The 144,179-nt window shown below is 41.1% G+C and overlaps 4 protein-coding genes across 7 annotated transcripts in view; 2 read left to right on the forward strand and 2 right to left on the reverse strand.

The window, feature by feature from the left end:
- The first annotated feature begins 36,272 nt into the window (after window positions 1-36,272).
- E2F8 (E2F transcription factor 8) lies at window positions 36,273-64,768 on the forward strand. The gene is made up of 14 exons (XM_044437205.1): window positions 36,273-36,331; window positions 39,029-39,289; window positions 39,626-39,782; window positions 40,787-41,092; window positions 41,955-42,116; window positions 45,289-45,426; window positions 47,529-47,741; window positions 48,839-48,917; window positions 49,412-49,931; window positions 51,142-51,354; window positions 52,792-52,924; window positions 53,489-53,877; window positions 58,176-58,342; window positions 64,694-64,768. Exons 1-14 carry the CDS (start codon window positions 36,284-36,286, stop codon window positions 64,761-64,763), a joined length of 2,856 nt encoding a protein of 951 aa, XP_044293140.1. The 5' UTR covers window positions 36,273-36,283; the 3' UTR covers window positions 64,764-64,768.
- A 96-nt stretch (window positions 64,769-64,864) lies between these two features.
- On the forward strand, window positions 64,865-86,407 carry CSRP3 (cysteine and glycine rich protein 3). The gene is made up of 6 exons (XM_044437204.1): window positions 64,865-64,997; window positions 75,674-75,817; window positions 82,303-82,471; window positions 84,513-84,645; window positions 85,196-85,289; window positions 85,906-86,407. Exons 2-6 carry the CDS (start codon window positions 75,706-75,708, stop codon window positions 85,977-85,979), a joined length of 582 nt encoding a protein of 193 aa, XP_044293139.1. The 5' UTR covers window positions 64,865-64,997; window positions 75,674-75,705; the 3' UTR covers window positions 85,980-86,407.
- On the reverse strand, window positions 86,211-121,022 carry ZDHHC13 (zinc finger DHHC-type palmitoyltransferase 13). 4 transcript variants are annotated; one of them, XM_044437199.1, is made up of 17 exons: window positions 120,831-120,849; window positions 117,372-117,514; window positions 115,322-115,444; window positions 114,808-114,885; window positions 110,477-110,621; window positions 109,256-109,320; window positions 106,665-106,827; window positions 105,232-105,357; window positions 103,931-104,064; window positions 102,696-102,796; window positions 98,462-98,586; window positions 96,137-96,199; window positions 94,418-94,511; window positions 93,719-93,802; window positions 93,105-93,262; window positions 90,490-90,587; window positions 86,211-88,832 (listed from the first exon to the last, which is right to left on the reverse strand). In XM_044437199.1, exons 5-17 carry the CDS (start codon window positions 110,603-110,605, stop codon window positions 88,694-88,696), a joined length of 1,479 nt encoding a protein of 492 aa, XP_044293134.1. In that variant the 5' UTR covers window positions 110,606-110,621; window positions 114,808-114,885; window positions 115,322-115,444; window positions 117,372-117,514; window positions 120,831-120,849; the 3' UTR covers window positions 86,211-88,693. The 4 variants fall into 4 exon arrangements, 3 of the variants coding, with proteins under 3 accessions (XP_044293134.1, XP_044293135.1, XP_044293136.1); XM_044437200.1 differs by lacking the exon at window positions 120,831-120,849 and adding an exon at window positions 120,471-120,608; XM_044437201.1 differs by lacking the exons at window positions 86,211-88,832; window positions 90,490-90,587 and having other exon boundaries at window positions 93,119-93,802; window positions 120,831-121,022.
- A 4,695-nt stretch (window positions 121,023-125,717) lies between these two features.
- The window catches only part of DHCR7 (7-dehydrocholesterol reductase), a 22,059-nt gene continuing 3,597 nt past the window's right edge, over window positions 125,718-144,179 (reverse strand). The window contains exons 2-8 of the mRNA XM_044437203.1: window positions 133,267-133,370; window positions 131,206-131,428; window positions 130,915-131,002; window positions 129,451-129,664; window positions 128,948-129,152; window positions 127,897-128,028; window positions 125,718-127,376 (exon numbers count right to left, since the gene is read on the reverse strand). Of these exons, the coding sequence (XP_044293138.1) occupies window positions 126,912-127,376; window positions 127,897-128,028; window positions 128,948-129,152; window positions 129,451-129,664; window positions 130,915-131,002; window positions 131,206-131,428; window positions 133,267-133,364 (1,425 nt within the window). The 5' untranslated portion in view covers window positions 133,365-133,370 and the 3' untranslated portion in view covers window positions 125,718-126,911. The remainder of the gene's footprint in view (window positions 127,377-127,896; window positions 128,029-128,947; window positions 129,153-129,450; window positions 129,665-130,914; window positions 131,003-131,205; window positions 131,429-133,266; window positions 133,371-144,179) is intronic.

The following is a 144,179-nucleotide window of genomic DNA, read 5'->3' on the forward strand; positions in this document are numbered from 1 at the left end:
CTCCACTCCTGTCTTGCTCTATTCCACACCTTTAAAAAGAGCTTTTTGGTGTAGAGTATTGGTGTGTCCATGGATATTACCGAACTAAGAAGGACTCAAGGTGCAGGACTTCAGGTCAAGGGGCCAAATCTGGCCCACTTAGGGTCCCAGTCCAAACGTATAGGGTTCCCCAGGTGGCCATGCTATTTGCTTCAACCACCAATAGTTCATAGAAACATAGCAAGTCAGAAGGGGTCTCCCAGACCATCTAGTCTGATCGCCAGCTCCGCTCACGACATGTCCACCACGTGGATGTCCAGCCTATCCTTGAACACCCTCACCGATGGGGCCTCAACAACCTCCCATGGAAGCGCATTCCACACCCTCGGGGTCCTGACTGTCAGGAAGTGCTTCCTGGCATCCAAATGGAACCTTGGCTCCCTGAGCTTTGCTCTGCTGGAGCGCGTCCTGCCTTCCTCTGCAGGGGAGAACAGGTCTCTACCCATCTCCGTGTGACATCCCCTCAGTTCAATGGTCTCCAGGCTTTAGTACAGTTTTCCTCCATTCTAAGAGGATGAAAGCTGTGCCTTTCCTAAAGTGTAGCTACTGGCAAGAAGAACCTTAAACTAATCCACCACTGGAATGGGCCCATGAGAGATTGAAATTTGGCCTTTAGGGTGAAAGGAGATAAACACCTGTGCTCAGGTCATATGTGCTGTTGCATCAGTTCACCCAGGCATTTGATCAACTATGTACCACTGAAATCAAAGCCAATGTTTTCCAAACTATGGGAAGATTATTAAGCATGCTTTCTCTTACTCCTAAATAATGGGTTTTCCCAGTAATTTTCATAAAATCATTTCACAAATGGCTGGAAAACTGAAATATCAAAGCCTTGAAGTTAACATCAGAATATTTTGACTAGGCTTACAACAGTGAGATGGAAAAATATGTATTCTCAAAGCTCAGTCCTTCATGATCTAACTAATGTCGCATTCACCTAACAGCTTCCATCAATTCTTGCTGTTCACAAATTAACCTCTTTGACCTTTTGTCTTCCCAGTGCATTATAGAAACTGTAAAGCAACATCCCACAAATTTTCTGTCTCCAAAGCACATGGAAGCACTGTTTATTTATGTTATTCAATTGATTAACTTCTATGTTGCCCATTAGTCAAGACAACTCTCTGGGTGGTTTTATATAATCAGTCCATATATAGTCCATTGAATTTTTATCCAGGTGAATGAGTTACATTGCAGAATGTTTCTAATTTGTGTTAAACTAAGTCCAGTCTATAATTACAGGAATTCTGTCATGATTTATGCTGGATCTCTTTTTCTCAACAGCAGGATTATCTTGTGTTGGTATGTCCTGACTTCCACCATTTGCTAACTTCCTTGAAATTCCTGCATGAGATCTTAAGTGTTAGTGAGCCTGTGGGGCTTAAACCTAAAAAAGAGTAAAATATAGTTTTACATACAGTTAAAATACACTTCTCAGGACAGGGAAGTAAAATAAAAACGAAACCTTAATAAAACTGAAAATTCAAATTTTGATCTTTTGTACTGGACACTGTGTCTATTCCTAAAGATATTTTTAATTGCTCTGTGAAATCAGCAAATGCAGAAAGTCAGATAATCATGTATATCTGCAGTTAAGGAGATATTCTAGCTCAAGAATTACAAATTCAGGGTTAAATTCAATGTGCTCAGCCAACAAGGCTTTGCTGTGCTCTCTTCCCCACAGAAGCCCTTGTGCATCACTCCAGTATGCTCTGGAGCGCATGTGCTATGGAAGGGGGAAATCCACTAGCAATCCTCTGTACATAAGTCTGCATTTTAAAATCTTAATTTTGGGTTCTTTCTGCTCTCGGTGGCATTTATTGTAAGACAGTGAGAAAAACAGAGAATGGTCTGAGTCAATATTTGTCTAGAAATCACAAATTCATTGTGGCATGGTCTGTTCCTGAAAGAGGTCTATTGAATAAAATTGAAATATTTTATTTCTTTATTTAAAGTGTATTTATTTGTTTATTTATTTAAAACCTTTATATACTGTCCACTACCAAGGTCTTGGGACAGTCTTACAATAAAACAGAGTGAAGCATAGCATCCAAATAAGTTTTCTGTACAATAGAACCTACATTAAAATAACAACCAAATCTTAAAATACTGGGAAAATAAAATGGTTTTGGCCTGGCACTGGAAAGAATAAAGTGTTGTCACCAGGCGGAGCTCTCTGGGGAGCATATTCCATAAGTGGGGTGCCACCACAGAGAAGGCCCTTCTTCAGGCAGCCATACTCCTAATCTCCTTCAAGGAGGATCCCCAAAGAAGGACCTCCTGACCCAGATCTTAAGGGGTGGGCAGGCACATAGGAAAGGAGACGCTCCTTCACATATCAGGGTCCTTTATAAGTCATCACCAGCACCTTAAATTGGGCCTGGACTTCAATTGGCAGCCAGTGGAGATGGTAGAAATGGTAGAGGTCAGTTTCCTCCAAGAGACTCTGGACTTGCCTGGCCAACACGTGCTCGAGCACCTTGCCCAAGAATGGGATGTTAACCACCTGTCTATATTGATGGGCATCTCTGGGTCCAGTTCACCCTCTTTTATCACTCTTTTACTTAAGTTTTGCTTTATTCTTGGTCTTGTGATTGTTAACAGCCTAGAATGCCATTTTTGGTGGAAAGGTGAGATCATAGGCACTCAGCCCAGTCTCCCTCACAGGGCTGCTATTGTGAGGATAAAAATGGGGTTCTGTAAACCACTTTGGGTTCCTCACAGGAGGAAAAAGGGTGGGATATAAACGCAATAATAATTATAATATAGAGCAAATAAAGAACCTAACCATAAAGCCTTTGATCTCTTAATCCCAGATGTTTAAGAGATTACTATGCTTACTCAGTGGTATGGAAAATGTACTCTTTGCATGTTCAGTGATACATTTACTATCCAGTTATACATTTACTAGCACGAGCATTCACAACCAATTGCAGGATCCCTTGGGAGTCCTGGCTGAAAAGCCCCGAAGAGGGGTCACTTATACTTTAAATGGCATAAGATGCGCAACAAAGCAAAAAACATGAGATTCATTGCTTTAGCTTTAGTTTCAACTGATAGGCTACACCCTTTTGCCTGCTGTGTGCATGAAGAGTGAGTTAGCTGAAGAAGGCTACTGTGCCTATTGACCTGAGACAGTCTCCTGGAAATAAGCTAACAGCAGGGAGCAGAAAATCTTTCTTAAAATCAATCGAGCAAGAAAACACTGTTGACCAAGCTTTTGTGTGCATTTTAAAAAAGGGGAGTGGGGGAGAAAAGAACAAGGCAGAGCTATCCTTTAACACTACCATTAATAATTCCTCAAATCATTCCACAAATGTATTTTCAATACCATTCCCCTTGCATTGATTAGTGTTTGATTTTATACTTTTTGTGCTGTAAGACGTTTCTACCATGGAAAAGGGTATTTCTTTTGACAGAATAGCAGTTGACCAGAATTCCTAGGTTCATTGTTTTTGCTCAGAGGGTAGTGTAGTCCCACACCACCATATTCCCACACCATACTGGAATGATAAAGCTTTTGGCTTTTCCTGCCTTCCCAGTTCTAGTTAGGTTTCGTGCAGGTGCCTTATTCAGGACCAACTGCATCAGGGTCTTCATATCCTTCTAGTGCTCAAGCTTTTGGTTTGGATCCTTCATCCAAGCCCTGTTAGGAGCCCCACAATTCTTCAGAATGAGGGGTGTGCTACTGTTTCAATCTTAGGGCCAAATTCAGTTTTGGAGAAGCTACTGAGGGCTGCCACATTCCAGTGGCAGATGGGACAAAATGCAAAAGGGACAGAGCTAATCTGACCCCTCCCCTCTCCAAAAAAAAAACCCTAGCATGTCTTAGCTTCAAGCTCTTACTGCAGTAACTTAGCCTCAAGAAAAGTTTTTCAACCAAATGGGGAGAAATGTGCGAATTCTGGGAGATCACCAAACAATCAACAGTTTGAAGAAAAGGTTAAGGACAGGGGGAGACTCAAGGCTTTCTGGGAGAACCCTGGCAGGCCAGATTAGAAATCCATGTGAGCTGGATATGACCTTCAGTCCTGAAGTTTAACACCCCTGGTGCAAGGGCTGCCAGCCTTGGGTGCCCAGGACTCTTCCCTTTTTGCTGCCACCATTTCAGGGTCACCCACACAGGATTCTCATGACACACTATGCTGTGAAGCCATGGTGGCTTCGTGCGCTTTCCAAACCCAGCACATCCGGCATGGCATGGCATGGCATCTTTGTGGCTGCCAAGTTGTCCCAGCAAGCCATTCCTCGTGGCACAGTTTTGTAGCCAGACTTGCTGTGTTGCCAAAACCAGACGACCAGTTGCCAAAACCCCAAACCCTGCAGAGCCATTTGGACAGAGTGGCCAAAAGACTTGCCACTCTGGCCAAGTGGTGCTGCGTGAGGAACGGCACAATGCAAGAAGGAAGGAATGGAGGAAGCCAAAGCTGTACAGGGGCCAGCAAGGTGGAGGAGACGGCTCCAGTCAGCTTAGAGAGCAACCTCATCTTCCTCACTATCCCAACCTGCCAATTCAGGCTGCAGTGCTGGGTGTGATTTGCTCGGCCTCTTGCGCCTGAACACTGCAGCTTGCCCCCCGACTCTTGTACACAGCAGCCTAGACCCAGCAGAGACTGGTCGGCCATCATGCTACCCCTTCAAGCCCCGCAGGGCCGCCCTAAGCACTTGCTGATGCCCGGGGAGTTTTGCACAGGGGCCACCCGGATGCCTGTGGGAAGCTCACAAGCCGAACACGACTATATTGGCACCCTCCTACCCCAGTGGCTGGCAGTGAGAGACCGTGACTCATCGCATCTCTCTGCCCACCCCAGTCTTTGATGAGCTGAATTACTGAACGTCCTTTTGTCTTGATTGCAAATGCCTTCATTTTCATAGGCTGGCTTTCTCCCGGGGTGCAGGCCAAGTATATCAGAACATAAGCAGATCTTAAAACTGTTCCGGCTGTAATGAGTTATCCCAAGGAGCCCTGATTATTCAGTCAGTTGAGATTTCTTCACTGCTGTAGGGGTTCCCTGGAAGCTGTAGGGGCTTCCTGGAAGGTGTTAGAACTAGTTCAACTAGTTTACATCAGTTGTGTAAACACACCCAAATGTCAGGGCAGAGGACACCCCATTTGCAGTTGCTTCAGTTATGTGGGATTCTAAAACACGCATATAAGAAAGACACTTTGAGGTAGCCATATTACACTCCTCCCCAGCCTGGCACCCTCCAGATGTGCAGGAATGCCGCTCCCAGATTCCCAGCTAGCATGGCCACTGGCTGGCTGGCAACCATGGGAATTGAAGCCCATCACATCTGGAGGGCACCGCATTGGGGAAGCCTTCAAGTCTATGCCAAATCCCTTGTTTGGCGAGAGAAGACATCAATAAACGCATTCGTAGACTGAGCTGTCTAGTTATACTGGGCATTTTGGTACAAGCAGACCAGCACCATGAAATAGAAGGAAACAGTCCCACTCCTCTGTTCCACGGTCCTGCACAGGCAAACTTTGTAGGCTATTGTACCATGTTGCTACAGTCAGGATGAAGGATTAGTATCACAAGAGTTGTAACCAGTAAGGTTTTGTCTTATTGCCACTGAGCAATTTGCCCAGGAAAGGCACATATCTAGTACTGCCACTGCACTTCCACTCACTCTGCCATGCCCATGAGACCCGGTGCTAATGCTATGGTGAATTCAAGCTTCCTAGAGAAACCTCAGAAACTTTCATTTCTGCATCAGGTCAGGTCACTGAGGTTCCCTCCTGTGACCTCCTCTGCCCTGCTCTGTTGCGGTAATTAACATTTCTGCTCACTTCCAGTTGTGTTAAGGATTCCTAGCTTCCTCGGGTGTAGGCAGGGGCCTCACAGACACATGGGCAGCATTGGGTACTGCTGTAGGTATCATTCAGAATATAAGTTATGTCCAAAAAGTATAAACAGTTCCTAAAAAAACATAGATAAATATACCGATTGTACGCATTGCAACATCATATTTCAAGCTGTTCTATATGCTTTTATCTGGGAGTATGTTCCACTGAACCCAAAGAAGCTTAATTCTCAGTTGCCATACATAGCATTCCACTGTACTTGCCTGTTTGCACCTATAGAGCTGCTCATCTAAAACCAAGAGAGCATTTCCTTTGATGGAAAGCAAGTCTGAATAAGAACCCAAAGGTTAATGCATTCATATAGTTCTAAGTGCATGGAAATAGATGCTTTAAATTGAAGTGCCTCTTCATACATAACTCCAGTGTCACTAACATAAAGCTATAATCTTCTTTTTTCCCTGTGTCCCTGTGTTAATGTTGAAGTGCGAAGTGCAGGTGGGATAGTGTGAGAGCAGGACCCTTCCTTGGAGTGGAAATCATTCAGCCTCTCATATGCAGAAGATAACAAACAATGAGAGGGTGTTGTCACTGATTTTAAGTGATCCGAGGTTTATTGCTGCTTTGACAGCCTTTTAAGGAGATGGACTGTGAAATGAAATGTCTCTTTACCACTCTTACTAATAGACTGGGAGTGTCTTTTCCTATCAAAAATGCCTGTTTTGGTGCTAGCAGGTAGAAGGGTTGGATGGAGGTGCTATGAGGACAATTACTGAGAAAGTCCTGGTTCGTGGTGTTTCCATTTCTTTACTTTTGTACAGGGCTGTTTCAGGCTGTGTTAGAACAGATCTGTCACCTGAGGAAACTCCACTATTTGAACCTGCTCAAAACAGACAATTTGGCCTGGAATGCTCACCAGAGCTGGTTGCCCAGGGGCCTTCCAAAGCAGAGAACCATCCCTGCTGAGAGCCCTGAGCCTCAGATGAGAGTCCTCTGAGCCCCACGAGCCTAGTTCCAGCACTGGATCTGCATCCCTTTCTATAATAGCTCCTCATTCTGCAGAGCAGATGCAGCAGTGCCAAGAAAGTACCAGGTAGGAACTCTTGGAGTCAGAAGAGTGCTGGGCTATGCTGTGAGATGCTTATGTGGCTACCCAGCAACAGAGAGCTTGCCACAGATGCTCTGCTATCACTCAGTCACAACTGCAGCAAAGGGATGGCTCTACCAAGGGAGACTAACAAAGGATTTGGGAAACCCACAGGAGCTACATGCATATGCCATGCTGAGACTTGGACCGTAAGCACATGTGGCCCTCTTAGCATCAGGTACATATGCCACAGCAAGTGAAATCTATGAGTCTTCATCCAAGCCAAGGCTATTGAATCTCATTCAGTCCATGGGCCAGATTCAACCTTGGAGAAGCTCTCAAGACTTTCCAGTGGTGGGTGGGGCCGAAGGTAAAAGGAAGTTGGGTCAAAATACACAAAACACCAACAACATGGATCTTGGGGGCGGATTTATGCTGCAAAATATTAGCCATCTCTTCTCTTTCTCCCCACCCCTTCTTTCTGTCCCCCTCTCTTTCATATATACCTTATTCCAAAGAAAAGCAAATTGCTGAATATCTTTCCAAACCACTGAAGTTCACCCCACATTTTCTATAATTAATCCTGCTGAGAAACTCATTTTGAAAGGAGGATTTTTTCGTCTCTTCTTCTTCTAAGAGACAGGAAAACAGATTAATTCCTTGGCAACAAAATTCTAATTAATTGAAAAAGCATCCCTATACTTTGCAGCTGAAATTATTTTACTGCTGCCATGCAGAAAATCAGGTGGTTCTTCCTCTTTAATTATAGAAATAAGAATTAGGTTATTATTGACTCTGTACAAGTGTTTATCTTGCTCTGTGGCTCACTGATTACTAGACTAAATGATTTGGAAAGAGCAGGAGGAGTTTCTGTAAACACTGCACAAGCAGTGTGATTATCTCCAAAGTGATCGGTTGCCAATCATCTGGTAAAGCAGCCCAGTTTTAATTTGCCACCAGATAGTTTTCCTTTGTTTTGTTTTTTCCTTTCCAGCCTCGATAATGTAGAAAGAAAGGGATAAAACGCCATTTCAAATGTATCTGATCTTCCTGGAAAACATTTCTAGTCCAAATACTGTTTTTACTGAAATCAATGCTACCATGGGCACCTTATCGAAAAGTTGGACGCCCTCATTCCACCTTAAATTTACATATCCACAGATCATAACTGCGCCTTCATTCCTAACTCAGTTGACTTTCTAATCTTAATTCCTGAACAGTAACACTTTAGTCCATCCTGCTGAAAGATATGCCTATTAAAATCAGCACGCTGACTGAGTATCCCTTTAAAGGTAATCAGAATTGTGTTCTCTATATCTTGCCAGAATGTCTGAAATTAGCTGAATATATTATCATGATCATGTGAATACTGAACATCCCAGATGAATTTTGCAAATGCCTAGAAACATCTCTATTTTTATTACAGTATTATGTTACATTTCTGTATCACCCATAGCCAAAGCTCTCTGGGTACTTCATAACATTTAAGCCACCCATCCAGATTTCAACCAGGCCCAACTCTGCTTAGCTTCCAAGATTAGGCAAGATCAGGCACTTCAGGCTATATGGAAGCAACATATATCAACCATGTGTGCCATTGCCAAAAAGAAGTTTTGTGACACTCCCAACCTGCACTAGAGAGTTGAGTGTAGCAGAAAATGGAGCAGTACAAGAAAAGACCCTTAGCAAAAGTAACCTTGTGGAGGGAGCCCATGTCTCTCCAATTTACCCTCCATTTCACTACTGGTCCCAAGGTGATACCACCCTGAGAACATGCAAAATTAGTGAAATTCCCTGAGGTGAGTGAGAGTAACAGTTTAGCTGCCAGTGGAGGCAATGAAATCTTCACCACCAACAGGGAATCTCCACTAATTTTGCATGTTCCTGAGCTGGTAGTGTGTCATTTTGTGATGTGTCTGTTGCTACAGAAAGGACTGGGAGATCTATTCATCTGCACCCTTTGGGGTCAATACACTCAGTAGCCATCCCAGGATCCCTCTTGCTGCTTGCAAATTACTGTGATCACTCACCATTGTGTATGGGTGGCAATAAAAAGAATTAAACAGGGATATTTGCAAAATTTTGCATAACTTAATTTAGGAAATATAGAAAGAGAGAGTACACCAGTCAGGGCAGTACCTCTAAGGTATACTGGTGATCCTTGGAGGGATCAATGGGGATTGCAAAAGCTGATTTGATAAGCAGCCTTTACAATCAAACAAAAATTTATAATCAAAACAAACAAACACAACAACAACAAAGCCAAGTGATAGTCAAGCTTTGGAGAGCTAAAAATGGCTTACCAGAGTGACAGAGATGGAAGGAAACCTGGACACATCCATGGGGCTCTCTGGAATACCTGCAGGAAGACTGAGTTTTATTGTGGGCAGATTATGGATCCCAGGTCAGTCAACTCACACTACAGCATGAGTTGTCATATCATGCAAACCCTCCCAGCACGTGCCAGAAATAACATTTATTTTGGTCCTAATGCATCATCTGGACTTGTGGGATGGTATAACTTAGTGTCTTGCAATAGCAGGAGGTTGGACCCGATGGCCTTCTGGCCCCTTCCAGCTCTACTACTCTATGATTCTATGTTCTATTTCTTTAGCCAGGTCTGCCCTTCTCAGGCATTTTTCCTGCTGTTACAAGAGCATGTTGGTAGGGGCCTTCATTCCAGGTTCCAGGTCTGGTAGATTCAAGGGCTGTGAAGCCTGCACAGATGGCTGCAGTGGCTGGAGGTCAGAGTCCAACGAGTTGCTAAAAATTCATCTTGGGTCATAGCAGACAGGGATACCAACTCTACTATTCTATGATTTTATTATCCTATGCAAATGGTGTACTTTAAGAATGTACAAGTTTAGAACATTAAGGGTTGGTTGTGCAATTTTCCTCTTTCCTGTTCCTTGGCTTTAGCATGCTCGAGACAAAAAGAAGCTAACTCCCAGCTCAGCCAGGGTTTTCATTATTTATTTTATCTTATTTGTTACATTTCTGCACTGCCCAATAGTCCAAGCTCTCTAGGGAGTTCACAAAATTTAAATAAGACAAAACCACCCCTGGTTTGTCTTCTCTCAAGTTCAAGACAATCATTTGAATAGAGTAGGCAACTGACAGTCCTGACAACAAAGCACATTAGTGGGACGTGCTCTCCGATTTCCCCGGGGGTGGTTGGGACAGTGAGAAGCTTGATGATTAACATATTGTTTGAAGTCTCTTCATGCTCCTACAAGGTCTGTTGGGCAGGTTTGTAAAACAAATGAGATATTTATAGGGATCAGACCAAGGGAAATTTATAAATGCTAAAAGATACTACTGCACTAAAGATCTGGACTTGAGGGATAAATATATTTTGAAAAAGATCAAGAAAAAACATGAAGTGCTAATGCATCTAATCCAGATTTTGAGAGGCTTTTATTCATACCCAACCATTAAGTTTAAACAATTGCATCTGGCATTCAGTTGTTTCTCCACCATGGCCTGCTGTTTGGAGCTAAACCGATGAAATACTTCTGTCCTGTGTAGGGACTGACAGCAGGATTGGTCTTAGGAAAAACAGTTTTCCTGTGCAGACAGATATTCTAGCAATATTTCTCCCCAGAGGTTACAAATTGGCTTATGCAACTGCAAAACATGGAGAAACATGCCCACTTCAACTGAAACATGACCCTCAGATGAATAGGTCCTCTCTCCTCCTTTATTTAGTTATGACCACTAGAGCTCTGCACTGGTCTCCACAGCTCATATACTTCTGGCCAGACGAACACATTGCAAGGAGTACTGCCAAATATTGCAGGCCTATGTCACGTTCTCCCCATCTCCCAGCTAACGGGTGCTACAATTTACTCTATGTGCCTGGAGCAGCACCAGCAAATAAAGTGGAGATAAAGGAAAGAGGGGGAGATGAACCTGGAGGCTTAAGAGAGAAGAAGGGCAGGAAACAAAGGCCAGGGAAAAGGAAGGTGCCTCTGGCTGGGAACTGGGAGAGGGTTGGGGCTGGCTCATCAGCATCCATAGTTGCCCTAGGACTGCAGAGGTATTCTTTGGCCTACAAAGCTATGGTAGCACCTCTACCTGCCAGGATCTGAGGCAGCTTCAGGGCTCCATCTACTGGCTGTGTATTGGAATAGCAACCCTGGTGGTTGCAGGATTACATCCTCAATCTACTGCAACTGCCAGGGCTCTCATGAGCTCCACCTGGGAGCCCTGAGGAAAGAGCTGTATAAGAACTGGCTCGGTCTTCCAGAAGCTGCCTCAGCAACAAATGTGTTCTGATTTGGTAAGGTGGGGGGTTTTTGGGGGGGGGCACGTGCATGGGGGCAGCGGCTTCCTGGTTGTTGCTCCTGGGCTTTGCTCATGTTCCAGTCCCAAGGTATCTCCTCCTATTTGTGTTGTTTCATTGGTTACCAACTCCTGGCCTGCCTTGACTATGGCTCTGATTTTGGATTGTTGGACTTGGTTAGAACTGATGATTGGATGTTGGCTCAGTTGCCTGGGTCCTGGTGCCTGTGATTCTGCTGCCCACGTCCTAGACTCTTGAGACTACCCAAGCAAGTCCTCCAGTAAGAGAGGAACAGCCTAGTTCCAGCTCAGGGCCAGTCTTTCTACAAAGCAAAGTGCAGTGGCCTCTTCAGGCAGCAGATTCTGGGTTTCAGTAAAAGGGCAGCAAATCATGGATGGATGTGTTCCTCTTGCATTTTGACTGCCAGGGATGCTTGTGGAATTTTCTGCCTCATGTGCCTAATTAACTTGGCTGGCTTTGGGTACTTTGCAGCTTGACTTCAGAGAGCATAGCATTATTTACAGCTCTGCTTCATGCCACAAAATGCCTTGGGCCAGGCCTGCTCCAGCCAGCTGTAGATACCTATTTACTTCACACCACTTTGTTCTAGCATCACCAAATCAATCTGCCTCCTCTACTGTTTCCTTCTCTTGACATTGCCTTGCCCTTTTAGTTTGTAAGTAGCCCTCACCTTTCCCTAACTCAACTAACTACAGCTCTCATCAGCCCCAGCTGGCATGACCAATGATCCAGAATCCTAGGAATTATCATCTAAAAATCTGAAGGTCACCAGGCTGTTCATCTTTGCTTTGATATGAACTGGAGTTGATGCTTGGCTGAAAAGGGAATAAAAATATAAGAGGCTCTCCTTGATGGCTTCATTTCCACACCCAGTGTCATCACTACAGCAACATGTCAAGTTACTCCTGCTTTTGACAGATGGTTAGTGTCAAGGGTAGAAATGACTGGGCATGTCCACATCCCAACTGGGGCCCACTGAAGAGCCCCTTAGATGTTGTCCACCTACTCTGCACTGCAATTTACTTATTCATTCACCTGTCTCATAAAAAGGTAGTGGCAGCTGCTACTCCTTCCTACCACTAACTACTTTCTCCCTGGCTTTCTACCTATCAAGCAACTAGAATAAAAGTTAGCAAAGAAGATGAAGAGCAACCACAGTTGCTGATAATGACAGCAAGCCAACTGACTCAAGAAGAGGGCCCATGAAGGGGGTCCTTCCCAAGGAAGCTCAAGAATCTGGAGCCAGGACTGTGGACAATGAACACGATTTCATTCCTTTGCTGTGAAACTGGTAATACATGGAGCTGTGCATTGCTCCTCACACACACACCATTTTGCAATCAAAAGCTGCTTTTTACTTGCAAGGACACCAAGGGCTGCTCTCAGAACAAATGGCCCTTGAAAAGGTGCCAGCATGACTGTTAGGTCTATCTATTATACCTCATATTGTGAGCATAGTATGCAGAGTGTCTCCCCACCTCTGTCATTTTAATGGACAACTCTCTATTGTAGCTAAACAAATGTCAGTGCCTTCAGGGAGAACTGTAGCAATCTTTTCAGAATGCCATACACCTGACTGACAGACCAGGGTTGGGAAAAAAGCCAGCTGATGCAAATTCATATTTGAAAGCTAGACATGGCTATAATTTTCAGTAGATGCTTTTTACTCCACAAATATGACTATAAAACAAGAAAGAAAATGAGGCTTTTCAATGGCATTGAAACAGATACCACAAGACATTTGTCTCTACCCACCCCACTTTTTCTTGTATTGCAGCATGACAATATCTTTAAGAAATCTATTGTTCCAAGGGAAAATTATGGTAGTTGCAAACATGCAGCAATTCATCTTGATGGGCTTATGTGTAATCATGATGAGTACCAGGCATCATTGTACTCTTTCAGTTCACAGATCAATGCAAGTACCCTCTGGAAAGCAGAACACACTGAAGAAGGCATTGCCACTGCTGCAAGGATCAGACTATTAATAAATGTTTCAGAACAACATTCTCCTTAAACAGCTGATTACAACTGGTGCAAAATGCAACCCCAAGGCTGCTGTAGAGTCTGACCTTATATTTGCATTCATCAACTCTATATGATGCACTGGCTCCTGGAGCATTTTGGACCTGATTCAAGGTGCAGCTCTTACCTATCACCCCTAAATGGTTTGAAGAGGGGATAGATTGCCTCCATTCAAATGAATCCACCTTCATGCTGGGAGCACCAGGTGTGACCCTATTGAACAGCCCTTTGCCTTGTGAAACACTAATTTTGAAGATACATAACTGGGTCTTTCTTCAGTGGTGCCCAGATTATAGAAGCCTTTAACATATAGGGTAAAGAATCTTGTATCTCTTCTTGGTAAAAGGTGAAGAGTATTCTGTCTGAACACAGCTTTTGGTTTATTGCCATGATGCCTCTGAGTTTGCTCTGTGTGTGTGTGTTTTGCTCCTTCTGCAATGTTTCTTCTGTTGTGTATTGAGTCAGGCCTTTTTACATTGTCAACCACTTTAGAAATCCTTGGAGTCAAAGTGCCAGATGTGTATTCTTTAAGAAAAGTTGTGCCTATATTCCTGTTTCCACAATGACTAAATTATTTCTATTATTTTTATTTTTACATGTCCCATAGCCAAAGCACTCTGGGTGGTATACAAGTTAATACAATCCAATATAAAATATAATTTACAGTGAAAACATCATAGGCCAGTGTGGTGTGGTGGTTAAAGTATTGGGCTGAGGACCTGGGAGGTTTGGTTCTGGCCCCCGCTCAGCCATGGAGCTCAATGGGTGGCTTTGGGCCAGTCACAGACTCTCAGCCCAACCTACCTCATAGAATTGCTGTTCTAAGAGGAAAAAGGAAGCTATAAAAGCTGCCTTGAGTTTCACACAAGAGGAAAAAAGCCATGAAATAAATGCAATAAAATAATAAAATGCAATGTAATAATAAGCTTATAGGAACATCTCAAGCAGAACATGGCAGACATATCATGAGTGGAGCTGGGGGTCAGACTAGATGGCCCAGGAAACCCCTTCTGACTCACTCTGTTTCTATGCGTGCAATAATGCCCATGCATGATAACTGCAACTGGCACTGAGATGCATAGCACCTTCACAAAGTGTTATTTATATTTATATCCCACCTTATTTCCTGTCGGGAAACCAAAGCAACTTAAGTAGTCTTTGTCCTCTTCTGCATTTTATCCTCACAACAACCCTGTAAGTTTTATTTATGTGAAATCCACAAGTGACCCAAAGCCACCAGAAAGCTACATTAGAGCATAAGAAAAACCATTCTGGATAAGTACAGTGTAGACAAACCAGCTGTTTGGTTTGATTGGTGCCCAAGTTCCTCAATAACTAGAACACGTAGGCCTACCACCTCTGATAGCAAAGGTAGCACATAGCGACAAGACTAGCAGCCATTGATCGCTGTCTGCTCCATGGCAGGGTGGGAAGTAAAACCTGGCTCTCTCAAGTCCCAGCCCAGCACTCTAACACCACATGACTTTGGCTTTCAGTGTATCTTGTTTCTCGGCCACTGATCGCCCTATCCTCCATGAAGACACTGAGGACACCCCAGGAGCGTATCGCTTAGCAAACAAATATAAATTCTTAAGCAAATGTAATTGTAAATATAAACTGGTTCTGGATACAACACTGTGATTACTAAGGGAAAAGTACTGAATGCTGTGCTGCAAATCTATAGAGTTCTAATAGCAAAAAGCCAATTTATTTTAGCTGAGTAAATTGCAATGAAATGTCGGAATGCTTCAAAGCAAGGGTGTCTTGGCATTTGCTGTGGAGGTTCTCCCTATGCCACACATGCTTAAACTGCTGTAATTACATAGTAGAACAAGACTGCCTTATGGAACAGGGCCAGCATGTAGGGCAGGGAGATCATCCTCCAGCAGGGGACCACCGGCAAGAAGGTCCTGGAGCTGTTCCTCCCCGTTGTGTTTGTCCCCTGCCTGTCCCTCTGGCCCACACAACAGTGATTGTGGAGAGAAAGGGATGCCACCGTCTTCTGGCTCCCTGGGAGGAGGTACAGGAGCTGGTGACAGTGCGAGTGAGTGAGAAAGGAGACATGCTGGGAAAGGCTCACTGCAGCTGCTTGTTCTAGGGCCCTCAAAAGCTTGGAGCCAGAGAATTTATTTATTTATTTATTTATTTATTTAAAACAGTTCTATGCCGCCCCCATCGCAACAAAGCCTCGGGGCGGCTCACAAAAAATACACAAAAACATACATAAACAATAACAGTATAACAATTTAAAAGAAAAAAAAAACATTTAAAACCCCCCCGGTGCATTCTCAGCTAATTTTAAAATCCTAATAAATACAATAATTTTGCAATTAAAATAAGTTTTAAATAAAAAGGTCTTAGCCTGGCGCTGAAAAACAAATAATGACAGTACCAGGCGGACCTCTCTGGGGAGCGCATTCCATAGGTGGGGCACCACCGTAGAGAAAGCCCTCCTCCGGGTACTCACCCTCCTAATATCATTCACCGCGGGTTCCCAGAGAAGGGCATCCGTTGCTGATCTCAAGGGGCGGGAGGGCATATATGGACGCAAGCGTTCCTTTAGATATCCTTTAGAATGTGCCATCACTCCCCGAAGGCGCTCTCATTTTCATTTCGTCATGCATGTGTTCAGTACAATGCTGCATAAATGGGCAATGGAGGCCCTATGTTATACAAATACACCTCACTGAAAGCAGTCTCGCTATTTTTGGGATCCTGCCCAAATCTTCTATGTGACAGTCCTTCAGGTATCTGAAGGGGCAGTCACGTCCAGCTTCAGTCTTCTCCAGGCTGAACATATTCCAGCTCCAGTGATGCACTACACTTCTCATTTTCTATTGTATTGTCCTTGCCCTTTTATTCCAGAATTTTCATGAACACCTTTATTCCATTTCCCCCCCTCTCGTACTTCAGTTGTGGGGTACACTGTTTTATGTCTGCTTCCCTGCCATTGTCATTGCCTTCCCCAGGGGAGTTTCTAAGAGATTTTAAAGCAGAGATAACCAACAGTGTTTGAGGGGCATGGGAAACCATGGTCACCATTCAGGTGTGATGTTTATTTATTTAAAATATTTATACCCCACCTTATACACAAAAGCGTCTTAGGGCGGCTTACAAAAATCAGAACAAACAATTCAACAATTAAGAATAATTTAAAATGTGCATAAAGTCAACAATAACATTTCACAAATAAAAACAAAATCAAAACAGAATCAAAATCAAAATGCGACTGTGAAATAGTTTAAGAGGGTTTCTGCCATGTTTACCTAAATTTTTCACTGGAGGTTGCAGAAGCCATGTCGGAAAAATCTTTGTCTATACATACACTGCTATGCATCTCTACAATTTTTGAAAGTCACTTTGTTTCAAAAGTAGGTAAGTACATGAATTTAACATTTCCTTGCTCTCCTCCATTGCTTGGGAAAACCTTAATTGACCAGTACTGCAATGGCTTACAGCTTTGTATTTAATCTTGTTCTTTAGCAATGTTCCTTTTTGTTCTCTTCAATAAACACACACAGAGGAAAAGAAGGCAGACATGGCAACATGTACATTGTATCAGAAGTTTCATGATGATTACCTACAACACCCAATTTGTTGGATTCAGCAGCTGCAATTCTCTGTAACAGAATGGCTTTTAATGTGTAGTCCAAAAAGGATCCAGAAACACTTTCTTCTGAACCCAAGAACAAAGCAACAGTGAAAGACATTTCAGAATTAATGATAAGCATCAAAGGTCACAGTAGTGTTCATTTGTGATTCTTAATGCACTGTCTGGATAGCTTGGGTATGGGTTTGCAACCACACTAAGAGCAGAGCCTTAGAAATCCAAACCACTTATATATTTTTCCCTTTCTCATGAGAAATGGTCTGCCTAATGGTGTCTGAGCTGAAACCTGGCACACCAAGCTGACATTCCATGTTGTAACTGCAAATGGCAACCGAGAGAGAATAGGAATTTCATGTAGAATTGTCCATTCTTTTAGAAAGGTGGGCATTCCAAGCCATGCAGCAACAAGACTGGAGGTAATCAGAAATAGGAAGAAGTGGAAGGCAGGCTCAGTACATCATGAGGCACCGCACAGCAAAGAATGGCAGGCTGCTGTGACTTATGTAACAGGACATAGAGGTTTTCTCTCAATATGTTGCTATTGCAGAACAGGAGGAGGAATCTATTTAATAGATTTATATCCCAGTTCAAAGTAGGTTACATCATTCTCCTCATCCTTCTCTGACTTATTCCTACAACAACAAGAAAGAGTCTGCTACTCACCCAAAGTCACCCAGTTGGTTCTATGGCTAAGTGGGTACTAGAACCCAGATTGCCTGAGCCCCAGACTCACACTCTTAAGCACTACACCACACTGGCGCTCTCAGGATGGAAGGCCATGCTGCCATCATACAGGAGCTTGTAAACAGAATGTTGGATGGATCAGCATCTGAAGGAGATGTATGCAGAACATCATGGCGGGGAGGGCAGGGGGAATCTGCCTTGACATAATCACTGTGCCAATAAACAGAAGTGGTCATCCACAGAATGGAGTCTTGCAAGGCCCTACTGACAGCAAGATCCACTAGGGTACACAGTCATCCACAAAACTATTCTCCGGAGCAGTGTGCCTACACAAACATATCATGTCCATAGTATAGTTTCAAATATGCTCTCCTTCCCAGTTTGCACATTCCTCTTAACAAGGGTGGAGCATTCTGGAACGATGGGATTCTCAGTTCTGTTTGCACTATTATTCAGGCTGTGTTCCCATTCTAACATATAGGTTCAAAGTTATGGGACATTTGAACAATTGGTTTTTTATGTACAAATATAAAAATGGATAATTGTATTTACATAACAAAGCACGATATAACTTACAAAATAAAATAGGAGTAGAAAGATACTGAAAGGTCAATGTGAGAAAAATGGAAATAATTTTATTAAGGGTTAATATGTAGATATAATGATATCACTAGACATCTTTAAAAGGGGTGCTTTGGAAAAATGCAAATATATATGATATGTGGTTGGGCTTATTTTGTAAACATAAAGACATCACGCACACAGTATGGTTCACTAAAAGGAAAAGATGGTGCACTGCACCTTTCAATAATAAAAGTATTCTATATTCAGGACATCTACTCAGCATAGGCTAGCGTGAAATCTGAAATAGTGAACAACCTTGGTGGGTGTCTCTCCTCCCAAGCTCAGCTGGTGGGCACATAGCCAAAGTATACGCATCTTGCCATAGTATGCTGGATGAACCTTTCACACAGGATGGACACCCTACTACTGCATGGCATTGAAAAATGCAGCTTTGATCAACCTTGAATTTAGTCTAGGCCTGCAAAGCACTTCTAGAGTAGGCAGAGGTGGAGAAATGTATAGATTTGCAGCCCCTTCAAACAAGCGGAGGTTTGGGAGGCATGAGTTCCATGTGAGCCTTTCCACCTTTGGAGTTTGTAAAAGGATTCCAGAACTATCCCTGTGTCTCAGTCCTGCGAGTAGGTCACATGTTGCACTGCCATTTTGATGCAGGAAATGGAGCAGAAAATGAGCGCTTCCTGAAACATTTGGTGCCACTTGCAGTTCGATCTACAAGTTTGCATCTGTGGGCAGCAGTACAGATGTAAGAAAATGGCATTACTGCAATTGTGAAAGCCCATAACTCTATATGCCCTCCGTATACCCAGAAATCTTAATTATAACCACATAAAATAAGGGCAGAGTACTATGTTAAAGATTTTCTTAATGTTCCCTAATCCCATTTACCCACAGAAACCCTGTAAGAGCAGCACAAACAACATTTCCTTGATCTGAGTGTTCTGGGTCCTCCAACCCTGGGCTCTATTGCAACACAATTTTAGTCTGTCAATGCATGATCCTTCGATTCTCATACATTGCAGAGAAAAACGCATCCACTGATCATGGAAGAAACATTCTCCTTGGCAACATCCAATCTTCCAAGCCAGGCACCTCCATTTACTCTTTAATTGTCCAAAGGCGCATCCTACCACATTGTAGGTGCTATTTAAGCTATAATTGAAATGGGTCTACTGTGGATCTCCATGAGGCTTCATCAGCCAGCCATGTATGGTATAAGCTGCATCAGTTACAATCAAGGGAGGCAGTATTTGGACACCCCACCAATGTTATTGTGGGGTTGTCTGGGACAAAGTCACCAGCATCCAATACCTTATAGAATGCAGAAATCCTGAGGACACAGATGTTTTGATTCCTACCACTCCACCCAATCCCTACATTTATAAATCTCCCAGTATGATCTCTGGTCCCTTGGAGAACCATGGAGTAAAAATACTTTTTATCCATGAAGTCATTTCTTAGACATATGGGAGAATTGGTGCCATCATGAGCACCAATATAGAAGGGGAATCCGAGCTTCTCAAATCCATCCATGATCTGAACAGGACAGGATATTGACGTAAACTCCAGGGAAACACTGGGATATAGTTTCCCACTAGAAGGTGTATACTGCATCACACCCCATGATGGCAGTCCCCTGTGTGTTCCTGAACACATGGGCAGGGAAGACGATCACATTAAATAGGTGGAGTACTTCTTTGACATTACCAAGCCAAACTGTACAGTGAAGAACATACTCCATGCTAAGACATACTTGAGAGATGACAGCAATACTTCCTCTTCTGACTCTGAACTGTTCCACAGCTGTTTTGTAGAACCCTGTGTTTGCAATATTTCAAATGGTGATTGCAACACACACCTCTACATTCACAGGATGTAGCTCTTCCACAATTTCAAAGGCAGTACTTTGGGTCATGTAGCAGTGTTCAATCCACCCCTCATCATTCCATATCTGTAGTACAAAATCCTCCCAACAATCCTGACTTCTGTAATGAACCAGCGCCATCAGAAAACCTTTGGGATTCTCTAATTACCACACTGAGCAAGTGTGTTGCTCTGTAGCACTTAAAATAAGCAACCTACCTCCACTTATGGCACAAATGTACTTCTTCCATTCCATACCTACTCTCTCAAAGCATAGATATGCCTGAATGACAGAAATGAGCAAAGCAACAGATGTGGGTAAGAATAAAATATAAGAAAGCAGGCTGAATGGTATTGATGCAACATCCATTGCTTTGCTAAGTAGAAAAAAGGGAGACAAGGTCCCAGCCATTGCATTAATTTTCTCATGTGCAGCTGCACATGTGCCATGCAATAAAAATCACAACTAACATCAAATAAAGGAATGCATGGCGGGGCAAAATGCAGTATTATAACAGGGAATGGGAAACGCCATCAAGGTACAGGCTGTGTGGGTGAAACAGCATGAAAACCTTGGATATTTTGCTGCGGGTCTTGCCATGTGCACTATGCATAAAGAATGTGGGATGTGAATATAGCAGCACCATAATGAAAGCTTAAAGTGAGATTAGGTGTAGATCCCGTCCTAGTGTGTTATTGAGAAAACAAACAGCCATGAACTGAAACTGGCAATGGGTGGCAACAAGGTAACATCTAGCCTTCCTTCTTCTAGATGTGTTGGACTATGATACCCATCATCCTCAGGCAACATTGGCCATTATGGAGTTTTGGTCCAGCACATCTGGAAGGTGCACCAAGTTGAGAAGGCTGTTTTAAAAAAAATGCGTGGTAAACAAATGGATTGTCAGAGATTAAAGAGGGGAAGAACTGAGGAAACAAAGAAATCTGGCCAAAATGTATAAAGCTTGAGATGCTAAGAACAAAGAAAAAGAAAAAAGAGTTGCTTTCAAAAAATAAGTATGCAAAGAGAACAAGACCAAAGGAAAAGAATCAGTATTTTAGCACTGTTGTAATTATACATTAAGAATTGCTTTCTAGAAGAATATAGTCTGGAATCAAAAACATCTCCTGGGCTATACAATTCTGTGGCATGGTTCATAAAAAACCCAATGAGTAACACAAAAGGTAACAAGGCCATTTGTAGAAAAACAGGCAACAGTTTTACTATAAATCAAGGGTGGATGGAATCCATCCATTAATATTGTTAATAAATGTATTCAGAGAATAAGAAAAATTCCTGCTAGTGTTCACTTGAGTCCTTAGCCACTTGTTTCGTTAATCCTTTTATTTAAAAAGGAAGTATTGTAATCATACTTCTTAATGCCAACAGTGAATTATTAGATTAAAGTAGCTTGTATTAGAAGTGGTTATTAAAATATGGATGAGTGTGTTATAGATGCTCAGAAAAGGATTGCATGTACTTAAGAATTTATTGGTCTTTATGATAGTCTGCACAAAAACCTCTAGATTAGATTTCACTGAAAGACCTCTAAGCATACGTTGCACTCCTTCCCCCACCCCCGAGATAAGTTCTAATTTGGTTGTATCCATATAAGAGCTTTAAAGGAGACAAATGTAGAAATTCACTTTGTACCAACCCTTTCCCTACCTGTACCTGGATGCAAATTGTAACAAGCAGTTAGTCAAAAGAAAATGGCAAGTCTCTGCTCACCGGTGAATTTCTGTTCTCCGCAAGTGAAACCAGTTCTGGTGAGGCCCTGCCTTTGGGGCAAGGATGGAAGATTTCATCTGTGTTTTTTGGAGGGGGCACATCCTCCCAGGGAAGTTCCAGTTGACACTTCCAGTTATTCGAATCAAGTAGATGGTCCTCTCCAATGCTGTTACACCAATAGGAACTTCGCAATGGGAGAAAGTGCACCAATACAAACTTTGTGAGCCTGGAAGGAAGGGGAGAAACTGCCTGCTGGCTGTTGTCCTGAAGAAGGCCAGACCCTACAGGTGGTCCTAGCGGGCCTCCTTTACTTGTGGAGAACAGAAAATCACCAGTGAGCAAAGAATTTCTATTTCTTCCTTGCTCCACTGAATGTATAAAGCCAGCTAGCTCTGGGGATGTAAAAAAAACAATGCATTCTTGGGTGGGTCAACAGACCTCTGTAGCTGGCCTCCTGCTAAGGTGAAAGTACTCTCTAAAGAATATGGCTGTTGAGGCTATGAGGTTTATTTTAATGTCTGGTAAAGGTATGCACTGACAATCAGGTGGCCTACCTGCATAACTCATCTGAGGGGCTCTTCCCCAAAAGGCTGCAGAAGCAGCCATGCCCCTGAGTGTGCCAGGATGCCTTCAGGCATCACCAAACCACTGGAAGCACAGGCCAGCACACTGTAGTCACACAGCCACCTAGCCAGAGAGGCCATGGATAACTTCTGCCCTAGAGAAGGCCTGAAGAAGGTGGGGAGTGCTATGTTGTGTGTGGGTCCTGGTACTATAGACAGAACTTCACCATGCACCTAGCATACAGGGTGTGCCAATCTCCTTTGGCATACCCTCAGGATGAGGGGGAAGAACAGGAAGGCTTAGAGGAAGCCCTGAAGTCATCAGCTAGTCAAGGCATCTCAAAACTCAGCTTCCATGTCTTGTAGAGTATGAAGAGGTTGAGGCAGGAGAGACCCAGCTGTTGGATCAGCACTTCAAAGACCTCCAGGTGTAGGGACCACTCCCTTGGGTGGTAAGAGATTCTGCTAAACCAATCAGTTTGAACATTTAAAGATCTTTTGGTGGACCAGAGATGTTTCTAGACCCAGCAGAAAAGCCTATGGCATGTGCCTGGACAATCTTGCTGCAAGTTTTCCCTTGCTTGCTCATATACACTTCGGTAACAGTGCTATTCATCTCAACAAAAATGCCCTGGTCCTCCAGTATGGGAAAGAAGTGTTTGATAGTCCAGCAAATTGCCCTCAACTCCAGCAGATTCATGGGCTGCTGGTATCTTTCTTTATACCAGTGACCTGGGTTTGTTGATCCTGGAAGAGTGTATCCCCCACCCAGCTATGAAGGCAACTGTCATCAGGTCTGGATCCAGGATAGGGATGCCCCTGTGAGGTTGGTCAGTTGTGTCTACCAGTGTAGAGAGAGATACCTCCCTTAGTTAGGTTGTGGTTGAACACAGTTTCCATCTGGAATCTTGGGAAGAAACTCTTCAGGGGCCTGGAGAAGAAACTTGCCAGCTGGAAAGATGCCTGATAAGAGACATTATGCCTAAGAGCTTCATTAGCTGAGGTAATGTCCCTGAGGTACACAATCCCCTTGAAACAGATACAGGAGACCAGGTGATTCTCTGTGGTTAATTTGACTGAAGATGGGGTAATTACATTCCTGATGGTATCCAGGGTTGTCTCATGATACTGGAGCAACTGAGTCAGGAAGAGCAAGCTCTTTTTGCTGAGTAGAAAACTCAGATTCTGGAGAGTAGTCTGGGTGATGTTCTGGAGGCTGCAAGCCTATGAGAGAGCATGGATTCAGATGTCATCTAGGTAGGGCTGAATTTGGACTTTCTTGTCTGGAGAAAAGCCACTGGGGGAAGAATAACCTTGAGGAAGACCTGACGAACTGTTGCAGACCAAATCGGAGGACCCTGAACTGATAATGTGTTCTGCCATAGCTGATGTGAAGGAACCTGTGGTGGACTGCTTGAATGAGAATATGAAAAAAACATTTCCATCAGGGCCACTGAAGCCAGGATATCCCCTTCCCTGACATTTTTCCATTCTGAATTTTTTCCTTCTTAATTTTTTCCATATTCAAATCCAGTAAAGGGTAGGACAGAGAAGAAGACTGAGAAGATGATCTTCCTCCTTTCCGTTTGCAGGACTTTTTCTACAGCTAAAACCTGAAGCAGATGGTTGATGGTTGAGTAAGTGCTGCCTGAGTGCCCACCCCCAAGTTGTGACCTGTACCCGGTGGACCACCTGAGAGGAAGAGGGAGCGAAAGGCCACTGAGGAGTGACTTCCAAGCAGCAGTCTGGCTCACCTGTGCAGCAGCAGGCAAAGTGCCTTCTTGTGAGGCCTCTAGCACACAACCTCTGAAGAAGATACAGTGAGGTCAGCAGTGCAGTTGCCTCTCTGAAGAAAAGAGTTAAGTAGCTGTCTGAAAAGCCCTAAACAACAAACACAGATACCATAGAAGTGATTCATGGAATTATTGGGAGAAGGGTGTGTGATTTTTTTAAAGTGTTTTAAAATTGTACTTATACTAGCTTAGCTATGTTGTAGGCTGATTTGTGATCATTTTCTAAATTAACTCTAAAGCACTGAAGTGATTATACACTGTAAGGAAAGGTATACTCCAGTTTTCACATACAGAAAAGATTAAATTTTCTGGCACCCTGATGGCTAAAGGTTATTATTATTCCAGCTGTTACCATGTGATACCAGTCATATCAGTTGTAGCATTTTAATTCCCCTCTCTGGCCAGATGAGACTACACATGAAATATCTACTGCTACACTGAAATGGTTGGCAGCAAAGGTTTTCTTGCTTCGTTGTGTGCCTCCTCTTTAGCATTCTCCCAGTGTCTTTGCAGCTTTACGCATTAACTTTTAATTAGCATTCTTCTCAAACAAAGCAAGAATCCTGTTATTAACCACTGGAAGTGTTAATTTGTTTAGGAATCTGGATTGTCAGGATCTATCAATCCCCTTGCTCTGTTCCTCCATCGTTCTTGCATTAGCAAAGCTCTGAGCAAAATTGATATGACTGCATTTCACCCCACCCCCATTATTGTATCATGTAACAATTAAGGACAAATAATTGAAATTAAAAGAAAATTGAAATCTGCCCTTTTGACAATACAACTTCTGATTTAATTTCATCCATGCTTGTGAATAAAACATGAGATTCTTTCCCAAACCTTGGCTGAATGAAATAAGCTGTCCCATGTATCAGACAGCACCACCTGCTGGCTACTGATCTCCACAGTGTTTGATTTTGCTGTCTTCTACCTTGGAGAATTTTAGTGGCATTAAATCATTATTTACCTACCATTATAGTTCCTTCAACTGTTCCTTGAAGCATGTGAGAATTTGTTTCCTCAGAACAAGGAGATAAAATAAGACTGAATAAAATACAAACTTGATAATCTGAGTTAAGATGAAACACAGTGAGTGGTGAAGGGTAGAATGGGCTGAAGGGGAGGGAGATTGTGTGAGAGATTGCAGGAAGAAATCCTGCAGTTAATAAGTTCAAACCTGTATCTAACACCCTCCCATTAAATGCATTTTAACTGAAGTGATAAAAACATGCAGTCATTATATAGTTTTATAGATGCTGTATGTCATCCTTCTAAAATTATTCACAGATAGACTTGGAGTAGTATTAAGGGTTTCAGACAGTCCAGATGCCAAAAGTATGGGGTTGTTTAACAAAAACATCACTACTCATTAATATTCTTTTCAGCTTTGGCTCAAACAAGCCCATATGGGCAAGTCTTATAATGCTGTATAAAGATGTTATGTTTATCTTTGATGGGTTTGTAGAAGAGGCAGCTAAGACCTTGAAGATCCAACAGTACTCCTTTTAGAATTCACAGCAAATGTCAGTGAGACTCATTTTAGTGAAAACTTGCATGCATGGAGGAAGTTCCGATCACAAAAGTGATCTGTAGTCCATACTATTGGTAGAAAAAATAGCATGCTTAATAGTCCATTCAGAAACATCTAATAGAAGAGCAAATGGACAGAGTCTAAGAGCTTTTCTACATTAAGTTTTTAACCCATAGCTTCTGCTTCTCTGCAACTCCTGCTTCCAGATTCAAAGCAGGATCAAAATTAGCTACTTTACACATTCTGCCAACCACATTCTTTCTCCACCTTTCTTTATGTTCCATTATAAAACCACAATTTTGGTGCTGCAAAAATACACAACTAATAGTTCATTATTCTTTTTCTTTAAAAAAAAAGCCATAGTATTGCTCAGAAAACATGAAAGAGGTCATAGAGAATGAAAGCATAGTGTAAAGTACCTGCAAATTACTATGGGTAAGAAATCATAAGATAAATGCCTCATGTAAAGAATCTCTAAATCACTAACTACATAGGAATGCTACATTTCTTTCTTACTGTTTCTACATTTCAAGCCAAACAAACATTATGCTTCAACAACACAAACCTTCGAGACAATTGCTTTAGCCACTTAGGGACAAGCTCCCCATTAGTGTTCCATGTTCTACTGTATAGTCAAGTTACCTTGATCCCAAGATATCCCCATACCAAAGCAGCAATGCAGTTTTATTATGCTGATAGTGGTACACATCAGCTATACCCACTGAGTGAAAGCAAGCACATCACCCAAAGTTTGCAGTACATATTTAAGGGTCCTTTATGATATCCTTTGCTTAGGGGTAGGTAGCTGATGAGACAATCCTCCCTCCCACCACCAGGGGCAGTTCATCTGGTGACAGATTAACCACGCTCTGATGTCTCATCTCTATCTCAAATACAATTCTCTGAATGACAATCAGTATGAAGTCAAAATAGTACCACCCATGCAGAAGAGCAAGATAACCAGAAATCTTTGGGAATAAAACTGCAGATTTACAGAAGTTCAAAAAATAATGAGGGGAAAAGAATCTTTAAAAATGATAGCTTTTCCAAGTGGCCAAATAAAGACTAGCATGCACAGTGGGCATGCAATGCTATTAGGCTGGAAATAAAAATTAGGCTGGAATGAAAATAAGCATCTCTGAAGAAGCCAGGGCTGGCTGGCCAGAACCCTGAACAGCTGCATTGAATTCTTGTAATTTGGCAGCTTTCTTTTTGCAGGCAAAGTGCAGTTTACACATTTGCAGTGTAAACATCAACATAGTTTGTGTGTAGCCCCTCCTTTATTACACATCTCAGTTTTTGTCACAAAGGCAAAGGGTCTTTCTCTCATTTGGTTTACTATGCACCTTAGTGGTGCAATTCAACTTGCTTTGCATTGGCTTGTACATGGGAATCAAGAAGTAAGACACTGAAGGAGGTATTTCTGCTGCTTTTTTGCTCTTCATCAAGGAACAAAAAGCACAAACAAACAACTTTTTGTGTGTGTCTTGTTTAAGGGAATGAAACCAAGAAAGAAATTTTTCAGGGAGGAAAAATACACAACCTATAAAAAAAAATCCTGAGCTAAGCATGTAGGACAGGTCCATCTTGAAATGCAACATGTCAGGGACTAGCTGAATCTGTTTATTACCAAATAATATTCAGTATGTTGGTTTGCAACAAGCCAGCAGGCTCTGCCATATCTCTGTAGGCTATAAACTGACAAGCTATCCCAAGGCCACACGATATCTTGCCTTCTCTTTCCATAAAGCTACAGTACTGCCTTTAGCAAATGACAAGTGTTCTCCACACAATTATACCTTGCTGCTACATTCCTGCAACAAGTCACTACACGGGCACAAATTAATGGAAGGCATGCAATCTCACTTCTGCATTATGGTACAATATCCTAGCTATTCTTTATGCTGGCCTCATAGGCAGTAGGATCCATCTTCAAATTAAATTTCTCTTTTATCTCCAAAGCAATTATATATACCCAAACGCTGCAGTAATCTTCAGTTTATATTTGCCTCTTGGTTATTTCCACTGCTATTGATTCTCTTTAGAAAATTGGACATTGTCACATATTCCATGAAACCAAGACTATGTGTATGGCATTGAGTTCTTAGCATTTGTATTCGAGTGTCATTTGGTAGAAAGGGTAGGTAAGAGGACTATTTTCATGGAATCATATAATCGTAGAGTTGGAAGGGACCAAGAAGGTCACTGAGTCCTGCTCAGTGCAGGATTCCAAGATAAGGTGTCTCTGGCAGATAGCTCTCCAAGTGCCTCTTAAACGCCAAGCCCACAACCACCCTAGGTAAATGGTTCCATTGTCATACTGCTGTAACAATGAGGAAATTTTTCATGATGCTCAGACAGAACTTGGCTTCCTGTGACTTGAGCCAATTATTCTGTGTCCTTCACTCTGAGATCAAGAAGAGATCCTGGCCATCCTCCATTTGACAACCTTTCAAGATGTACAATCATATCCTTCTTCAGTTTCCTCTTTTCAAGGCTAGTTTTTCAGTCTCTCCTCATAGGGCTTTGCTTCTGGCTTTCTGTTCATCTTTGTTGCCACCCTTTGAACCTTTGCCAGTTTGTCTGCATCTTTCTTAAACTGTGGTGACCAGAAATGGACACAGTGCTGAAAATGAAGACTGACTAGTGCCAAATAGAGGGACAAGCCTTACCAAGAGAGCCAAATTTCCTTACTTGCCAGTTGCTATAATTTTATTATTCCATTCTGTTTACATCCCTCCCTTTTGCCTCTTCTGAAGAACCCAAGTTGGTTATATAGCTCCATTTTATCTTCACAACAACCCTATGAGATAGGTTGGGCTGAGAGTGTGATTGACCCAAAGTAACCCAGTTACTTTATAACTTAGCTTTCAACTAAGTGGGGACTAAAATCCAGATCTCCGAGGTCCCCAGCACAACAGTATAACCACTGTCGCACACTGGCTCTCAGATATCTCCAGAGCAGAACAGGGCGCTGGCAAAGGAACCTGCCCAGAATTACTCACAGTATTCTTCCACATCTTTAAAAATATTGGTCTAAGTCCAATGTCTTGTTGGGGGAGGCAACTGCTCTACCAATGCAATTCTGCAACCTCTTCCTGTTGTGCAAGAGGCTTTTCTAGCATTAAGGGGGAACTTTGTGAACCCAAGATCAAAAAGCAGCTGCATAACTGGTTGTGCAAGCAGATTTTTAGTTGGATTTTCCATCACACATACTGTTGGTGGGAACTTGGTTTCTCCATTTATCCATTCAAGTCTCTTCTGACCAGTCAGATGTCTAACTCTGTACATCTGGGATATCTGATTAGTTTTAATGGTATGACAACAACTTTCACATTGTCGTTCTCACTAAAGAAACAAATTGTTGCAAGTAAGACCTTCTGAATTCAGACATCTGAACAAATGCGGTCAGGGTCAGATGGCAAACAACATAGATCAGGAATGTAGGACCTCTTGCAGAGCAAGGGCCAAATTCCATTTCTGAGACATTTTCTCACGTTATATTTCAGTAGTGGATGGGACTGAAGCTAGAAGAGGTAGTGCCAAATTACTCCCCCCACAAAAAAAAACACCCCTAGATATACCACCATTAGGAGAATAAATTCAAACTTTTAGAGTGGGAAAAACTGCTCAAAAAGAGAAGAAAACTCAATAGGATTGGTAACTGAAGAAAAGGAAGCATGGCCATCTAGAGAGCCCTGGTTGGTTGGACTGAGACTTCAGAGGGTGAGATTGAGCCACCAAGGCTCAGGTTCTGCACCCTTGACATAGTCACAATCCTAACACAAGCATAGCAAATTATTGTATTAGTGTTAGTATATTAATTCATGAATTAGTATACTAATTCATCAGCACTAGTTTTAATAAATTTAGGGCATACTGCTGGGGCATGCTGGGAGTTGTAGGCCTGTCTAAACATGTATAGGGTTGCATTCAAATCTGGTTTCCTAATAGTATATAATCTGTCTCCACACAAGACCAACCTAAGTTATCTTGGGAAAAGAGCTCACAAACATTAATTATCTCCTAAGTCAATAACTGTTGCATCACTTCAGCAATAAAGCACCCAATTGGTGAAATATTAAAAACATTCCTATGGACAATAAGATCATCCAAGGAAAAGTAAAAACAACAGTCACAGATTCTGTCTTAAAAAACTGTTCAGCTTATTCAAGATAAACAGGTTTTCTTGGTGAAAATTCTCAGTAACTTTTTTGCCTGAGGGTAAGCAAGCCTATTTTAAGGAGATGTCTGAACACCGTGTCTTTAGAATTGCAGTTACAAAAATCAAGGCTATGATCTTAAGTTTGAAACTAGTTGATTGAAATAATACAGAAATATGTTCATAGAATTTGGCTGTCCAAATTAATTCATTCCCAAATGAATTAATTTGCAGCCCCAGGACTAGTTACATGTGGAAAATTCCCACTCAGTAAGATTATCTCAGAAACAAAGAATACCTTTGGAATCTACCATAGTATTTGTAACTAATGAATACTATTTGCAATAATGAATTTGTAGCTAATAATACTTATTCAACCCAAAATAAGCTTCACTGAACATACTGAGACATGCTTCTGAATAAAAAAGCATAGGATTGCTCTGTTAGGCTACATGTCTATACATATTTATTACAGTGGTAAGTGTCATCAACCTCAGTTTCTCCTACTTTTTAAGAAACATGCTTGGAACTGGTAGATTGGGATGTTGTGGTGTGATACCTTCAAAGCCATGTTGAGCCAAACACCAGAGTAAGTTTCCGAGTGATCTGAATGTTAATGTTCTTTATTTGGTACATGTCAACAAGAAGTGCTTAGGATTAGACTGCTACTAAACATTTTCTACATCCAAACTCAAGTTTTCTTGCACCTGCTGGCACCCCATGGTTTTAAAGTGCAAATGGGACTAGTGCCTTATTTGAGTGAGCCTTCAGAAATAGCCCTGCTGATGAACCACTCACCACTGCCAAACTTCTGCTCCCCAGTCTGCTTGCTGCCAAATATTAATGACCACTCCAGCCTGTCCACTGCACCAGATGACTGCCTCCTTCCATGACCTTTCACTCATGGTTGGGTGTTAGTCTCACCCTGACTGACCAGCCATGTTTCCTTGAGCAGGCAGAGGCTCCTTTGAATAGGAACTGACCCACCTGCTTACATCATTCCAAATTAATACCCAAAAATCAAGGACAGCATTTATGGTTATTTAACTCATCAGGTAACTGCCACAAGTCTAACCTGAGCAGCAGCAAGACATCTCTGTCACCTGTCCAAGAAAATTTGCCATGGGGTAGGGATTAGATGTGTGGCTGTGGCCCTAAGTAGCACCTCCTGAACAGGAACTCAGCCCTATTCTTGGCAGCCCCCCACCATGTTTGATTACTTCCATTGCAGTGCCAACCTGATTTGTCCAGTTTAATGGAACCCCTTCCTTAGTAACCACTTAATGCAAGAAGAGAAGCAATGTTTGCCTGTGGCTTGAAACAGCAACCAGCAAATTTAGGCACTGATTTAAATGCTTGTTCATAAGGGAAAAATATTCTGCACACAGGAAAGCAGCACATGATGAACAAGACAAGGGTGACATTTTTTTCTTGGACGTTCTATTTTAATTTCTTACAAGGAAGCGCATACTCCAATATCACCACCTTATGTATTGTTTTTGGAGTCTCCTACTCTTCATAGGGCTTTTTCTTTAGCAAGATGGCAAGCACCCCCCTCAGCAGTCCTGGAGGGGAGATACAGCAAGACACCTATGGCAGAGAGGGTTTGCCCTTGTGGTGTAGGAGTGGTCAAAACAATTGAACATGTTATCTTCTCTTGTTGGTTTTAGCAAGATATACATGTTAAGTTTCTCCTCTGCTTAGAAGGTGGCAGGCCAGATCTGATGCTGAGGTTGCTAAGAAGCTCTTTTATAGGCATCAATGTGCTGTCAACTGTTCTTTGTACAAGTTTTTTTTTTTTTGCAGCTGCTTGCAAGATTCATAAAGATATTGTACATAATGTTTTAAAATATTAATATTTATTTTATTCTGTAACAGGTAATCTTAAATAATTTTATATTTGTTTATTGTTTTGTTTAATAATTGGGATATTTTAATTTATGGTGACATTTGTAAACTGCCTATCATGAATGAGCTGCTTGCTGACCATAATACACTACAATACGTACTCCAATATGCTTGCAAACGGCTTTGACAGTGCATTCCAATTTCCAAGAAACACAAATTTGATATCATGGTGGAGAATGCACAGGTCAATGCAGTGTATTCCCTCAAATGTTGGAGAAGTATGGGTAAGTATGTTTGTACTATCATGCCTGGGGTAGTGAGGATGCCCCCAACTGAAAGATTTTGGACAATGGTGCTTTTTAAAATGTGGGAATGTATTAAATTCTGCATTATGGAATTGTTTAGTCTAGTTTTACCTAGACCTTGCTGGTGTAAAGAACTCCCCTTCCCTCCTACAGCCCCCACAAATCTGCTCTGGAGGATTTGCGGACTTGAGAGCAGATTGGCGAGAAAGAGGAATCCCTGCTGAGTGAGGGAAAGTCCACTTGCATGCAGTTGATTCTTTTTCATATCTTGGTAATCTGGAACCACATACTTCACTGTTAAGAGATTTTGCTGTTGTTTCTATAAGCCAAAACCGGATGGCAAAGTAAATTTAAAATATGCTGCTTCATGAAGAAACTGAGTTAATACAGTTTGGTAAGATATGACTGTACACACACTTTCACTTCCCAATTTTGTAAGAAGAGTTCAGATAACTTCTCAGGGACGGCCATGCTTAAAATATCAGTGGTGGAGGATGAGTTCACAATATTAATGTATCTCTTTCTATTCCTTGTCAATGAGTGTTTTTATTCATATCCATGGATCTGTGTGTGTGTATTTAAAATGCAATTTTGATATTTTGCTTTTTCCCCCCAAGAGGCATGTTTTGAAAAAATGAAAGTGGCTTCATTATGCAGAAGTTTTATAACTGTGAGATTTGGGCACCAGAACAATTTACAGATGGACAACTGCCCTATTATCTCTCCCCTACTCTCCATTTACTACCCTTCTTCCAGAGGTCAGGGCAAAGATTGTAAGGGTTAACTTTATCCTCACAGTAAAGCTGAAGGAGATTTTAGAGGTTGTGATTAGCTCAAGGTTAGGGATTTGAAACTAATACTCACTCATCTGAATCAGACATTCTGTCCTCCAACTAATGTATAACTCCAGGTATAGCAACATGCTAAAGTATGTTGGTTCACATACTTTATTCAGTGATTCCATGCCACCATCTTCATCCACTTGCAAAAATCCACCATCCCTTGCAAAGCTGCATGACAAGATGGGAAAGGGGAGTGTCGCTTCCTCACTCTAGAAATACAGCAAGGAAAGAAGACAGCATCACCTGTTGATGATGACAGCATCACCTTAACCATATACACGAGGAGAAACGACATTTTCTGTGCATGCTCAAACAGTAGAACTAAGGTAGAGTTGGAAGAGGCCTATAAGGCCATCAGTCCAACCCCGGCTTTGTGTCCGTATGTGGTCACCGATCCAGATAAAGGCCTGTGCTTTTCCAGCTTAGCAAAAATGAGTTAACATGCTAGCTTGATGTATAGCTATGCACACTATTAAACTCATGAACATTAGAGACATCCTGAACCTTCTTCAGAGAGAGATTCACCAGGATTGGGAGGCCGAGATGGGTGCTGGGCAGCACTGAGGAGTCGCCTAGGCAGCCCCTACTTCTCCCTCAGTCGCGCCCCGTACGCGCGCCAAGCTCCTCCAAGCGAACTCTCCATGGCCCGCCTACCCCGAAGTGACCCTCCTTACGGAGAAGGGCGGGGATATGGGAGGGAGAAAAACAGCGATTGGCTGGGGCTCGAGAGCCTCTATGGCCTAATTGGCTCGGCCTTTCAAGCCCCCCCCCCCTCGGCGTTCCTTTCCACGCCCAGCTCCTCCGTCTGCCAAATTCAAATCGCTGACACGAAAGGAGAATTTAGCACTGCGAGCGGCTTTCTGAGCAGGGAAGGAAATAGGTAGGTAGGTAGGCAGGCTGATTGAATGGCACGCTGCTGCTTGGGAGGATTTCCCCACACGGGCAGGGCGGGAAAAATGAAAGTAGCTGGGCTGAGCCTCAAGGGAATTCCAAAAGAAAGGAGGCGGGTGAAATCAGCTGGCGGGACTGGTGGCGCCAAACGTTTTAAAACTGATCTCGGAAGGGCTCCGCCCCCTCGCCAATCAGAAGCGCGTATGCCACAAAGGGGGAGGAGTCGGGTCCCGTCCGAACGAATCCCTGCACTCCAACTAGAGGAGAGGGAAGCTTGGTGGCAAAGTGTGAGGGACGGGAGTGAGGCTGGTGAGTGAGTGAAAGGTGGCGGTGAGGAGAGAGGTGTGCCGGGGCTTGGGCGTTGATGGGGCGTATGGCAGCGGACGTGATGCGAATATCGGACAGCGCGTTGGAAAAGGCGAAGCTGAGGGTTGCATCGTGGAGCGGGCTGCATTTTGTGGCCAGTATTCTGGCGCCTGTTAAAAACTGCTTTGCATAACCAAGGGCGTGATCCTATGCAAGTTTGGACAGGGGGAAAAAAATGCCCTGCAGCTCTCCGCGACCCTCCTGCCCCCAAGTTTCCACTGTAGGGACCTGTAGGGCTCCTCCCTCCAATCTTAACGTGCTTAGGATTGCTCGCTAAGCTATGTTGACTGATCTTTGGGTACGCTGCCTTGGCTTCGTGAACTTTTTACTGGGTCCGTGCAGACGCCGCTTCTGGTACACTGGAAAAAAGGAGGGCTAGCATGCTTTTTATTAATCCCCAGTTGATCCTGTTTCTGTGGGGTTATGAATTTGTGGACAGCAGCCTGCGTTGTCGAAGTGTGGTAGCTTCCCTTGGTTGCATCAGAAGAAGCAGCCGTCTGGGGTGTGAATGTTAGTGCCACAGTCCGCTTTGTAATCTCTCCTGGAGTTATTCAAAGAGTTAGCAAGGGGCTTTTGGGATGCTCTGGGTGACGTTCTTAATGAGCTGTAGCTCGGCCTTCTTCATAGAATTTTAGCTGGGGGGAGAGGTCTGGATGGCAGCAAGAGGTCTGGGCACTCCTGTAGGGTAGGGGTGGCTGCCCTATTTATTCTCTGTGTGTGTTTTCTTTTCTGCATGGAAAATATCTAAGAAAAGATGGGATAGCTTCACAATGCTTTCTGATTATTCACAATAGAATAATCTTGCAATAGAATAATCTGCTTGGATACTTCCTTGGTTGTTTTCACTATGGAAGACCTAACACCGCTTCTCTTTTGTAGTGACACAGTTATCACTGAAGTGGATCGCACAGGTAGCACAGGGCACTCTGACTGGGTTTTTAGTTCTTCTTACAACATATGTGCACCCTTACGCATTGGTATGGGAGTGTAATTTATGCACAAAGTTTTCCAAAACAGATGAAATGATGCTATGTCCTCTTTAAAGAGTTGGAATAGGAAAAGGCTGCTTTTAAAGTGTACTGGCCCTGTGAGTATAGGAACTCCATGGGTTAAGTAATTGGCCCACCTTTATTTCACAGCACAAGAATTCCATGGAATGTGTACCTTTGTTCCACAGTAAAATATGTTTCTCTACAACTGCATGAACAGGAACAAGGAAACTCAGCCTGAGAAACAAGTTGCAGGTTTGGTATGTTTTGTAGAGAAGGAATGATCACCTTTGTGCTGGGTTGCTGGGATGGTGATACTGCAGATGACATAAGGCCACAATTCTTAGAACTACAAAGATGTTTGCAGTCTAGTGATTTTTGCTTCAGTCTGCTGCTGTTGTCACAGCATGAAGACAGCGCAATCTATCTCAGAGTGAAACTGCTATTATTCACTGTGCCATTAAATGGGGGGCGGGGAGGAAGCAAATTTATCTTGTTAGCAAGAAATAAAACTTCCTAGCAGCAGGTTTAGCCAAAGGTTTCACACTGTTCTCTGCCATTGTCCAATGCTCTTCTCTTATTGTTCTCGTTCTGTTTAATCAATCTCAACATCACAATCTGAACTTGATTAGGTAAGGGAAACTAAAACTAAACTAGAATTAAATAAGTCAATACTTACCTAGACATACTCTTAACATTATCTCCTGACTCCACCAGACTACATTAATGCTTTTTATTAAAGCCATATGGCCACAATTTGGAAATATTTAAGAATGCAGAAACCTGTGTCAACGATTGCAAAAGAAAGATAGCCATATGTATGAGAACCTTGTGAGAATTAATATTAGGAAATAGAATGGAATGAATCCAATAGTTTTTGTGTAGACACAATTATAAGTATAATGTAATTTACTACATTGGGTTAGATGCTCCACAAACCCTGCAATCCCAAGTACACTTACTACAGGGTAAGCGTCAAACTCAGTGAGAAATGTCTTTGAGTAAACATACTTATGGCTTAGTTACTTAGTTGACTTATTCCAGAAGTCTTACATTTGTGTAACATAACCTAGGTTCCCAAATCAAATTCATTTCAGCACCTTTAATAAAGGTTCTTACTCCTTTCTGTTTTCCATGTTAAAGCTATATGTGTCAACTATTTTCACTTTATATTTCTTTCTTTCCCAGAATACTTAACATGTTATTAGACGGGAATGCTGAACCTGCTACTCTTGTAAAATCCAAGTAAAGCAAATATGAACACCAGAAAAGCTAGCCACGATGAAACAACTACTGAAGACAAGGTAACTGTATGAACTCCATCTATTCTATAGCCCAGAGAGATCTACACATTAGATGCTGTTGTCAGGAATGGCTGAAGCAGTTTCAGGGTAAATGACTGAGGATTACAGGTATATTCAAACAGCCAGCCTTATGTTCTAGATTTGCTGGTTTGGTTTAGCATTCTGGTTTTACATCATTCTTGACATAAAACTAGTCAAATGCTCACAAGGAGGTTAAACATTTGGCTATCCATTTCCATATGGTGGCATGTTATTTGTGAAGATAGTGGAGAACAAGGCAATGGATCCTGTAATAAATGGAAACAAAACTCCATCTATCTTGCCACAATGCTAACCCCATCCACAAAGGGGTACAGTGGTCCCCGCAATGAATAATGTTGTTCAAGAAAAGTAAATTCAATTCAGAAATTTACTTAAGGGGCAGAACCAAAGGAATTTTGATAAAATAAACTTTTTGCTGCATGTATTCAATAGCTATATATAAAATACAGTGCAGGTCACAACTAAATGTATACAGCTGCCAACATTCAGAACACACACTGAAGATAAGGACAGATCTAAATTAAGAAAAATTAAGAGTGGGCTTTTGAACCACATTGTGAGCTGAGTTTTGCAATTTGCAAGATGAAAATGCAGCTAGGTGTTGATTAGTGGGGTAATGATTCTCATGAAGTGATCACAGTTGAATTTGTACTATTCAAAGTTATGGATACATGCAAAATATTAGTTCTAGCTTAATGAAAATTTGGAATTATTTTTTAAACATAAGTGTTTACAAATTTATTAATGAAATATTACAGTAAAGGATATAAATAATATATTTGTAATATAAATTTATTGTTAACAAAGTCACAGAGTAGTTCTAGACAGCACCATTATTATATACACCAATGAACTAGATACTTTGCACATTGATGTAGTTTTTTCATGGCATTGTAAACTGTTAACTAAAGTGACAGAGTAAAAATACAGTTGCTTTAATGACACCTTTCATATGCATGTGATAACCCATCAAAAGGATAAAACCACCCTCTTTTGTCTCTTCCTGTACCGTTCTATTTTGCTACTTCATTATCTATGATTCACAATGGTCTCCATAGCTACACACTCACAAAATGGTGGCAGATAAAGCCTTTTGCCCTATTTATTTTCTTAGGACTATGAAAAGGCTGGAGCAGGAACTTGGGTTAACAAACCATAGAGTTCAGAGACTGTTGCAGCAACACTGAAGTAGCAGCGTCTAAAACACTAACAACAACCCAGTAACCTCAATTGTGCATATACTAGCCTTGCATTAACTGATATTTGGCTCACATTAACACAATCAATTGTGCAATTGGCACTAAATCAAATATTGCATTATTTGAACTTGCATTAATTGCAACTTGGCTGTACTTACTAATGCATCAAATACTAGTTCAACTGTGTGTCAAGCTTTTTCAGAATTTAGCTTCCTGACTTTTCTTAATTTTTGTTTTTGCATATATGTTTAACCATTTATCCCCTTTTTTGGTAAATGGAACAGGTTAAGGTTGGCTTGGTGATAACTAACGTGGTGATTAACTTTTGATAATTTTTCTAATTGTTTTAACTAGGTACAGTAGGCTGCTTTCAAACTGTCCGCACCACTCTTCAAATGTTGCATTGGTTTTCAGAGAAAGTGTGTGTGTGTACACACAAGGATGTACAATGCAATATACAATACTGCCCATTTGTGAGTAGGTCCCTCTCCCATTTTCTTAGTGATGCTCACCTCTTGTACAGTGGGAATTTAGTACTTTTGGAACAAGGCCTGAAAAAAGCACAGTCATTCCTAGCATTGAGCAGATTGGCCAAGCCTCCAGTCATCACAGACCACTGCCAATATTATAGTATGTAAATATACATTCAGTGATCCAAGCGATTGCGGGTTCTAAAAAGTGTTTAAGTGTTAAGCTGATTTAAGCTTGTCCTCTCACCCACAGTATTTAGTGAAGCTTACCTGGATCATTAAGTGAAGTGTTTTCTTGCCCCTACCATATGATCATGTGAATAGGGACAGGGAAGTGTGCCATGTCTTACCTGAACACAAGTAAAAAAAGGGAAGAAATTTGATGGGCAGGTACCATTTACCATTACCGGGTAACATGTAGTTCTGCTCTAATCAAAATTGGTAAGGCTGTCCTAAATACTTATTATCCCACAAAATCCAGTAGGAATTAAGGGTACTATTATCTTATGAATGTTTAGTCAGAAAAAAGTCATGCAGTTCCCAGCATGCCCCGGCCAGTCATGCTAGATGAGATATACTGGGATTTGTGGACTTACTTATTTATTACTTATTAGTTAGAACTTATGTTCTGATAAGACATGCATTGTGCTGTTAAAATGGCAACCCTGGTCCAGTACTGCTGAAGCCTATATATAATTGCTGGTAAGTTGTATTTTCATATACGTGCATTTCCTATATTGTACTGATTTTTATGGAATGTGTATCTGTGTGTATATATATATGTTCCTTTCCTCTACAAAATGCATCACACTTCTGTTCTTATAAGAACTGAACATTTTTCTTTCTTTCTTGTGCCTTAAATGTATGTATCCTTTGGCAACACTTACTGTGTTGCGTTAAGCATTATTCTAATTGTTGATTCAACCTTGTTTTTATGCAAAGTGTTACTGTGATGTTGAGTCATACTGTTTCTTTTTTTGGCCCAGGAAAATCAGCCTTTTGAAGCACATGAAAGCACAGTGAAAACACCTCTGAAACAGACAGCTACCTCCAATCAGCTCCTGGCAGAGATCCAGCCTGCTGCTTTCGGCCATCTGACAACACCACCAAAGCCTAATGATATCTCTCCTGGAGACCCATGGACGCCAACAGCTAACCTTAAAATGCTGATCAGTGCAGCAAGTCCTGAGATTAGGAATCGAGAACAGGAAAAGAGACTGACAGACAGCAGAAGTGAAATCCCTGAGGCAAAACATTTTGTTGTTGTGTTATAAGGATTTGTGGCATACAGTATATACTTGCACGTTAACATAGCTACTTGAAAAGTACCTGGGAAAGCTGCTACTTTGCTCGTTCCAATTTCCCGTGTTAGACCTGAAGTCTGAAAAGCTGGTTATTTTTCGGATTTATAGTATATACACGGCAGACCCTGCATGGTAGCTCTATTATTTTGAGGCTTCCAGCTGTCCTAGACGTAGGCACTTAGAATTACTCATTAGTCGCTGATACTTAATCTGTCAAACCTTAATATTTTCATATAGGGCTAATTGCTGCTTTATTCTTCCTTTCTGTCTTTTTTGCAGGACCATTTTTCAGGAGATGACTATGAGAAATCCCAACCAAGTCGTAAAGAGAAAAGCCTAGGGTTGCTGTGTCACAAATTTTTAGCTCGCTATCCTAGCTATCCAAGTACTTCTAAAAACAATGAAATTTGCCTTGATGAAGTAGCTGAAGAGCTTAGTAAGTTTGAATCTGGGCTCTGGTATTTGTAGCCAGAGGAAACACAACTTGGTTCACAGTATTAAAAATGGTTAGCAATGCACTAACAGAGCTTATTACTTCAGCAGCTGTTGTTCAGCCAAAATAGTGATGGGCAAGATCAAAAACAGATGAGCAGGCTTATTAGAAGTGGTCAAATTGTGGCCTCCTCAGTTGTTTTGGCATACAGACAGCATAATCAGTAGTGAGGAGACAAGAGCGACCAAACATCTGGACGGCTGTAAGTTGCCTGTCCCTGGTTCATATAATTCTTTTTAGTTTGGTATGCATGCATTAATCTGATAATCCATACAAAAACAAACTTATGACATCAGTCAGTATTATTCTTGTATTGCAAGTATGCAGCTGAAGCTGATGGGTGGTAGCTAGAGCCAGAGTGAAGAAATCTGGTGATACATTATTGTCGGTCTGTTCTGCACTTTCCCTTCTCAAGCCATCATGGCAGCAACATGCTAAACAGATTTTGTAATAGTCCATTTACAGGCTATATTAGCACAGTCAGTGTGTCCACAAGCGACCTGCATACCCTCCAGTCTTGTCAATGTTCTGAACACTATGGCAGCGGTTTTGTTCTGTAATCCAAGGCCACAGGTTCACTGTCCTCAAGATACTGTTGGATTTCAAACTACAGTCCATCTGTAATGAGTTAGTTAAGAGTTGTAGCCTGCATTTAGAGACTGTTACTGGTCTCTAAATGGGCCAGTTCCATGACATTACAAATTACTAATACAATAATACAATATCAGCAGCCATAAGAATTTGGAGTAGGACCATGGTCGCTAGTAACCTGATGAAGCAATCCATTTTGCAAGAACCTCTGAAGGTTTCAGAGGTTAAGAAGGCATCCTCTGGAGCATTGTATTCTTAAAATTCTCTAAGTGTGACCCTCTTCAGGAATTCAACAGACTAAAAAGCAAGGTAAAAGTAACTTAAGTGGACAAATAATTTTTCATCCTTCCTCACAGATGTTGAACGCAGGCGCATCTATGACATAATGAATGTGCTAGAGAGTCTTCACATGGTGAGTCGACTTGCCAAAAACAAGTATTCTTGGCATGGACGTCATAATCTTAAAACAACACTACAACTTTTGAAAAAGGTGGCTGAGGAGAACAAGTACATGCAGCAGCTTGAGTTGATTAAAAAGCGAGAATCAGAACAAGAGCCTGTGGACGATGGTGAGAAAATGAAGCTGATGAGTGAGCATGTTGGGCTGAACCTTCATAATGACATTTCTTTTGTGGAGCTTCCTGGGATGGAGTTTCGAGCAGGTAAGTCTTTGTTAAATGGGTTAACTTGGTCAGCCTTCCCCAGTAGGGTGACCTCCAGGTGGTTTGGACTTAAAATCCACTCAGCCTAGCCAGAATTTGAAATGCTGGTAGCTGTAGCCCAAAATGCCTGAACAGCACTAAGTTGGAGAGGGTCAGATTAGATTAACCTTCCTGAAAAATAAAGCATGTACCACTTCTATTGTAACGATAGGAGAAAGTAAGCACCATCTTAAAAGGCATTTTCCTTTTTCCTTCCAGTTGTAGAAAGATTGTATCTAAGATCTTTCCCAGTATGGCACATGTGTGCATCATATTAAAAAAGGATGCATTTTAAGTTTACACGTATGCAGATATAATCAATGTAAGGATTGCTAAATTGAAATGCATAGTATTAATTAAGTGTTCTTTCATCAGTAGCAAACTTACTTAAGAAATATGTTAATATCATTACACCACATTTATATCTTGCCACTTTTCCTCTTGTGAGGAACCAAAGGTGACTTGCTTAGCTCCATTTTATATTCACAATAAAATGTGAGAGAGGTTGGGCTGGGAGTCTGTGACTGGTTCAAAGTTGCCCAGGGAAGCTTCACGACCACGTGGGGACAAGCACACTTACAGTCTTACCATCATACCACACCGACTCTCATATATTATTATTATTATTATTATTATTATTATTTAAAAGTTAATGGTTGCAGATTGACCAAGTGCTGCTTCTGGGCAGCTCAGGACAAGGTTACACAACAGTAGTTTTTGCTGGCCTGCCCACCAGATGAGTTAGGAACAATGTTTAATTCCACAGGTGTTACAGCTTGGACTAGTTTCTCCTTTTGGCTATATCAATTTCTTTCTTTCACAGCTTCAGTAAATAGTCGTAAAGACAAATCTTTAAGAGTGATGAGCCAGAAATTTGTGATGTTGTTTCTGGTATCAACCTCCCAAGTTGTGAGTCTTGAAGTTGCTGCTAAAATTTTGATCGGAGAAGATCATGTTGAGTACTTAGATAAAAGCAAGTTCAAAAGTAAGTAAGAGGGATTGGGTCTGTCTGTCATTTTTGCTTTAAATAAGATTGCTTGCTTTGTTGTGTTGTCATTTTTTTTGTAATCCATTCATACAAGAACATAAACATATGGAAAAAAGTGGCAAGCCTATTGCTAATTCAGCTTTTCTTGGCTCATATGTCTTCCCAGATGAGCTAAGCCCCTGGCTGTGTGCAGGCACATGATAAACTGTAATTTATCATAATGGGAGCTCACTGCAATGTGCTCCTGTCTCATATACTCCCCCAACTCCAATTTGTTGGCTGCCAGGAGAGGGATTTTTTTTTAATTAACTATAGTTTGTTGTTTCTTCCAGACCAGAAACTTTCTTAAACCTTAACTGTAGTTTGTTAAAATCAGCCAGCTTCACATCCCTCACATTAATCAGACACAGAACAAAGACTTCTGATCCTTCCTGGCATGGCCCCAAGGAGGAAAGAAGCAGTGAAGCACACAAGGCAGTCAGGATGAGCCATCACTTACATGACATTTGAACAAAGCACATAGCTGGCATATTGCAGACTGCAGTCAGGTGCTTATTCCTCCTTATCCCTAATCCTCTCACATGTCCAAACCCTGCAAAAAGAGCCTGATTTCTTCAATTAGTTTTCTATGATGTATAAACTCTTCCTGGTTTAGGAAGCCAGGTATCTTCACAGAAGCCAAGCATGCAAGCTTGGAAGAGAACATGCAGGTGCATAGTTTATTCCTGGTCCAGTAAATCAACATATCACAGACTTAGATGGTGACACCAAAAGCAGGTCAACATGTGAGTCTGGACTTTCTAAAGATTCATGATAGGCTTATCATGCTCTGTAACACTTCCCAGTTTGTTTTGTTCTGTAAGAAAGAGTATGTTGCCTCCATTCTCAGTTGAGAGCCAGTGTGGTTCAGTAGTTAAGAGTGCAGGACTGAGACTCAGACGACCTGGGTTCTAGTCCCTGCTCAGCCATGGAGCCACCTGGGTGACTTTGGTCCAGTCACAGACTCTCAGCCCAACCTACCTCACAGGACTGTTGTAGAGGGGATACGATTGGGATGAGTGGGAGGAGAATGATGTAAGCCACTTTGATTTCTTCATAAGAAAAAGGCAAGATATCAATCAAATAAATAATAGTATGATAGAGGTGGCTATGGGCAAAGAGGAAAGAGGCTATTTCTTTGGATTCAGTTCATGAAAATATGGTCTGTAAGGTACCTGTTCTCGGCAGAGAGTATGGCACCTTAGTTGAAATGTGATGGCAGTAAATGCCATGTTGTCATGCCCTCGTTATGGCTCAGCTTTTTGCAGCCATTTGCTCCCCTCTCTCTGTTGTTCTGGGCCATGCTCTCTTCCCAAACAGATGCAGTAATGCCAGACTCTCACCTCTCTCTGTGGCAGATAGGGTGACGTAGTGGAAAAAGAGAACTGCTGTTGGCAGTCCTGGACACTATAAAGATGCATTGCCCAGGATACTCCCTATTCTGATCAGCAAACTAGCTAAAAGTTGTCTAGATGAAAAATTATCAGGTGGATCCATGGTTTTCTACAGAATCAGACTCAGAGTCCTTCCCAATGGCACTTTTTCAAACTAAGGAAAGGTAACAAGCGGGGCATCACAGGGTTCAGTCCTGGACCAGTGCTCTTCTACATTTTTATTAATAATTTGGATGAAGAGGTGAAGCTTGGGTGGGTTAGCTAATACCCTGAAAGACAGAAACAAAATTCAAAGGGCTTTTGATAGTTTGAAGACCTGGGCTAAAAGCAACAGAATGAAACAAAAAGGACAAATGTCAAATTCTGCACCTAGAAAAAGAAACCAAATGTGTAGTGACAAGGTGGGAGATACTTGGCTCAGCAATATTGCCAATTAGATTTGTTGCAGATCACAAGCTAAATATGAGTCAACAGTGTGATGTGGCTGCAAGAAAAGGAACTGGTATTTTGGGCTGTATTAATAGAAGTATCACTTCCACCTACATAAAATGATAGTTCCCTCCTGCTCTGCACCTCTATACCTCATCTTGAGTGTTGCATCCAATTCTGGGTACCAGAATTTAAGAAACTGGAAAAGTTTCAGAGGAGGGCAACAAAGATGATGAAGGAAGTGGAAACAAAACACCATGAGAAGAGGCTGAAACAATTAGACATATTTAGCCTTGAGAACAGAAGACTGTGGGGGGATATGATAGCTCGCTTCAAGTACTTAAAAAGTTAGAGTTGAAATGTTATTACACAGAGGAGAGGCAAAATCACTTCTTGATCACCCCAGAGTACAGGACACGGATACTGGACTCAAGTTACAGGTAACCAGATTCTGCCAGAATTTCAGGAAAAACATCCTGACTGTTACATCAATATAACCAAATACCTGGGGAGCTTGTGAGCTTTTCCACACTCCTTCACATTAAAGACATGGAGAGACAGCATCTGTTGGAGATGCTTGAACTTGGAGTCCTGCACTGAGTAGGAGGTTTGGCCTGATGATCTTACTGGCCCTTTCCAACTGCTGTTCTATGATTTTATGATGGCTAACCCTGCCATACACTTTCCTTGCTCTGCAGCATTCATTTTGGCTCTGGAGAATAGCAATTCCAGCTTGCTACAGATAAATATCAAATAGAAGCTGTACTCATTCCAGTTTCCATCTAATAAAACAAGGAGTTACATGTGGTGCAGTCTTTAGGTACTAGTTGGTGTGACCTTGGGAAAGAAACAGTATCCGAATGACTACAACTTGAATTGAGAATGGCCTTCCACAGGGACATTCTTGGGATGCATGTTCTCCAGTCTTAGAAGTGCTAGTTGTCATGAACCACAGGAAAGTAATGAGATCCCAGTTCCTACAAACGAAGTAAGAACGTTTGGGGTGCCTCACCCCAATTTCACCCTTGGCAGCTCTCTGCGCAGACACTAGCGCCTCCACATTGTTTTCCTCCATGCCCTGAAAAAATGTTGAACTTTTAAAATGTTGAACTTGTCTGTGTCAAAGAGAGCAAGCCCTGTAAAGATGCACATAAGCCTGTCATGTCACGTTCGTGGCTTCCTGAAGCAGAAATGATCTAGCTGCTCTTATCTTAGGTGTTTAAAACAAAATTTGGATGGGAGGATGGAAAGACTGATCTGGACTGTCTGTCTATGTTTAATAATGATTTAGTCTCTTAACATTTCAGCTAAAATTCGGCGGCTGTATGATATTGCTAATGTTCTCAGTAGCCTTGAGCTGATCGAGAAGGTTCATGTTACAGAAGAGAAGGGCCGCAAGCCAGCATTTAAATGGACAGGACCAGCTGTTTTTTCAGATATTCAGGGTAGGTGGGTTATTGCTTCTGCACTCTAGATTAGAGTTTTAATTGTAAAGCTTTCTTCTCCTGCTTCACTTGATTCCTGCTCCTAACACTAAAAGAACCCTTTCTGTAATAATTCTATAATTATTTAGTGGTTTTTCTATGCCACCACATAACTGAAGTTGTCTTCGCTGCAGACATAAACTAGTTAAAATGCAATATAAATAATAAAGATACAATTGCACCATGGAATACATTGTAGTGGAGACTCAGAATGAACTTTAAACACATGTAAGTCTCTAAACCTTAAACCAAACTTTCAAAGTCTATAAAAAAGCTATCAAAGATTTTTTAAAAATGTATTTATTTATTAAAAGCTTTTCTAACCTATCCTGCTACAAGCATCTTGGGGTGGCTTACAAAAAATGAGTAGAATAAAACAAACACCAAGCACCCAACAATTGAAATACGAAAGCCCCAGTTAAAATCAATTAAACATTAAAATAACTGGAAAATTAAAAGGTTTTTGCTTGACGCCAAAAGGAATATAACATCAGTGCCAGGCAAACCTCTCTGGGGAGCATATTCCATAGTTGGGGTGCCACCACAGAGAAGGCCCTTCTCCAGGTACTCACCTCCTAATCTCCTTCAAGGAGGGCTCCTGGAGCAGGACCTCCACCTCAGATCTCAAGGGGTGGGAGGGCACATAGGGAAGAAGGCATTCCTTCAGGTATCCCGGACCCAAGCTGTTTAGGGCTTTATAGGTTATAACTAGCACCTTAAATTGGACCCAGGCTTCAACTGGCAGCCCATGTAACTGATAGAGAACTGGTAATATATGTGAATACTGTCTGGTCCCCGCTAACCTCCTGGCAGCTCTATTCTGAACGAAGATACCCCTCCTCCTCACATGAATCTTGAATTGAAAAAGTCTTCAACATTCACTGTTGAAAAAGATACAAAGTAGGAGCCAGGGGGACCCTTCTGAGGAGGGCATCCCACAGCTGCACTGCTTTCATAGAAGGCCTTTTCCCTCTTACCCGCCTGCTGGACCTGGCTTGGTAGGTGGCATTCGCAGAAGGGGCCTCCAAAAAGGACCTCAGAGTTCTAGTAGGAATATACGGGAGGAGGTGATCCTTTCGGTAATATGCCACAAGATATTTCGGGATTTAAATGGTAAGCAGAATTTTAAGTTGGGCGTGGAAGTGGACTGAAAATCAATGACATAAGTTATTCAAGACAACTCATCCTTGCTGGGTTCAGATGATGGAGCCATCTGCATGCAGCATCGCTTATTTTCTTTCCCAGTCATGCAAACCCAGGCTCTTCTTCTGTTTTATCTGATTGATTGAACCTGGATGTTTTGACCAGCCTGACCATTATCTTAACACAGATTAAGAGCATCCACTGTGTCTCTGGATTTGATGAAAGAGAGAACTGAGTGTCATGTTCATATCGATTGCACCTCAATCCAAAACTCTGAATTATCTTTCTGAATGGTTTCATTTAGATGTCAAACAGCATGGGGGTTAAGATGCAATTCCATGGTACTGCAACATACTGTTTCTAAAAGGTCAAGCAGAAGTCCCCCAGCACCACTTTCTGGAATTAGCCACCTATGTATAAGAAGTAGTACTGCAAAACTATGCCTCGAACCCACAGCTCTGATGGTCTACCCAGACTGAAGCCATAGTCAATTATATGAAATGTCTCTGAGTGGTTTAAGAGAATTAACAGGGTCATACTGCCCCTGTCTATCCTTTCTCCCAATTCAACAAGCCACATCTAGGTACAACAAACCAGGTCAGGCCCCTCATCTATGATGCTTTCATCAATGATAGGGATTCTATTTTGAACCACACTGGCTTTTAATAGCAATGCCAGCAACCTGGAGGACAGACTGATAGGATAATCAAGAACCTTCTGAGTGGCAGGCAAGCCAGAAGAGGGAACAGGTGCGAGATGACTAATTGCTCTAATCCTCAACTGGCTTGTCCGCCTCTAGAGTCATACCTCACCCTGCCCATAATCACTTTTAAATATCTCTTTGTCCAAACAGAGGATTAATGACTTAACATGGTCCTTCAGAAAAACAAAAAACAACTTTGTGCATGATTGATTTACAGGTCCGCAACCCATACTTACAGCTGCTATGGTTGGTGCATCTCGTCCTGTGGAAGGGAAGTTTTCCAAAGAAAATTGTTCCAAGAATCTCTTCCATGCAAGAAACAAGCAAGGCTTCACACGGCATTCATCCTTAATCAAAGTGGCTAAGAGTATGCGAAGTGATTGGAGAAAGATTCGTTCTGCTCCAAGTAGCCCCATCAAGAAAAATACAAGTATGTAGTTAAGATACAGGGCATGTTCACGAGTCATGCTAAGTGGAAAATTCAGCAAAGTATTGAAAATGTGGAAGACACTGAGAACTGTCAGTTCAGCGGTTTTGCTGCTTTTTTCCCTTTACAGTGCTTTTCCGTTGACAATTTGACAACTGACAGATCTCTGGCAACTGTGTGCAAAATGGCCTTTTCTTTTTCTTTTAGTTACACTGGCATTTTTCTTTTAGTTACACAGTTGTACATGTTCCTGGGAATTAAAACATACTAATAAAAGGGTGGTAAACCAGTGTTGATGCTCCCATGTGCCACCCGGGTATCACTGGAGGGGCTATCACTGGGAGTGGTCTGGCTTGCTGATCTTGTCTGTGAGCTTGCTACCTAATCCCCACAACCCACGATGACCTAGTTCTCCCAGATTCAGTACAAGTCACACTTGGAGAAAACCATAGTTTCTCAGGCAGCTTGTTGTAATAAAAACAACAGCAGCCTGTGGGAAGCAGTCAGGCTCTTACAACATGCCAGCCCACTGTAGTTCATTCCCACAATGAGCTGTTGCATTTCACAAAGCACATCATCAACTCTGATCCATGATTTTCTGGAGATGCTATTGAAATATCGACTAGCGGTGTGTGTGCTTTCAAGTTCCTTCCTTCTGAGCAGGCTTACTATGCTTGGCTTCTTTTGGAGACTTCATGCGGAAAGACTATAACTTATAGTAATCTTAGGGGCATGCACAGCCTTAATTTTGGATCTTTCTGCTTATGTCAAAAAGGCGTTGAAATAAAGTGCAGCAAATCTCTCCGATCGCGGAGATATTGTGTTGTCAGGGGGAGAAAATTGAGCCCTTCAAAATGAGTGCCAAATGACTGAAATCGGACCAACGATCTTAATATGAGGAATTCCACGTGGTCTTGTGGCAGTGGCTGTACAGCTGACCCAAATGCATGCATGAGGCTTGGCCATAGGCTGTTCCATATGAAAGCTACCTGTAATGAGCCCAGGAAGAAGATTCCACGAGCTATGAATCATGCAGCCATGAACTATACAAATGCTATGGTTTCAGTAAAATGCCTTCACAATTCTCTTTTCTCCAAAAGGTCACATTCCATTAAGCTGTCCAAACAAGATGGCTCAACTTGCAGCAATCTGCAAACAGCAATTAGATGAGCAGTCACGGTATGTTTATAGACGAAATGGGGTAGTGCCTTTCTGATGCACATCAGGCTCTTCACTGATACTGCTTTGTGCCATAGTTAAGGACAGTTTATCAGTTAAAATCATCACAGCTAATAACTCTAGCAGTTCCCAGTGGGACTTGGGTTACACTTCCAGTTTGCTGGACTTTTTTTTCCTGAATAAACCAAGAGCCAGTGTGGTGGAATGGTTAAGAGCGCAGGACTGGGGCTTGGGCAATCTGGGTTCTGATCTCTCCTCTGCCGTGGAGTCAACTGTGTGACTCTGGGCCAGTCACAAACTCTCCGCCCAACCTACCTCACAGGTTGTTGTAGTGAGGATACAATTGGGAGCAGCAGCAGGAGGAGAATGGTGCAAACTGCTTTGAATTCTTTAAAAGAAAAAGGGGATATTAATTTAATAAATAAAGCAGAGTCAGTTCTGCTTGTCTTGGAGTTTTGGGTGGAAATATTCTAACACTGAATGTCTTTCCCTAGGAAAATAAAAAATAGAAATGTGAAACTGGACATTCCATGTGCTTCAGCTTTGCCTCTTGAACCCTGTTTGAAAGCCAGACCATTCCTGTTGCCTTCTCAGGCTGAGATGCTACCTCTGATGACCTCCTCAATGTCTCCAGCAGCAGTATCCCCTATCCATTCTAGTATGCCCTATGCAGTGTATTTGCATCCTTCCCAAACACAGATAGTGACTGCATGCAACCCAGGCCTTGCAATACAGCCCGTTCCCTCTGCTAGTGCAATTAGAAAGGCGTCTCCAGTAGCGGCGAGGTCACAAGCAGTCCCTGCTCAGGTGCTTACTGAGGACGATGGCAGCAGGTTAGAAAGAAATGATGCTACTGCTCAAGACCAGAACCTCTGTCTGGCTAAGGAGCAGCAGGAGGGTACAAAAGATGCTTTGGTGCCTGAGAAATGTTTTAAGAGGTGTAATGCATTACTGGAGGAGAGCCCAACTAAAAAATGTAAGAGCGAAGAGGTGGAGCTTCAAGATGTGCTTCTGGTAAGCAGTATTAAACTGTGTACTTCTGAGCCGCGTGTGGTGTGGTGGTTAAGAGTGCAGGACGGGGCAATCTGGGTTCTTGTCTCTGCTCAGCCATGGAACTAAGTGGGTGACTTTGGGCCAGTCACATACTCTCAGCCCAACCTACCTCACAGGGTTGTTGTGGGATAAGAGTGAGAAGAAGAACTAGATTAAATTGTGGTAGTCCACTTAGCACATGGGTAACCCATCACCCTTCACTCTCAGTCTGCCATTCAAAGTAGGCAGGCAAGAAAAATAATTATTGATCAGAGTCTTAGAGGCACCTTCAGTTCCTTGCAAGGAGAAAAGGTGGGATATAAATATTTTAAATAGTACAACATTATTGCTATTGCATGGTTTTGTAGACTTTGTGGGGAAGACTTATTTGTGATGGATCCAAATATTTGGAGGGCATTCCACTGGATACTATACCTATCTTCTTCTTGAGTATAAGCATTTTTCAAGGGGACAGTTTTTCCCAAAGGTCCTGGAATATTTGGACAACAACAGCCAGTTTTCAGTCAAAGATGCTGACTCTTTTATCCATAAAGAATTTTGGGAATGAGCTGCCTCTTCATGCTTTGACTTGCCCTTGCTGGGAGTGCATTAGGGCAGAAAGAGGTAGTTCACCTACCCAGTTCCAACATGGAAGCTAGCTTTGGGAGGAGAGGTTGGAATTGTGGGGGTACCCATGAAGTGCAGAGTGTAACATTCTTGGTATGTAGCTCTATGCTTTGATACAACAAGTCACTTCCACTGGATTGGAAGCACAAATGCAGATATTTGCAGTAAAATTATTAATGGCTGAAACTCTGTTTCAGAAGACAAAGGATTACCCTTCGCCCAAGCTAAGGAGAAAATCAAGAAGACAGTTCAGTGTTCAAGGAAAGAACATAGAACTGTACTGGAAGAAAACTGTGTTTCAGTGTCTCTTGTACTAACATCTGTTAGTACCATCCTATTCTGTAGCCATACTGAGACGTTCTGTAGGGGACGGGATAGAAAAGCTTTTAATAATTAAATAAATATTAAATAGCATCTCCCTCTGTATGGAAAGCAGATCTGTAAGGGAGAAAGCATATGAAGTATTACTTATCTGAAGGGGTGAATACCTATATATATTCAGAGTAGACATGTAACGTCTCTCTAAGCTAGCCTTTTGTAATTTTTTTTTTCATTTGTTTTCTAGGGAGAACATGTTATGAGTAAAAAAGCCCAATCTTCCCTAACTTTCCATCTGGGCCAAGAAGACTTAACTTCACCGACAAGACAACAATCGGAAAAAATGGATCAGCACTTGGAATATCAACCTGAGCAACAGAAGCAGGAAGATGTTTTGAAATATGATAAAATTGCCATCGCACAGGGGATACCTGCAGCTTTTGTCGCTCATAAGCTTAAGGTATACTTCTCTGCAAGCATTTTGCTCTGATTTGCTCCTTGGATTTCTTAAAATTGTCTAAGGACCAGGTATTAGTACATGCTTTGTTCTGATCCAGGTTACCAAAGTATTTTAGATATTCACTTTGTAAGGCAAATGTAGAATATACAGTACCTGCCTGTATCCCGTGGATACACCTCCCTGCTGTTCTTATTTTTGTTGTGATATTGTAGGTTTTTTGGTCTAATCTTCTATCCTGTATTGCCTGCAGACTCTGGTTGCTTTTCTGGACAGCAGTTCTGCCCTGGCCCAAGTAATGTGCAATCAGTGGGCAGGGTTGCAGAATACAGCGGTGGATGTGTAGTGCAGTTCAACAAAATAGTGTAATGGGAAGTGTCCTAAATCTAAATTATCACCCAAGTGTAAGATTCTAGGATTCCAAAGAACAATTTGGCTTAATATTCTGTGTGATTACAAGCACAGAGACAGGACTACATCATTCTTCGAAGTAGAATATGATGTGATGTTTATCTCTACCCCACCAATTTATTCTTCCATCTTGATTATTTACTGTCTGGTTTTGCACTATCTGGTGTATATGAGGGCTTCATCCTTTGATGTGGCCACAGAAAAAGCAAAAATTTAGAAGTGTGACGTAATTTGAATATGAGACGAACTCTGAATTGCTGTTGATGTATCATTTTATGCAACTGTAATGTCCATGAATACTAAAGCTAAGAATTGCTTGTAATGTCAGTTACATATTGGCTTTCCATAGGTATCTAACACAACTGCCATATTCTCTTTTGATTCTGGATGCCTGGCTGTCCTTGTTCTCTGTTGCGGCATTAATTAAAGTCTTGATTCACTAATGAAGAGCAGGCCAGAGACTATAGGAAATCTTGAATAAGAAAAATGGTTGGATCTCTCAATTTCTTTTTATTTGTTTAAAAGAAACTCCAGGAGTCCTAAATCAGGATGGTGGTATTCTTATCCCTCTTTTTCAAAGCTGTGAAGTGGGGACCTACCTTCTCTCTCCCCATCTCATGGTAACTGCAGCTTGGAAAACCTAGAAAATGGCAAGGAAAGTTATATTCCCCTTCCCTAGTGCCACAGCACTTTCCCCCAGCCCAAGCAACTGCTTTTAAGTGTAGAATATAATAGAAGAGGATCATACCATTGGAAGGGGTCTGGAAGGCCACTGGGTCCAACCCACTGCTCAATGCAGGACTCAAGTCTCCCATCCAAATACTAACCAGGCCTGACCCTACTTAGCTTCCAAGATTAAGCAGGATCAGACACTTCACATTGGAAGCTCCAGTCATGGTTCTGCCATGCTACATTTAGCTTAGTCCTTTGTTGTATACGAGACTGAAAAATCATCCTAGGTCCATGTTATCTGTAAGGTGTGTTTATTATTTCTGTGGATGTAAATATGATATTCTTCCTTTTTTTCAGACTTGGTTTCCTTCAGCTTTCCTTATACCTCTTCCTCAGTGCACCAGGTTTGTCAGCGGGACCACCCTCTCGAACCAGGAAAAAGCTGAGGTCCCCCCAGCAGAACAGGAATCCTGCGGCTCTTCTGTTGTTGGTGTGTGTTCATGGACAATGTCACTGGTATTATTCCTGAATTAGTGGCTACTGACGCCTCCTGTCAGCTGATAATGATGCAGGGCTTGAGGTCAGAAAGTGCATCCGCTATAAATCTGAGAACTTGCCAGTACTTAAGGTGACATAAACCTATGGTACCTTTATTCTTGCTATCTGTGTCCTTGTCTAGCTTTCGTAATGGAAGCTTGTCTAGGAAGATGGAGTTAATCAGTTCTGGCAGAGCTGCTGGTAACCTCCAACTTTTCTGTACTTTAGTGCTACATCTCAAATGTCTTTTATATATCTCTATAGGCCCACAATTAGAGTAAATCTTCAGATAAAACCCCGTTTGCATGCTTTTAGAAGTTGTGTTGAGTCAATCTGAGTCAATATTTGCTCTTATGAAATCAGCTGCTCCTTGATGCTTAATTACCTAAAGCTAAATTGCCATAAGCAAACTTTTGATGTTTGGCTTCCTTCTCTCCATGCACAGGAGGCATTGCGGGCTACCCGATGACGAAGAACTATTGTCCTTAGTAATTAGTCTTTCTCTTTCTTATCATAGGTGGCATTCCAGCAACATCTGACTTAACAGCAGTTAATGTCCCTGCTCTTCATATAGCACCTCTCAGCCTGATGCTGCCACCTTCGGCTGTAGCTGCCCTACCTGTGTTGGATAGCACTGCTCTTGCTTCAGCCCATGCTAGTCCTGTCCAAGTTCCCGACTCTTCCATGCTGAACTTTACGTTACAACATTTAGGACTGATCCCAACCAGCATAAAGGTGTCTGCAGATCAGGGACTTGGACCTGCCCTGATTTTTCCAGGAGCAGAATGTGTTACTTCTGTCCCCAGAAGTGAAGGCTTGAAACAAGGGAAAACATTACAGAATATCTTACCAGCACGCAGCCATGATTGCAGTGGAAAAACAGTTCCAACTGCTCCTTTGCAGCAGGTAAGAGAGCTTTTTTAAGATTAATGAGCTAATTCATATCATTGCCACAGCGCTCCCTTGTTTGTGCTGCCATGCATAGTTGGCAGCCTCCCATGATCTGGTTTATGCACTGCTTTATTTCAGATTGATTGAATCCCCTTATAGCCATGAACTCCTGCACATGCAAAACTAGCCCTTCTGTCCTAGGACAATGAGATGCTATTACGGTATGTGCAGAGGGTTTGGGTGCTGAAGTAGGTACAGACCAGCAGGGCCACTGATCAAGTGTTTTGCATCTTAGAGTGTAGGCAAGTTCACATGCCATCCATTGTAAAAAAAAAAAAAAGAAGAAGAAGTCCAAACTCTGATTGGTATTTCAGCACGGTACATTTGCTTTTTAGAAACCACAAGCAGAAACAACAGTCAGTTCTACATTTCTTGGTACCATCACAGCTTGTTGCATCCTCCAAACATGAAAAACACTACTCGTGGTGGTACCAAGGCCAAGCAGATAGTCTAAGAGTGACACTAACAGTTGCTGATTTGCACAGCTGTCAGAGGTGTTCTCCCCTCCACCTGCATCCTGCCTCAAAAGTCTTTTTAGGGGCAGGAGTAGGCAATCAGCTGCTTGGTGCTGGGAAAGGACCAAAGTGCGCACTGGGTTGGGCTGAACCCAAGAATGGAGATCAGCCAGAGATCACCTAAGGTTCATAGCTTCCAGCTGATTCTCATCTCTCCCACTCATACCTAAGGAGGACAGCAAAATGGGCATCCGCTAAGCTCCACTGTTCCTTTCCACAGTGCCGCCCAGCTGATTTTCCACTCTTTTGTCTAGCTGTGGATCAGACACCCCACTCCAGGAGTTCCCTCTAGAACAGGAAGAGAGGGTGCCTGAACAGTTCCCTCATCTTCTCTGCTGCACTTCAGAGCATGAGCCCTGTTTGCACAGCAGGGAGTGCCCATCAGCTGCAGCAAGCGGATTTGGCTTGCAGTGGCAGCTGTCCAGTAGAGAACCCTGATTTCTCCCTTTGGTGCCTGCTGGATCTCTCCTGGAGGACTGAGGGGGAAGGATATTGCAGGAGGGAGGAGAGTGACCAGCATGAGCCTGATCATCTGTCAGGCATGCTGAGGTCAAACAAACAAACCGTGGTCACCTTGAGGGGTTGTATGTCATGACATGTGCACCCAGCCTCTGGTATTCCTTCCTCTGAAAGATTCTCTCTGACTACAGCTGTATCGGAAACATGGAATTACTAGGTTAGGGCGACATTGCAAGAAGCCCACTGAAGACTATTTCTACTGTCATGACAATTTACTTGTAATTCTGGAATAGAAATGATGGCAGGCTGGATACATCCCATGCCTCTTGCACTGCTTATTAAGCAACAGAGTAACATTTCTGCTGTGACTTGAGTCATGGATACACAATTTTGATGGCATCAGGAATGACAGCAGATGCTCCAGGGATTCCCATAAAAAGGGTATGAGAAGAGAGCTTAAGATACAGATCTAATGAACAGAGGAAGTGAGTCATAAGTGGTAATAAAGTCGAATAGTGTATTTGCATCCTCATACACCAGCTGTTTGCAGTAATTTAGTCTTAAAAGGATTAACACACTTTATTTGAAGAGGTTTTTCCTCTGCTGATAGGAAAACATCAGAACTTAAAATCTGAGAAGTGATTCCTTGCGGCATTGCCAAATCGGATATGTTACTTGGAGCTCTTTAGCCAACAAAAGCAGATCTTCACTGTAACCTTGAAAGCACTTTGAGATATTTTGTTTCTGCTTTCAGGGGAGGTGAAGAGGCCACTGAATAGCAAAACACTCTTTGAAAGCTTGATGTATTTAGCCTATTTTGGTTAGAATTACGCTGGTCAAATGATGGTAATTTTAATAGTATCGCAAATTGGACTGAACTTTATTCTATGTAATATTTTCTAAAATCCAGGTCCTTGTAAAAGGGGTTTCTTGAGTATCTGGGGATATTATTATTATTATTATAACATTTCTATGCCGCCCCTTGCCGAAGCCTCGGGGCGGCTTACAACACAATAAAATACATTGAAATACAATAGAACATAATAAATTACCATTAAATACAAAAATACAAAAAATACACTGAGTTACAAACATAATAATATAAAATTAAAATTATCAGTATAAAATAAGTAAATAAATAATATAGGAGGAGAAAAGAGAAGGAAGAAGAAGTTGCCCTGGCCAGATCATATGTTTTAACAATTAAAATGATGTTTAAATAAAAAGGACTTTACCTGGCTCCGAAAAACCAGTAACGACGGTGCCAGGCGGACCTCTTTGGGGAGTGAATTCCATAGGTTGGGTGCCACCACAGAGAAAGCCCTCCTCCGAGTACTTACTCTCCTAATTTCTTTCATGGAGGGTTCCCGGAGAAGGGACTCTCCCGCAGATCTCAAAGGGCGGTCGGGCATATACGGACATAAGCGCTCGTTCAGGTAGCCAGGACCCAAGCCGTTTAGGGCTTTATAGGTCATAACCAACACCTTGAATTGGGCCCGGGCTTCAATGGGAAGCCAGTGAAGCTGACAGAGGACTGGAGTCATGTGAGCATAACGCCCCGTCCCCGTCAGCAACCTGGCAGCTCTATTTTGCACCAATTGAAGTGTTCGGACCGTCTTCAGGGGAAGCCCCACGTAAAGCGCGTTACAGAAGTCTAGGCGGGAAGTCACCAGCGCGTGTGTCACCGTCGCCAGGCAGTCGTACTCCAGGTAGGGGCGCAGCTGATTAATCAGCCGAAGCTGAAGGAAGGTGCTCCTCGCCACCGCTGTCACCTGAGCTTCCAAAGAAAGCTCCGGGTCGAGGAGTACTCCTAAGCTGCGGACCTTATCTGGGGGTGGGGGGTTGACAGAGGCATACGCAGGGTTGCTATCAAAACTTGCTGCTCCAAGATAGGAGGGCTGGCTCACACTTTTCCAAAGCATGGAGGGAAAAATAACTGTGAAGGGGCAGGTCTCCAAAAATCCCCTTAAGGATCTCACCACAAAGAAAGTTATCTAGCAGCTATCCCTTTTTCACTAGGCAAGATTATTTAGAGCTATCATTTCTCTTGACAGGTTGATTTCTGACCATGGTCAGGTTAATAATAATAAAGATGATGATGATAATGATACTGCTGTTTGCAGCTTCTCTGGGTCAGTGCCTATGGTGGGAGCCTGCTGCACCTTAACAGTGCGGTGCGTGCACACACACACACACACACACACACACACACTAGACACTGTCAAGATGAAACTTACCATTTCAGATCTACATAAGTGTACACATGCACACTTACTGCATATCTGACCCAATTTTTTTTAAGTTCAAAAAATGTTGCACATATTTCTTGTGCCAAAAAAGCAGAGGAATGAAGAGGACAACTAGTGGCAGCCCCTCATTCATTCATTCATTCATTCAATTTATATCCTGTCTTTTTCCTACAAAGGGCTCAAGGCAGCTTACATCTCCTCCTCCATCTTATCCCCACAACAACAACCCTGTGAGGTAGGTTGGTCTGAGAGTCTGTGACTGGCCCAAAGTCACCCAGTTGGCTCCATGGTTGAGTGGGGACTCGAACCCAGATCCTCTGAGTCCCAGTCCCATGCTCTTAACCACTACACCACACTGGTTTGTGATCACGGTGGCTAGCAGAGACAGTGGGTGCTTGCATGCGTTTTGCAGGAGGCTCGTATGTGGTTTATCGCTTTAATGGTAAATAGCAACACTTAAACTGGGCCTGAAAATGCCCTGGTAACGAATGCAACTGGTACAATATGGCTGTCCCAAGAAGCATCCAGACAGTTGCCTTCTGAATCAATGCAAATTTCAGAACAGTCTTGGATGCAGCTTATCTAGCCCCATGTTAGAGTAGCGTATAAATAGGTTTCACTTGTGCATGGGTGACTGAGGCCTGCTCCACTCTTACTGGATAGTATCAAACCTGATAAAAGGCAGTCTTAGGCATCACTGCCACCTGTGCTTCAGTATATAGTATTGAGTCTTGAGCTGTGAACAGAGTCCCTCAGGGAGAATGTAACCAAGACATGTTTTGGCCTTCTTTCTAGACTGGTTGATGTCCCTGCTCACAACAGTTCCATAGCCTCCCTGAGATCAGGGGGTGGCAAGAGGTAGAGTTGTGTATTGTTCACTTGTATGGATTCACAATAATAACAATAATAATAACAACAATAATACTAATAGTCCAACTAGATGTGCTCCTTCTGCCTGTTTAATATTAAAACATTTATGGTATTTTAATCTGACTACTTGCATATAACTTTGGTTTTCCCATCCATCCAGACCACCGTTCCTGTGCCATCCAGTGATTCTGAAGATTGCAATGAAAATGTTTTCCAAACATCATCTGAGTTGCCCCCACATCCTGGTCTTTATTCAGTCTCTTGTGAATCAGCTGAAATTTCCCAAGGAAAATTAGGTATTATACAAGGAGAGCATGATATGTCAACGTAAGCTTGACTTGGAATAAAATTTTGTTGAACTCTCCTTTTAATAGATATAATGCCACGACTTTATTTCTGGTATTATAATGTGCACTCTGGAAATGATCTTTGATCATAAGGATAATTTCTTCATGCTGGAACACTTGTTTAAAATAATTCTTCTATTCAACGTTAGCGCTTCAAAAAAGTAGCACAGACATGCATCAACTTCTGTATTTTTTAAACAAATAAAGAAGTGATTTAGAAAAATTCTTTTAAATTACTAACTTCATAGTTGTGTGAAAAATGAATTCTCTTTTTTGCTATTTGTATAGAAATGTAATAAATAGGTAATCATACATTGCCAGTCCCAAATATGTAATATATTGTATTTTAAACTATAAAGGCTTGAGTTATTTTAGCTTAAATAACATTTTAAGTTCTGTGTTTTGATTAATGTGGTTGTAAAGTTAAAAAACCTTAATCATGTCTATGTAAATCTAAAGTTTATTTAAGGAGAAGTAATCAATTGCTTCAAATCAAAATTTGAGTCTTACGTTTTCTAATTATCATACATGGGATTGTTCTTGGCACTGAAAGAGAATGTGGGCAGAAGTATTTGCAGAAGCAGCACATAAAAGAAAATTCTATATGACATCAGAAAGGTACATAAAAGGTCACATAGTTCATTTTCAAGAAAGGAAGAAGGAGCCTCTCTACAGGCACTGGGACAAGAACAGCAGTCTCTCTTCCAACATATAGGAAGGTTTCTGGATGGGATTAAATGGACATCCTCACAGGTATCCAGTTGTCCCCTGAGAACTTGTTTCAATAACTTCCATTTGATGAAAGTCAGAAGAATGTAAAGAATTACGTAAGCTACTGACTTGCCATTTCAGATACTGCCCAAATTACTCTGAAGTGCATTCTTCAATCAGTTCCTGGAAACTTCACCAAATATCTAGATTTATGGCCAGGATTGGAAAGTCGCAATCCTATCCTGATTTGTACCCAGTTTTAATCGCTTGCGGTGTATGAAATAACTTATTTTCCCTTTGTGACTTACTGCACCTACAAATAACTAGATTTTCAGACTTTTTTGTCCAATGTCTCCAAATATGTTGTTGCTCTATTTCCTGAAAGCCCTTGCATTTTTTTATTGCTTTCTACTCTATATACCTCCTTCTAGCCCCTGTAATTTATTTCTAGGAAGTTTTTAATTGGTAATGACTTGGGAAAATGTGACAAGAATTTGTTTGGTGTTGTTTTTAAAAATGCATGATTTCCTGTTTTCCATTACGGGGCTGTGAGGTTAAGTCCTTCTAGCCATGATCCTGAATCAATAAGAACTTTGCTAGAAGCTACTATTGCGTCTTGTCTTTTGAATTTCTTGGAGGTTGCCTGGTTCCTCTTCACATTACAGACATTTATATTTTTTTTTTTCTATTTGTATCTTTTAATGCCTTCCAGGCTTACTGTATTTCTTCAGTCTGATTCAAGCATGACCTGATTACCTGATTCGGTTGTCTGCCTTGTGAAGCTCTCTTTGATCTTGGAGTCTGACTTTACTTTTTGATGCGCTGCTCTCAAACATCTGAATGGCACTTGTATTCCCTGCACATTCAGCTCACTGAAATAACTGCACTGTTCTATTCCAGTTATTAATTATTTTTTTACTGCAATGATTTTCTTGATAATACAGTAAGGGAAGGGGACCCTTTTTGGACTGTGGGTATTTTGAGAAATTTTCTGGGTACCACCACAAAATGGCTGCCATGGGAAGCATGGCCCAAAAGAGGTGCAGGCTGAGTCCCAATGCAATAAATAATTAATCTGAACTCAGTTTTCAGCATCAAAAGAAACATTTCACTGCAATGCTTGATGTCAGCAAAAATGTGATCTGAGTTTGTTTGTTCATTTGTTTTAGTATTGGAAGTCCCCCATTCTTTGTCATGATCTCTGTGTGTGCACAGTGCCTGTATTCGGGAAGATTCTCTCTGCTAGTAACATTTTTGGTGGGAACTGCGCTCCCCCACCCCCTCATATAAATGGGCAGAGTCCCCATCCCATCCCCAGTCTGCTTTCAACTGCTGTTCACTGTGCCTTGGGTTCTCTCATTACTTTTGATTTTCTTCGCAAAGTTCTTCCTTACCTAATCTTTAAAACTTTAAACCTTCTTTTAAATCCTCCTTCCACAACCTCAAACCTCCCACAACCTCAAAATCCTCCTTCCCAAACCCTTCCCTTTCCCCCCTTCCCCTCACATATTTCCACCCCAATTTTGTTTAAAAAGCTGTCCTTTTCTTTCAGCCCTATACCATGTTACTCTCCCTTAATGGCACAGTGTTCTGCTTTTAGAAGGTGTGCCCAGCTCAGAGCGAAAATGCTGCCTACAGACACGCATTCGCTCTGCCCACTCTGTCTGGGTGAACGACATCACATGGACAAATACGTCCATTGTTGAGCCTTCAACAAACAGGCTTGCAAGAGCTGTGAAAACCTCAAGAAAGAGCTCTGGGATAGAGCCTTGATCACAATGAGAAAGGCTATCGTATCTGCAGGCCCTTCAGCAGCTGAAAGAAGTGCCCCTTCTCGGGCTGAACATGGTGAGAGCTCTAAATCCGTTAGAGTGCTCAGGACAGTCTTAATCTAAAAAGCCCAAGGAAAGAAAGCACCTTGAGACCGAAGGGACCGCTAAAGAAAGGTGTCCAGAAAGGAGAAGCCAGACAAGAAAAAGAAACGGCATTCTCATTCGGTACAGACGGAAGTTCCATACCTACCTGGTGTGCATTTTGAAAAACTTGTGGATACCACCACAAAATGACTGCCATGGGAAGCATGGCTCAAAAGACTTAGTACAAGCCAGAGGTGCAGGATGAGTCCCAATGCAATAAATAATTCATCTGAACTCAGTTTTCAGCATCAAACAAAACATTTCACTGCAACCCTTGATGTCAGCAAAAATGTGATCTGTGTTTGTTTGTTCGTTTGTTTTAGTATAGGAAGTCCCCAATCTTAGGGAACACCCAAGGTAGAAGTTTTGGGGCATGTAGAATATAAACTTTATGTGCTCAAAGCTTAAACAGGCTTAATGTGCCTGTTTTCATTCTGGAGAAATAGCAGTTTTGGGACTCTAAACTGGAATGCATCCTTGCTGCTTTTATTTACTATTATTTATAGTTGCAATGCCACTTCTCCCATTGGCACATCAAGGCCAGGTTGTAGGCAGGAAAAATTGTTTTTGTCTGAAGTATCTGTAGCTTCTCATTCACATGATATATCATTGCCAAGATATGCTGTCTTTGAAGGCAAAGTCACTCTGTATATCAGATGAAAGTAAGAACATTTCAAAAGGTCTGTTGTAAACCACAAGGAACTTTAGCTCTTAAAAGGTGCTTTGTTATCCACATGAAGATTGTTTCTGTTCTAAAAGCCAAGCATCTTGTCTGGATTAAAACTTGTATAAGCCATATAGACTTCTATTCTCCTATACTTTGAGAATAGATTCCATTGAACTCAGCAAGACTTACTATTTATTTATTATATTTATATCCTGCCTTTTTTCCTTCCAGGGAGCAAAAGGCAGCTTACATAATTCTCCTCTCAATCCTCACAGCAACAACCCTGTGAAGGAGGTTAGGCTGAGAGTCTGTACCTGACCTGGATCTCCTGAGTCCCAGTCATGAACTTCTGAGTAGACATGCATGCAATTGCATTGTTAGAAAAGGTTCTTTACAGGGTATGAACATAACATTCTCTCTCACTCTTCCACAGGATAGTTCTTAAAATCTAGAAGGTGGTTTGTAGTGCACCTGGAGGTCACCTAGTGTTCTGTTCAATGCCCCATGAAATTCTTACATCAGCTTTGAACAACCAAGAAGGATGGCTCTTATTTGACACCTGCTGGGCCCAATTCTGCCTGAAACTGCTCAGGGCTGCGAGCTTTCTGAAAAGGCCGGATCAGTGGTGTAATGGGGTTGGGGTTTGCAAAGATGCATCACTGGCTGACATTAGGGATGCTGACATCTCCACAACTCTCAGAATGGCCTGTTCTCGCTTGGCAGTTCTTGCAGTAACTGTAGGGACCAGGTGGTGGAGAGAGTAATTTTCTGAGCAACAGTGGTGGTGTTTGGGATGACATGATCCTGAATGGACTATTAGGGCTTCTTAGCTTTATGAAGGGGCTTGATGGCTTGCTTGATGGCAATGAAAGCTGCTAGAACATATGCATCTACACAACTTCCTGATCTTGTAGAGTGTGGTTTGGGATCTCACTATGGGGTTAGTCAAGGTGAGCAGCTGCCCTTAAAAATGTACCACTAGAGTACTGAGCCTGATAGGAGGTTTGGGTTGCTGGTAGGGACTGTATCACTAGACCTGGTCTTCACCCAGAACTGTTCTCATTGTTTCTGGGTCCCAGGTGTGGTGGGGAGGTGACATTCAGCTAGGATGGGGCCCTGAGAAGGAGCAGTGGTGTTCCCAGTATTGGATTCCCCTTTAGTTGGGTGCTTTCTGTAGAAGGGCTTTCATGGGGGAAAGGAATCTCCACTGTCCCCACCTGTGTGAGGAGCCATCACTGAATCCTGCATCACTGAATCTTCAGAGCAAGTCCAACAAGGCTGAGGTGTGAGCTCTGATGCATCCTCCTAACATCTGGACTAACTTGACCAAGTAGACACTGAAGCATTTTGTCATCTGACAAATGTCATCTATTAACTCTTAAGTATTGGGAGCAAGGGCTGATTGTAGTAACCAAATCAAGTGCCCTTCTTACTTAGACAATTCTCAGGGGTGAGGGATATCGGGCAATCTCCAATCAAAACAATCCAAAAATGTCATCTTGCAGGGTGACATGGTGCATTCCACTACAGGGTTTGTACTGTTCTCTCAGTTCAACCAGCAGCATTGTGATAAAAGCAATGGATAACGCTGCAGGGTCGTTGTAAGATACTCTCAGTTTCAGCCTGACCTGCAGTGATACTGTTCTTGAGTCGTCTTGTTCAGTGTGAACTCTGTGGCAGAGCCCTGAGCAGCTACTCTCTTCCAGTCACAGCCTCCTGTAACCTGCAGCTTCCAATTTTCTCTGGTGATAGTTACAGACACTGACTCAATGGCAACCATGAAATGTCCTCTCCAGACGCAGATGATTCTCTGCCATCTTCTTATATTAATGTTTCTTCCTCTGCCTTCTTGTTAACCGCTCCTCTCCTGCCCACAGTTTTGTCTGTTCTTTGTTCCTAATCCAGCCTTCCTTATGATATGTTTTACATTCAAATTGAACAGATGAGGAGATAGAATGAATCTTTGTCTGACACCATTGCCTGCAGGAAACCATTCTGTTTCTGGCCCTAACAGTAGCATCTTGTCTATGACACAGGCTTTGCAGCAGGACAATCAAGTGCTGAGGCACATCCATTTATTTCAGAGCCCATTGATACTTCCTTGTGATCCACACAGCCAAAGCCCTTGCTGTCGCCCATAAAGCATAGTTTGATCATCTGAAATTCTTTGGTGTACTCCAGTAGCATATATTTGCAATATGATTTTGAATGCCTTTTGCTTTTTAAAATCCAGTGTGAACATTAGTCATTTCTTGCTCCATAAAGGGTAAACTATTGGTAAACATTTTGCTTGCATGGGAAATTAGTGTACTCCTTAGCATCTCCTTTCTTATAGACTGGAATGTATATTTCCATTGTTTTGTTTTCCATATTTGTTGGCATGTTCTTGTTAGTATTTGGACCAATTCAGGATCTGCATCTTGGAATAGTTCTAGTGATATCCTAGCTACTTTGGATGCTTTTTTCCTTCCATGTGCTTTCAGAACAGCGTTTACTTCTCTTGCTAACATTGCAGGCTCTTCCTCATAGGATTCCTCTTCAAAGGGGCATGTCATCCTTTTCTCTCTTCTGCATAGTTCTTCCTTAATTGTGTCCACCTTCTCTTTATTTTATCCTGGCCAGATAGTGCGTTGGTCTTTCAGCATTCCTAATCTCATTGCAGCATCCATTAAACTGGTTTCCGAGTTGGATGGGGTAGATGAGGCCTTGACTCAACAAAAGGAGTGATGAGCAAGGCCAAAAGATGAGGAACTGGCCAAACGATTGTGGTTTCAATTTGGTTTTTGTTTCCAAGAATTGTGTTCACAGCTTTTTTTTCTTGGGGGCGGGGGGGTGTGCGATGTTCTTTGACTGCCGTCTTATCCTTATGAACAGCTGTTTAGCCTGGCTGTTGGCTCCTATGCCATCATCTTTTACACAGCCGATCAGCATGTCCTTAGCTATCTTTAATTTTATTTTTAAAGGTTTGATCATACTTTACGTCGAACCTAGCTCATTCCATGTGACATGTTGATTTATTTAATTCCTTCATATCTAGGCAACTGCATTTGGAAGGACCATCTGAGTGTAATCTGAAGGCCCTGCATTGTTCTACAACTTGCTCATAACTGGTACTCAATCAGAAGGCTTTGTCATGAACTATTTTAAGCCACCTGATAGCAGTAACATGGCTCATGTGCTCCTTCTATGCCCCACACACACACACACACCACACTCTTTCCCCCTTGCCCTTTTCTATCCGATCCTGGAAACTACTTGGCAGTATTTAAAGACTCCTGGGTACTGGCCTGGACTCTTCAAAAAGATACAGGAAGCAAGAACATACAAACCACGTTATTTTGGTAGGTATTGATAATAGAATGTCAAAAGTTGGCATACTGTGGGTTTCTTTTCAGAAAAAAGATGTGTTTCTATAATTCACTGTATTTACCACTCAAGATGGTACAGATTGTAAAGTACAGTCCGTATTTTAACTACCTGAAAGTATGCTGTGTGTGAGAAGGCTGCTGACAGACTGATTACTAACAATATTTTGTTAACTGGGTACTTCCAAACAGATGTTTTTTCTGTGTATTTTTTTCTATCTGCCTTAAAACTTGTTCAAGGCAGTTGTTCAGCAATTTTAGCATGACTTTGTGTATAACTATTGCTGGAAACAATATTGATTTCCAAAAGTTCTAAGCAATATTTTAAAACAGCAAAGCAAAAACAATTATGCTTGGAAAAGTAACTTATATACTATCAGTGATGATCTTTGATGGTAAATATGCTATTTGCTGTTCTTGATACAGATGATGCTTTCAGATGGTATTAATTTTAAATGAGGAATCAAACCGTCAGTCAAACATAGAATGCAGACCTGTTTATTGGTTCATGAACTATTTAATTGTTTTCTTAGGTTGGCTGTGAACAGAACCATACATGTAACATAACTCATAAGAAAAACCAGTTCATCAAAAACAGCATTTCCATATGTTCTCTAGCCAAATTTTTTGAATGAAAATATATGTGCATTTTTATTGATCATAATGGATATGTGTGGAAATAGAATGTTATTTGGGGGAATGCTGGAATTCTTTTTCTGTCTAAATATTATGCATATGATTGTGCACTAAATCCATATATGCTTCAGGATCAGAATCACAGGTGTTTGTGTCATCACCTGTATTCAGCAAATGCCTGCATGTCTGCCATTTCAGCTACCTTGGTCAAATCTGGATGCCTATGTTCTTTCAGTCCTTCGTGGAGCAGGACTTACAGCACAGTATAAAGCTTGCTTACTTGGAAGTAATTGCTATTGTAACTCACAGGTAGAGCAGCTACTTTGCACAGAGAAGTTTCCACAGTCAGTCCCCTCCTGGCTTTTCCATGCAGGGCTTGAAAAGGATCCTGCCGGAAATCCTGGATGGTCACTGCCAGTCACACTGGGCTTGACAGACAAAAGGTCTGACTTGTGTTCCGAAGCATTTGTTGAATGTGTGTCTTAATAAGTGTGTTTAGAACTGCAGTCTAAAATTCTTTTAACTTGAGTAAATCTGTATTACATTAGCCATAGGTAGAAATTGGAAGAATTGTGGTTCAGTGGTTAAAAATGTTCTTTGGATGTAGAAAGTGACAGGTTCAAAATTGTGAGTTCTTCAGGGAATGGATGGTTGGTTAGATGTCTCCTTCAGTTCTTGGAGAGCTGATGTCAATATTTGCTGAAGGACTGGAATTGTAGGCTAGATCGATAGACAGTTTAAGTCAACTGATGTCACCTTATTGTGTTTCCAGTGTTTTCTTTGAATGGTACAGAGTTTTGGTGAGTGGGTTCCAAAAGCATGATAACCCACATTCAAGAGTAGAGTGTAGGTTGTTACTGAACTGGGGATTGTTGCTGAAGCATTGGCTATATGTTGTCTGAACCCAGCTATGGTTGGTTAACCTCTAACAACCTATGAAGAGAAACTATGGTTTATTATTGGGTTGTGAACATGGTTCAACAACAGCACATGGTTCAACGACAACTCACCCTCAACCCTTGAATGTGAGTTATGTTGTCTAAACCCAGCTAATATATCCAGTCTGAGCAGTGGAGCACTATGCTCCATCTGTAGACCTGCCATACCTTTCAATTGTGGCACAGAGGAACATGTTGAAAGCCTGAACCACTTCCTTGGAATTATATTCCATCAGTAACTGATTAATTGTTGGATTATGCCATTACTGTACTTTCTAAATACTCATGGATAGCTTTCAAGGAAGCTATTAGAATACCCCAATCTCATGCTTACACCAATTTGAGTAATTAAAAAGTTACCAGGACTGTAATGGTTAAAAAAGATCATAGCTTTATTGCAAGCTGGATTTAATGTCTGGATTTTTTGGCTCATTTTTAAAACCTTACAGAGGCTGTTTACCTTTTTACCACCTGTGTGAAAGGCAGAAACATAGAAACTGAGCGAGTCAGAAATGGCCTCCTGGTCCATCTAGTCTGACCCCCGGCTCCAGCCGGCTCTGCTCATGACATGCCTACCATGTACATGTCTAGCCTATCCTTGAACACCCGCACCAATGGGGCTTCAACCACCTCCCGTGGAATCCCATTCCATACCCTGGGGTCCGAACTGTCAGGAAGTACTTCCTGGCATCCAAATTGAACCTTGGCTCCCTGAGCTTTGCTCCATTGGAGCGCATCCCGCCTTCCTCTTCAGGGGAGAACAGGTCTCTACCCATCTCCATGTGACATCCCCTCACATACCTGTATGTCGCCAACATAGCCCCTCTGAGTCTCCTCTTCTCCAGGCTGAAGAGACCCAGTTCCCTCAGTCTCACCTCATACAGCATCCCCTGCAAACCGGCCACCAACCTTGTGGCCCTACGCTGCACTGACTCCAACCTGGCTATATCCTTCTTGTAATGTACAGCCCAGAACTGAATACAATACTCCAGTTGCGGGCGCACCAGAGTCGTATAGAGTGGTAGTAATACCTCTCTTGATCTAGAAGCCACACTTCTGGCTATGCAACCAAGGGTGGTGTTCGCCCTCTTGACCACCGCATCACACTGCTGACTCATGTTTAACCTGCAGCCAACCAGTACCCGAGGTCCCTTTCACAAGTGCTGCTTTCCAGACACTTGTCCCCCAACCTGTAGTTATGACACCCATTCCTATGCCCCAAGTGCAAGACCTTGCACTTATCCACGTGGAACGCATTCCTGTTGTCCCCTGCCCACTTCCGTAGTCTGTCCAGATCCTTCTGGATCCAGAGTACCTCTTCCTCAGTTGTGGCCACTGCCCCCATTTTAGTATCATCTGTGAATCTGATCAGCAGACTGGTCACCCTCTCTTCCATGTCGTTGATGAAAAGATTGAACAGGAGAAGTACAACAAATAACAGCTATCTCTGTACTGCATCTCCGGAGGAGCAGAAGCCTTACTCTGGACATTCAGAAACATTAATGAATCAAGAAATACTCAAGATGTGGAGAACAGGTTCACACAATCATGGAGGGGCAAATTTACCCTCCCTGTGCATGCCAGTTGCCTGGCTGGTTGTTAGGTTCTGGGTGGCTCGTTATTCATGACAACAAACCACTCTGACCTGGGCTGCACAGCATGACAAGCTGTGGTGCTGGGCATAATTATGCCAAACCACCTGGCACATCACCAGCAGACATGGGAACTGAAATGAGCAGCCCTGGTTTATTTCCCCTGCATGATCATGGCAGCCAGATCAGTCTCTCCCTTTCTCTCCACCCCAAGCGGTCTCAAAAATATCAGTTACTATGTACTTGCCGCTGTGTACATGTAACTGCTCAGTCGGTGGTCTGTATTAACCTGCCAAATGATACATTTTTATCTGACTTCTGTTTATGCTCAAAATTCTATGGAAACAGAGTGGTGAAAGTTTCCTCCCTACTTGTCAGTGCGGTGCAGACAAGGCATTGCCTGGGAGTCTCCACACCTGATACTGTGTGGAAAATAGTACTTTGTATTCACTCACATCTGGGATGAATCCTGTTGTTGGTTGCGTCCATATTACACAACTCTCATTGCCTCTTTCTGAGAGTTCTGGAAATGGATCTCATATTGGTTCTAGATGAGTTAATTTATCTGTGAGAAAACCAGGAGGTAAAATATGGATAAACTATTAACACTCTGTTGAAATTCCAGCCTCATAAAGCAGTAGGAAATTTTCCCAACATCATCCAATAAGAGACAGATCAGATTGTTCACAGCCAGTGGTTGGACCATAATATTCATTTTGAGAAAGGGTGGAGAAGGGAAAAAACAGTAGTGTAAGAACGGGCTGGTGGGAAGGAAACATGCCCAGGATCTGTGTATTTCTTGTCACACTTGTATCCCTTCACAGAAATTGTGGGCTGCAGCCATTTTTTTTGCCTTGACATGGGCCTCTGACCTTTCATTTAGTGGGAATGAGAAGCATTGGAAAAGTGTGGCAATGTTTCTAAAGATAGTGTCAGAAGTAAGGCATTCTTCCAGAGCTTTAACAGGGAGAGGTTTCTGAGAAGCTGGAGTAGTAAAGTGTGTTGACTAACTTTGATCATCCCTCACAAGTAGCTTTCATTTTTTAAGGTGTTTTCATGTGACTGCAGTGACAAATATATGATTTGGCATTTGAGATTTAGATTCCACCTCTCTTTTATGAATGTCGGAGTAGTAAAATATGGAGTATTTAACAGAATAGTTGTGTGCTTTGGAGCTCAAACTGCAGAAGCCTTGTACTTCGCTTTTTTGGTAAGTTAGTTTTATTTTTATTAGTTTGCCATGTTTAAGCAGCCACACCTACCATAGCAACCATTTTGTGAGAGAGCCCTTGACACTTCCAAATGTTCCAAATGTAGCCAATGACTCAAAAAGTTTGGGGCCCCTGGGCTTGCACAGCAGAACCAATGTAACGTATCCCGATATTTCAGAAATGTCTGCTCTTGCAACAGGCTCTACTGATGTAGATACAAAATGCATCTCATGGCAATTAGGAAGGGGCCACAGTTGTGTGCACACTGCAGCCCTCAAGTGTCCTCCCTCAGCACTTCAGCTGCAGGTAAAAGTTTAATCAGAAACACTCTCCAAGATCTCAAGCAAAATATGTTTCTTCTTATTTATGCAGCACCATGAGTGCAGCTGCAGCTTTACGGAGCACAAGATGACAGGTCCCTGTCCCCAAGGACTTAACTTTTGACAAAGGAAAAAGAAAGAAGTGGGGGGCAGGGCCGAATGGAGAGGCAGCATGTAGTGATTTCTACCGAATGTCCTAATGTTTGCTTGCAAGAAAACAGTGCTGGACTAGAAGGGCCGATTCTCTGACTTGGTATACTTTAACTTTAAAAACTAGCGAAACTAGTCCTGCGGAAACCAATGCATGACCAGTGTGGTAAGTCTATCCTCTTATGGTTTAAACTGGGAAATAACCAAAGCAGCTCTTTTTTGTATTATCCTGAAGTCCAAAGTATGCCTCTATATTCTTTTTCCCTGCCAGATAGCATTTTTGTTTAAAATGGAGGGATTCATGCAGTCCTTCCCTCATCTGTCAACTTTTCACTCAAGAAGGTTTTGGTGGTGGTTTCATCTGTCATTGTTGAGCTAAACCAAATACAAAAACATGGACACACACCTATAATAAGAAAGTAACTGGTCTGCCAAGAAGGATAACGAAGGGCAGAAAAAGGACTTAAGAACAACCCGGGAAATGATAACATGATGTGCTCATGTCAAGCTAGCTTTTGACCGTCCTAGAAAATATGACTCACAGTAATCTGAGAAAGCTTTATGAGCACAGCAGGTCCTGCTTTGATTCTGCAGCACATCTGAAATACGGGCCAGCTCTCCTCAAGCCTGTGAAGGCCTGTATTCTCACCCTGGTTGTCACCACCTGCAAATCACCTGTGTTCTTAATTTCCCTTCTGTGGTTTTTTAAAGCTCTCAGCACCAGTCTCCCAACAGGAGGAAGACTCCCTCTCCCCTCTCAAGCCACCACCTAACTTAAGATGCTATTGGTACTGTCAAAGAACATAATCCCAAAATTCAGAGGGCATGTTCAGAGGAGACGCAGTGAGAAGGTTGGAATATTTGCTTCCCACCCAAGAGTCTGCCTTCTTCACACCATTCTCCACCACCAATTCACCATTCTCTGCATCTTGGCAAACACAAGTTTGGGAGTACACCTTTTCAAAGCTAGACATGGCTCCACCTGTTCACATGGGCTCCAAAGCAGGGCTACAAGATTATTAATGAGAATTGACCAAAGTGTTCTTATTGCTGTCATGCTTTATGATCTGCACTGGCTGCCAATCTATTTCCAAATTAAAGGTGCTGATAGTAATTTAAAAAGCCCTAAACAGCTTGGGTCAAGTTACCTAAAACACTCCCTCTTTCTGTATATTCCTTCCTGGACTCTTAAGAGCCCTTTTCCAGGTGACCCACCAAATGAACCCCAGTTGTGGAATAATGTCCCTTGAGAGACTTTTCTCTGTGGACTTTTCAGTGCTAGGAGAAGACCTTTCCAAGTTTTTTTTTATTACCTCTTCAGTTGTAAAATTGTGTGCTTTTTGCACTGCTGCTGGTGTCTTGGTTACTTGTTTGGTTTTATTCTCCTTTGAACTTAAGGTTTTATAATATATTTGTATTTTACTGTGTTGCTATATTTTATTATTTTAAGCTTTGTCTTGTAAAGCATCCAGAGAGCTTTGACTGATGGGTGGTACAGAAATGTAATGTGATAAATAAAATAAGAATTGGCTCAGAAACACAGCCAGTTGACATGGTTCCTCAGAACAGTCTCTGAGGTATAACATTGACCAAGATTTAAAAACAGGTCCATACCCAGCTTTATTTTCAACACCAGCCTTCCTTATCCCCACTCAGCATCCCTTCTAGTCCCTCCTGTTATAAAGTTTCCGCGCACACGATGCACTGCTGTTTAAAAACAGGGATGGGCAGAAGGTAGATCTCCAGATGTTTTGGAATTCCAAAACAGAATTCCCTAGTAGAATGGCTAATAGCTGGAAGTCCCAAACCTCTGGAGATCCAAAGCTTATTCTGCATACACGTGAGCCAGTTTGGAATACTGGATAGAATCTTGAACTAGGACTCAGGAGATGGGGGTAGTAGTCCCACTTGGCCATGAAGCTCACTGGGTGACTATGGGCCAGTCATGGACACTCAGCCCAACCTACCTCACAGGGTTGTTGTGAGGATAAAATGGAGACCCTGTGGCTCCTTGGAGGAAAGGTAGGAAATAAACATAAGCATCAATAATTAAAATATATCCATTTATTTATTAGAGTCATATATTGCTTGATGGTCTCTTTTTAAAAAAATCTAAGCAGCTTGGATAAATTCAGGAGACACATTCATAAATCAGTCCTTACAGCAGTGCTTTGTTGTGTGAACAAGCCCTTGAATGAAGCAGACAATGCTTTGGACAGGAGGCAGTGCTGTGTGTTTCTTTGCAAATCCATCATGAAAGGAGAAGACCTTGCAATGTGCTATCAGTTGCTTTCCATGGATGTGTGAATCAATCCTAGGTTTTGTGTATCTGAAGGAATTTTGCAGTCTGTCTTCATAACCAGCCATATCATCTCAGAAACACGCTGCCTGCAGGGAGGAATTTCTTTTTAACTTCGGTCGCTGAGCAACACAGCATAGCAAGCTGTGATAAAATAGCGTCTGCTCTGGGGATGCAGGAGAGAAGACTGAGCTAAAGAAAGAAAGGAGCTAAGCTTAAAATATGAAGCAGCAGAGAATGTAGCCAATGTTGCCCACTGGCATCTCTCTGCCTGCCTGCCTGCCTGCCTGTTAATTTAATTGTTCTAAAAAGTGGGGGGAGTTATTCCATATAATGAAAATGGGATGTTTGCACTAGCAGTTTACCACAGCTTTTGCAATGAGAGATGCGTCCAGATAAGGTTTTTTTTGTGTAGTCAACCCTGCTAGGCTTGGCTTCTGAACCCCTGTCCAAACCTGTTTCTTGGGGCCATTGGTCAATTCCCCAGAGTCGTGTTAGGTGCCAATGGAAGATGTTTTTGGCTAGCACAGTTGCCATGCCCGGGTGTGGGGGATTTTCAGGGGAGCTGCAAGGAAAGGTTAACTATTCAATCCTCACAGGCTGCAATTCTTTTTGCATGTCAATTTAGCTTTAGAACAAATGTTCCAGTGGTTTTGGAAGGTTTGTAGCAGGCTGAAAATCAATGGAAGACTTTATTTTATTTAAGATTATTTGTATGGGGAGATTCATTGGCTGGCTTTGCCTCCTGTTAAATTTAAATACATTCTAGTATTTGTTTTTTGCAGAAACATATATAAATCAATATGTGCATATTTTATGGTTTTCTCCCTAAATCTTTGTAGGTTAACACCTTTATAGGCTAAACCTATGGGTTTATAGGTTAAAACTAGCACCTTGCATTGGGCTCAGAAGCATAGAGGCAGTCAATGCAAGCTGGTCAGAACTGATGCTATGTATTCGGACCTTCTGGTCCCTGTTACCAATATGGCTGCCACATTTTGTACAAGTTGCAACTTCTAAGCAGTCTCCAAGGGCAGCTCCATGGAAAGTGCATTTCAGTAATCTAATTTTGAAACTACCAGCACATAGATTACTGAAATCAAGCTATCCCTGTCTTGACAGGGCCACAGCTGCAGCTGCTAGAAAGCACTCCAAGTCATTATGGTGGGAAAGATGGAATAACAACTGCATTGTGATCTTTGACTGGTAGTGATAGGGGTCATTCATCTGGAAGCACCCTAGAACTACTGCTGTATGTACCCATATTCCAGTCAGGCAAGCACGGCCAGGGTGCTTCCAGACACAGGGCCCCTAGTGCTACCATACTATCTAGTGATTCCACCTTTTTTTCCTACGTAGGGTTGTGTTTTGCTTATTTTTTTTTCCAGTGGAAAGAAAAAAAGGGGGGGGCAATGAATAAACACGAAAGAATTACCAAATGAAGGGGCAAAATTTGCTGTCCTATGAAAGAGTATTCCATGAGCAAGGCAAGACAATTGTAGGATGAAAGCCACATCTGGAAGTGCCCACTGTACCAACAGCAAAGCCTCCTCATCCAAAATAGGCAGTACAATCCTTTTTAGGGTGCCACTCATTGCACCTTTGGTGCATTTAACCCCTGAACCTGGAGGCTTATGAGCACTGAAGCAGAGAGGAGGGGGAGTGAAAGTGATCTGTGTCTCCTCCTTCCTTCTACTCTGCACTTTGGCTGGTTGGCCAGTTTGGGCAGCTTTGCAGGGAGAGGAAAGGAGGCTGCTGTCAGGATGCTCCCAGTCCGCTCCCTTCGCTGCCCCCTTTAGCATCTCTCTGAGGTCCATTTCAAGCCTTGGAAAGGCAGCCAATATGGTTCGCAGATTCAAAGTATCCTCTGTTCCCCATACACAGGGAGACAAGCTTTCAGGCTGACAGATTTGCTCTTTCAGTCCCTTATCGTGAGACAGCTAAGTTCAGAGCCTGAGGGAAATCCTGTACCATTAATATTTGCTAGTTAAGAGACCATGACATTTTCTTCTCTGTGTGCATCTGTGTTCTCTAAAGAAAGACTGAGCTGAAAGTTTCCTATGCAGAATGTCCAGTCTCAGCTTGTGTGTGTGCATGTGTGTAAGTAAAATCTCTGAGGGACCAGCACTACAAAATGGGCTGGCTCTGTCATGAGGCCGAATGAGATGGCTACTGCAAGCAGCTGAACTGGGATATTACGAAATATATTGTTGGGTTTTTACTGCTGGACCGGGGGAGAGGTGCTTCTGAAATTTTCCACCACAAGTGCCACAGTAACTTGGCAGGCCATGAGTGTGACTGTGTGTGGGGGGGTGGGGGCTGTTGGATTTGATTTTCTGCCTCAGGAAGCAAAATATCTTATGCTGGCCTGTGCTGAAAGTCTCAGGAGGACTATTTCCTGTCAGTTGCAGAAGTTTCTTCTCAGCCTTTTTATCCTGCTGACCGTCTGTTGCCACTACTAATTCCTCCTCCATGACCACTTTCCTCCAGGGGCCAACACATCTCCCTTCCACCATCCTGGAATGATATTATGGATGCTTCCAGAAAAGGCTATTACTCTGTAGTTGCCTGCCCCTGCCTCAGTCACAGAATTCTATGAGGGATCATTAGTAACTCTCCCACGGTTTCCCACCTCTTCTGTCTCTTTCCTTTCTACAAGTAAGGAGACAAGATTAAATTGGTGCACAATCCCTTTTGATGGATAGGGAAGAAGCATCTTTATTATGCCATACCTTTCCAAAAGTTGTCCAAGTTTGGACAACAGAACAAGCGACCATGGTAGGAAAAAACCATAGAACAGGCAGTTGTGTCTTAGCATGCTTGATGACCAAGCTTAAATCGCAATGATTAATCACAATGGCTGGGTTTGGAAAACAGGACAAGTGGCTATGATTTTTTATAACCGGATGTGGGCAGGGTTGGGGGAAATAACAGCTTCCAGCACGCACACAGATACACAAGAAAAAGAAAAGAAGCAACAACTACTGCAAAATGGTGAGCACAATCTCTGCAACACTTGCTCCAACTTAAACCATCCCTGAGAAAATTTCCAAAACTCTTTCCCTCTACCCTCCATCTGATACCTGTAATCAGAGCAAGAAATCTGGGAATCAATTTTTAGTCACCTTTTTTTCCCAACCACAGCGTTGGATTGGTAAGAAAAGCAACCGGTGGAATTTCCACCACCCCATCGAAATCTTAAAGTAGTGCCATGCAAATCTTAAAGAAGACCTGACAGAATTACTGATCATCCTACAAACGAGAAAGAATGTTGTCCTGGTGATCCTTCGCTTTCATATCAGGGCTTGCTTCAGACCACACTATTCCAAACGCTCTGTTGCAGGCAGGCAGCGAGCTGAACCAGGTGTACTCTGCACATCTAGGTTGCATCTTTAATTCATTGCATTTGTTATTAAATAGCCAGCAAAGCATCACAGTAATAAAGATGTGTGTAGAGCAAGCAACTAATTTCTGCTGATTCTGACTTATTTGTTTTGGATTTCAAGGCAGTGTTTCAAGCCAGCAGAAAACTCCAAGGATGCCAAACTGGGGAGGTGGAGCCAAATGCGGTGCCTGTGACAAGACCGTCTATCATGCTGAGGAAATCCAATGCAATGGCAGGAGTTTCCATAAGACATGTTTCCATTGCAGTAAGTGTGTTTATACTATTTTGCTTCGCTTGCTATGTTTCTTGTGTCACATAAGCTACAGCACATAGCATTCCTTATTTCTGCTAAAAGTAATGGTGCATTAAACAGCAATAAATGCATTCAGAAGCCAGGTCCAAAATGGAGTATGATCTGCAGAGAAATCCTAGGATTCTAAGTAGGATTGGCATGTCACATTGTCATAATGCTGTAGGAAAATTGTTTTTATGGGATTATAGAATTGCAAGGAACCTCCAAGGAGATTGTCCAACCCCTGCTAATGCAAGAAATCCCACCTACAGCATCCCATCTAATCTCTCCTTAAACACTTCTGATGAAGATAGTCTGTTCCACAGTTCATTCAAATTCTAGCTGTCCAATGTCAAGAAAACACTAGCATTTGCAAGCACTTTGAGATGTGTTTTTGAATGGCATTGTTCCAAAGCCAGATAAGGAATGCTAGATATTTGAGGCACATGAGTATTTATAAGGGTGGGAGATCTAGGGATGGTGAACTAATAAATATTCTGAGAGTTTATCCACCAGCAAAGGCACAAACATTGAAAACCAGTTTGCACATGTGGAAACCGGACATACACACAGGGAAATCAGAGAATGCATGTGATTGCCCACACATGCATCTCAGGATCTGATGTGTATATTTAATTTATTTAGTATATTTAACAATGACAGATCTCTACTGCCTATAGGACTATAGTGTAGCTGTATACTCTCCTTCTTATTACCCTGCATTATATGTTATATACCTGCTACATGCAGTGTAGAAGGGTCTCCCAGACTATGGAAAATAATCTTATGAAACAGAAACCAATGTGAATGGTACTTGCATTTGTCACTTTATTTTATGCTATCATGGGTAATGTCTGAATCAGCCCTTCAGTCAGAGTTCCGGATGCAATATACAACAATATAGATCTACTGTTAGGATCCCAAATGTTAACTTTATAGCTTGGTGTTTACGTTCCATTGCTCAATGAAAAGTATTCCACCGCAAGTTGAAACACTAGTGAACAAACTCTACATTTCATTTTATAGCTTGGTTTGATATTGTATGTTACCTTTCTAATCACTTATCTGCTATGATCACATGTTACAAAATGGAAGAAGGAGCTGCAGCAGATGCTGCCTTGTGGAATGTTGCTATTCAGCTTGCCAGCCAGCCAGCCAGCCCTGCGCGTCTTCAGGGCTACTCCATTCCCCCCACCCACCAGCCAGATTCCCCATCCCTGCCCTCAGCATTCCTTTCACAGTCTGTGAGCACTGAGCATGCTCAGTCCTTTGGCGGTATCCAGGTGCCTCTGTGTTCAACCGCTGCTCACCCAATGGGACTTTGGCACTTCTAGGAGTAACTCTGGGTTGGAACAAGTAAGCATAGCTTGCACAAGTTCTACTGATCTGCCCCAAACCAGAAACAAGCATTTTTGCTAATTTTGGGTGTTGTTTGTAGCGGTGGAAAAGTCCCAAATTTCATTGGAGCCAGAGGTAGTGTACAAGCCTTACTGGGTGTTCTTCAGGTTTTCATATAGTGGTTTCTCCATAACAACTTTTTATTCTTCAGAAATCCTTGGTGATCCTCCAAGCCTGCTAATACCTCCTGCTTGTACATTGATCGAATGATGTCATTTTGACTGCCATTCTGAGATTGCATTAGCATTCAGTTACTACCAAATTTGCCATCTTTTTGGCACTAGGTTAAGGCAACCCTCTTTGCAGAGGCTTTTTAAGACCTCACTGGTTATTCAGGAGCCTGACATGTTTAGGCAGGTCCCTTTCTTTTATTCTTGGCTGTGTCTTTTTATCGTCTTTTAATGCTTTTTATGCTATTATAAATTAATTTTAGTTGTTATCATTGTTATTTATTGCATTGTTTTATACTTTGTTGTAAACTGTGAAGCCCAGAGAACTTCAGCTATCAGCAGTATAGAAATGAAAAGAAATGAATAAAATATGGCAGAGGAGAATGGTTTTTTCACTAGAAACTTGAGGTCCATCAAAGAGACCCAAGTGCAAAATAGCGACAGGGGAAGACAGGCACAAAACTATGGAGCTGAAGCTTGCAAGACACTTGCCCCACCCTGACCCCCACCAAACTTCCTTGATTTCAGTGATCTAATTCAGGAAGAAAACTATTATAAAAATGTTGGGAGTAAGAGATCTACTGCAAATCACCAAGGTCCTTCCAGCAGATTCCTGTCTGTCTTCTTACTAGTCCTGCTATCTGAGATAGTAACTGACAGTGCTAACCTGTCATTCACTGTGCATCACAATGCTTAATTCGAGCAGAACCTGGGCATAACAAAATGTAGATTTTCACTGCTTGTTGTTTCAATAAGGAGTCTGAATAATTGACATTGACACAAATTACAGAAAATGAGATAGAACAATTTAAGGGACCATCAAATAAAATAAAATCTCATAACATAAGGACTGTGCTAGGAGCCGTGTAGAACCCAGATGTTGCAAATCAGATGTGAGCATCAAATGAAATTAAGGAAAATTGTACAGGGTTTGATAAAAGAATGGCTCAACAAAGTACAAAAGCAGAAAAAGATTGACAGGTAAGAGAGACCAGCTTCTTTTCTTACAGATTTTCTGTGATAGGAAGGAAGGTTTCTCTAATGTTCAGCTCAGCATCTGTTTGCCTGTAATTTAAACTGACATCGATTGTGGGCACTAGAAGGAATGATGGTTTTAAAGTACAGGAGAGCTGATTTATGGATAAACATTAGAAAAAGCTTCCTGCCTCTAAGACTCTGATCAGTAATTATTTGTCTTGCCAGCCTACTTTGAGGGGCAGACTGAGAGTGAAGGGTGATGGGTTACCCATGTGCTAAGTGGACTACTGCAATTTAATCTATTTCCATGTTCCTTTTGCCTCTGTTGGCCACTGGGGAGCCTGGCTGCAGTGGAGGCTCATCCTAGTCCCAGAGTTGTCAGCTGAGAAAACAGTGGCCATGCAGTAAGCTACCTCTGAAGGTGAAAGCTTAAAAAAAGAAGCAAAACGTGCCCCCAGGCAGAATTAAACTGCATGCAGTTTCTTCTAACTTATATTAAAATAATTGTAATCCAATAATCTAGTGTTAAAATAATATTAAGCCACTGTGGTATTAATGCTGTGTCTTTAGAAGAGATTCCTGAAGGCTGAAAAAAATCATACACTTTATTAAATTTAGTGCTAATACATTCAAATAAAAAGAAACATAGAAACAGAGCGAGTCAGGGATCTCCTGGGCCATCTAGTCTGACCCCTGGCTCCAGCCAGTTTCACTCACAACTTGCCTACCATTTGCATGTCTAGCCTATCCTTTAACACCCTCACCTATGGGACCTTAACCACCTCCTGTGGAAGCCACTTCCATACCCTTGGGGTCCTAAGAAAAGCGTTTAAATGTTGATGTTCCCATTAAATCCATTTCATCAAATGTTCTGAATACTTGGAGAACAGTCATTTGGAAAGTATTGAAGGTGGACAATGGACCAGTCCCATAGTTCATCTCATCCCATTTAACAATAACTCTTTCTCCTCCTGTCTCACCATACTCCATGCTGGTGGTACCTGAACAGCATGGGATGGTTGACCTTGTATTAAGATCAATGTGGGAGAAGCCATCTTGGGAGAGTCAACAAGTGGGTGCAAGTGAGTCTTGTCAGTGGGACTGAGGCAACTCTGGAATTGATCCTGGTCTGTCTCACTCCTTCTTCAAGTCTGTTTCTCCAGAAACTGGACAGTTTTACTGCTGCCAGATTGAGGCTGGAAACCGATGTTCAGTTCAACAATTCTATTGCTGTCAAACTTAGGCTTCAGTCCTTTCCGGGGGCAGGTCCCACTGAACTTAGTGGAACTTGATTTTGTGGAGACGTGCATGGGATGTATAATGAATTTGCATCTTCTTTTAGCTTTGCTGCTGTTGGTTGTGTTCAATGTTCTTTGAGTTTGCTTTTAGAAATTGGTAACTTGCAGTTTTTTGATTGCACTATTTGCCTTTATGGTTCTAGGCGCACTGGATACTATTAGTGACAGAGATACACATAACAAAATCAGTAATATTGCTTATTATAGTATGATTCGAGGAGAAAAGAAATCTCTGCCTCCCTACTAGTCACCTATTATTTTTTGCACCATGACTTGATAACCCACATGTGAGGCTTGTCTTTGCCTATTGCACTTGTCTGTTGGCTTTTGCTTAAATGTGCTGGACACGAGGCATTATAATAATTTGTAAATCCCAGACTCGTTTGCGATGACTGCCAGCAGGTTGACAGATCTCCAGAATGATTTCAACAATAGCACTTCAAGGGCTTTTGCTCCATCTGTTGCAGCCGATCCTCTGTCCCAAGGGGGGCAAAAATAGAAGCAGTGCTGTTGGAGTTTCTCTCATCTCTTAACACCCACGGTAAACATAATTAACATTTCCTCACAGATGAGGATGGAGAAGGATCCGCTTCACAAATCTACAGGAGCTTCTTGCTTTAATGGTCTTAATTTTGGAAAATAGAATTAAGGGCACAATCCCCTGCCAGCTGGAATAGACCAGGAGGTCATTTTTCTGTCTAAAAAAACACACACTTGTGCCTTAGGGGTATTTCCCTTCCTTGTGTTTCAGGAATCAACTGTGCTTCCTCCAATTTGACGATTATCCAAAACCCACTGATGACAAATGAAAGAATTGCAATGCATTGTTACTTTTATATTGGGCATCTCCCAACATGTTTTTAAAGGTCTTTTCCACAACTGCAGCCAAGTAAGAATAAGCACCTTTTACATTCTGGTGCTGGATTTACTTAGGACAGGAATGTGAAGCTCTTTTAGCCTGGGATGGGGGTCAAATTCAATGTGAGACGCTTTCAGGGCTACATTCCAGGGGCAGGTGGGCCAAAGGCAGACAGATGGTAGTCCAAAAATACCAGTATATTTTAGTTTTGAAGTCTTACTGTCAGTAAACAAGCCAGTGTGCCGTGGTAGTGAGATTCTGGACTGGGACTTGGGAGATCCAGGTTCTAGTCCCCACATGGCCACGGAGCCCACTGAGTGACTTTGGGCCAGTCGATAACTTTCAGCCTAACATACCTTACAAGATTGTGAAGATAAACTGGAGACGAGGATGAGGATAATGTAAGCTGTATTAGGATCCGTGGAGGAAAAGTTGGTGGGATACAAATAAATAAATCTCAGATCTATAAAGACATTTCACTCTTGCAGAATGTGGGAGCCAGGAATTCAAAAGATGGGAAACTACCAATGAGCAGTGGTCTCAGAAAGGGGAATGCAGCTGGAGGAGGGTTCTGAGACTGTCTGTGAAACCCTGGCAGGCTGGACTAGGGTCCAGATGGGCCAGATTTTTTTAGACCTGATGTTACCAGTCAAAATATACTGGGTAGCTGTTTCTTTTCCTCCTTAATGATTTGTGCCGAGAAATGACTTGTGTCAAGTCCTTGTTTACTGCCATGAAAGAAGAAGGGTTTGCAGGGGTTCTGGCTTCAAGTACAGGCAGTTGTGGATGTAGGTTGTGGGTGTGGTTGCTGCTCCATTTCTTGAGCTGGCCTATCTGGAAGCACTGTTGGCTCTGTTAATTACACAGAGGTAATCGTAGAAATGGGAAATAATTCTTTCTCAAAGTTCCAGTCTTGACATACACTGTAAGTAAACATTTTTAAAACACAAGTGCAGCTTAGATCCGATCAGATCAGATTCCCCCCCAGATAAAATGAAATGTAGCATTTCATACAGGTACTCTCAGTAATCCTTACATCCCTATAGCATGACCCCATAGTAAGAGTCCCATTGCAGGGGCAGGCAGGTTTGCCAGAAACTGACTGTCGCTGAGAACAGGTTCCAACTCAAGGTGCTCACAATGGGACTAGAGTGGTTCTTGAGACCCCATCAAATCAGAATATCAAATATTAGGGCATCCCAGGAGCCCTGCTCCCCCAGGTGTGGTTCCCTTTTGTAGGAGAGCACCCTGGAGACTGTAGGTATTTCTGAGTTTATTTACAAATATACAAATTTAGCGTAGATGGAGGCACTGTTTAACATGCCAACAAAGCAGTCAGATCCACTGTTCCCACATTTCTTCAGAGAGAGGCACAGACATTCCAAAATATTTCCCTTCCAGAGCTCAAAGCTAGCTGTCTCATTCGTTACACTTAAAATTGCCACTTCTCCTCTTCTTTCCCTTAGTGAACACACCTAGTTTGCTCCCTCACTCTGGCCAGAGAGGTGTGTGTGTGCATGAGAGATAGAAAGAAAGGATGAGAGAAATAAATTCTCCAACCAAGACCTGATCTTTCTGGGCTATCTACCTGTAATTTCTCTTATAAAAGATGCAGCTAGTATACTTTGCCACAGATTGTTAAGAAGCTTTCAGTTCTCCTTCTGGCCACATTAACCCTCTCTTGTTCATCCCTTAAATGCAAGGACACGTGTCGAGATAACAAGCACATGAAACATGAATTTTCTTCCATTCCAGTGGCTTGCAGAAAAGCTCTGGATAGCACAACAGTAGCAGCCCATGAATCGGAAATCTACTGCAAAACCTGTTACGGGAGAAAATATGGTCCCAAAGGGATTGGTTATGGACAAGGCGCCGGCTGCCTCAGCACAGACACCGGAGAGCATCTCGGGCTGGACTTACACCAGTGAGTGGAATTCTCAGTTGTTCGATAATTATCAGGCTGCATTGCATGAAGTCACTTCATTCAGTTTCCATAACAACATGCAGAGGAAGTCGTAGCCGAGACTTTTGTTCAATAGGTCTCATATTCTCCTCCTCCTCCCCGTTTTAATGATGCTCAGTCCCAGCAGAGCATTACTTTCAAATTATTTCCTATTCCAGTGGGTAATTATGCTACAGAAAGAGCACTTGCTTTACATGTCACCATAGACTTCAATCTTCACAGCAATTGAAACTCATTAAGCGTGGCACAATCAAAGGGAGATGTTCTCAGTACAATAGTGGAATCACTGTACTGCATTGTACTGAGATGTTATTAAAGCTGGAATAGGCACAATGCAATCTGCTCTTGAGAGGGTGTTTTCCCCCTTCCATTTCTCTAGGCCTTTTCTCTGAATACTTAAGGTTAAGGGTTACTACTTCATATGCAGACCTCTATGTTCAAACTAATATAATGACAGAGAAGGGAAGATTACGACTGCAAGCAAGTAAGAATAAGAATCAGAGCTTTACAATACTAGTGGTAGTATCATGAAGTTCAGTTAATTTCAAATAGGTGTGTATCATTTCTAGAATCAGAATATAACCACTCCCCAAAGCTGTGCTGTCTATACACTCCTGCATAAGTCCATTTCCCACGGAACTCAGTGGGGCTTATTTCTGAAAGTAAGACATACACAGGACTGCACTGTAAGCAAACTTACCTGCAAGTCTGGCCTATTGAGTTCCGTGTATATCACTCCAGATACTGAGTTGGATCCAGATTTATACATGCTTGGCGTACTCTGGATCCAATTCTATGGATGTTTTGTGGAACAGAAATCCTAAAGGAACACTTGGAGGTCGTTCATGGGAAAGGGCTGCCCTGGACATGTCAACAGAGCTAGGGGGGGTATTTGTGCACATTCCTTTGTGCATCAGTGAGCTCCTTCCACTGAACAAATCGGCATTTTGGACCAAGGTGATGATGGGTGACTTGTGGGGGCTTCCGGATAGTTGCTCCTCCTGCTCCTATTCAAAAGATATTGGGCAGCTTTTCTGTCTTTTCCCCCCTTAATGGGTTTTATGGGATAACCTAACAAGGCAGACAAAGCATTAGGCAAAGATTGGAAGGGTTACAAATGGAAGACAACCCCTTATAAGATCTGTGGATGAGGACGCCAGTTGCATAATCAACCATAACTGCTCTACGGGGTCTATAAAAGAAAAAAAAGTAATCTATATATAAAATGGATAAATCAATAATGATATCAGCAGTTAAAATATAGGGAATACTGTTAGAATCCTAATGAGCTCATCCAAAGGCAGTTCCAGAATAGCTGCCACAAAGCCTCAACAGACAAGTGTTGTTTGGTAAGGCCAGTTTAGAGCTCACAATACAAAGATACGTTCAAGAGGGACTGAGGATCCTTAAAGGTTCACATCGGTAGATTTTCTTCCTCTTTAACCAATTGCTTATGCAAGCAAAGTGCCAATTCTTCTGATACGTGTTAGTGATGGTCAGCATGGAGCCCGGTGGTGGCAGTTCACCGTCCTTTAGTGCAAAGGGGATATGGTTGAGTTCTATGGCACCAAATTCCTGTATAATGTGTGGGTGGCATTAAAGGCACTTATTCCAGATACACAGGGCTACTGTCTGCCCAACCAGAGCTGCCCTCCCCTCCCCTCCCCTCGTGCCCCCTGCCTGAACACCTACAGGGGGCATTCAGCCCAACAAGGATTCTGTTGGTTGAGGGATGTTGGATACAACCTGGAGGATTTACAGTGCTCAGAACTTCTTGCCTGGAAATCCTGGTATCATTTGGCCATTCACTCAAAAGTGGACAATACTGACTACTGAACAGTTATAACATATGCAAAACACTGCAGGGTATCTGTCTCTGTACAAAACATTTGCATTCATCCACCAAAAGTGAGGTTGATTTTGAATGTTGTGACACACACGTTGTGTTTCCAATACTTGCTTAATCAAAAGTTTATTGTGTGCCACATCTTCTTGCCACCAGTTCACCAAAGCCAGCTCGTCCTTCCACACCTACCAACCCTTCAAAGTTTGCCAAAAAGTTTGGTGATGTAGATAAATGTCCTCGTTGTGGGAAATCAGTATATGCTGCAGAGAAGATAATGGGAGGAGGAAAGGTAAGAAACAGATCTATAATGTAACATGGCTGGGAATGATGGGAGTCATAGTTCAAAATGTCTGGAGGCCACTATGGAGAGAGCTATTAGTTCAACATCTTGTCTCACAAAGGTTAGTTAACTATATGAATGTTAGTTGCTTTGTGTTCTTAAACCATGAATTGATTGAGCCAATGCACCTCTTTGAATCTAGTGAGACGTACATATGAATATTTATGCTTAAGATTGTGCTTTAAAAGCTCATCTTGCCCCTATTTATTTCACAAATTCAACCTTCCTATTGAAACAACAGGGTAGATATTAACCATCCCAAGTAGCCTAATACTTTGTTGCATGAGTCAACATTGAGAAATGCTGGGTTTAGCATCTCCATTGTAGCAAGTCCTGTGCAGGTCTGTTCCTCCTTTCACATATTACATTAAGGGGAAAAACGTTTCCAGTGATTGTTCTCCTTACGTACAGATCAACTCAAACAAGCCTAAACCTGGAACAAATAAAGTGGTTATGGCTTATGGCTTTTTCTTTAACAACCTTTTGCTTCCTTTTTCAGCCTTGGCACAAGACATGCTTCCGATGCGCTATTTGTGGAAAAAGTCTAGAATCAACAAATGTTACAGACAAAGAAGGAGAGATTTACTGTAAAGGCAAGTGTGGCAGAGTGCCTAACATTTAATTCAGGCAAAGTTTCTTATGGTGCAGCCCATGAAGACTTGTAGGGGAACAAGGAAAATGCAACAAATTTGGGAGAAATGTAGAAGAACTTGGTTTTAGTGGTATCATTGAATGATAGACATGGTTGCTACTGCTCACCTTGTATAACAAAACAGCGCACACCTGGACCTTAATCCCACTAGGTTCCTGCCACTACCAACTGCAAGATCAGTTACAGGGAAATATTAGTTGGTTCAAAGTACACATTCTCTCAGGATCATATTATTGTCCTTCAGGGGCTAAACTACATATGATATTAAATGCTAATGCAGCATTCAGTTCTTCCCTCAATGTTTAGCACAGTGGAAGGGCATCTCAAGCCTTCCAGCCCCCTCAAAACACACCACCTTTCACATGAACAAATCTTGACCCTTATCCAACGTTAGCAGGCGATGCATCCGCTCCTATATCACCAGCTTCTTAGATTCTTCTTCTTCAGTGCCCAGGAGGGAAACAGAGTAAAAAAGAAGACAGATGGGAATCAGGGAAATGTTTTGTGTTGAGAACCTTATGACAATGGCTAAAATGTAGTATTTCTTTCTTTTGCAGTTTGCTATGCAAAGAATTTTGGTCCTAAAGGAATTGGATTTGGTGGCCTCACTCAAGTTGAGAAGCTGGAGTAAGATATTTCCCACTTAGACCTATCTAAATAGTAACACATGGCTAACAATGAGATATTTTGTTTTCATCTCACTAAGCTGATAAGCTACTTTCTTACACAAATATTGTACTATATTTTGGTTCAAGAGAGCATATTTTGACAGGCAGTATAACAAAACATTTCTAAACAACAAAAAACAACTTTATATCCAAAGAGCTGAACAGTTCACAAATAATGTCAGAATTGTTATCTGGTTTAGAGAATAGAAGCTCTGGTTACTATATCACAAAGAATTGCATTTATAATACATAGCAGGAAGAATGCTATTTTTACACAAATGTTAACAAACCATAACTTGATTCCTATTTTGTAGTCTGTACAACTCCAACAAAATGGCATTTTGAAGGTATGTTGCTGATATGTCATGCAAATAAAGATATTTGACCATAATTTGTCAATCTATAATAATTAAAACATTAGATTGGATCCAGACTTAGACATGCTTAGAGTAGATCCACTGAAATCAATGGGACTTAGGTTTGTAATGACCAACAAATCCATTGGTTTTAATGGGTCAGTTCTATGTTCACTTAGATGTTTTATCTCTGATACCTCCTTGTTCTCTCTGTTTAGAAAAATGGGCAGAGGAAAATATTCCATCTTCACACATGCACTACAGAGCCACTTAACAATTTGCATTCCGATTAAAAATACTTGTCTTCCAAGTATTTTTGGAAGGCTGAAGGGAACATTGCATTTAGTGGGATTAAGACAAATAAAACAATGTTAAAATCAACTATAAACCAATCTCCTTCTGAAGATGCAATGATGTTCATGCTTCTATGTTGTGTCACTGATTCTGTGAGGTTTAAAGAAGAAAGCAAAATTGTATGCTATACCAAGTCTACTGCTCCATAAAGCCCAACTACAAGAATCATAGCATGTCATCCAGTCCAATCTCAGAGGCTTAGAAGAGCCAGTGGCCAGAGCAAGGTGCTGCAGCCACCATGCCTTGCTCCATGGGTGCATTTTATCTAGGCATCCATTCTTGGATGTCTAAATAAAGTGCTGTGGGAAGAAGGCTGGAGTGCTTATAGGAGTAGGCACAGGCAGGCAGCCCAGCTGCTCCCTGCCCTCTGGCGTAGCCCTTTCCCTGCTCTGTGCCACAGTTCTGCTCCCGCAGATGCAGCTGGTGCTATGCTTTCTTTGCCAGGTACAAGGGAGCAGGTGCTCCAAAAGCTCCTGTGGAACTCTCCACAGTTAATGGCAGGTCATTACAGAATCGTGGCCCTCAGTCTATTTTACCTTATTTCTGTCCTGCCCTTTCTTCAAGCAGCTCAGGATAGTAATAGGATTTCTCCTAAAAATTGTATCATTACAACGAGCCTGCTGGAGAGCTCTGGCTGAGAGATACTGATGGCTCCAAAACCACCCCGCGAGCTTCACAGTTGCACAGGTATTTGAACCCAGGTCTCCCATGTTTAAACAGCACACCATGCCATCCCTCAATTCTCCCTTGAAAAAATGTGTGGCTTTCGCCCCATGTAAACCATGAATGCATCTAGCATTGAACCCCAAACTTCTCCCATTCAAAGCAAGAACTTTCCCAAATCTGTTGTCCTTCAGTTGTTTTGGAGTTCAAGTCCCATCAGCTGCAGCTATTATGGACAGTGGTCAGTAATACTGAAAGATATGTCCTGGAGATGGTGTGGACTACATCTCGTAGCATTCCTGACCTCTGGCCATGCTAGCTGCAGCTGATGGGACTTGAACTCCAAAATAGCTGGCTGGGAAAGGCTGAGGTAGACAATGGAGCCTGAGCAAATTTTACAATCAGACATCTAATGTGAAGCCATATCTGTTTACTGTTTATTATTTTGCTCTGATTTTCTTCAATGTCACCTCTGTTCTGCTTTGCTCTGGCATAAAGCTCAGGGTACATTGGAGTCTTGCTGTGTGTCAGTGCCAATGTGAAATATGATTTGCGCCACTTTACAGCTGCACACAGAGAACGTCTGAGTGAGTTATTAATCTCTTCAATTTTAAGGAAAAGGAGTGTATAAAACTCTGTACTTGTGGTCCAAAATGCACCTTGAAAATATCATTAGCATTTTCATTGTCATAAATGTATTAGTCTGACTCAGATAAATATTTCAATCATCAATTAATATATTTAGAGTCTTGCTTACAGTTACTTGATTTATAAAACATGATTTCTCTTGAATATTTGAAAATCTATCACTATTAAATACAAAAAACTTCTAATTTAAACATGTCCATGAATATATTAAATCTAAACAACTTTTGTACAGACTTACAAAGAGGGACACATTTCTAAAATTACAAACCAGGTTTCCTATGCTAAAATATTTTAGACTTCAAAACATCTTTTATTTCCCTTAACCATAATGTGTGCAAATTTCAATCAATGGACATGTATTAAAAATGCACAGGATCCCCATATTGCTTTACCAAATTGCATTAGCAATTTGAAAAATGTCTTTTTATAGTTCTATTTCCTTCCAAATGAACCTACTGGTAAATGTCTTGGGTAAACTATAGTTGTGATAACATTGTTCTGCTTGCAGCAGTTTATTCATGTAAACTTTGTTTTCAAAATAGCAGTAAGACCAATAGAACAAAGGAAATTATAAAATAATTTGTAATGCATATACAATATACCAAATATACATATTTTAAAGCTTCCAGTAAATCCCAAGGATTTTATTTTTTTTTTCACACAGAATGAACATTACGATCCTTTACTGACTGAAATATTAGGGTGTATTGCTTAGTCCAGTCAATTCTGTTGGGCTTGAGCATTCCAAAACATCTGCACTGAAAGAAGTCTGCTAGGTTCTGGAAGCATCCATGGCTAGGAAGGAGAAGAAAACCACATAGTGAAAAAGGAAATGTTTTTCCACAATTATCAGCATAAGAAAGGAACTGAAACATATATTATAGTTCCAGAGGCTGCTTGCAGTTCAGAGGTACTCCAGTGAAGGGAATATTCAAATTGTGACTTAACATTGCTCTATATTCATATAGACCCTATATGGAGGAATTAGTTCTTACATACTGCAGTTCCATGTGAATGCAGCCCAGCAGCTGCCTCTGCATACTTTCAGAATTCTCACAGGACCACAGGAAATAGTGACTTTATATTTTAAAAAAATATCAGCACATGTTTGGCTGTATGTAAGGAACTCTAACAGTGCACAGACAGCAGGAAAAATAAAGTGTCCACCATCTAGAAAAACCATAGATAGCATGCTCACTATTTCCCCAAATTTTAGTTATTTTTTTATTTCATTTCTACAGAACCCTACAGCTGAAGCTCTCCAGGAGATTTACACAATCCATAAAAACAAATAATAAAAATACAATAAAATACCATAAAACTCAGCAAAAATATTAAAAAATTAAAAACAGCTAAAACAGATTGTTAACCAGCAGGAATTGCTCTACTGTGAATTCTGGACTCCATTTATGAACATAGAGATTTTGCAAGAGATATCCACCATATTCAGGACAGGAATGAAAGCTTGGATTCTCCTCCTGTCTATCAGTCCCTAGCAAGGAACGTGGATGTTATTTGTGCACATCCTTTTAGCTTCTCTGTCTTTTCTCAGGGTCACTGCAGATACTGCTACAAATTAGCATTGATCTTAAGCACCACTGCACCAAGGTTAGATTGATGTCCCTCCCATGCCTTGGGAGCAAACTGACACATAATTGGCACTCAGTCATTCAGAACAAGTACCTGTCACTTCAGACACTGTACAGAAGCTGCTCTGTGATAAAGATTTAACATTCTGATACATGAATTCGCAGAAGTGCTCTGAAACTTCTCTGTAAGGGCAGCTTTGGAATTATGAGATACTCAAGAGCACTCTGAACTAAATGGCATGATACTGAGCGTTACTTTATATTATGCTGTATACCTTAAACATGTAGGTTTATCATTATATGAAATCCTAAAATGAATTAGTTTCCATGAGCAATCTGCAGATCCACAAGTAATCACTGAATTAGTAATTAGTGTTTCCGCTGCATTCCACGTCATGGATCATTGTGACAGAAAGGCAGTACGTTTCCCCCATGTGCCACCTTGGCCCAAGTCATTGCTAGGTGGTAGGCCCCAAAGCATGGCAGTAGAATAACTGGCTGGGTGGTGTTTTGCAGGAGCCAAATTACATGGCTTCCTCACTTGCACAAAAATTCCTAGAGGTTTGTGGCACTTCCTGCCACACACATTGCTCTACCTTACGCTGAATATGCAGCCAGTATTCTAAGCCTTCACAATTTAACTATAAGGTTCCACAACTTACAGGAAAATGAATTAATTTTGCTGCTGTTATAGAAACAGATTTGGGAATAATTCTGTGCAATTGTTGGTTTGTTTTAAAAGCAGCAGTTATGAAAAACTACCACTAGCACCATCATTCACAATGGCAGTGATGACACTTAATCACAGTAACAATAATTCCATAATTTTTAAAAGAAATGCATCTCTCCAAAACATGACTTACTTATATGGAGTCTTACTGAGTGAAATGGGACGCTTGGAATGCTTACTCTGCCTCCAGAGGGTAATCCTCTCATGAGAGGTCAATCCAAGAAATGCAATCTTGAAGAAAAAAATGAGAATGCCAACAGAAAACCAATTCAATAAGACTCCTGAAACAAGTGATGCACCGTTTGAAGGGTCAGAGGTACTTAAAACATAATCAATCTTTTCTTGCATTTTAAATAAACCGTAAGAAACTAATCCCTTTCCACTTAAATGCACACCACATAGTGAAATAGTGGGAGAGAGGGAATGCTAATAGTGTCTCTTCAACACACTGTTCCTAACTACTGACAGAGGTCTAAATCCAACCCATTAGATGTGTGTGCTCATAGCAGTCTCTGTGTGATGCCATGAAACCTATAGTGACTGCCACATTACTAGGCCCACCAGACCAAGTGAAGAACTGTACCATCCTTTAATTTAATTCCATTCTGGTGCAATTGTATGTTTGTTTTGACAGAAATAATCTTACAGCTCACAACATGCTCCATCCCGGAATGACTGGGGTATGCTGGTGGCTCTAACCCTTTTTTACACCTAAACATGTTCCAAGATGGAGTCCTAAACAGATTGTATCATGAACAGAAAAAACTTGGCATGGTTTCAAAGAGTATTTTACTACCTTGAGCCACATTAGAATGTATCTTACAGAATTAAAATATCCACCAAGCAAAGCCATTTTTCCTACAGAAAAAAGCAAGTGAAATTTGGATGCTTTGCTCATTATTATGCAGCTGACAGTAATTCAGAAGGACTGTGATTAGGATCTACTTCTGTTTGAATTATGATATTAAGTGCTAGAATTCTGGCCTCAAATTGGGTAAAGTTTTATTGTACTAAAAAAAGGTATTATAGTGATGCTGTAACAAAAAGGGGGTGTTTGAACCACAGCACCAAGACCATGAATTCTAAACACCTGAAAGCTTGCACACATACCAAGAGGACCCTGGGGGGTGCTCCTTGGTTTTGGTTTTATTTGATTGTTAAAATGCATTAATATAAACTACACCTGTGTACTTGATGCCTGCAGTACCAATTTGTGCCACTATGTGGCAGACTTCCTTAAACGGTACATAGCGTGACACTAAATAGAGTTTTAAGCCAGGGCCCAGTAGTCCATGGGACAAAGTTACATGTTTGTCCCCTCGTCTCTGTTATAATGGAGTGGGCAGTCTCCTCCATCAGAGGCTGTGGGCTGCACCATGGCAGGAACTGTGCTTATGGTTGCCTGCAGACACGGCTTCAACAAGGCAGGGTGGGCGCAATGTGATCATCTTTGACAGCTGCATCAAGTTTGCTTGAAAGCTCTGATGTGTCAGACTAGGGGTAGTTCACATCTGTATAGAGTTGGGTGTATTTGCTAGAAATAAAAATGTGTCAAAACTTAATGTTACGAGGTAAAATGGACAGCCAGCTGCTTGACCTCAGCTGCTGAGCTCTGAACCTGTTCTAACTTATCTTCAACCCTTGCCTTATATGCACAGTTCCACAAGGAGTAAAAAAATAAGAGGGAAAAGATGGATCTCAGACTTCTGCTTGAAATGTCTGTGAAAGGGAAGAATTTACTACACAGTTCTGTCCTCTGTATGGTTTTGAACCCTTGAGAAGGGCCAACATTAATGAAAAATAAATGCATCAATAGGTTTGCATTAAGACCAATATAAACTCAGCTAAAGTATTTTTTCACTATTTCCTTCTTGGCTAAAAGCAAGCACACATGAAGTGACCCCATACTTTCTTCTATTTGTAGCAACACAAAAAAGAAGGAAAATGTAGACTTAATGTTCTCAGCCAGCTAACTCCAGAGGTCATGGGGCATTTTGCACAGAATAATGATGAACAGCTGAGCTAAACAACCATTTTCAGTTCAGCACTAATCTCTCCACTGGGCAGAGTAAAGTATTCATACTGTATTTTTAGAAACAGACACCAGAACTATTGCTTTCTTGTGCTCCTTCATCAGAACACAGATTGTCCAAAAACAAACATTTGTTACACATCAAAATTAACCTGAGAACCCAAACCTAAAGGAGGCATTTATAATCCTGCAAATATACAATATTCTACATCTGGAAGTGGTGTTATCAAGAACACACACATCTATACATACTAAGGAAGCATCAGCAAGTTTGCAGTCACCCCAAGGTTTGCACTAATGGCAATCAATTTTAGAATAAATCCAAAGGAGGAAGGATCTAGACAATAGCCCAATATGGACTGAGCTTGTCGAGTGGCCATGGAATACAGGCTGACTGTTGTGGGGGCTGAGGGGGGGCAAATGATCAGGTGGGAGGAAGAATGGAATGGAGTATCTGGGAGAAGTCCATCGTGCAACATTTTGGTTGAGGCCCCACTTGTAAAATTCGAAATAGCATATGCCATTTTCTTAATATACTGATCTGCAGAAGTACTCTCCACTGATATTAGTGAGTTTGAACTGTGATTAGATATGCACACATCTGAGGTTCAATTCTGGAATGCCAATTATGGATAGCACAAATGTAGGCCAATTGAAGAAATACCAAATACGGCAATGCTTTTCAGGGATGTACATAAAATAGAATAGAACAATACCTGATAAAGCTGAAGAATTAGCAAAAACAAAGCCCATGAAGTGTGAAAAGATACTAGTGTGAAAATGTACAAGACCCATGGAGAACAGGACACGATCTGTGTGAAGGAAGTCCAGATTCCATCTTGCTGATACGTTGTTGTGCAGTGTTCTGACCAATCTAAGAAAAGAAATGTGTATTTTAAATAATGAGCACCTCAGAAAACAGATGACTGTGAACTTCTCAGAAGACACTGCATAAGCTTATTTCACCACTAACAGAGCTAGCTTAATCTAAAGATAAATATGGACAGCCACTCCCACATAAGATCAGGATCCAAGGTCTATTTGCAGCAGACCTTTTGAAACAAAAATAAAGTCTTATCCAGAGATACTGCTTTATAGGCACAAGCTGGTCCTAATAAAAAGTGACAGCCTTTTGCTTCACTATCTCAGAGATACCTTTGTGTGCCAGACACTGTGTGATCTGCAAGCATAACTCACTCATGGCTATTTCACCTGACCTCTTCATATCCAAAGCTAGGCCTGGAGTCTTCCTTTTCTCTGGAGCCTGTATTACTTTCTAACTTAAGTGCTAGCAAAGACAAATAGTGCATTAAGAGTTGGGAATACGTACATAGAATTGTTCCATATATTGCCCAGATATTCACCACAGACAGGAAAAGGAGAAACAGGACAAAATAACAATGGTTGCCAACACCTAGATGAGAAAGCTTTGTAAGGGTCCATGTATATCAAAATCACAAGGCAAGATCTTTCTCCCACTGACCTCCCTCAAATTCACTGAAAGCTTTTTACAAGAAATTAACAGACTAAAGATCTCAGTCTTTTCGAACAAGCTGTGTAGGGTTTGGCAACTTCAGAACCCACTGAAATCACAGCAGTTAGAAGAACAGAAATGTGCAGTGCAATGTCTGCTTGCTCCAAAGAAATGCGCAATGTAATCCTATAAAAATTTACTCCACTTATTTTCAATGGCATCTACCCCAGCAGGTGTATATAAAACAGGAGCAACATATTTTAGTTAGAATTGATAACCAAAATCAGAATTAACCTAACACCCAAGCTCTTCAGTATTTCAAAACTGAGACAATGTAACAATATCCAAACAGCTGAAACTATTGTACTCCTAAGTTCTAGAAGGCAGAGCTGAGCTGCTTGTAGTCAGTCCCCTGGGGAGCCTGTCAACAGCACTGCGCACCACACTCTACTGCTAGAGATTCTTCACATGATCTGCTAAGGGCTGTCCTTTCAAGTCATTAGACACATTCCTGGCACCAACAAAGGAATTCCAGTTCTGCTAAAATAAACTCACCTATGCACTGTCCAATCCAAATGCAATGCTGGTCATACCTAGCTACACACGAGTTGCAAATGCTGCAGTGCATAGATCTCAAAGGTTTTTTCACCTAGGAAAAGGGGAGATAATTAACTCATGGACCACACATCTTCACAAAGGCCCTGCTTGTTTTTAAAAATAATACTTCTATAAGAAACTGAGCTCCACATTTTGTTATCTTCCAGCAAGACAAAATCCAGCTGTGTGAGCCATGATCTGACCTTTGGTCAGCCAATATGACCAGCTGGGTTTCAAGAAACCAGTGTGCATATGCATATGTGAATGGGGCTAGGAAGCAAGCAGCCTTACAGGCACGCAACACAGGGTACAGTTCTGAAGGGCTGACAAAAATTTTGGTGAAGGGGAGAAGCTGAGGGGTTTCCTGCGAGAAAAGTTGCAACATGCCCTTGTGAGAGAGCAAGCAATTGTGTGCTTCTCTAGATCTAAATTCATACAATGTTTTTATGGTAATACAAAACTCACTGCTCCTAGCATCTGACTCTCTTCCTCTCTCCTTTATTAAATTACAGTAAGATGGAAATTCCTGAAATGCATTTAAAATTCATTACTGGCAATAAAGAAACTTGAATTCTAATCTGTTTTAATTATACTATTTATAAACTTCTTTCCAGCACTCAAAACAGTGAACAAGCATACAAACATACCGTATCAACAACGAGACATTTGCTGCCTTAAACAGTGCTCAAATACAATGCATCTTCCCCCGTCTCCCCTATTGTGGCCAAAATTTACACCATCTAGGCAGCAATTCCTGTTTCCATTTACTACTGCCTTCTGCCCTGCCACAGACTGATTCACCCAGGCACATGGCAGGACTGGCCCTGAAACGTAAAACCCCTCTGACCAACTGGCCGTGCCTGAAAGAGTAAGAACAGCAGTACTATATTACAGTCAGACATGACACAGTGACCTCCTATGCTCAGCAAGCAGAATGCAACCTATATTATTACCGAAGCTACTAAAACCTGTTTTGACAAAATAAACATACAGATACACAACATAAAATGAAGGCCTGTGCCAACAAGCAGGTTCCACCTCAGAACTGTTCAGAAGCCAGTTTGCCAATATCTGCCCACTGTTGCTGACAGTTCTTATACGAAAAATTGTGATTCTTATGTTATGAGCTGTTATGCCAGAACAGCAGCTCTCAGGACCAGACAACACACTGTGACTAGGTTTATGATTGTTGCACAGCTATTAGAGAGAGAGGTGCACCTGCAGGCTTCACAAAGCATTCAAGGGGTTGTTAAACTAACTTAGAAAGCTCTCTGAAAATAGAAGTGCCGATCTGTAATTGCTCTTGCTTCTCAGAGGCATCTAGTTTGCCCTGATGGGAAACAGTAATGCTGCACCAGAGAGGCCTTTGACCTAATTCTGCAGGGCTTTTCTCCTCTTCCTTTTAGACCACCTCCTGTGCAGTCACACAATCTGCCTACCTTCCTGCCATTGAAGGGGTGGATGTGTGTGACTACACACAGCCAAAGAAACAAGGCAGAAGATCTGCACTTCTGTTCAAGAATAATCTTGAATTCAACTCTCTGTGGACACCCCAACATGTGAAAATGCAAGCAGAAAATGAGAGAGAGCCTTGAGTGAGATGAGAGTGTTTGTGGGTACATGTGTATGCAATTTCTTGTACTGTATGTCAAATGCAATAAGAAAAGCCCAACTTACAAGACAAGATGTGCAAAAGGTTCTGAAATCCAAGCAGCCAGATTCTCCAAGTGTCAGGATATTCTGAAAGATGGGAGTTTCACAATCATTTTTCAGTTTCAGGACTTCAGAAGTGTCATTTGGGCCAAGAAGAGGAAATCCTTTATATTTTATATTCAGCTTTATAGCTTTCTCCCATGCAATATTGGGAGATATGACAGAACTGGGCTTTTCATCTATGACAATATTCCAATCTAAGGCATTTTAATTGCCTTTAATATAATCAGAGGATACAAGACAGCAAACTGCAGAAGAGACACTGCAAAATGAACTCAGGAAGTTTGGAAGGCATCTAGCCTTGAACCTGAATGTTATCCTGTGGGGTAGAGGTATATTTGAGCTTTCGACACAATTAACCTTGTTGTCCTTCTGGACAGGTTGGCTGGGTTGGGGGCACCACTTTGCAGTAGTTCTGCTCCTACCTGGCAAACCAGGTCCAGAAGCCATGTTGGTTACGCCATGGGGATCTGCAGGATGCTATACTCCCCCCACCCCCCGCCCCCACATGCTCTTTAATGCTGCTGGGAGAGGTTATCTGAAGGTTTGGACTGAAATCACAACAATATGCAGATGATATTCAGCTCTACTTCTCATTCACTTCAAATCCAGGTGAGGTGGTCTGTCCTGCACTGGTGTCTGAGCTTGATAATGGACTGGATGACAGTCAATAAACTGAGGCTCAATTCAGACAAAATGGAAGTACTGTTGGTGGGCAGTCAGTCAGAAGGGTTGAATGGCCTGCACTCTGTCCTGGATAGAATCATGCTTCCCCTAAAGGACAGAGTCCACAGTTTGCAGGAGCTCCTGGATCCAAAACTCTCACTTGAGTCTCAAGTTGACTCAGTGCCCAGGAGCACCTTCCTCCAACTGTGGCTAATTTACCAATTACGGCCACATCTTGACAAAGCACATCCTAGTCACACCCTGGTTGGATTATTGTAACACGCTTTATATTATTGTGACACGCTGCCTTTTAAGACAGTCTGGACACTCCAACTGGTTCAAAATAGGACCATGCCATTGCTGACAAGAACTAGTCTGCAAGCCCATATAAAACCAGTCTTATACCAAATACACTGGCTACCAGTGGAAGTCCAGGTCCAATGTAAAGTACAATTTAAAGCCCTAAATGGCTTGGGTCCCAGGTAGCTGAAGGATCACCTTCTCCTGTATGTCCCTACCTGTCCATTAGGATCAAGTGAGGAAGTTATTCTTAGGGAGTCAGAAAAAGGGCCTTCTTGACAGTTGCGTCCTACCTCTGGAATAGGCTCCCCAGAGGCGCATCTAGCACCCATGCTGCTAGAACCTTACAACAAGCCATCAGTTTAAGGGTGGTTTGGAATCCACCTGCACTGCCCACCTCGCCAGCTTGGATGATATGGCAACTCACCCCCAGCATGAGTAATTATGGAAATGAAGCAACACACAAGCAGCACACATGGCCTACAGAAAGAAGCCACATAGCTTCTTTGCCTTCCCTGATTGTGCAAATCCAGTCATTATAAGCTATGAGGACTCAAGCAGGACAGTTTCCCACTCTCTGGATAGCCTCAATGTTTCATGGATCCTGGAGGTTCAAGCACATACTGTCCAATTTGGGCTATTTCCCCCTCCAGTTTCTTTTAACTTATGAATATTCAGCCATGAATACTCAGACACCATTATGTCACCTGTGGATGTCCCCATTTTGCTTCTACTAGGCATGGGATCACTCCATATGGTATTACAAAGATGGAAACTAATGAAGAAAAGCTTGCAAGACTCCATCCCTATTCAGACCTTCCTAATCATGTGGAAGAACTGACAAGCGTACAGCCATAAATGTGAAAGAAGCCCTTTCAGCTGTTCCACTGACTGCATGGAAGTAAACAGAGAAAATGGACTAGGGGGCATGAACCTGTTCCTCCATGCTTTTAGAGGGAATGCCTGAACTGGGTTTCTGAAAACCCTGCAAGCAAAAGAAAAGAAGATTCTAATCGGAGGGTGCATTTTGCCTGCTTCTAAAACTTCGCCCAAAGCCAGTCACATTAATCATCAAGAAAATGGAAGTGATCTCCAGCTTGCTACAAACACAAGTAAACAAGCCTTAAGTACGGAAGGGTTTGCTTGCTGTCCTAGACCCTCACTACTTTTTTTAGGTTTCTGTTCCTGGTGAATATTCAGTGAGGCTTTAAATGAGGAGGGAATCATTATATTAAAACATATATTGCTCAATTTTGCTGTTCTTGATTAGGTTGTTATTACCATTGGTATTATTATTGCAGATATTTTTTTGTACAAAAATACCTTTTTATTCTCTTCTTCTGAAGTCTTAATGTATCCAGGATCACTTCTGACAGTTTTGTAGAAATAATAGAGAAGGCCTACCATACCAAGAAAAAAGGGAAGCTGAGAAGCTGTCCCCGAAAAATGTGACCATCTGTTAAGGAACATGTTTTCTTAATTCATATAACTGCTGCAAACAAACATTCCTCCCCCAAGCTATTATTCAAAATCAAATCATAATAAAGCTGCTGCAAGCTGAGAAGCAATAAACTATTTCTAACACTAACACATAAATGCAGAAGTACCTAACATTTCATGGGATCCCCTTTATTTCTAGATTCAGCACTTCTACTCTACAAGATTCACATTAATATTAATACTGAGCAAAAGTCAAACTATCTTCTAATGAGGATTTCAATATTGTCTGGCAATATCATTAAGCATATGTTCAACACTGTTGAGGCCAATACTGAAGAACATTCAACAAAGAGAGATTCAACTGATCCCATAGCTATGAATGTACTTCACTGTGTTTAGTATAGGCTTCCCTTTATGTATCATCTATTAGCCCTACTGAAATTGATTCATGACTTGATGAACTGATTGATGATGCAGCTGGGGAAATGATTGTTCAGTTAATTTGGAATTACTCATTGAACCATTTTGTTTCATTTGGTAAACTGATTTCTTCAGTGTTTGATGAACTGACCTCTGAACTAGTTGGTTTTATTAATTTGAATGAATGACTTTTGATATTCACTAAAAAAATAGAAAAAAAACCTAGATGAATTATGTGGTATGTTTGTTTGTTGTTTTTGTATCTTTAGAGACAAAGGAACATCAAAGAAAATTGCATTTTTTCCTGAGAGGAAGGCTCTTAAAGAGGAAATAAGATTCAGGAACAAAATTCCTGACAAGAAAATTGAACTGTAACAAAATTGAAAGAATTTGCAGCTTCAAAACAGAAATTATCAGGTTCATAATGAGCAAAAAATAGGAAATCTAAATTAGAAATCTATAAAGCAATTATTTAAGGAATTGGTAACAAGGGAAAATTTCAGAAGATCCCAGCATAGCTTCTAAAAATAAATTAAAGGTAAAGGTAAAGGTTTCCCCTTGACATTAAGTCCAGTCCTGCCTGACTCTAGGGGGCGGTGCGCATCTCCATTTCCTAGCCGAGGGAGCCAGCGTTTGTCCGCAGACAGTCTCCGTGGTCATGTGGCCGGTATGACTAAACACCGAAGTGCACAGAACACTGTTACCTGCCCACCGAAGTGGTATATTTTTATCTACTTGCATTTGCATGCTTTTGAACTGCAAGGTTGGCAAGAGCTGGGACGGAGCAACGGGAACTCACCCCGTTGTGCAAATTCGAACCGGCGACCTTTTGATCTACCAGCCCAACTTCATATACCCCACAGAATACTTATTCTGATTAAATGGATAGAGCAAAATAGTTATTAGATTTAATACTTGTATACCTAATTTACATCAAACATTTGAACGCTGAACATAATTGATACATTCTGTGTCTATTATTAGAATCTTAAGTCAGTACAGTGAATGGATACTCTAGAGCAGTGATAGCGAACCTTTTAGAAACCGAGTGCCTAAACTGCAACTCAGAATCCACTTATTTATCACAAAGTGCCAACACTGAAATAAAACCTGAATTTGCTGACCACCAGCACAAGGGGGCAACGTTCCACTGACCACCAGCTTTTGGCCAGCCCTGAAAAAGGCATCTGAGTGTATTTCCTACCTGAATGTATTTCCTACCTTTCCTACCTTCTGCTAAAATCACAACAGGTTGTGCAGACTCGAACTGGCAACCTTTCGATCAACGAGCACAGCAGTTTAAACCACTGTGCCACCTGCATCTTGCTAAAGTCACAGTCCATGCAAAACTCTGGCAGCTCACTGACCATGTGAAAATTTTGCGAGTTGCAGCTAATGAGTGACATCTTTGCCTGGCACCCATAATCTTTCTGAATATGCACATGGCTTCTGGGGCAACAGAGTGTGGCAGAGAGGGCTCTGCATGCCCCTTTGGGCAAGCATGCCATGGGTTTGCCATCACTGCACTAGGCTGAATGGGATGATCCTGTCCTGATCCACAGCACATTGCATGTGGCTAACTTCCCATATGGGAATACAGTGCCCAAATACAGCACAAACACAGTGTTCCCATATATGAGGACAAAGTGACAACCAACTACTGGAGCCTTGGGGACTGACTGGACTTAGGCCATATTCAATTTTTTTTCTCTGTGTGGATATGCTGAGATTGCTTTCCAGATAATGCATCAGGGAAAAGATACTGTCTGATTATGCCATCTGTCTCTAACATGAAATAGAGCTCAATTGTTTCTTATCTTCATTATGGTCCCTCCTTGCTCCTAAGCTACCAACTTTTGCTCTTTGATTTCTCATTCAACTCCGAGGTTTAATTCAAGACAGCATCAAGCAATGTTCACCATGTAAATGGATAACATTAAAAAAAAAAAAAAAACCTCTGGATCACCCCTTAGATGCTGCCTTATTTCTTTTTCTGTTTATAAAACAACAGTTTGTTTTTGCATAGAAATTGGAATTCTTGGGTACTGAGAAGACTCTGATTAACATCCAATATAGCCTCATTTATCTATGTACCAATTAGATATTTTAGCATGAGTCCTTGCATTTGACACCATTGATTAAAGTTAATTTTCTGAAGAATTAATTCATAATTCAAGAAAAAATAGATTTTGCCACTTACGCTAGTTTGCAAGAATTCCTAACATGAAGTTGCCTTCTTTTCCAATTTCTATTTTTATTAATTTCCCTTCCTTTGTTCATTACAGAAAACTAAAGGGCTGGCAGAAGGTGTTGACAGATTTCAGGAAAATAATCTGTGGCAAAAATATATAAAGTGCACAAACCAACAATAAGGAAGGCCTCATACTTGCAACATTAGTTATAATTATAAGGTGGCTTGGTCCTGTTGCTTATGGTAGAGTTTTTCATAACCTATTTCAGGCAATAAACCAGCTCCTCCTCAAAGCTAGCACCCAGAAAGCATTTTAGAGTGTAACTTCCATCATCCCTGACTAACCATGCTGGCTGAGACTGATGTAGTTCAAAACACCTAGACGTTACAGGATTGGGGAAGGCTTATTTAGTGCCTAAAATACAAGATTATAACTACTTTGCAATCATTATGAAAAAGGGAGCTTTAAAATCAGAATGCAGCAGCACAATTACTAAGTATCTTTTTTTTTTTTTTTGTAATCAAGCAAATATATGCATGCATCCAAAGCTGGAAAATGTCCAAGTAATTCACAGGAATTAATCCAGATAATTGTATTAATGAGATCTCATTAAAAAGCATGCAAAAAGAAAATGCCACTTCAGAGATGTGGTAATTAACACTGGAATACTATTTAGGACTAGAATAGATTACAGCTAGTTTAAAACAGTAATTACTTTTACTTACAAGAATCTCTCTACTGTTATCTTTGTTTGTTTTGTTAAGAAAATGATTTTATTAAGCCCTGCATGCAGAAACAAGGAAAAATAGAAGCCAGCAAATATAATATTTACATATTAAATTCATGCTGTTCACTTAATGCAGCCATGTAAATTAGTACAGAAGCCATTCGGACAAGTTGCTCTGTTAGCAAAAAGAGTCATGGTGTGTTTTCAACTTGGAAAAGGACCCAGCAAGAATAAACTCTCTATAACTCTGCCCTACTAATATTAGAAAAGAATGTTGCTGAGAAAGAGAAGACGCTACATCTAGGAAGCACGGACAATAGTGAAGTTAAAAACAGCAATGGACTCCATTCAGTATCTCCTTTCCCTTCTCTTGCCTGCCATACTAGCCATCAGTGCCAAATGCCCTGATAGCTGGAGGTATGTTTTACGAGGTTAAGAAGTGCACAATCTCAGGCTGGGTTCTTAGATTTGAGGTCACTGTGCTTAAATTAGACTGGGACCTGTAAAGGTAAATTACCTCCAGGTGCTTTAGATATGATCCTTTCTTCTTGATAGGACAAGCACCTCTCAGCAAATATTACTTATCATACAATCTCAATGTCTTTTGTTAAGTCACTCAAAAGTCTTTTGACAACGTCTTGTGAGGTGTATGCTCTGCTGCTGAGAGGCTTCCTCACAAAAGTTAAAAATCAGATTTTATAACTAACTTTCTGCAGAAAGCAGGCACAAGAACATGACTTGTGATTATTCTGCATTATTTACCAAATGCAAAGGATATCTGGCAGGAAACAGATGAAGCAGGTCCATGATATCCAGAAGACAGAACCAAGCATAAATGCTACTGGAAAATATTTTAGTTTGTTGAATCCGACAAACATCCTGAAAAGGGGAAAAAGACCATTTCAGAGCAGCATCTGACACACAAACATTTAAAGTAATATTTTAAAATATACTGTGGATCTATTTCTCAGGTTCATCTATGTTTCTTGATCAAAATATATTTCTGGCTCTTAAGAAACTGAGTTATGTGTTGACACTTCAGAACAAGCCAGTTTAATCCTGATTTACCTAACTGGTCAAATCAAACTGTGGTTCCCTATGTTCATATATAAATAACATGGCTGTAAATATAACAGAGCTGTGCTTTAAAATGAGAGCCAAAGTTTATGTTCACTTCCACTTGTAACGAAGGAGAGGTAGGGAGATAGTACAAGTTCAAGGCCTGCGCAGCCTCATGCATATAGTGAGAAACCACGGTTTCATGCTGTTGTCTCAACTGGGCCTTACTTAGTCCCATAAAAATTGATACAACTTAAAGTGCATCATGGCATTTGAATAATTTTAATGCACTATTTCTATGCATGTTAGGCACCTGCATGAAACCCACATATGCACTGCCATCCATACAGCCATGTAATTTATTGCAGAATGTGCACACTCGGAGAACCCAAAGCCAAGTGCGGTTGCATGGGTCCTGACTCCATGAACTACATGAGTGCATGATTGTTATATATGACACAGGAGTTTATGCATTTGCTAATATGGAAGTGATTTCAGTACCTCTTTCTTTCATCCCCTTTGTCTCTCTCTGGCTCCTTTCTTTCTCTCTGGTCCCTCCCTCTCCCTGGCTCCTCTTTCTCTCACCTTCTGAAGCCGAATAAAGCCATTTTCCAAAGACTGGCTGGAGTAGGAGAAAAGTTCAGCACCAGCCAAAAGCTCTTCTTGTTTTAGGGGTCCTTGGTGAAGGGGTGCACTTTTCCACCTCAGACATTTCTTGGCACAGACAACTCCACCCCCATTCAAATGAATGGAAGAATCACTTCATTTGTTTGAAGAGGGGGTGGCAGGCACCTATTAACAGGGTCATCATGCTTTAATTAAACATTTTCACTTAGGTGATCAGACTAATGTTCCAATACATCTGGAGATCAACAGGTTGGGGAATGCTGCTGTAAAGGAAGCGATTTTTTTTTGTAATGGAGAAGTAGTCAAGAGAAATCTAGATGTGCTTACCTTGCAAACAGGGACAGAACAAGAAGCATGAAGATTAGTAAGCTTCCTTTCAATAGCCAAGAATCAGAATTTAGGTCTGTTACATATCCTATTGCCCAGATCAACACCAGAGATGAGACAAACAACAGCAAGAACTACAATCAAAGGAAATAAAAATAGGTGTCATTACAATGTGGCACAGAGGAACCAAAATGAAAAACCTAGCAAATAAGCTGGAAGAAGATGCTGCTTTAAAAGGAGGTAAGAGAGAAGCACAATTGCTGAAGCAGCCATGCCTATCAGCTTCAAAGCAGAGCCAATCTCACACCAGGAACCTTTTCTCCCAGACATGTTCCTTCATGTTGGCTTTTCCTTTCTCTGCTTGATAGGGAGTAATATTACAGGCATAACTACTGTCCTCCTTCTAGGACCAGATAATATATACATTAACTTAAAAATACAAAATACACTGACTCATCTTATGTCTGTCTGTCTGTTTTTGCTACACTAAACTATAATTAGGCATCTGTAGTTAAACATCTGGCTGATTTGTTTAAATAAGCAGGTGACCTTCTGTCATTTCTCAGTTGCATTTCACCTTTTCCTACTTCACTGGTGTCAGATTTACACTCTAAGAGGACTCTTGTAGCTCTCAAGAGTTACGGAGCACAGCAGCCTCTTCCAGATGCATGTCTTCATTTGAAGCACTTTTTCAGCTAAAAAGGCTCCCAGAATGGCTTGCATACAATCAGTAAAGGCAGGCCATGCTCACTGGCTTACAGCATAAGATGGAAGGAAAAGGGGATGAGAAAGAAAAAGGAAAAACAAAGACACAGGTACCAATTCTTAGGGTTCACGAGTATGAGTACTTCTCACAATGACCAGGAGAAATGCAAAGATTTCCAGGAAAAGAGAGGCCCAAAGAGTCTGGTCTTTTGGTAGAGCTGATGAAATAGTCCTGCTTCCTATCTGCCTCTGCTGCAGTCTAGTCAAAATGTGGCTGCTGCCAGGTGCTGCTGTGATGGAGAATACTGTATACCTGGTAGAAATTTCTCTTCTATTAAAGCCTACTAGAGTCCCCTTGGGGGCTGAATTCTATTCTCTGCTTGGTGAGGTTTCTCCTCCATCTGCACTTTCTTCTTGCTTTCTTCAACTCTACCTTTCCACCATCCTTTCTCCTATGCTGGTCTGCCAACGGAGCCTTGGCTCTGTTCCATGGCCAGTTCCAACCCACCTAATCTTTGTTAATCCTCCACCATCCTATTTTGTTTTGTTTTAAAAAAATACATTGCTGGATGCACAGATTTGGTTCAGTGTAATACCTCATTTTTTTCCAGAATCCTCAGAAACCTTGAAGTTCTTCTTTTTCTCATTCTTTCTTCTTCAGAAAGCAAGTGAATAATAATACGATTTTTAGTTTGCTGAGCAAGATCAAGTGGTGTGTCTCCCTTTAAAAAATGCATTAACTATTTTAAGAATCAAGAACAATCAGGAAAAGTTCAAAAGCATTATTTAGCTACTACATTTTAAAATCCAACTAAGTACCTACTCCTAAGATTTATACTTAGGAGGGGATAATTCTAATGGAACTTGACAAAGCAGAACGTAACATTTTTGTTGCAAGTTGATAAGCTCATAAAAATGTTTAAAAACATGGGGGAGAAGATTAACAGATATATTATCTTTATGCAAATAAATCCAATTATGACAAATTGAAGGACTATTATAAAATCAGCAGTAATTATAAATGGATTTGAATAATTGCATGCTCTGTGTGGCACAGAGTTATATCTCTAAGTAAACTTTAAATTAGGTAGTATTAAAATTCCTAAGGATATGCCAGAAGACTGACTGAATGGGATGTTTTAAATGTTCTGCAATACACAATACAACAGGATTAGTAAAAGGACATAATTAATGCCTTATCTTATGTTATTTAAATGCATACACATCCTTAAAGATGTAAGAAATTATACTTTGTTAATTTAATGTCACAATCCTACATTTACTTAGCTATGCTATTTTAAAAATCACAAATTAAACTACTCACAAAAGGACATCATAAAAGCACATCTTTTCCAAGACCAAGAGTGCAGCCCAGTGAGATGCTCACAGCCTTCCTGCTCTGCAAAACACTTCAATGATTTGCCTTGAGGCATGGAAATTGTGGCTTTTGTTCAATAAATGAGCCTAAAGTCCACTTCAGGGCAATGAAAAGATCACAGTACTTTGGATGCCAGCCAACATTTATTCAGTATTTTGAGCTCTATAAACGCTTTCAATATATATTTTCCAGGAACCTTTACATCTTTGCAAGATGAGGCCTTTATTATACCCATATTGCAGATGAATACTGAGGCTGAGGAATAGTGACCTAAATAAGGTCAGTGGGTGAGTTTACAACAAACCAGAAACTTCACGGTTTACAATCTTATGAGGCAATCCTAAGCATATGTAGATAGGAAAAGTCCTACAATTCCCAGCACTCTCCACCCAGTCTAATCCCTAGTTTTCATATTTATAAAGACACTAAATCTTTCACATAGATAAGGCATCCAGGCACACATTTGCCTTTTGAACACTGCACAGGCAGCAATATTACTTATAATTTAAGAAAAGAAAAAGGATATGGCTAATGCTGTTCTTTGCTTTCAAACTGAAATCAATCTATTTTTGCTTTAGAAGGAAGGAGGATTTAGCTCCAAAGATATACTTTATAGTCAGGAAGACCTTCAAGGATAATGAAGAACAATACCTTGGCATTTTTGATGTCCAGGCTGGCCCCAGCTTCCAACAGTACATCTACAGCACTGACATTTCCTGCTACAATGGCCCAGTGTAATGCAGTGTTCTTCTCTATGTTGTCTACAGCTTTGATAGAAGGATTAAACTTTAATAGGAAACGAGTCGGTTCCACCCTGGAAAAAAATACAAGTTAGTAAGAAGATGACACTTCACACTGACTATATATTTTAAAGAATTAGTTGTATTAAGAATTACCCTGGCGAGCTGATAGCTAAGAATACATTTCAGAGGGGCAGTCATGGAAGCCTGCTGCATCAAGCGCCAAATGATTCCTCTAAGACTGAGTCCTCTAAAACTAACAGATTTACCAGTTCATCTTGACAGTGGCACAGGACTCTTCCTGCATTACCTGGCATTAAAGAGATCTTAAAGTCTGATATAAAGAGTACTGCCAAAACATTTTGGACATGGGAAATTTGCAGTTGCATTGACCAGTTTTTAGGTAAGTAAAGATACACTGGGTGGGAGGATTAGCTGTTTTAGGTAATCCTAAATAAGCTAATCCTCCCATCCGAGGAGGGCGCATGTGTGGCGAGGTGGGCGGCAGTGGGTGTGGGCACAGGAAGTCCAAAACCTGAGGTGGACCAGAGAAATGGGCATGGCGGGCCGGATTGGGCCCGCGAGCCGTAGTTTGAAGACCCATGATCTAGAGGCTAGGCTACCCAATATCCTCCAGATGTTTGGACTACAATTCTCTAACCCTAGCCAAGGTGGCAAATAGTCAGGGAGTATGGGGACTGTCATGCAAGGCATCTAAAGGGAACTTGGTTGCCTGTGGCTATGGCAGGCACAAATAGATCACATTACCTGCTTTGTTATCCTTTTAACTGGAAGATATTTGCAATTAAACTGGGAGCTTGTGTAGTTTCTGATAAGGCTTTTACTGCAATCACCCCACCACATTCACCAAGTTTACTGGTAAAGGGAAAGGGCGTATTCAGACAATGTTAATATCTTTTTATACACTTGCCATTCTCCCCACGGAGGTGGAATAATTGCACTGCTTTTTTAGGGCAAGGGAATCTCACCTGGAAACACATTCTGCCCATGCAAAGCAAATGCTTTTTTCAATGAAGCAAGAATCCTGCCAAAGCTATTACCCTAAACCTAAAGCAATAGGAGAGGCCAAGAACATCTTAACCAAGTAAGAAAAATAAGCATGAACTGCAGTCCTTCACAGAACTTGATCAGCCCTTACATGCAAGAGACCTCCACGTCTGAGCACACTGCATTGTCTAGATGAGAAAGAATTTTAATCTGGTGAGATTGCTTTGGTCACAAAAGAAACATGGTTTCGTGTTGCTTTCAGGTCTTCTGGCAAGATTCACTGTATTTAATCAGTTTATAAACCAGAATAACTGAATTAATAAAACTTCTAAGTGAAATCACTGGACCAGAATAGCTTGATGCAGTAGTGTAATTTATCTATACTAAGAATATGTTGTGCAACAGGTCATATACAAATGTTATATACAAAGACATAAACAAACATAGCTTTTTTTTCTGAGGGAGAAAATAACAGGATAATATCCAATTTAAGGGCAAAGAATTGGTTAAGAAGGCATAAACAGTACCAAAATTATCACTTAAAACAAATTTAATGTCTAAGGGTGCAGTCTTATGGGCCCTAAACAGTGCTAGCTGGCTAGAAAATGCTCCATATCCCCAGATTTGCATTTGGAGGTAGTGCTCTGACCCTGGAGCTGAGAATCAGAGCTCTGATCTGCTCCCCTTAAAGCAGATGTAGAAGGGCCATGCTGGCTGCACTCCACTGTCAGGAAAGCAATGCCACAGAAAGGAAAATGGAAGTGCTGCAAGGGTGGTGAAGGAGGAGAGAAGGCTAGAGAGGCCAGGATATGAGATATTCTGAAGTTTCATCAGTCTCTTTCCCACCTCTTCTGAAACACCGTTGCTAGAAAGGTAAAAAATCCCAGCTAGCAAAAGTGCAAGGTGGGGTGACAACTCCTGTCCTGCACAGAATGACTGCAGTGCACCTAATTCAGGGGCTTGCAGGCATCGCAACAGGATGCACCCCAAGTGATTCTTAGACAAGACTTCTAAACCACTCAAAGTGCTTTGGCTGTTGGATGGTATATAAACAAATTAAATAAACTCAGAATGTGAACATCTTTTTATGTTTAATGAAAAATCTGCACATTGTTGGAAAGTTTCTAAGTAACTGATAGAAAACAAAATTACCTTTTGAATTATTCAGTTATCCAAAAGGTCTTATGCAGTAGGCGTTGAACATGGATATATTAATTCATTAAAATTATACATTCAGGGTGCATCACATTTCCATGACATAACTCTAATTTTAGGACTTTGCCAATCAGCTGAGAATAACCATTTTGATAACAAGTAAGTCAGTGTTGTTTCCTCCTGAAAGATGGACTGGGTGGTGGTAGTTGCTGTTTCTAAATACACAAGTTTAAGGTTGGAATTGCATACATGTTGGTTAGGTGGAGGCCTCAATAAATCAGTGGGGTTTCCTTCTGAGGAAATACTATGGCATTGCATGGCATGTTAAGCATTACTCACCCAATGACTTTGTGGGCTGACAGCATAAGAGGTGTCTGTCCATTGTGATCAGTAGTATCTATACTCTAAATATGAAACAATATGAAAAGTTCAGGAAATGAATGAGTCAGACCTACAGCTGAGCCAGAAACTGGCAATACTGCATTGGATTAAACTGTGTATTTCATAAAATATTTAAAACCTAGTAACTTTTCCATATGGGCCTTGCTGTGCTTACTCTAATACAGACTATACTCTTCAGTCATTCACAACCAAATGGAAGTGCCTGAACAGGTAACTTTAAAGAGCTGTAAACACTGCTTGCTATGAATTTATGGGTTGCTGTTGTTAGAACACAGTGGCTGAGTTCAGATGACACAATAACCCCCACACAAGGGTTGATTATAGGCTAAGAGTGGGCTGTTATTGAAAGGTGAGTTATTGTTCCTAGTCAGTAAACCATGGTTAGCAGGGCTGGGTTCAGAAAACACAATTATCACAGATTTCAATAAAAAACAAAGGTTCAATGACAACCTACACTCAATTCATACTCAACCCCTGATTGTGGGTTATCATGCTGTCTGGACCTAGCCAATGTCTGAAGTAGTAAAGTAATAAATCTGAAAGACATTAACAGATGGCAGCAAAACTCAAACTAGCAATTTGGTACATATCAGCAAGTAGTATTAGTAGGAACACTTTTTGCACTTTGAAGAAGAATGGAAGGAATTAATAGGTATGGCATCTCAGAAAAGTATGTGATCATTAAACACGTATTCTTTTTAAACTGAGGAAGATATGGTATGCAACCTTTAAAAACATTATGTTAGAAAGGGCCAACAGGGTGAGAAGAGGGGCAGACTCTTCTAATTCTCAATTTAAATTTAAATAGCAAACAGTTTTCCTTTGGATGTTTAGGGGAGCTAAAAGATTGAATAGGCTCTCTGAAACACTTGTTGGGACAGTAAATAAAGGACTAAATCCAACGTTTTGTGAGCAGACCTCCACTTCTGCAGCAGGATTTGCCCATGCTCTGCTCCCTGCTGCAGTCCCCACATGTTCCCTCCTCCAAAACCTGCTCTGGAGCAGATCTGGGTACATGCAGGAGGCTGTGGGGGCAGGGAAAAAAACAACAGAAGTAATATGGGTTCAGTATGAATTGTTCGGCAAAAGGCTATATAACAGTGCTCTCACACAGTATATTGACATGAGAAAAGTAGATCTGCCATATCAAATACATACCTGACCCCTCGATATGAGGTAAGCTATGATGGGCATGTGTTGAAAAAGCACAGCTAAATGGAGGCTGCTGTATCCTTCACCATCAATTAGAGTTGGATCTGCTCCACATTTTAACAACAGTAGAACCATAGGTAAATGCCCTTGCCTGGAAAGAAATAGAATCATTTATATTTACAATACTGCTTATGGAGAAAAGTTGGATTTCTACCACTCGCAGAAATAAAAACACTGATAAAAAGCTAACTCTGTCCTGAGCTTAATTAATTAATTCTACTTTTATGTAGCTTAATAACCTAAGCAGTTTACAATACAGACACACACACACACACGACAGCACGAAACCAATGCAAAAACAGTGACAGAGGAGTGAAATACCCAATGGATGGCACTGGGCTCTACAACCCCCATTCAGGCAGCCTGAAAGACATGACAGATGTTGGCCCATCAAATGTGCTTTGACCCATTTCATATACACCAAGCTAACAATCAGGTGTAACCCAAATCTGAAGATCTGTTCCTCTGGAGTGGGCTGAGAGAGGGCTGAGAGAGGCATCGTCACTTTAGATCAGTTGATAGGCAAAGACTGAATTCCTCTTCTTCACGGATTTACACAGGACATATCAATTGCCCCAAAACACATGCTGGCAACACCATCCAATGAAACATATGTTCTATTCCCTAAACGGCCCAGCATCATTTACCGCCTTGGAATCTCCAACATTATTTGAGGACTTGACTAGCTCTACAAAGACAACCAAGCCAGTAATTATATATTCACAAAAAACCCTTAACATACAACCTACATGACACCCAGACACTCAGAGAAGAGTGGAGTGGGGAATCAGAATGCCACATCCAACCACACCAGTGGGAAATAGCTACATCTTTTATACAGTCTATTTATCCTGATCTGAAACTGTGCTTTATACAGCAAAAGCTGCTCTTTCAGGCATACTGGGCTCCACAGTGCCTGTTCCAGAAAAAACTATCATCCTCCAATTAATGTTGGTGATGTGGGACAACAGAAGCATCATTAGCACACATGATGTGGAAATGGCCAATTGTGGCCCCCATCTGGACATAAACTGTTAGGCACATCAACTTTGTCCTAGATACATCATTCTTTTCAAATGTATCAGTGTACTGAATTACATTCCCACATCCTGGAAGCTATCTGCTGGCCACTGTAAGTGGACTATACAAGCCCTCATGGTGGCTAAGAGACTCATACTATGGGTATGGAAAGACAACACATTTCCGTCAACCACACAATGGACTGAAGACCTCACAACTTTGGCCTCCTATGAGAGAACACATTATCAACAACATTCATTCCAACATCTGGTCAACCTACCATAACCTATATTAGGGATGTGGAACAGGAACTTTGAATATTTGTGTGTATGTTTATACATACATACATACATACATACATATATATATATATATTAGTAATACTTTCAAGACCAGTTCAGTGTATCTCTGATTGTTACTGTGTGGCTATATGCTGTTGTTGTGCAATTTTGTGTCACTTTGTTTTTCTAAATGTTTCTATATAGATATAAAACAGAAAAACAAATCATACATAAAATATTATGAGACAACCATAAAACAGAGGTGTGCCATAATCCATCACAAGTCAGAGAAAGCCTATGTAATCAGATAAAACTTCAAAAGGTGTTTAAAGCTCAACATACATTCTGCTTCTTAAAAACCTGTCGAACAATATTCCAGAGGGTATGTAGCCCTGTCAAGAAAGCTCCACTTTCATGCTGTTACTTGGCAACACTATTTGACAAGGCATTTATCAGTAAGGCTTCCTCAGAAGTCGACTGGATGGATGTAGCTAAGCAGTTAGCCCATGAAATTATTCTAATACAGGTATAATGGATTTTCCAGCTTATGTATTCAAACAAAACATGTTTATGGCAGCCAAATATTAGAAAGAAGAGAATTGTTCCTATGATGTAAAAGTGGCTGTCAAAAAGTACCTGTGAGAGATAGAATAAATGAATAAACACAGTTTGGATTAGAAAAATATTTTTAAAAGATCTGAGAGAGAAACTTTTAAATTAGGTATTGGGTAATTAGGGAATGCCTCAACTTTTTAAGTCACTGCAGTATAGTTAAAATTCTTAGGTAAGGACTGAGAAGACGCAGCTACAAATCCAGTTTTCATCTGTCCATCTAAGCTATCTCAGAGCTGTGAGGAGAAAATTGGAGGAAGAAAATTGTATATACAACTTTGAGTTTCTGAAAGAAAGGGTGGGATATAAATGTAATACTTAAATATGGTATTTATTTGGAAAATAATACTAAAATATTGAAAATTGACAAAATAATTATAGGGACACAATAACTTTGTGTTGCATGTAGATTTCTTATTTGAGTTTTTGCTAGGAACGGAGATACATAAAGGAACAATGTGAGGGGAGAACAATAAATATGAACCAATATACAGATATATAGTTGTATACGGGTCAGAGAAATGGACTTTAAGAATTATGAGATCAACTGGAAGTGATCACATAAGAGCCACACTGGATCAGACCTATCTAGTCCAGCATTTTGTCCTCACAGTTGCCAGCCAGAAGCTAACTGAAAGACTGCAGGTAGGACGCTGGTGCAACAGCACGTTCACCCCTCTACTAACATTTATTCATTCCATTTATATCATTTCTATACAGCAGCTCTAGTGTGTGACCTCAGAAAATTGCTGCCATAACGTACTATTTAAAATGAGCTTTTTGCCACTAAATCAAAATAAGGACAAACTCAAATACATACATATGTACAAGAGGAACTTGTTAATTTTAATTCAAACAAAATTTTCACTTTCTTTTCAAGTCAACCAGGCATGCAGTTACTTATGTGAATAGCTTTGCTATACACAATGTGCCACTTTGCCACAGGCAGTTACGATCAAGAATTAGAGTTGCTTATTTCATACTGGCATTTAAAAAAAAATCAAACTGTTCCATACATTTTTTTTAGAAAAGGAAACAAAGTCATTCTCTTTGGAATCAGGTCCCTCACAGGTTTTGTGTGAACTTGTCTTAAAATCTGTAATTTATGACTAACTGAAGCTTTTTATATGATCACTCTGTATGGGGTTGAAAGCTAGATAGTGAAGAAAGCGTTGAAAGCTAGACTGTGAAGAAAGCTGACAGGAAGAAACCTGATGTATTTCAAACATGGTGCTGGAGGAAAGCTTAGCAAATATCCTGGACCAACTGAAAGATGAACAAGTGGGTCCTAGCCAGAACTTGCTCTGAAGTTGCCATACTTTGGGAACATAATGAAAAGGTAAGACTCACTGGAGAAGTTAATAATACTAGGGAAAGTTGAAGGCAGGCGAAGAAGAAGAGGAAGACCAAATATGAGATGAATGGATTCTATAAAGGAAGGCACAGCCTTGAGTTTACAAGAGCTGAGCAAGGGTGTCCAGAACATACTGGGAGGCATTCATTCACAGAGTTGCCATAAGTCATAGATGACTTCATGGCACAGGACAACAGCAAGGTTGTGAAATATAGTATTTGCCCCAATTTTGTGATAGTAATCTACATATGTAAGCAGGCATTGCCATACATACCTGCTATACCAGAACAGGGAGTTGTAAGAAGAAAAGCCAGTGCTCAGATAAGAATACTGGCACACTCAGCCAAACACAGTCCCAGTGCTGAACTGCACACTGCTGTGTCTCAGTGATCAGCCACTGTTTCTTCACTGTAAAGTGGCATCAGAAGGTAGCAACTGGTAGTGCAGAAGCAACAAGCAGACAAGAGGGATGCTTAGCTCGCCCACTGCAACTCTTCTCTCCCCAGTCAGAGTTTCAGATATAGTGAGAGAAACCCCTAACCAAATACTCATTATGTAAGACAGGATGAGGGAAAAGGGCTTTGTTTGGGAGCTTGTGCTAGGTACTGTGAAACCTGTCAAAGCATCTATCAGTCACTGAGCTCTTCTCCATCCTCCTATCTTACCCAGGAGCTGAGCAGCTTTTGCTCTCCTGCCCTATTCTATTCTGTGACAATGCAAGCATGACAGAGAGCATCTATCTATTTATTTATTTCAGTTTTTATACCCCATTCTTTATCCCAGGGCTCTTAGAACAGCTGCTTGTACTCCTGGATCTCTAGATTTTTAACCCGAATCTCAATTTGTGAGTACATCAGGAAATAAACATTTGATTACTATATGAAATCTACATTTTTTTAGCAAACCCAGTTTCACAAAATCCAAACTCATTTTCCTGTCACATATTACATCACTGTACGATAACCTGTATATAGTCAAATGGTTAGAAGCAGGATTGCTAAATTCCATACCTAACAGCCCAATGAAGTGGAGTTGAATTTAAATCTCCTCCTAGTTGATCCACCACTGCACCTTTGGAAATAAAGTACCTGTGTAAAAATAAAAAGGTAATTTTAAGTAAGTAATGAATGAACATCGAGAGAAAAACTCTGCTGATTTAATGCCAGAATAGAGCTCTTCATGTCAGACCTAAGATTCCTCACCCTTCTCTTGTAGAACAGTTTCTAGTAATCTATATGTAGTTACTGGAAACTGACTTGTTCTATATTATTTTTAACAATTATATGTGATTCTAAGTCTCAGCAAGGTGACATGAAGAAATGTCAATCATTATTCAATGTTATACAGCATAATTTATGGACAATATGGACTTTTATAGTTCTGAAACCAACCAAATCATTCTATCAGATTTTCTTAGTATGGATTTTTTTGGGGGGAAATACAATCATCATCAAAAGAGCACAAATACTATAATTCCTTCACACTCACAATTTCTCACAAATGCTCATACTGAAGGCAACTTACTTTACAAGATCCAGCCGATTATTGATTGCTGCCCAGTGAAGAAGAGTTACATTTTCTTTGTCTGGCTGTCTTACATCATATCCTGCTTCAACTAATTCCTGACAACGCTCCAGCAGGCCATATCTGAAATAAGAGAAAAATCGAGTAGCAAAGAGGAAAAATTGGAAGATGGACTCACTTTAACTAGTTCTGTCTAAATCTGATAGTGAGAAGAACTATTTCTGAACTTATCAAGAGATGACAATAAGAAAGAACTGAAAATTTCTATTTTCTGTAAGCTGTCCAGAGACTTTTAGTATTGGGATGGCATATCAAAATTTATAAACAAACAAACAAATACATAAATGGCATATAACTTTTAAAAATAAATAAATAAATTTAAGGGGTAAATTAATTGGTGATGACTGTAATGCTACTATAAAAAAGACTGCTGCATCACTGGGAATCGGTAATTGAACTCAATAATTATGCTAGGAAAAAAGATTTAGGAAAGAGAAAGAATGTGAATGTAATACAAAAAATAACAACATTTTCTTCCATTCCATTTTCTGTTACTTAAACATCTCCATTTTTGCTCCCTATACCTGCTCTATTTAATTAAGTTTCCATTTCTGCATGCTATGATCAAATGCAACTGCATTTCATTCTGCTCTGTCCAAGCCCTCCTGCATGTATTGAGAAGAAACAATTCCTGATTATCACTTTAATACACTGCCTTCAGTGACAAGACACATAGTGAGAACACTTTTAGATTGTTATTGTAATTGGTGCAACACCCATATCTAGTAACGATTTCACTCTCTGTTGAAGTTTACCTTCAGCAATTCTTCATAGCTTCCAAAGCTTGGTAGATGTAGTACTTAATAACTTAAAAGCTTAATAGAATTGCATGTCTTGCTTATTTAAAAGAGAAATTAAATAAAAATGAATTAGGAAGCAAAAATGGGTGATCTGCAAAGGGATAAGTTTGTTTCTTTGGCTCAAAGTATCACACCTGCAATGGTATCGTGAGAAGCTAATGCTTTTGTTACTGCAAAGAAGACAGTAAGGCATAGTAGCTATTGTTATGCACTGACTATTCTTTCAGGCAACAAAACTTTCCCCAAAGGTCCAAGTTTGTGAAATTATTTTGTGGGCTAAGCAAATAAGAGACTTAAGTGCCCAGTACTTCCTCAGCTGACTCGTCAGTTTCATCAGGTAGTTTGCTGGATAATACAGGATTTTCCCCTTGGGAGAACACCTGCATTGGCTTCTTGGCCAACATTCTCAGCAATGTATCATTTAAGATCCAAAAGTTATAAAAATGTGAAGCAAATGTGAAGCAAAGGTATTCCTTATGTGTCTACAGTGATGTTTGTTTGCATATTTTAGATTAGCTTGGAATACAATTTTGTTTTTTCATATTCTTAGTAATTTTTGTTTATATTCTTTGTTTATATTAATATTTTTGTTTATACTATATTCATGTCTGTTTACATGTACAAGTATCAATGTACATAATTTCTTTTAAAGATATAAAAGAAATTGACCCTAGATCAGGAAGGGCTGGTTCTTCCTGTGAAAAGCAGATCCTTCTCCAGCTATGGATATATCAGGAGTTGGGAACATCTTTCAGCCTGAGGGTGGAACTGAGTTTCAGAGAAGCTCTCTAGGGCTGCATTCAGTTGTGGGCCTGAAAGCAGAGTAGCTGGAACCAAAAATACAAAAAGTATCAGCATGTTTTAGCTTCACACTCATATTGCCAGGAACTGCACCTTTTAGAATGGAGAAAAAAGCTACATAAAAGCAGGGAAACTGGCAAAAAACTACAGTTGGGGAAAAAGATGGTGAAGCCAGGGAAAGAGGATGGCCCTCAGGAAGACCATATTTGGTTCATTTCTACATTGTAGAGAAATGGTTTGGATAATAAGAACAAAATCTTACATATCTCAATACAAAAACATTACTGTTCACTCTCTTGCCTGTATGACACCCTGCAGGTAGGATTCAAAATATGTGTTATATACATTATTACTTTGTAATAATTAATAACATTATTCAGGAGACTTACTGGGTTGCTTTGACAATGTCAAAATTATTGTAGTCTTCCACAAAAGGAAGCCCCTCTTGCTCTTTCAGTAGATCTTTGTCTTCATATAAGTTAGAACAGTTATGGCCATGGTGATGAAGGGGACCATGGCTGTGATTTTTACACTGTTAATTAAAAAGTAACAAATGTCATAATACATATTTCAAACCAGAAACAGTATTTACTTACAAGTTTAGAGAATACTCGTATTGCTTATTTCTAACTTGGGACATGTATTTACATCTTAAAGCATCTACCATATACAAATAAAAGCAGCAAGTACACCACAAAGAAAATGATATATTTATTGAAGCTCTGACAAAAACTATATACGTCCATCTGTCCTTAACATAAGCCTGGAACTAGATTTGCATTATGCATTGTTAAGAGTAGACAGACAGTACTCTTAACTCTGTTAAACAGAAGGCAGTGGAAACTCATGTAAAGAAAATGAGGCTAGGAAGCACATAATTCCATGGTCAAATACTAGCTAGTGGCCAAACTAGCATCAAGTCATGTGGTTGGATTCATAATGAGGGCCAAACTGCATGTGAACATGTGGAAATTTCCTGAAATTCAAAAAAACATGAGCAGGCATGTGTGGTTTGAGGCTGTTACTTAAATCAAACCCTAATGGAGGGAGAATTTTAAATCAAACCCTAATGGAGGGAAGAGGAATTTTTCCTCTTCCTCTGTGGTCCTGAGCAGTTTTCTAAAAAAATTGAATGGGAAAATAGAATCAACTGGAATAAAATTTGCTAATTTACATAGGGACATTTGCATCAGAAAAAAATTGATATCCTAGAAAGTAATCAAATTTAGCATGTCCTTAAGTTAAAGTTTTGACCCAATATACTACAAATATTTGACCTGAAATATTTTGAGATAAAAAGTTAAAACAAATATTTTTTAAATGTTACATTATGCTGTGCTCTGGGGCAGGAAAAAACAAAGACACTGAGCACACTGTTAATTGTAGCATTGTAAAGAATACATGATAGGCTGACAACCACACTTTTATTTCAGCTGAATTAAATTCTCTTCCACTAAAGTTGTTGGGGCATCTTCAATTCAATTGTCACTTATTATTGTTGCCATTTCACAATGAAAAACATATATGTATTTCAATGGCATGTATATATTTTCTCTCAGACTTGCTACAAATAATTATATGAAAGACATTAGCAACTTTGAAACTGATGAGCTTGCCACTCCAAGTTACTAGCCAGTACTATACATACTGGTAGTGGTGGTTGCAACTTCTGAGAGCTGAAATTGAAATATCTGCAAAGCACCACGTTGGGAAGGATTTCTCTAAAGAAAACATTTTTTTTTTAAGGCAGACAAAAATTTGATGTTTATATTTATATTATGTGAAAGTTTATATTCATTCTTAGGAAAAAAAAGCCCTTTTAGAGTTATTTATTTATTGGATTTTTACCCTGCTGTATTAGCCTTTAGTCTTATTCATATTTCCAAAGGGGAAAACATTGCTTCAGAAATAAAAGGCAATGACCGAGTGGTCGATCTTTAAATTGTCCTTACTATAAAAGAGAAACCCAAAAGGTCTGATACTTTTGATTCACACTGAAAGAGGCAATTACTACTTTCTCTTTCTCTTTCTCACTGAATCATATTAAGGTTAGTTTAGATCTTACATAAATGTTTGGTCATATTTTTTCTTACTTCTTACTTCATGTGCTCCAAGAATTCAGTACTGACCTTGGAATTCTGAATGCAGACTGGCCTTAGAGGAAAAAAGTAAAGCTCCAGGGATGAGCTCAAATTCTGATTAATCCCTTGATGCTGCTAAACAGATTTAAGGTGGGCAGAAGACAGTTCAGTGGTGGATCTTGGATAAATTTCTAAAGGATCAGTTTGGGCCTGCGGATTTTTAGGATATTTGTAAAGAATGCTGAGCTGGTTGAATCTTAGTAGCGCTATTCAAACGAAACTCTCATGCACTCAGTGAATGCACTGATTATTTCTGCCCCTATTTTTCTGGGCTTGCCCCAACCCCTCTCATGAGGTTTACATGTTTAAAGGGACAAAGCCTTCACATGTGAAGCCATACATGGAAAGGGATCTATGCAATCTGAAATCCTGATTGAGCAGGATTCCAGATTCCATGAATGTGCATATGAAGACTTCCTTTCTGCATATGCTTACACATTATGCATAGACATTATGGGGTGGGGCTCAACAACAGTGGTGTGACTAGTCAGCCCAGGCTCTTCCATTTATTCAGTGCCAGAACTTTTTTCCTGAACGTGGTTAGTGACCCAGCAAAGCATTTCCTCCGCATAAGCAGGAATGCATGCACAAGCTAATTTAGGACAGATTAAATAAGGCTTTACCATTCCGAGATTCTGGGCCTGCTGTAAGGCAGGCTTCTGGTAAGTCCAACATATTTGTGGACCATTAAAATTTTAGTTGAGTTATTTAAGTCTATTGTGAAAATAATCCCCCACCTTTGAATGACAGTGTGTGAGGAAGCAGTGGCCCTCCCCTTGAAACATCTACAGTTTCAAGCTCTGTGTTTTTGGAGCTGATACACCAGCTGCTACTTCAGCACAGCACACAGCCAGGATTCATGACTTTCCTTGGACTGTAATCAGCCCAGACTTGAGTTAAAAGATGGAAAGGAGCTGGACCCACATCCAGCACCTCTCCCCTTTTCCTTTTTTCCCCGACAAAAAAACTTTTATCGCTGTGATCTTTGAGGAGGCCCTCCTTAGAGCAGGAAGAGGCTCACCTGCCACCGTCCAGATATTTTGGACTACACCTCCCTTGAACCCTTGCAGCATTGCCAATGGTCGGGGATTGTGGGAGTCGTAGTCCAGAACACAGCGGCGGGGGCGGGGGGGGTAATACCAGCCTTCGCTTGGTGTACTGAGAGACACGGAGAGAAGGGTCACAGGCGAGGACGCCATCACCTGCGCAGCCGCCCTCTCCCCGCCACCCCAGCCCACTTGCCACGCCTCTAGGCCTTTTCCGCACCCCTCGCCTGGAAGCCTCCGCTGCGCTCTCGCCTGCAGCCCCGCCGAGCCTTCCTGGCGCGACCCTCCCTGCCTTGCTCACCTCACGGCCGGCGCCCGCCATGCCTGCCGGCCAAGGCGCCCCGGTTGCCTGGCCGCCTCCAGGAGCCCAGTCCCACTTCCTGGTTACCGCCGCCACACGCGCGCGTCCCTCCGCCCCGAGCGCCTCTAAGGCGAAAGAGGAAGAGCCGGAGAATGCGGCGTGCCAGGCTGGTTGATCCGGCCCCTGGCGGCACGGAGGCAGCCTGCAAGCAAGCGGTGGAAGCGGCGGAGCTACACGGAGGGAGCTCTCCGCTCCTCCTACGCGAGACAGAGCATCTTTTCAGCATTTGTGAGACCAAGAGCCTCCCCGCCGCTAGCCTGGAGTGATCGGGGTGCTAAGGCTGCCGGGCGACATGCTGACCTGGGATATTGTCCACTGACAGAAATGGAGCCTAATTCGGAATAGCTGTAGGCTGGATAGCACCGCTGTAAAAGGCTTCAATTTCGAGGCTAAAGGAGGCATCCCTTTAAATGTGGGTTTAGCAGCTCTGAATGTCCCGGAGTAGGCGCAGGGGTCACAGCACGGTTCGGGATCCTAGCTAGGATGCGAAAATTGAGGCGATTTAAGATCAGAATCAGCCCTCGGTGCGTTCCCTAGAGGAAGAGCAAGAAGACGACATAGCTTGCAACACGTACGTTTAAAGTAATGTCTTGAGAAGCTGGGTCGAGATTCGAGATACACTTAGGTGGGAGTAAATCTCATTGAACTCAATATGACTTACTTTTGAAAAGTTTTGTGCTATTGCATTGTAAGTCCTTAAGCAGCCTTCCCCAGCCTTGTGCCTGCCTGACACGTTTGGACTGCAACACCCAGAATTTTCAGGCAATGGCCCCTCTGAGTGGGAATTCTGGGAATTGCAGTCCAAATACCTCTAAAGGCCACCAAGTTGGGGAAGACTATTTCACTGTGTTCAGTGGGGCTGAAGAGAGGCACGTGTAAGGTTACAACTTTAGCAACACTCAGCCTCAAGATTTGAACATAACAAATGCTTGAAAGCTCCGTTAAAAACAAAGGTGACCTGTGGGGTTTTTTATTTTTGGACTAGTTCATGCTGATTATGTTCACTGGGCCATTATAGTTTCCTAAAGTTAGTGGAGTTGGATCACAGTACCCTTTTCACTTTGCTTCCAAACAGCTAAACGTCCCCTGCTCTGCTTGGGCACCCTTTGGTCTAGTCGTGTGGGCAGAAAATAGATCTCCAGATGTTTGAGATGTCATCTCCAAGCATTCCTCACCCTGGCCATGGTAGTAGGAGCTTCTGGAATGAAAAACTGATGTAATATGAAGTAATAGGATCTGAGCTAGTAGTGATCAACCAAGAAAGACATCTTGAGGTTGTGATGGACAGTACAGATTGTCTCCACGTTACAAACAAGTTCCATTTCTGAGAATGCCTTTAAGTCAAATTTGTATGTAAGTCAGATTATGTATGTACACGTCGTATTTAGCATGAGTAAGCCAAATGTTTGTCTTAGTATACATATGTATTCTACCTTTATATGCATAGAAAACACTTAAGAAACACTCCCATATACAGTCAGCCCTCCACATTTGTGGGGGTTAGGTTGAATTTTTTTTTTTTTTAGGTTGAAATTTTTTATTTAAATAAAAACATACTGCAGGGGTTAGGGGAAAGAATCCCTGCAAAATGGAAAAATCTTATTTCTAGCCTCCTGCCAAACCTTAACTCTTCATACTGCTGACCATGTGTGCACTGGATTGCTTCTCCTCTCTGTCAGACCTTGGTCTGATCCATCAGAGACTCTCTTCTTCATTTAGTACATTCTTATGTTCTTATCCCCCACCCTCCTTCCACCCACCAGCACCTCCTCTTTGCATGAAGGAAATGCTGGAGAGACTTCCTTCTTCAGCTGGGTGAGGTAAGAAGGCATGCTTTAGAGGCCTCCCTCTCCCCACCTTTGCTTCTTCTCTATGGTGGTGATTATTTCCACAGTAGGCTGTGGAAACTGGTTTGCATTCATTACTACAAACCATTGTCTTTAACTCAAATGTTTAAATTAATGGCTTTATGGCTGTTTGTCATAAGTACGTATGTTCATAACTTGGGGACTACCTGTACAACAAAAATGTCAAACCAGCACATGGTTGCTGTGAAAGAAAGCAAACTCCATGTTAGGCATAATTGGGCAAGGAACATAAAACTATGAATATCATACTGCCCCGTCACAAATGTTTGGTCCAGCCACACTTGACTAGACAGTTTTGGTTGCCATATCTAAAAATTTATATTGTTGAGTTGGAAAAAAAAGACAATGAAAATGATCAGGGGGCAGGAAAGGTTGCAACGTCTGCAGTTGTTCAGCTTAGGGAAAAATAATTTTAAAAAACAGTGAATGAGAGGAGACATGATAAGAAGTGTATGAACTCCACTACAGCCTCTTCTGTGAGGCTCAGGGGTTATGTGGCTACCTGCAACTGAGTTGTGCTGAACATTAGGTTGGGGTAGATATAAGTATGTAAATTTGTACATATATATATATATTTACCCTTTTGTATACTTTTATTATATATGTACAAGTATATGAGTGTGCACATAGCAAAAGAGCCAGGCAATACATAGCTGGGCATTTTATAAGCTAGTTTGCATGCTTTGAACAGTTAATGGGAAATGATATGGGAATTTCACGTGTTCAACTTCATTACATTTGTATTCTACTTTGTCTTCAGAAGCTAAAAGTGGTAAAGTGTTCCCCATTTTATGTGTGCTATGACCATCTGGAGCTCTGTAATTCTACCTGATTGAAGGATGCACAACTTTATTTATTTATTTATAACATTTCTATGCCACACCTATCGCCGCTGCCTCGGGGCGGCTCACAACTTTTCTTACTCTTGCTCAGTAGTCAGAAAGAGAAAAACCAGTAAGCTCACACACGTGTGACACTGCCCTTAGAGCAAGCCAATCTATGGCAATTGTGAACACTGCTAATTACCATACTTCTGAGGTCTAACAAGGAATCAGTTTGGGAGCTTACTGTTTCAAAAGGACCCATATTCAGTTTAAGGTATTGCAAATTGTCTCTTTTTAGCTGAGACAATATATATCAGTACAATATATATCATCAGTACAAAATCAAGGTGTTTGTAGTTATGCTCATTTTGCCTTACAATGTTACCTGGTTGAATTGTCCAACTTTCCTTCTAGAAATGACAAGTGGGAACTAAATTCCCAAAGAAGTCTTGTGAAATGACTATAAAATTAACACTTTAGACTAAAGGCAGACAAGCTAAACAAGTCAAGATTTTACTGAGTTGTATGTCATAGTTAGCATTTTGAATTAACCTATCAACTTCCTATTTTCTCATCTCCTTCTCCAGATAACCCAAGCTGTTCAAAGGGTTTTTTTTTAATGCATTTTCCTCCGTGCCCTAATCCAACAAGATGTTGTGGCATTATTTTTTCTTCTGGGCTGTTCTATTCGAGAGAAGACACACAAATCCATTTTCACTACAGTGGAGATAAATCAATAAATGAATGTGACAAGGGAACACTTGCCCAGAAAAACAAACATATATCATCTGAAAAGGGCATTTAAGGAAGTTAATTTTGCAAGGTTGGAGACTGGATTCTGTTTTGATAACCATCTCTCTTTTAGAGAGGAGTTTAACATCTTTTTATCAGAGCTAATCCAAATGGGAAGATAAAACAATAGATCCAAAGATGCACTTGCAAGAATGAATTCTGCTGGTGTTGCTGTTCTGCAACGATTGCAAAATCGCTATTGGAAGGCATTGTACAATACTAACTTATTACAAAGATGCAACTTGAGCTATTGCGCAAGAGGTAGAACAAAGGTCAAAATGGATTTTCAGTTCTTTTTGATAACAGAAAGAACTTGCACTAAGCCAGGAAAAGCTCTTCTGTTCACAGCAGGGCACTTCTCTGGATTCAACAACTTGCATTATAATGTTATTTTACAAGTCAGTCAATGACTCGAAGATGCTTGTGATGTTGCCCATTCATAGCCCAAGCAGAATACTGAATGGGTTTCCCAAGGCTTCCTGCTCCACAGAACAGGAAACCTTTTGATCTGCCAGAGTAAATTAAAGCTTTCTCCTATTCCTTTCCATTAACACCCTCATAGCCTATCTTCTGGACCCAAAAAGTTTCTTCTTGACTACATTGCCCAACTGATTGGCTACAGGTTTTTTATCTGGGATGTTTAGCCCCCTTTCTAAGCAACATAAAAATGAACTAAGATGCTTGTATTTACATCACCTCCTTTGTTCATCCAAACCTGCACCATGTATTATGATTCCCCTAGTGGTCCCTGCATTCTATTTTTTAAAAAAATTTTAAGACCTTTTATTTGTAAGTCGCCAGTCTTTTATCAGTTATCTGTTATTTTCCTTTGATAAACGTATTTGTTCAGTGTAGACTAGAGGTCTCTGTTTGCGTTTCTTGACAGCCCCCCTCTTCATACCCTACCTAACCACTTTAGAGTCACCTACTTGTGCCCAAGAAGCAAGGCGGTGCCTTGGACAGAGAAAAGGGGTTCTCACTCACTGTTACCTCTTGCCACTCTGGGTTTTTCTACATGGCCAGAGTCAGCAAAAAAGGGAATGTACAAGCAGAAATCTGCAGAACAGATAGACGCATACAGAGTTGGCCTGTCTTGTCACTGTGGCCCAGAAATCATCGCAATGTTTTCGACAGGGTTCCAAGAATTCTAGCATGAACATACATTATTTGTGAAGTACAAGGAAAAGCTTTTACTGTTTGTATCAGTTGTACATAAGCTTTGATATTGAAATACTTTCCCCACTTTAACTAAAATGATCATATATCAGCATGCCTGATTTAGATGTAAAGCACTAATAATTTTATTCGTTACATTTCTGGAGCATCCATTGGCCATTTTTTTTTCATTTGTCTATACTGTGCTAAGGGGATTGCTGATGGAATACTGTACTGAATGTTATGGGTTTTCACCCCACCCCCATTTTTTAAAAAAATCTATGAAAAATCCAGTAAGTCTGCCAGTAAAGCAACTTAATTGTATGGCAGTACTTTGGGAAGAAGTCTGTTCAAAGGAAAGAGAAAAGAAGTGTCTCATTTACACAAAATAATGTCACAGTTGGATGTATGGACCAGCTGACAATCCCAGGAACTGCATTATACTCTTCTCCCTTAGTCTGCCTTTGAATTGGATATTTTGATGCCTCCATGTGCAGTATGCAGTTTCCAAAGGGAATGCAAACTTCAAAGCCAGCTAGGATAGGATACAGGTGTAAGTTCAATTTTTTATTTCACTGCAGGTGAAAATATACACATTGCTTTCCATGCGTTGCTCTGGATCACACTAGTCCAGAGTTCTATTGGCTGTTGATCCTGCTTTTTTTCCAGTCCATCATCCTAAACAGCCAATTCTAGGAATGCGAAAGCCTCTATGTACTTTAGAGCTAGTCTCCATTCCATTCCTCAACCCCAGATTGAGCTGTATGATAAGTATCACACACATGGACATGTATAAGCAAGATGATCTGAGAATAATGTTCTCAAAGTTGTGAAGTATTTGCAATAATTATGCCAATAATCTCTTTTAACTGTGTTATATAAAACATGTGAGTCATTACACATAATCCTTAGTTATATGTAACACTGATTTTAAGTCAACTGCAGTCTGCTTCTGCAGTTTCCATCTTGCAATAAAAAATTTTAATCCTGTATTACATTTTTATATGCTGAGTCCAATTCTAATCAACTGGGACACACAGCTTTCAAAAAATTGAGATTAGCCACAGCAACATATTTCATACACTGTATCCCTTATTTTTGAGAGTGGACTTGTATCAATAGAATACAGGAACTTTCTAAGATAATTAGTGAGTGCCGCAGTTCAGCACACTTCTAGAAAACAAACAAATTAATCAAAGTCCTCCTAATTGTTTCCTTCCTCTGTTGTTCTTTCTCACAAATCTGCATTTGAAATTTAATGAAACCTCCAGAATCTCCTATCCAGCTACAGAAAGTCTATTGGAAGATCAGACAATAAATTTCTTTCATTTATAGTTCAAGATCCCACTCAAGACACAATCTTCAGGAACAACTATTGAACAAAATACATGACAGAAAAGAACATCTTAAAGGGCCTACTTAGCTCCTACTTCATTTCCCTCTATTGACTATAACCCACAATGAAATAACACAATGGATTTTATTATAACTAATATTTCCTTAATTTTTAAATTTGAAGCTTATTTGGACAAAAGTAATTAAAAACAGTACAAAATGACTTTTTAAAACACAAAATAATCCCTAAAAAGTTTATGTAAGTTCAGTGGTACAACGGTTTTAACAAATGCGTGTGTCATTCCCCATTAGATGATCCAAAAGATATAGCTCATCTTTAAAACTTGCTCCATTGATAATATATTGTTCATAGGTGGCCTCCAAAATATATTTAATGTTTGAAATATTTAAAAAACCCCTGGAAAAAGACGGTATGGTACTGTATCAGTATACCGCTTCCAATCCTTGCCATACTTGCCGGCACATCGGTGTTCGTCCCTGATGCAGCGATGGACCAGAAGAATGGTCATGTAAATGATGTAGAAATAAGGGAGGATGTCCTGAAAACCACAACAGAGGCAGTACGCCAGGGACCCCATCAAGTCTCCTGTATAGTTAAAATGGCGCGCCACTCCCCAGAATCCTGATGTCAACAGTTTACTATGATGTTTGGTCCCATCAGCTGACATATAGAAGCATTCAATGTATTTGGGTTTCTTGCCCCAGATTTTACAGTTGCCATCAGTGCGACGAAAGAGATCTTTCTGATGATTGGCCATCCTGAAGATATAGTAGCCTACCAGACCCAGCAGTAGAATTCCAACTGCGTTACCTGTGGCAAGTTGAACAGGGTGGTAGACTAAGTACAATCCCTGAAAAAGAAGGGGTGAAAAGAGAATGTAAGCAGCTATTCTTATTTAATTGGCACCCTTCAAATCCAAGCTAGAGAGTGATTAATTCTTGGGCCAAGAAGGAGAGAAGTATAACTACTATTTTTCTGATACAGTGCTCAGGGTTAGCGTCAGGATATAAACGACACTGAATGTTATCACTGATCTTGTGTTAAAAGATTACATCATGGTAAGAGTGTCAGACAAGGACAGGGGTGACTCAGGTTTAAACCTTCAGTCAGCCATGAAACTCACTAGTTGACTATGAGGCAGTCACAATCTCTCAAAATGGCTATTGTGACAATTTTGAAAGCAAGACAGACTATACATACAATGAATAAACAAAGGACCATCTAGGTTTCAATTATTAATTTGGTTTGGGATGTTAGGAGTAACAGTATGTGTCCAAAGTAATTGAACAAGACCTTTGCTATGTAATTGCTATGGTTGTTGCTTCTATGAATTATTGATTCTTGGATAATGAATATCTATAAAAAGATACCTGCAGGGTATAGAGATAAGGCAGCCAGACACAGTCTCCCCAGCCCAGATACCATCCAAAGTGATCGTGGCAGATGTCAATTGTTTTCAGATACCAAGCTTCATTCCAGAAAAAGTCCAAAACATAAATTGCCTGAAAAGAACACACTGTTATATTATGAAACCAACATTTAACGGTTACATATTTATTAGGCTTTTCTCTTCATTCGATCACATAGAGAATCATCCCCCCTCAATCCCCTACCCATTCAGAGTTACATATTAAAAGGGTAAACAAGTGCTGTCCTTGTGAGCCAATTAACAAAGTGCATTAAATTTATGCAACTGCTAAAATTCCACAAGTTACAGCTGTTATCAGATAAGCTCCACTGCATCCAATACCTTGAACCACCCCACAATTCCCACCTCCACCTTAAAGAAGAGTTTACAAAGGAAGAGCATTGCTACCATTCCCTTCCATCACCGTCACACTCTAGCATGGAGTCAGAAACAGGACCCAGGAGACGTCTGGGCCTATGAGACAGGGACTGGCTAGAGCTCAATGATTCTCGATCTTACTGAACAAAAGCTCAGACCAGATATGAATTGAATGTATGGGTCAAGAATGGAAGAATCAACCCCTCCCCAAAACCTGACAGAGATGTACACACAATTCAGGGGCCATATAATCCACTACCACACTAAAAGCAGAGAGCAATGTTGGTTCTACTTAGAGAAGGCCTATTAACATGAAAGAGATTTATGTTAGACTAAGGGCACAATCCTATGCATATTTAAACATAAAAAGGTCTCCAGCTCCCAGCATACTCTGGCCGATATATATTCATTTATGCTCCAACACTAGTGCTAATGATGTTGTGTGAGTGTAAACCAATGTTTGTGCAGTGTAATTAGTGTTTACTAAGGCAATGAGAAAAATGGCAATTTGCCACCAACACTTCACTACAGCTAAATAAGTACAAGACTGTATCATGCTTTAGCTATAAAGCTTTGTCAGTTTTAAAGTTAACAGCTTGTAAGATTAACCTGGCTTTTAATGAATCTGTGCTTACCTGCAGGACATTGACAAGTATCATGGAGTTTGTTACACGTCCATACAATTCCTGTTGTTTTGCGGCATAGGAGAGGTTAATAAGAGTCCATGCTACAATTCCTGGGCGACCATTGAAAAACAGTTTGAAATCAAACCACTTTCCTAAACGAGGATTAAATTCAACCCCCATCATGAAGTCATAGAAGAAGTTACCAGTGGATTTGCTAAATGGTATAAAAAACACAGAAACAAAAAAGTTAATGTAAAAACAATTTTAAAACCATATGAAATTGAAGGCATTTTCACCCACCCACCAAAGAAGCATGAAAGTACTGATGTTATTTTTAATTTAATATCCTGTATTTATATGTTTTATCTTTATATCTGATCTCAAGTGACAACTTGAAGTAGAGCAATATGTACTCAATTAATTAGCTTAACTGAGCAGAATGATAAATGTAGTGCTCACCAAAGACATACGTAAACATCAAGTATTTAATAATATAAGCAATTCCAACATACCAATCTTTTGCATTAGATGGGAAAAAATAGGCTTTTATTAGTGCAAATACAGACACCAAATAGCCCAGGATATTTGCACACCATAAGAGTGGAATCCAGTTGTCAAAAATGATGGTGGGTGAGAACCAATGGAAGAAATAAATGTTTGCAAACCAGAGTGCATGTGTGATAAGCCACGCTTGAAGTCCATTGATTTCATATTTAAGTACTATGCCTGAAAGGGAAGAGAGTTGCATGATTCAATACAGTAGTGATGCCAAATAAGCCAAGCGCAGAAAGAGAACATCCTATCCTGTGAATTTGCATATGCTGTGAACGCTGCAATTCTTTCCCTTGTTTTCAGGAAATGCAATTCAGGAGTTATGGTGAGGGGTTGTGGCGGGTGGGATCAGGATTTTTTGTTTAAACATGCAGAGGATTGAACCTCATTTAAAATCCTCCCATAAGGAAAACTAAACTAATGAGCAACTCCTTTAGAAAGTAAAGTTCATGCCTGAGCTTTCAATGCTAGAGCACAGATTAGTTATACATTTAGTCCACAGTGGTGGATTTTGCTCTGCACAGTGCCTTCTCTAATTAATAAGAGCTAAAAGTTGTACCCTAATTCAAACTATTTCAGGTACAAACCCATGAATGTTTAAACCATCCCACCCTGCAATTTATAGGTAAATTCTGAATTTTGTAAACCACTTTGAATATCATTCTATAATAGAAAAGGAGGATAGAAGTATTTTAAAAGCAAACAGCAGAGGAAGCCAAGTGTGAACATGCAGCAGATTGCCAGTCTCACTGTGACAGTGGAGTGCTTAAGTGGTTGAGTGATGATTAATTTAACTCTCAAACTTTTGGTTTCCTTTCAACTTCTGAGCATGTAGATGGTGCTTGAAAATTTAGAAATCCTTTGCTGAGGACATACAAGGGTGACTAGGGAGGAAAGAAAACGCTTCCGAAATAATGGGCAAGAATTCTGCTGTCTTTATATTTGTACATCAAGTTGGGTGAACTACTTCTTTGCACAGATTTTTACTATCAAGATATCCAGGCATCAAAATGCAATTACCTGGTAGCAAGCATACTGATTCAGTATGAATCAGAGGAATCAGCATTTTTTATAGTGGACTCTGATCTAAGTAGGCATATACTTTATTGCAGAGGAGGTAAGAATTCTCTGTGAAGTCAAATCTAAGCAGATGAGTGACTACGAAAGAGAAGTGCTATGGGTTATGTTCTCTCCCACATTCCAAGAAACCCTTGGTAGGATGTTGTGAACAGTGCTTTTTCTAACCCAGGGATTCACACTGCGTAACACACATATCACGTACATAATTATTTGTGGGCTACAGACATGGATCAAAAGGCACTGCCTTAGTGGATGAGAAATTCCTTCCCGCCCCCCTCCCCAGTCTTTATTTCTTAATAGTATTAGAAAATCTTGTGATGCGAAATAGGCAAGAAAAATCTTACCAGCAGGTGTCACAGCACCTTCTTGTACCCCTCCTCGATAGTAAGGAAGAAACTTATGGCAAAAGTCAGGAAGCATGAACAAAAATGCCTAGAAGAGTAAATTAATGAGCATCAAACTTCTTTATGATAAAGGGTCTGAATTACCTAAAACTAACTCAGGTGGTTATGAAGGCAAGCTCCCAACTCTTACCTCATAAAATTTTCAACTTCATGCTTTCAGGCATAACTTTAGATAAGACATACTGAACTCATTCCTGTTGGGTTTCATTGGAGAAGCCTCCAGACACTTACCTGGAAAATTACCCAAGAAGTATATAGGGTTGCAGCTTTCCGGGTCAATTGTGGTGTCTTGTTCCAGATATCCAAAAGGTGGGCTTTTCCCATGAGCAAGTCAATAGCTGGTTTAGTTAGAGAACAGTTGTACTGATCACACGACATTATAAAATAATACACAATGAAGGGGGCAAACAGGAGCAGAAAGATGACACCCACTAAGGAAAACCAGTCAACTTTCCTGAAACACAAAGAAACAGGGATTATCACACAAAATAAGAACTGGATAGCTTAAATAAGATGAGAGTCTTGACTACAGCCTAGTTCAGACATAACCAACAATGGTAATGTACACCCTTTCACTTTCTCTGAAGCAGACATGAGTAACAGACCAGAAACATTTACTTCTGTGGATGTGGAGTTCAAATGCTAAAGTGTGGTTTATAAGGGTTAGTTGAAAAAAAAAGATGCTTTTTAAACCATGGTTTAAAGTTGGCTTGTTCCAGATTAGTAGTAAAGCAGTTTGTCCAGATTTGAACATGAAGGCTGGGTGCACACAACACAACAAGCAATTCTATGTAGGTAGCACATTATGCAGTTTGTCATAATCTACCCAACAGAAGATCAAGTGGTTTCTATCTTCCCTGCTCAGTCCTCCTGCTGCCTGCATATATCCCATCACCCACAACACCTGAAATTCAATCTCAAGGAGCGCTGCTCTCTGCCCATGTTGTTGCTCCTTCCTCATTGGTCTGGTTGGCTGAAGTGTCTTTTGCAGTGGCCATTAATTCCAGAGGTCTTTGTGATACTTGCACAACAGGACTGTAAAAACCATGATCCTCGGTTCAAACAACATGACAAACCATGGCAGTCCAGAGAAACCATGGGGTAAACATTTGGTCTTACAGTTTCTAAAGACTAAACTTACCAGGATGAAATATCATGACTGGCTTTGGATAAGATGACAGAACAATGTTAAAAAACCACTATAGCTTGTCACATTATTTGAACCCGTACTTTATTTAGCTGCAGGTAAATTTCAAGTCGATGGAGCGCCTTAACCAACTGTTCCAGTATTCATCCTCCTCAGAAATGTTCTCTAGCCAGTAAATGGACCCTTAAAGTTTTTAAATAAATGCATGAAACTACACTTCAGGGAACTATCAGTGCAAGAAATAACAATTGTTTTATTAACAATAACATCACAATTAAAATTTACCCAATGAAAATAAAAATGAATCAGAGCAACAAAGCAATTCAAATTCCTGGCTGAAATGCCTGGGTAAATACAAAAATAATTTCCACTTGCCTAAACAGACTTCCTCAAGGTTCTCCGTGCTATCCATATCCATTTGAAATTATCAGGATACTAACTAGTTCAGCGTGCAGCTGTAAATCAGACTTTACTCTCTGTGTGCAGTTGTAACTGTGCATTCCTGAGAGTAAGTCCCAATAAACTTAAAGGGACTTAATTCTAATCTGATGCACCATATATCAAGATTCCTTTTACACAATTTTGCCATAACACACCTAGACATTTGTAGCTTATTCCCATAACACTGCTTTCTTTGCTTTGATCCTGAGCTGAAACACTGCCTCTTCTACCTGAGGTCTCTTCAAATTAAACCCTTCCTTCTGTCTATACGACATTTCCCAGCACCAAAAATGCATTGGCTGACAGAGTTTGTTCTTGCTGTATTTTGGGACTACTGGAAATATGTGGCCCTTGGAGCTAAACTTATATTCCTTTGATAATAATTAAAGGTATTTAATAATACTTATTTATGCCCAAAGAACGCTTTCCTCCATTATAGTAAAGTCAGCAAACACCTTCGCTTGAATATATAAGGACCAGGTTGCAGATCTTTGATTTGAAATTGCACTGTTTCCTACCTAATTTCTTTTATTGAAAGATTATTTATCACTCTCTAACTCCTAGGCACTTCAGCCTACATGAGAGTCAAACCAATCAGCTCTTGCTAGGTCCTAACTGCTAGAATTCTCTTCATCTGTCAATCATTTCACCTCCCAGAAAACAGCATAAAGAGAGGCATTTCTCCAGTGATAGGCTCTTCTTACCAGGCTCTACCCCATTGTCCTTGGGAGGTTCCAGCTCCGTTCATGACACTTTTACTTCTGCCGCCTTCAGAAAACTGAGTTTCCCTATGAGATGTCATTTGAACCTGCAGAAGAAGTGAAAGCACACAGACAATACTAAAGCTATTAACTACAAAAAGTTTCAAGCCAAAATTCTCTTAATTGTATTAATTCTACAAATGGGTATGTATTTGCTTATATTTTATAACTTATTATGCTTCTGATAACCATAAGGAGTATGGGGTGGGGAAAGATGACACACCTGATCATGGAAAACATCTTAGCTTTTCCTCTAACTTTGGGAATTTCAGTATGTCTTGCTTGCGTTTTATCTCATTTTAGTAGCTTGAAGGGCTTGGTGCTTGCTTCTAATAGAATAATAAATCCACCACAATTAATTAGCAAGTCATTTTGCTGAACTGGTAAGTCACTGCAGAGTGTTCTCATAATCCTCATGTATTAAAAATTTGAAAAGGGTGTTGCAGGCATTTAAAGGCTAGCCCTGTCTTTCCTGTCCCTGCTATTTGGATCAGAGCTGCCAACAAAAGAGTCTGCCAAGCTGCTTCTGGTACTCTGCTGCCACTGGATAAAATTGCATTGGCAGAGCCTAAGTCTCCTGTGCTAGCACAAGAACTAGCAAGAGAAATCCTTTCCTTATCTCTTATCTCTGCTAAAAGACTAGAGATAAAACAGTATTTGTTAGCACTAAACAAGAAAGATTCTTGTGTGTAGTGCTGCCCTTGAGATCAAAAGGGCTGTGCACCTCTACTTTAGACTGTAAGCCTGCAGTCTGGGGCTGTCCTATTTTTGATGTTTGTAAACTGCTCTGGGAGCTTTTTCAGCTGAAGAGTGAGGTGAAAATGCTTTAGTTAAGGAAATTTTATTCAAAAATATTCCCCATCTTGTGATTGAATCAGTTGCTCTGTTGTTATTAGGCAATGAAGAAAGATGCAGTTAAAACTACCCCTAGAGATACAAATGGATTAACTGGTGTCTTGAGGAAGAGCTTTGATTTGTTAAAATAACAAGAAATACACTTTCAGTGGCCACCATGTTAAGCATAATAAGTCAGCTGACTATGTAGTAATGGTAAGACTAATTATGTAGAAAGATAGCCAGGCAAAGAAACTGTTAAGTGGAAATTGTATTACACAATTTTAATGAGGATAACAACAATGGAAAAATATAGATTATATGAATATAGAAAAATAAAGAACAGCATTTTTCCAAAAAATTGTTTGCGATTAGAACAATCTGCAACAAATTGCAATTAACTTCAAAAATGTGACTGAGTAGAAAGGATAGTAATTGTTAATTTACACCTTTTTTTAACCTTCACATTCTATGTAATATTTGTTTAAGGACCCTTGGTATCTCTTTGTAATTTTTATTCATATTCTTAAAATAAAAATATATGTTTCTCAAACTGCAGCTTGCTCAAGTCTTTAATTGTTCTGGACATGTCTGAGTTAACTGCTCAATTTTATATTGTCAAAAATTGAAGATCAACATTTGTCTGCTCCTTCTTCCTCCCACAGTCAGCAGAAGCACTGAAGCCCAATGACTGCACCCTACCATCTTAAGACTCTATGTAGACATTATGATTTCAGCATCAAGTCAGCCGTTCTCCCTTCCCTCCTTGCTTTCTGAAACATCTTGCTTAAAGAAGAGATCCAGGTCTCAAAATCTTGAACTTTTTTGGGACCTATGAGCTGGCCTACTAAAGATATGATTCCAGTATGACTTGGAAACATTCTTATTACCAATTTGGCCACCTTTGGTTTTTGTAGAAAATCTGTATCTGTAATCTCACTTTCATGTATTTTTCTGGCTCATTGCTGCCTCCACTTTTCACTGACAGATTCAAAAGGCGAAGCTCTCTGCAAGCCAAAGACCCTGAACAAAAGGTCTCATGCATTCACAAAAATAGACTCAAGATCTGAAACACAGATAAAAAGACAAACCCAGGCTTGTACTATCATTGTGTACTCCTTGTTGCACAATTCTGATTGTGACACATTTAAAAAGCCAAACCAAGACGGCAGCTTTGTGGAGAAAATTCTTAGACAAGGTCTTAATGCTACATAGAAGTGAATATGCTGATTGAAGTGCTACAAAGGCTACCTAAAAGAGTCATAAAAGAGCATGATGGTGAACCACATTCAGTGGAATTTTATACTCAATCCTTTTCATGGTTTTTCTGTCCTACAAAACAGCTAATTAAATTCTTTGAAACTGTTGCATTCAAGTTGACAATTTAATTACCATTTTTACTGGTGTAATTAGTTTTAATTCACCAGGATCAGTGGATCGCCCTCAAATGTTTCACAGAAAAATGACTGTAAGAATGGGATGGCATTAGCTTTAAACATCTATCAGACATTTAACCATCATTAAAGGATTATCATTAAATTTGAACTCTCCTATACACTATCATTGAAAACATGCATCATATGATCTTCCATCTTGCACACTCCTACTTTCCCCTGTTTAGGAATTACAGCACTTCCATATTTGGATGAAGGTAGTCCTTTACATTAGACTATGGTTTGACGTAACTGTAGTTGGTTAATAGACCAGGATATCCAGCCATAGTTAGAACAAACCACAGTTCCCAGTTTGGACTTAATAGGATTCTGTGGTTAGCTGAGAAGTGGAAACTTTCAAAGTTGCAGTATCATAGAATAGTAAAGTTGGAAAGGGCCAATAAGGTGATCAGGTCCAACCCTCTGCTCAGTGTAGGACTCCAGATTAAAGCATTCCGAGGAGATAGCTTTTCAGCTACATTATAAATGCCTCCACTGTGACAGAACTAATAATATTCCAGGTAACTGGATCCAAGTTTTTGCTGATGTTCAGCTGGAATCTGACCTGGGCCAGTTATTTTATGTCCAGCACTCTGGGGTGATCTAGATGAGACCCTGGCCCTCTGCATGACTGCTTTTCAAGTACTTGCAGAAAGCCATCAATTCTCTCCTCAGTCTTCTCTTCTCAAGGCTAAACACGATCAATACTTCCTCATAAAGAAGGGAGAGGGATTATGCAAGTCTAATAGATTTGTACCTTCTACTAAGGAAAATTACCTTCAAGACAAATGTCATAAGTAAGACTTGATTAAACTAATACACTGAAATACCAATACAGCAGACCCACTTACACACCAAAGTCCTGCAGGTTTTTGCTTTTAGGTAAAAGGAAACCTAGCATCCCTCAGCAGGTAGTTCCACAGCCTGGGAGTGGCCAGTAAAAAGGTCCTTTCTGTGTCACCACCAAATGTGCTTGAAGGTGTTGGTACCAAAAGGGCTTCTCTTGAAGTTCTCAAAAGCTGGGCAGCCTTGTATGGGAGAAGATGGTTTTTCTGATAGCCACAGACTCTTGCAATGTTGTTCTTATATATGAATTGGACCAAAGCAGGGCCCATTGGCTATGTTTGTCACCAACCAGGAAAAATATCCCACAGCAGAACCGCCCCCCCCCCCATTTTGGGGGGAGATAGCTGGATCCTCCCCACAATATAGCGTCAACACAATTACCTAGAAGGTGCCTCCCAGACTGCAATCCTCCGCATACTTACTGATGAATTTAGTCCAATTAAAGATGAATTTTTGGGGATAAGCAGGTTTTTTTCTTCTTCTGGGCCCTGACATCCAAAAGTCCAATGAATATAGTGGGACTTACTTCTGAGTAAGTACACGATGATCAGGCTGCATGAACTTTAAAACTATCCATTTGGGGTCTCCTGTCCTAAAGATCCAGTCAGTATAAGGACAGCAATTCCTTGCTGGGATGGGTTATATACTATAACACCAGATATTTTATCTTGTTCAATCATTTGCTGTAAGCCGTCCTGAGGCTATGCAAAGGACAGGCTAGAAATGTTTTAAATAAATAAATATGTATGATTTTACTTTATTTTCCTTTTAGGTTGTTTTCATTGGTTCAATATATTGAATAATAATTTTATGTCCCCTTTGCATCTCATCAGGCCATTGGCTTGAATAATGAAAAAAACTTAAGGCAAAATCCTATGTATGTTTAGACAAAACATGCATACAACTCCCAGAATTTCTTGGTCAGTATTGCTAGGAGTTGTAGGACTTTTTCCTGTCTAAGCATAAACCTTTACTGATTTCCAAAAGTTACTGAAAGATAAAGATGGTAAGTAGTATACATTTCTTAGAAAGGTTGGGACACTCAAGTGTGACTTAGAAATAAAATAAATGTAAAATATTTCCCCCCTTCATGGATCACTGCCTTGTCATGGCGAAGGGGCTTGTGTAGCTCAATGAAGCTATGAGCTATGCTGTGGAGGGCCACCCAAGATGGACAGGTCATAGCAGAGAGCTCTGACAAAACGTGATCCACTGGAGAAGGAAATGGCAACCCACTCCAGTATCTTTGCCATGAACCTCATAGACAGTACCAAAAGGCAAAAAGATACGACGCCGGAAGATGAGCCCCTCAGGTCGGAAAGTATCCAATATGCTACTGGGGAAGAGCAGAGGGCTAGTACTAGTAGCGCCAGAAAGAATGAAGCGACAGGGTCAAAGCTGAAAGGACACTCAGTTGCTGATGTATCTGGTGGTGAAAGGAGAGTCTGATGCTGCAAAGATCTATACTCCATAGGAACCTGGAATGTAAGATCCATGAATCAAGGAAGCTGGACGTGGTCAAACAAGAGATGACAAGACTGAACATTGACATTTTAGGAATCAGTGAACTAAAATGGACAGGAATGGGTAATTTAATTCAGATGACCATCAGGTATACTACTGCGGGCAAGAATACCTCCGAAGAAATGGAGTAGCCTTCATTGTCAATAAAAGAGTAGGAAAAGCAGTACTGGAATACAATCCCCAAAATGACAGAATGATCTCAGTTCAAATCCAGGGCAAACCATTCAACATCACAGTATGCTCCAACCACTGATGCAGAAGAGGCTGAAGTTGACCGGTTCTATAAAGGCCTACAACACCTTCTAGAATTAACACCAAAAAATGATGTCCTTATCATCATGGGGGGGTTGGAATGCTAAAGTAGGAAGCCAAAAGATAACCGGAATAACAGGCAAGTTTGGCCTTGGAGTACAAAATGAAGCAGGGCACAGGCCGGTAGAATTTTGTCAAGAGAATATGATAGTCATAGCAAATTCTCTTTTCCAACAACCCAAGAGATGACTCTACACATGGACATCACCAGACGGTCAAGAAATTAGATTGACTATGTGCTCTGCAGCCAAAGATGAAGAAGTTATATACAGTCAGTAAAAACTAGAACAGGAGCTGACTGTGGCTCAGATCATGAGCTTCTTGTTGCAAACTTTAGGCTTAAATTGAAGGAAGTAGGGAAAAGCACTAGGCCACTCAGGTATGTCCTAAATCATATCCCTGATGAATATACAGTAGAGGTGACAAATAGATTTAAGGAATTGTATCTGATAGACAGAGTGTCTGAAGAACTATGGAGGTTCACAACATTGTACAAGAGGTAGCAACTAAAACCGTCCCAAAGAAAAAGAAATGCAAGAAAGCAAAATGGCTGAGGAAGCTTTACAAATAGCTGAGGAAAGAAGGGAAGCGAAAGGCAAGGGAGAAAGAGAAAGATACACCCAATTGAATGCAGAATTCCAGACAATAGCTAGAAGAGATAAAAATGCCTTCTTAAATGAACAGTGCAAAGAAATAGAAGAATACAATAGAATAGGGAGGACCAGAGATCTCTTCAAGAAAATTGGAGATATGAAGGTAACGTTTCATGCAAAGATGGGCATGATAAAGGACCAAAATGGCAGGGGCCTAACAGAGGCAGAAGAGATTAAGAAGAGGTGGCAAGATTACACAGAAGAACTATACAAGAAAGAGCTTAACGTTCCTGATAACCATGATGGGGTGGTCAGTGACCTTGAGCCAGACATCCTGGAATGTGAAGTCAAATGGGCCTTAGGAAGTCTGAGCAACAACAAAGCTAGTGGAGGTGACAGTATTTCAGCTGAGCTATTCAAAATCTTAAAAGTCGATGCAGTAATAATGCTACACTCAGTATGCCAGCAAATTTGGAAAACTCAACAGTGGCCACAGGATTGGAAAAGGGCAGTTTACATTCCCATCCCAAAGAAGGGCAATGCCAAGGAATGTTCAAACTACCGCACCATTGCACTCATTTCACATACTAGCAAAGTTATGCTCAAAATCCTACAAGCTAGGCTCCAGGAGTTTGTGGACCGAGAACTACCAGAAGTACAGGCAGGATTTCGAAGAGGCAGAGGAACTAGAGATCAAATTGCCAACATACACTGGATCATGGAGAAAGCTAGGGAGTTCCAGAAAAACATCTAGTTCTGCTTCATTGACCATGCTAAAGCCTTTGATTGTGTGGATCACAACAAATTATGGCAAATTCTTAAAGAGATGGGAATACCAGACCATCTTATTTGTCTCTTGAGAAACCTATATGCGGGTCAAGAAGCAACAGTGAGAACTGGACACTGAACCACTGATTGGTTCAAAATCGAGAAAGGAGTTTGGCAAGGCTGTATACCATGGGTCCTCAAACTACGGCCCAAGGGATGGATCTGGCCCACCATGCCCTTTCATCCGGCCCGTGTGGGCGGGAGGCAGTGGCTTGCTCACTTGGAGATGGTTTTGTACTCGTTGGGAGATCTCCCAGTGAGTTCAAAACCATCTCCAAGCGAGCAAGTTGCTGCTGCCGCCTGCCTCCCCTGCGGAAGCATGCTCGCCGCTGCCTTGCAGCGCAGGCTGGAGGCTGTAGTTTGCTTGCTCAGAGATAGTTTTGGACTTGCTGGGAGATCTCCAAGCGATAGAGTCGCTGCTACGTGTGCCCAATGCCACCTTGTGTGTACCCGACGATGCCTCACCGGCCCGCTTTCAATTGGCGCCCTGCCTATTTAACTTATATGCAAAGCACATCCTGAGAAAGGTGGGGCTAGATGAATCACAAGCTGGAATTAAGCTTGCCAAGAGAAATATCAACAACCTCAGATATGCAGATGATACTACTTTAATGGCAGAAAGTGAAGAGGAACTAAAGAGCCTCTTGATGCGGGTGAAGGAGGAGAGTGCAAAAGTTAGCTTGAAACTCAACATTAAGAAAACTAAGATCATGGCATCCAGTTCTATCACTTCCTGGCAAATAGATGGGGAAGAAATGGAGGTAGTGACAGATTTTATTTTCCTGGGCTCCAAGATCAGCGCAGACGGGGACTGCAGCCAAGAAATTAAAAGACGCTTGCTCCTGGGGAGAAAAGCTATGACAAATCTAGACATACTAAAAAGCAGAGACATCACCCTGCCAACAAAAGTGCATATAGTCAAGGCTATGGTTTTCCCAGTTGCAATGTATGGCTGTGAACGTTGGACCATAAGGAAGGCTGAGCACCGAAGAATTGAGGCCTTTGAATTGCGGTGCTGGAGGAGACTCCTGCGAGTCCCTTAGACTGCAAGGCGATCAAACCGGTCAGTTGTAGAGGAGATCAACCCTGACTGCTCTTTAGAAAGCCAGATCCTGAAGATGAAACTCAAATACTTTGGCCACCTAATGAGAAGGAAGGACTCACTGGAGAAGAGCCTGATGCTGGGAACAATAGATGGCAAAAGAAGAAGGGGACGGCAGAGGATGAGGTGGCTAGATGGAGTCACTGAAGCAGTTGGCATGAGATTGGGTGGACTCGGGGGATGTTGGAGGACAGGAAGACCTAGAGAAATGTTGTCCATGGGGTCGGTATGGGTCAGACACGACTTTGCAATTTAGAACAACAAAAATATTTTCCTACATTTTTGTTTGAGGAAAAAAGTATTTCCAGAGCATTTCATTTTTTTGTTCATTTATGCCCTGAGTTGCCCTTTCTGGCAAAAAAAATCCCCAGTGAGAAATATTCCTTTCTTCCCCTCTTTCGCCCAAAGAAGAGATAAGGAACAAACTGTTTAAAGCATGTCTAGGCACTATGAACTTAACTGAAGACCATTCAGAAAGGAATTTGCTCATGGCTACTATTTTACATGTTTTTCTTTTAAGGCACTAATAACCACAGTTTTGCAATATGAGCCTATGCTTCAGTTTTTGGAAAGAAGGCCTTGATGGAGAAATGTTACTGTTGACTTACCAAAAACTAAATCTTTGGGGGAAAGAGATAACAAGTACTAAAATGCCTCTGGAAGAACATACAAGAGATTAGACCAGTGTGATTCACACCTCACTTCTTTTTTAATACAAGTAGAAGAGGATGAAAGTTTTCCACAGTAATTCTCCATAGCAAAAAGTGCAAAGAGGGGAAAAAACAAGAGAAGCCTCACACATTTAAGAAGCCCTTGATGACATAAGCACCTAATTTTACCCTGTTTCAGTAGTCAGCTGGTACATACCTCAACAGAAATGAAAGTCAGTAATGGTAAGTGAAAGAATAGGGGTCAATCTTGATTTCTTGCACTGTCCTTTTGATCTGCATAGCATCTTTAAGGTTGTAATTTTAATTTTTTGGATGTGTATCCCATTTTTTTCTTACAAAGAGCTCAGAATGGCTTTCATAGTATTCCTCCTCTTCCTGCACCCAATGTGGACATCAGTCAAAAGGCCGCACATCTCTGTTCTAGAGGGCCAGAAGCACGGGAGGTGGTTTCCTATTGGATTACTGTGCTGCAAAGGCACCAGTAGGGGTTTGGAAGCATAAGTGACTCAACAAAAGATGGGAGAGGGAAGCAGACTGATGCACAGGCACCAGGGAACATCTACATGAGTGTATTGTCACTCAAGGGCTCCATCCTGGGAATGTGAACATCAGGCGATGTGGGTCATGCTCACCATTAAAAAAAAAAAGGTACACCTCCTCCCCATGTGACTCATACATCAAAAAGGGTAGAGACCTTAATGTGTACAATCTGAAATAAAAGGGCATAAATTAGAGCACAGTCCCACATCATGCTATCAATATGCAGAACAGAGGAATTGGTCCAGAAAACCAAACACTGTCTACATTACCTAGCAGCCACTCGCAGGATCCCCAGCAGAGATCTTTACCTACACTGGATCCTTTTTGCTGAACATGTTGAACTGTGACTGAACCTGTGATACCCCGAGTTCAAGGCCAGTGAATGGCACTCCCTTCCTCCATTAGGTCTTTCCTTTCATAGCAGTGGCTTGAGGCTCAGACAATGGTAAAACTGTTCTGCAAAAAGATGCAGAAAACTGGTAAAAAACGAAAAAAATAGAGGAAGCCATCCCCCGCCATAGAAACACAGGCTCCTAGCCTGTTCAAGCAATGGAACAAAAAAAATGGGGGGGGGGGATACCTTTAGCTAATGTGCTGGTGGAGGAAAGACTGGTATCTCTATCACCCCCACATCGGGCAGGTTCATGTGACACAACAACTGAACACTACAGGACAAATTGTGCAGTATGGGTCATTTGCCCAGAGCCGTGCGAAGTGCCCGATCATTTGGCTGGCCTCCTCCTTCCCTCTGGAAGGGACAGAGCACCTGGCACTGGGGCTGGAATCCCAAAGAGCCTCCATCCTGCCTCAGAGCCATGCTGCAACTGCCAGAAGAGTGGGATTCCTCACGAGCAATCCTGCTGTCCTCACACAAGCAAGAACACAGGGAAAGGAAGCCGATGACAGCTGCCAAAAGTGCCCACTCTCTTTAGTACCCCTGCACAGGTAGAACAGGTAGAGAGATGTGTGTGGAAAAGGCACCCTAACTCACTGTGCCTAATTGGGCACATGCATACCCACTGGGAATGTAAAATTCACTGCATGGTTAAATTTCCCAGTGGGTTTAAAAGTGCTATCTGATCTCACCCATTGTGTTCTCAGGCTGGTTACAGAAAGAAATGTTTCTTCTTTGTGGCTAGAACAACCACCAAGCTGGAAACAGTCGGCAAGTTTTTTTTTAAAATAATTATTTATTTAGCAAGCTTTTATTAGCGGGGGGGGGGGGGCTGAATGTGCCAGATCTACCAGATGAACCATATGTACCATCTAATCTGCCCAGTCCTTCTCTATTCTACACTTCTAATTAAGTAACCCCTTCAATTAATGACAACTCTGTTGATACAGATATTGTAAAAGTTGGCCATTAGTGATAGGTTTCCATGTTCTCAAATATATGATGTTGTTCGACACAGAAACTATTTGTAAGCTTGAAGTACATATCGGGCATAATGAAAGAAAGACATGTACAAACTGTACAGCACAGGGGAGAGCTTCTTTCACATGTACACTGCAGCTAACACTCAAAACCTTGCCTTTGCATCTGTTCCTGCAATTGTTCTGGTTATTTACAGTTCCACAGCAAGAATAAGAAATAAATTTAAGATCAAGTCCACTTGAATGGTCAGGAGTTTGGAGAGGTTAAGGCTAGAATCCAGGGCACAGTTATCTAGAAGAAACTCCATGAATCTTCCAAGTAAGCATACAAAGGATTGAGCTATTTATTTAAATATTTTATATACTATATTACAGAATCTCAAGACAATCTACACAAAAAGTCTCTTTCTCTCTCAACTCATTATTACAACAATAGTTCAAAATTCTTAAGTGCCAGTACTTGCTGCAACTAATTAAAATACACTATGCATTAAATAACTAATTAAAAGAGAGAATAAAAAGGGTTTGGCATGGCACCAGAGTAAATAAAGCGTTGGTGCCAGGCATAACTCTCTAGGAAGCAACTTCCATAGCTGGCGTGCTATCACAGAAAAGGCCCTCCACCTCAAAATAGCCCTCCTCACCTCTTTCAAGGAGGACTCTTGGATGAGCACCTCCGCAGATGATCTTAGGGTCCAGGGAGGCTTGTATGGAAGGAGATGTTCCCTTAGATAACCAGGCCCTAAACCATTTAGGGCTTTATCTTATTGTTAATATCTTAAATCAGGTCTGGGCTTCA

The sequence above is a fragment of the Varanus komodoensis genome, unplaced genomic scaffold (genome assembly GCF_004798865.1).
Source record: "Varanus komodoensis strain SLA01 unplaced genomic scaffold, ASM479886v1 scaffold3, whole genome shotgun sequence".
In the NCBI taxonomy this organism is placed as follows: domain Eukaryota; kingdom Metazoa; phylum Chordata; class Lepidosauria; order Squamata; family Varanidae; genus Varanus; species Varanus komodoensis.

Bases quoted from the DNA above. Each gene is read 5' to 3' on its own strand.
- E2F8 (XM_044437205.1), top strand. From the start codon at position 36,284: ATGAACACCAGAAAAGCTAGCCACGATGAAACAACTACTGAAGACAAG. The intron at 51,355-52,791 runs GTATACTTCTCT...CCTTTTTTTCAG, and splicing joins TTGTCGCTCATAAGCTTAAG to ACTTGGTTTCCTTCAGCTTT. The intron at 58,343-64,693 runs GTAAGCTTGACT...CTTCATATCTAG, and splicing joins GGAGAGCATGATATGTCAAC to GCAACTGCATTTGGAAGGAC.
- CSRP3 (XM_044437204.1), top strand. From the start codon at position 75,706: ATGCCAAACTGGGGAGGTGGAGCCAAATGCGGTGCCTGTGACAAGACC. The intron at 75,818-82,302 runs GTAAGTGTGTTT...CTTCCATTCCAG, and splicing joins TAAGACATGTTTCCATTGCA to TGGCTTGCAGAAAAGCTCTG. The intron at 85,290-85,905 runs GCAAGTGTGGCA...TTTCTTTTGCAG, and splicing joins AGGAGAGATTTACTGTAAAG to TTTGCTATGCAAAGAATTTT.
- ZDHHC13 (XM_044437200.1), bottom strand. From the start codon at position 120,491: ATGGCGGGCGCCGGCCGTGAG. The intron at 117,515-120,470 runs GTGAGCAAGGCA...TTTAATTAACAG, and splicing joins TGGCGGGCGCCGGCCGTGAG to TGTAAAAATCACAGCCATGG. The intron at 102,797-103,930 runs GTAAGCACATCT...TCCCCTTTTCAG, and splicing joins GTTCTGTCCCTGTTTGCAAG to GATGTTTGTCGGATTCAACA.